The sequence below is a fragment of the Macaca mulatta genome, chromosome 11, assembly GCF_049350105.2.
Source record: "Macaca mulatta isolate MMU2019108-1 chromosome 11, T2T-MMU8v2.0, whole genome shotgun sequence".
Lineage (NCBI taxonomy): Eukaryota > Metazoa > Chordata > Mammalia > Primates > Cercopithecidae > Macaca > Macaca mulatta.
In genome coordinates, this window is record NC_133416.1 from 75,355,237 (window position 1) to 75,497,136 (window position 141,900).

The window sequence follows — 141,900 nt, forward strand, 5'->3', positions numbered from 1 at the left end:
AACCTGTTCCATGGCACTTTATCCGACTCCAGAGTGGAAGAAAGAGCCAGAGTTGATCACTGCAGTGGCAACAGTGGAGCAAGAGAGACCAAGAGAATCCAAGAGGGTTCCCATGATGATACAGAGATTTATTGTCTATTGTAATAAAGAAAAACTTACTGTTATCAAAAACGGCTAACAGCAATGTGGATTCATCAATATAACAAACATATCACTCTGGTGGGAGATGTTGATCATGGGGGAGTCTATGCATCCATGGGGCAGAGGGTATATATGGGAAATCTCTGTGCCTTCTGTTCAGTTTTGCTGTAAACCTAACACTGCCCTATTTTTAAAATGGCTAACAAGATAAAATGCTACGATAGTCACGATTTTATTAGATTGTTCTGCAATAACAACTGTGGTTGATATGGAAATTTAATGCAATTTTTGTTAACTCAGGGTCACACCCAATGCTGAATACATCTGCCATCTGCCATCTGCCACTCATAACAGATCTTAATAGTTGCCCACAAAACCAATGTCTTTTAATCTTGGTCACGGAATTTTGTTTGGGTGTCAGTGTGTCTAGTGCCAGGAGATGAACTGTGGGTGATCTAAGCCTGAAGTCAGCAAATGATAACCCAAATCTGGCCTGAAGCTGGTTTTTGTAAGGCTCATGAACTAAGAAGGGTATTTACACTTTTAAGGGGCTGAGAGGAAGGAGAAGGAGGAAGGAAGATAAGGCAGGAGGAGGAGTAGGAAGAGAAGAAGGGGTAGGGGAAAAGAAGAGGAGGAGAAGGAGGAAGAAGAGAAAGACAAGGAGGTGAAGAAGAAGAAATATACAACAGAGACCACATGTGGCCCACAAAGCCTAAAATATTTACTCTTTTTCTCTTTACAAAAAAGAATTTTGTCCATTCCTTATCTAAGTCAATGATTGTCATGAACATATGAGACATATCTGATCAAGCAGATTATGAGGGGATTTCTGCCTACAGGGCAGGTCCATTTGGAGGGAGGGCAAATCGGCATCTCCCTGGGCTCTCCACCTGGGGCAAGGGAGAGGAACTTGGTGGTGGTGCACCTTATTTTTCACATCTGAACATCATTAAAATTCCATTTAAACAATTATCCTTCCAGCCAAGATGGAAGCGATTTAATTTCTCCATGAGGATTGGTGTACTTCTCATTTTAAGGACAAGGAATTTTCCATTCAAAGGTTCTGGGGTGGTGAAGAGCAGATCACACGCACTCTGTAGACAAGCCCCATTGGAACAACCTTCTGAAGATGAGAGCCTGGAGAGTTTGGCAAAACCATGGGAAGAAAGCTCAAGATGATTCTACTATGGCTTTAAACCACAGGATTCCTAGCAGCCTTCACACGGCAGCAATTATCAACAAAAGCAATCCAAGTAGGTTGTGGTTGGGCCTCCTACAGTTTGAGTGTTCCCTTTGAGGGAACACCTCTTGTCTGGCTGTGTCAGAAACAACTTAATTGCTGTGTATTTAGTTTTTTGAATGGATTTCACTCCATACCATCAGTGGCACAAGCTTTCCCATCATTCTTGTGAGCACCTGGTGGTGGGAAGTTTTCGGGAGTATCAGCTGCCTAAACTCACCAAAGAGAAAGTGGAAGTACACAGCGTTGATGCAATTGTTTTATCAGACTGTAGCAGGTTGCAGGTTAGGGGCTGAGGCCCGATATGAGTCCAAATCCTGTTAGCCCACCGAGCTCCCTTTGCATAAGTCCCATGAAGAATTGAGTTTCCAGGGACTAGAAATAGAAAACTGAAGAGAATTCATGTTACCAGCTGCTGGCCATTTCCCACTGCATTGCCCACACAAAAGCTGTGCTCCAGCCACATGGACCTGTGGCCCTCACCTGAGCATTCTGTCCACTTTCACATCCCCAACTCTTTGCTCATCTGGGTCCTGGGGTCCAGAAAGCCATTCAATCATTTGTGCATCCATCTCAGGCATTTACTGGGCACCTATAAAGCACCAGGCATTTTCAGGTTGTGGGCGTTTAAATGTAGGCAACAGTCTCTGTCCTTGAAAATTCTCAAGATAGACACATGACAAGGGATTAAACTACAGTGTGATAAATGCTAAGAGAGATGAAAATTATACCTTGGGAGCCCTGAAGATGGAGCAATTAGCTATTGCTGGATTGCAAAGGGGAAGAAAAAAGGGAAATTTCAGAGAGTTGTCATTTGAACCCATTTAAATCCTCTTGTCCTCCCAAAGATCAGCTTAAATGCAACTTTTGGTGCCTTCCTGGTGATGATTGTCATCTTGTTGGTGCCTTACCTGTAGCACATGTCAGCTCACTTGTGCCCTAGGCTGTTGCATGCTTGTCTTCCTCGCAAGACGACTGCACACTCCTTCAAGGCAGCATCCAGATAAATCTGACCTTGTGTTTTCAAAGCCCATCCCGCAGGATCTTGCATACCCTATGATCTAAAAAATCATTTAGGAACTAAATTGAATTGAAATTTCTAAGGATTTCATTGAGACAAGCAGCAATGTAAGAGTTCTAAAATTCCTGGGCAGTTACTATGCTTAAAAATAGCATCTGCAGCGACGGCAAGATGAAAATGTCACAGATGGAAGAACAGCTCACAAAAGCACCTCACAGCATGTGAATTTCCAAAAGAAACAGTGCCTACTGGTAAGGACTCAGCTGGTCAATTTCTAGGTGTTATAGAGATTAAGCTCCACACACATGGCTAACATAAGATTCAAGATCACAGAATGAACCCAGATGGTTAAGTTCCATCAAAACAATGAAGGGACTGTGACTAATAGAAACACATCAGGTCACCCTGAATATTTTTAGTAGCTGCAACAAGAAAAGAGGAGGAAGATGGGCCACACACAAGAGAATCAGCCAAAATGCAAGGTTAAGGGGAGTCAGAATTATTCCAGTGAAAGAATCTCTCGTCCTGTAGCTTGCATAGTAGCCCAAATTAAACAAAGGTTCCTGTGAATGCCCGTGGATGCTGCAGAGTGGGAAGAGCCAACACAGAAAGGAGCAAGGGCACTCCTGGGACTGAGGGGGAGAAGCGAATTCTAGGCTCCTGTAGGCGATAGTGCACATTGGCTTCAGCACCTCTACTTCTTTGTGGAGAAAACTGTTGGAGAAACAGGAAAACAAAATATTAAACAGTATTTAAATTTTAGAAATCAAAATATTATTGTTTCCAAGTTTGTTTTGTTACGGGATCAAAAATTTACACATGACTCAGACATACCCAAAATTGGTTTTATTTATTGCCCATAAATGATTTCACCTAAATTCCCAGACTCCATCCTGCTGCTGGGTGGGAGTTGGGGAGGGGCAGGAAATGGAAGGGGGAAGAAGAGTAAATAGGGCAGAGTCCCAGTAGAAAATGTATGCTACATTCAAACTGGGGAATGGATAAGAGTTTAATAATAGATTGATTTTTTTAAGGCATTGTGTCAGTGTGTTTGTGCTGCTATAACAAAATACCACAGACTAGATAATTTATAAAGAACAGACATTTAGTTCTCACAGTTCTGGAGGCTGGGAAGTCCAAGATCAGGGTGCCAGCAGATTTGGTGTCTGGTGAGGGCTGGCTCTCTCTGCTTCCAAGATGGTGCCTTGTTGTTCATTCTCCAGAGAAGGTGAATGCTGTGTCCTCAAAGGTGAAGGTGGAGTGGAAAAAAGAGGGCCTAACGCTGTGTGAAATTTCTTTTAAAAGGGCCTGAGTCCCACTCATGAGGGAGAACCCCTCATGACTTAATCACCTCCTAAAGGCCCCCACATCTTAATACTATTGCGTTGGAGATAAAGTTTCAACATGAATCTTGGAGGGAACACAAACATTCAAACCATAACAGGTGTGGAAAGAGCTCAAGGAAACCAACAAGAAATAGTGCAATTCCCTGAGATGAACAATAGCTAGCTGGCCGTTGAGGTCAGCGTTGAGAGCAGTTTTCAGAACTAAGAAAGATATTTATATGGAAAAGCGCTGTCTACAAGAGCTGAGGCTTTTGGTAGAAGTACATAGCCAACCAGCCTGGCAGCCTGGCAGGAGAGCTCCAGGGTCGTAGATACTCTGACCTTATCCCCCCCCACCTCCCAGCCCACCCTTCAATCTCCTGGTACTTCTTCCATTAGCCAAATGCAATCAAAAGCCCAAGAGCATGCATGTATATGAACCAATCCATATATGTCAGCCTCTTTGGGCACCGAGTAGAGTGGAAAAGTACAGAATAAGGATCTGGAGGGCCACATGGACACCTTGCATCTCTTGTGTCTTCAGCATCCACTCATATCTTTATCTGGGTGAAAAATGTGTATTGGCAGCATAGGAAACATATAGAATCTCATCAGCTACCATATCATTAAAGGATGATGTCATTGTGGTCATGTTCCCACCTGAAAACAAAAATATTAGCCACTGCAAGTACTCTTCAAATAAAAGGGAGGAAAGGAGAGGAGAAGAAAAACAATGAACAGAAATCCTATCTGCTACAGTTCCTGCTTTTATAGCAATTCGCAAGACCCAAGTTAACAAGTGTGGATTCTTTCTGCCACCACCGTTTTATTTTTCCCTTATCCTCTGCCTGTACCTCAGTTGAATGGAGTCCTTTGCCTAGTAAAGTGACTTAAACCCTCATTTCCATAGAAACGGAATGCTTAATGATTCTGTCTCTTCTGAGTTGATGTGATTTTCCAGTGAAAGTTCTCCTGAACAAGGGACTATTACAAGAAAATCCAGTGAATCTCCTTGTTCAGGCAGAAGATAAATTCACTGAGACTGTGTTTGCCTCCGAGACAAGAGGACTTCAGCCTCCAACCCTTGGTATTACTTCATTCTCCTCATCTAAGGGTCTTCACTCAAATCTTAAAAACTTCCTTTCAGAACAAAATCATCTGTCTTTCCTTCAATTCCTACATGGAGCACTTTCTGCTAGTGACTAATATAGTATAAATGGAGAACCAGAAGAAACACTAAAGAATTACTTTTCCTGTTAGTGAATGTGATCCATACATACATAACTCCTATTTCCCAGGCAACCCATGCTGAGTGTCACAGTAAGAGTAACACGCCAGATTTCTCTGGCTCTGCTCCCTTCCACTCCAATGCAATCATTGCTTCTTTCCTAGACTCTCATCCTGGCCTTGCTTCCTTACTTCTCCTAGATTTACTCTGCATTATCAACCAGAGTGATCTTTACAAAACATGAGTCATACCAAGCCTTTCCCACGCTTGAAACCATCTGGTGGCTTTTCCTCAGCCTTAGAACAAAATCTAAAGTCCTGCTCTAGCTTGCAAAGATGCACATACCTGGTCTTAGTCAAATCTTGGGCTCATCTTCAGCTTTGCCCTTCACCCAGGCTTCTCCAGTCCCAACCTTCTTGCTATTTCTTGAATATGCCAAACTTGCCTCATCTCAAGGTGATATCCCCAGATATTGCACATGGCCTATGTCCCCACCTCATTTAGATATCTGCCCTCCAAGAGGCCTTCCCTGATTTCGTTATCTAAATTAATCCCTATTAAGTTCTACCCCCACGCCCTACTTTGTTTTTCTTCATAGCAGATATCCATGCTTGTTATTATACTATATGTCCTCTGTTACATTTACATTAGAATACAAGTTCCATGAGGACAGGGGCTCTGTGTGTATGATGTTTACCACCACATCCCATGGCATCAAGTTAACACCCAATAAGTACGTACTGAAAATTAAATCCATGGCCAAAGTAAGTAAATAACTAATTTCATGTGTGCTAAGTACAAGAGAGAAAAATGAAGTGGGGTAATGGGAGGGGAGGGGAGGGTGTGGAGGGTGGTGAAGAGGCTGTGTTTGATAGGGTGGCCAGTGTAGATCTTCCTGAGGCAGTAACATTTGAGGAGTACCTGAATGAAGGGAGGGAATGATCATGAAATATTACTGGGAAGATTGTTCTGGGCTTAGGAAAACAGCCAGTGCAAAGACTTCTAGTCAGGAGCTAGACTGGTGCGTGTGAGGACCAGCCAGTGGGCCTTGTGACTGCAGCAGATTGCTCAGGGGAAGGGTGATAGCAGATGAGATTGCAGAGGTGGGGTGATGATATGAACTTTCAGTTTCATTCTCACTGTGAAGGGAAGCCCTTAGGGGAAGCCAGGATGTGCCCGATCTACTGTTTTTAATTTGTAAGTTTACTTTGGCTCCTGAGTTAAAAACAGACAGTAGGAGGAACTTTAGAAACTGCAATACTACAGTAATTTAGAGGAGAGATGATCGTGGCATTGATGGGCTTTAGCCAGAATGAGAAGTGAACAGATTCAGCCATTATTTTGGAATTAGAGCAAATAGGACTTCTGACACATTCAGTGTGCAGGGTTAGGGAAGGAAAAAACAAGGTCGACTCTAGCTACTTCTGAATTGTATCTGAATAAAAAGTCAGTTTCTTACCTTCCAATTTTAGGGGTAAATGTTCTTCCACTTATGGTTCAGTTCCCAGAAGACTGGCCAAAAACAAGTACGCTATCAACTTTTGCTCTAGTCATTACACAGAGACTCATTTGGAAAAGGAAAGACTCCTTAAGGTAATCACAGAAAAAAAAAATATATAATTCTATCATCCCTGAAAGGGAACATCGGTGCCTCTCAGCATTTGGAACCTGCTGTGGGTGAGCAGTGACTATCCGAGGCCTGTGGTGCAGGTGGTAAAATAACTTACCAAGACAGTTGTAGGTAACGAAAGGCAGATTTACTAGAGAAAGTATGATAATACGTTGCAAGAGTGCAATGGGCAAGTTAGTAAAAGAGGGGCTAGCTGCCGGAAAACAAAGGCTTGCTGGGGATTTTGTAGACTGGTACGTGGGCTGAACAGTGCTGCGTGCTGTGCTGATAACACCAACGCCGCAGGGAGCTAACTCGCTGGTGTCTGCTGATAAACTGGGCACAGGAGGGCTGTATGTCCCGGACCACGAAGAAAAGCAGACTTTACAGCTTATCTACTTTCTCTTTTTGCTTTCTGTCAGTGCCACCAGCCTAACTCCTTTTCCCTAAGTGGGATTCCACATTCCCTCCCTAACAGAGCAAGAAGGACAGCTCTTTGGCATGTGGGTGAAGGTCTCATCTTCCAACTGCTTCCAGAAGTGGAGAGTTGGCCTTACCTAGGATTGCTGGTCAGTTAGGAGGTTCTATGGGTCTAAATCCCTGAGTTGAAACTTAAATTGGGCAGGGTTGCTGTGAGACTATGGGGAAACCGCATTTGCAGCCTAAAATTTAGTTCTGTTGCATCCAAAGGAGAGTCATGGAATTCTTTTAGGAGCTGATATCCCTCTCTGCAACAACATTTTGGTTTGAGATTGTTGTATTCTAGAAGACACAACATGAGATATTGCATTAAAAATACGTGGTGCAAGTAAACAAACTAATATGAACATTATCATAGGGGTGAGAAGTTGGGCAACCCTTGGCCAAACCAGTTGAAGAAGTTTTGAAATAGTTGTGCCTATATATATATATATATATATATATATAGAGAGAGAGAGAGAGAGAGGAACTCTTTTTTGAAGGCCCTCTGATACTTTGATATTCTCTTTTATCTTTTTTAAACTTTCTTCTACTTGACCTGAAGTATTGATGTAAAAGCAACAGGTTTCATTTCACAGTGCGCAAGTGCCTCCTGGCTTGGTGGTAAGCACATCTAAAGCATGTTGATTCTGCAGGACAACTCCTGACAATGAAATTAGGACCTGTTGCTAGGCCTCAGTGGCTGTGACTTCAGGTTTCCAAGATTGCTGGACTAAGATGGTGAGTGTATTGGTCTGTTTTCCTGCTTCTGATAAAGACATACCTGAGACGGGGCAATTAACAAAAGAAAGAGGTTTATTGGACTCACAGCTCCATGTGGCTGGGGAGGCCTCATAATCATGTCAGAAGGTGAAAGCCATGCCTCACATGGCAGCAGACAAGAGAAGAGAGCTTTTGCAGGGAAACTCCTCTTTTTAAAACCATCAGATCTTGTGAGCCTTATTCTACTATCATGAGAACAGCCCCCAAGATTCAATTACCTCCCACTGGGTCCCTCCCACAACATGTGGGAATTCAAGATGAGATTTTGGTGGGGACATAGCCAAACCATATCAGTGAGATTACAAATGCTGTGCACCAGCATGGGTATACCTGCAAACCAAGAGTCCACTGGCTATAGAATATTCTAGACCATTTCTCTCCATAATGGGGTTATCAGTGGCAAGAATGCCAAATGGTGGGAGGTTAAGTTCCACTTTTGTTTCCTTTCTTTGATGACCTTTAGAGGGCTCCACTTAGGAAGAACACCAAATTCGAAACTTGGCCAGAGGTTATGAAGTTCGAGGAGTTATATATATGCACTGCAGGTATGGCTGCAGCTGTACTGCAGGTGCCCATCCACTTAATAGGCAAGGCTAGAAACATGTTGGATGCACATAAAAAGAAGAACCCAATTCCTTCTAATGAAACTCCCAGGGAGGGACTTTGCAACCAGGCACAGGTGTGATTAGTTTGGATTCCAGTATAATTTGCATAAATGGGGGGGGGGATTTCATGGTCCCCGGGGATTAAATGTGAACGGGCAGTGACTGAAAAAGTAGTTAACCACACATAAGGAAGTAAAAGTTTGACTTGCTTGTTGTGTAAATATGGGGCCTGACAGATAAGATTTCTAAATATTAATTGGTTAAGGGAAAATCTAGGAAAAGCCGTATTAGTGAGGTTAAGAAGTTGTCCAGTTTCAACCCCTATTCCTCTATATTCCATCCCAGTTGCTAAGCTATTTATAGGCATAAAGGAATCATTTTAAATTTTGCTGGCATTAACTTGGTTGTTTTCCCACCACAGAAAAAACCTGTGGAGGTCCACGGTGAACTCGTCAGTCATCATACTGCTCCCATTCCTGGTGTGTCTCTTTATAGTTGAGGGTGTAATTACAATGGGCTGTGTTAAAACCCCTAGGAAAGGACCAGGCCCTTACGAGTTTCTGATACAAAGGCTCACTTTACAGGCCATTTCTGGTACCTTCCCTATTCACTCGGTCACAGTGGATAATTGCCATGAGAGATCAATTGGCCTAGGTCCCCCTCCTAAACCTGTGTTTTTGGTGTGCGTGTACATAGTGTAGTCAAATCCAGAGTATCGAGTATTGGGCTTGTGTGTTAGCCATTTCTTCTATAGATAGTGGGACGGCTAGGAATGCAATGTTATTCTCAAGTATCTGCCTATGTGGGCATATCTAGCAGTTATTACAGTGTGTTATGTTAGTAACCTGAAATATTACTGGGTAGAGTGTGTGCCTGGTTGCAGCCATTGAGGCAATAGTTAGTCATGATAAAAAAACAGAGCCATATTTAAGGAAAATGACAATATATGGTAAACTTAGAAAAGAAGAAGGGCTGCAAAGAGTATAAGAAAAACAGTTACATGAATACCTAGTATCTTAGCACATCAATGTTGTGGTTCAGGGGTAAATAACATTACTAGGACAAGTATAAAGAAACTTTGGGCCCGACACCTGTAATCCCAGCACTTTGGGAGGCTGAGGCAGGCCGATCACTTGAGGTCAGGAGTTCAAGACCAGCTTGGCCAACATGGTGAAACCCCATTTCTATTAAAAATACAAAAATTAGCCGGGCATGGTGGCAAGTGACTGTAGTCCCAGCTACTCAGGAGGCTGAGGTGGGAGAATCGCTTGAACCCGGGAGGCAGAGGTTGCAGTGAACCGAGATTGCACCACTGTGCTCCAGGCTAGGTGACAGAGCAAGACTCCGTCTCAAAAAAGAAAAAAAGAAAAAAGAAATTTCATCTGGGTAGTAGTTTTGGAGGTCTCCCTGCAAACAGCAATTTTGTACTATTTCCCTTATAAAAGCATTAATATTAAGAGCATGAAGCTGCTCAAGGGAGGCAGATGGATAATCACTGAGAGCTTGTAGTAAAATTGAATAAAAAGAGCTGCTTTAAGAATAACATTTAAAAGAGGTGTTGGATTTATTTTCATTAACTTTTAGGGAGCTTAAAAATTCTAGGCTGCTTGGTTTAACAAAACCTCTTTTACCTTTTTTCTTTAAATGAGTTTTCAATGTTTATATTCTAGTTAGACCACAAATAATGAGTCTTATCTCAGCACTAGCAGCTTAGTAACAGCAGATTTAAAGCAGGCTGACAAAAGAGGGGAAGACAGAGAGCTTTAGAAGACTCTACTGAATTCTATAGTGCAGATTGACCATTTGAGCTCTGAAGCTTTCCTGTTGTAATTTGCCCATTAGTTTAAAATGTGCACAGAAATGGGCCATAATATGTAACCAGCTGGAGATTTAAAGAGAATGACAAAATCAGGGGTTAGGACGTTAGAAACTGTCTTTCCCTTTTAAGGCTAGACCCCTAGAATGAACAGAAAAAGAGAAAAAGAAAAGCAAAGAATGCAGAGGAAAAGGTTAAGCTTTACAAGCGGGCTTGTGAGCCTGTGGTGCAGGGCCAGCACCTCTATCACTTTCACTTGTCTTCCATCGGGGAAAGCCTTAGCACCCCAGACCTACACGGTATGAGATGAACTTCTCCCACTTCCACCAGTCACCAGTTAAGGTGACCTGTTCCAGCCAGAGCAGGGAGCCCCTTCAGCTTAAGGCCATTAGAAGTTGGGATTTTGTTCCAGGGGCCTTCGGCTCTCAGGGCAATCCCGTTTTCAGTGGCTGAGCTTGTGGCAGAGGGCGCAAGCCGTGTAGGACTTTTTTCCTTTTATTTCATTGGAGCAGTTCGCCTTTCTTCTTGCCTGCTCTTCTGCCCCAGTGGTGGTTATCTGGAGGAGAGTGCTTAGGGCAACTCGGAGGGGGCTGGGGGCTTATAAAGCAGCCAACAGTTAAGCCTGCCTCTTGTCTCTGACTTTTTCTTTATTCTTAGTTTTGTTTTCTTTATTCTGCTTTTGGTTATAAAGACTAAGGAGGCTAATTGGAGGATTTCCTGCATAGGAGCCACGCTGTGTTAAACAAGAAAATTAGACGCTTCTTTTTGAGAGTCTGAGGGTTAAGTTTGTTCTAATGCTTTAGAATGCAGCCTAGACGTGAGTGAAAGAATAGCTGGGGTTGTCCCAGGATAGGACTGGAAAACACACCACTCAGGGCCTCATGAACTGCATTTTTAGAGTCCCGAGTACTCACCACTGCATCACGGAACCTCACACTGAACTGCATTTTCTCTTGTGGCATCCCACCAAGATGAAAAGGGTCCACCTGCACCCACCAAGGGACTTGGGTGCACTTTCTAAAGGGGCATCCCACCTATTAGTAAAGACCTCTCAGCCACTCGGGGGCCTTAGCTGGATGATTAGTCCAGACACGAGGAAAAAGGTAAAGGAAGAACTTGACCTGGCGCCAGCCCAGGGAAGGGAAGACTCACTGTTCTGAGGCTGAGTTCGCCTGATTCAGCCACATCGGAACAGAATGGCTGGCTGACTCCATGGGGGAATTCAGAATCAGAAAGAGAGGGTCTGAGTCACCCAAAACATGTGTGAATTCGCTCTGAATGAGCCTCCACTACCAGTCATGCCACACTTAGGGATTAGGGACTTCTGAGCAGAGAAGAGAGGAAAAAGCCTTCCTGCCTAATGGGAGAGGCAGCTAACCCTGTTCACCCTCTGACGTTTAGGCAACACCAGAGAACAGCCCTGGCCAGTTACCATCAATTGCCAGAGAGGTACTAGAAGCTGGCTGCTGAAAGATTGAAAAGAGAACACAAACTTAGGTGCCTCTCGAACGGTCATGGCAGTTAGATGCTTCCACGGGGACACCTTTCAACCCACCAGAGTATAGCTCTGGCCAGAGACCTACAATTATCTCTGTGCTTAAATGCTATCCACTGAGGGTTCCAATTTGGGAAATAGAGAGAGGCAAGAGGGTTCCCTATGAGGAGAGAGAGCCCCCGTATGGAGAGAGATCCCCATAAGGAGAGAGAGCACCCCATACGGGCCACCAAAATGTTGTGGGTGAGCGACAACTATCTGAGGCTGGTGGCACAGGTGGTAAAAGAGTTTACCAAGACCATTGTGGGTAAAGAAAGGCAGATTTACTAGAGAAAGTATGAAAATATGTTGCAAGAGTGCAACGGGCAAGTTAGCAAAAGAGGGGCTGACTGCCAGGAATAGACAAAGACCTGCTGGGAATTTATTCTATGTGCTCCCCTCTTATCACCAGGCTGGACCTAATCCTGCAGGAACTTGGCCAACAACTGGCAAGTGACCTGCAAAGTTGGTTCCTGATTGCTTGGAGAAGAAAATACCTTAGCAGATGACGACTTACTTCCTACCATTGACTTTGACCTTGTATGAAAAGACCTACACGATCTTTCAAAGCCCTTCCCCCAGGAACAGCTCTTCATTGCTGGCATCCTTTGTCCATTCTTCTTGGTAGAACAAATCCAACCTTTATCTCTACCTCTTCTCTCTCTTCTCTATAGCATTGTACAAATTTTGAAGATGAAACCCTTTCCCTCTCTCTGTGTGTTTCATAGTATCTTGCCCATCTTCCACCTATGAGACTTCCCTATCAGTGCTAAATTTACTAGTAGGAAAGACTCCCCCAAACACAGCTTTCCTGTTCCTTTAGTGTCTCACTTTCAGGGAGACTGGAGAGTGCACCTTTCAGTAGGCCTGAACTAGAACTAAAACAGTTTATCCATAGCAATAGAGGCGACATGTATTTCTCTCCAGCATCATCACTCCTTTCTTTTATCCATAAATGACTTATGATAAGTTCTTTTCAATTTCTTACCTTTTTTCTTTTCAAAGGTACATGCTGAGTCAACCTAATAAACCAATATAGGCACTATAGCAGAGAGCCTTGAAATCAGATAGACCTGGCTCAATAAGGGTCAACTACTTATAGTTATAAAATGTTTCTTAACGTGTCTCTAATGCAGCTTTCTCATTTGTAGAATTGGAATAATACTAATAGCTACCTCATTTTCTTAGAGTCAAGAATAAAGTGGCCGGGCGCGGTGGCTCAAGCCTGTAATCCCAGCACTTTGGGAGGCCGAGACAGGTGGATCACGAGGTCAGGAGATCGAGACCATCCTGGCTAACAAGGTGAAACCCCGTCTCTACTAAAAAATACAAAAAAAAAAAACCAGCCGGGCGAGGTGGCGGGCGCCTGTAGTCCCAGCTACTTGGGAGGCTGAGGCAGGAGAATGGCATAAACCCCGGAGGCGGAGCTTGCAGTGAGCTGAGATCCGGCCACTGCACTCCAGCCTGGGCGACAGAGCGAGACTCCGTCTCAAAAAAAAAAAAAAAAAAAAAAAAACAAAGAATAAAGTTATGGGAATGGTAACATGACAATGATGATGATGATGATGATGATGATGATGATAGTAAAGGAGAAAAATCACAAAGCCACAAGACTTAGGATATTCAAGTGTTTATTGAGGTCAAATAAACATGTTATAGCTCTATAATTATTATCATAAATATCAAGTAGCAATATCAAATAATGTTTCTATAAATAAATTCATATTAATAAAATATAAATAAGATGCATTCTTATAATAATAATAATAAATACATTTATAAATATGAAGTACTAATTATGGAAACATGAAGTTATTTAGGGATTTTTTCCCCTAAAGGAATGGGAAGTAATCTTCTTTACGGAAAAAGACAATTGTTTAAAAAATAAATTATTTTCTGTGTATAGAACACCAGTTACAATAAAATGTTATCAATAAATGTCTATACTTAGAAAGTCTACCTTCTGATCTTACAAACAAAAGTGGCATTGGTTTCCTTTGTAACTAAAGCAGGGGTTCATTTGGAATCCACCCATCATGATGGAGTTTGGCTTCCCATCTTCTTTTTGGTTAAAAAAAAATCGCTTTGGGGGATCTAACTGTTATTTCTATCAGGGAAAAAGGGTTAGTTATTCGTTTTTCAGCTTTGTTCTGGTCAAATGCAGGCATTTCTCAGAGACATAAACAGCAAATCCAGTTCTCCAATTGCTTTGATCTCTCCACTCTCTCCAAGCTGTGAAAATAAGAATGCAAAAGTATTTGAGCATTTATGCCATGTTTTCTAAAGTGAACAAATTAGAAATTGCAAGATTAGGTTGATGGAGACAGAAACCGAGTTTTAAGCATTTGTAAAACATTCATCGTAATACCCCTTTAGCAAGAGTATTGTATGATTTGCCAAAGAGCTTAAAATGACAGCTCTCTGGACTGAGAGGCCACCAGCAGGCATCAATTTCAGGTGCACCTCACACTAATGAAGCTGTTTAAAAGCTGGGCAGAGGGTTGACCACCCCTTCTTAACCAGAGCAAGCAGACTGAAGTGAGGCTGGGGTCTGGGGGATCCTGAGTGCCACCCATTATGCCTTGGCCTGTTTTGCAACTCCAAAACTATCTATGACAGATGGCTTATAAAGAGCTTGTCCAACCCACAACCCACGGGCTGCACGTGGCCGAGGACAGCTTTGAATGCACCGTAGCACAAATTCATAAACTTTCTAAAAACATTATGAGATTTATGCATGGACCTTTTTTTTTTTTTTTTTTTTTTTTTTTTTTTTTTTTTTTTAGCTCATCAGCTATTGTTAGTGTTAGTGGATTTTATGTGTGTCCCAAGACAATTCTTTCAAGGTGGCCCAGGGAAGCCAAATGATTGGACACTCCTGATTTAAAACATCTCAGCTCGGAAGACTTCAAACCATATATTTACCAATACATTGAGTTTTTTTCTGTTTCCACCATTTTGACAAAGAGTAAAAGACAAGTTTTCACTTTTGTGGGAAAAATGTCAAATAAGTCTTTTCCACTTGCTTTAGTTAATAGAAAACCAGATACAGGTCCTAACATTCATTCTTTCTCCCTCCAAGTCAAATGCAGATGAGGCTCCCAAACTTAATGGAAGAGGAAACCCAAATTCAAGTGAAAAGCATTCCCTATTGAAATTCCTCTAATCTATCATATTTGCATTATTTCAAGAAAAACCTTGTCACCATTATCCTCTATACAGTACATTGTTCTTTCTTTTCCTGCTTTCTTCCGCCCTTTCACCTTTCCATACTTCTTTTGACATAAAGCCAAAAAGATATGCTTTTCTATCTCAAAGACTCCAAGACTGTAAAGAATTTTAAAGTTTATCTTCCCCTACTGTCTGTCATGCATTTTACTACCAGCCTGTGCTCTGCTTTTACCCCCAGCGAGAGGGAATTAATGCCTCCCGAGACCACCCTATTTCAGACAGCTCTGGCAGTTTCTCCTCCTGTTGATCTTTCTCTGAACAACATTCCTCTCCCGCCTGTACTTTCTGAAGGTACCAGCAAAAAAGCATAATCACTCTTCCATGTGGCAAATCATTGAAAATAGGAAATTGATTCTTTCAAAATGGATTAAAGGCCTTGAAAATCACCCAGATCACCATGAGATTTTCCTCTCTCACACTTCACTTTTCTAAAGACAACAAGCAAGCTGAAATCAGGAATTTTTTAAGCAAGATGTGTAAAGCACGTCTTGTCTGTGACATGCTAACATTCAGCCCTCCATGTCTAGATAATAGTTCCATAACAAGAGAACTGAGCTTCACAATATAAAACTACAAAGCCTTCAATTATCAAAGGAAGAAACAGTCATGTTCATTAAATGATGCTCAGGAAGAAATGCTTTTTTAAAAAGTCAAGAGGAAAAAAGGGGGAATTAAGGTTAAGCTTCTTACTGAAAATTCCATCAACTGGAGCCTTCATGTTTCTGAGTATTTACTTGGACCTGCTTGTAAGAACATCACTTTCACTGCTCCTAATCATTCCTCTGGTTTTGGGGTGAGTCACTATTGTTAGTCTAAGTCTTCCATTGTTGTTCTTTTCACCAAATAGGGCACATGATGGTATCATTCACTATAGAAATGTACACCAGCCCACCGTGGATAAATGCTCACTAGGGGTTTATTGAGGGAATGAAGGAAGAAACTAGAATGGAAGGTCTTGAAGGGAGAGAGGAAGAAAAAAAGGCTTACCAATTCAGACTTCCATTTAACTATAATAAATCTCTTACTAACATTTTTAGTCTATTTGAACTTGTATAAAAGAGATCAGGTGTTATCTGCTCTTGATTTTAAACTAAAATCAATAGTTGTTAGATATTATGATAATTAAAAATAAGCATCGATTACTCCAGAAATTAGCCCTATATGCAAGTCCAGCTCTTTTATTGTTGTTCTGAGTTTATTCCTCCAAGTTTCAAAGCAATGCATGAATGCCTTCAAAAATGACTTCAAATAAATTTGCCCATAGGCACTTTTCTGTTTTTAAACAAGTGCTTCTTCAGATTACATGAGTCAATAGGAATCTGAAATTTCCCTAAGAATTAATGAAACTAATCTGTATCACTGCCGGGAAAAGTGTTAGCTTGGGATTCGGGAGACCTGTATTCAGCCCTGTCTCTGCCACTTGCCTTCCCCAGAAGGTGAGGTAATGTGACTGGACAACCTAAGATTCCAGCCGGTTCTAGAATTCTACAATTTGCAAAATTTGGAAACTGACTTCTAGATATAGAGATATCTCTGCAGACACAGACACCAAAGTAATCACCCTGGTGGTAGGAGAATCAAGTGAAAAATCACAAAGTGGTGGGAAGAAAGAAAGGAAAGAAAAACAGCATTTGTCTCTCCTATTGCATGACTTAGCATTGACAGTTATCAGTCCTACCTTTTTCACTGTGTCCTTCAGCTTTTGGACATTCTTCTGGATATGCAGGTCATCACCTTCAATGTGCTATAAAACAAAAACAAGAATAACTATCTTAATGTTGTGCTGAAACTTCACGAACCTCCACACCCGTGGAGGTACGGTACAATTCACCTGGAATTAAAACTCTTAGTAATTTTGCCCACAATGACCTAGATTTCAACGGTGACCTAGATTTCCTGAGCTCTTGAATTCCCTTGGACACCAGACTCCAGTCACTTCCCTTACAAGAGACCTCTCTTCATCTTTGGGAAATCCTACTGAGGTTTGCGTTTGTGGAAACAGCGGAGTGGTTTATGCAAATTCTGTAAGGAATAAAACCTCAATCATACCTCCACAAAACAGCATGCTCAGAACAAGAAATGTACATAAAACATCTCATGTGAAAATTAAGCCCTCTTCAGTAAGTCCTAGGGCCTTTGACTGGGCCCACTACACTCAAACTTTTTTTTGTAGTTTCATATGTTCAGCGGCATCAAGTTCACACGCCTCCGATTTTGTCACTTCCCATGACATCAGCAGGGCAACAGTCTGCCGACACACCGCTGACACTAAGCCTTCCCATTTCCCACTTTGTCTTCTACTTTCTCTCCATGCCATCCCCTCCCCTCAACAACTTAGACTCAGTGGATCCATTTCCACATCTAGATGTTTTTCCCAACACCTTTCTCACCTTACACAAACTGAGTTGCCTTTTTTCCAGAGACAAACCAATGCGGCTTCTATACACTTAAGTTCCAGACCCCCTTCACCACTATAAACTCAAGATGTGACTCAATCAAAAGCAAAAACAAACACTCTGTGATCCTAAATGACTCCTGATAATACTGCTGCCAAGACGCTTCTTCCTGCTAGCTTAGGGGTAGAGGGGAGAAGAGAGAATCGGGGTAAGGGGGTCTCTGTGGAAGAAGGAGGGAAGGAGGGGTAGATGGGCATAGGCTGAGAGCTGAACTTACACATGTGCTTAGACTGTTGCTGAGCCTGGCCAGGAAGGGCACCACCTCCTGCATATAAGGCTGGAACCTATCCGATTGAGGGAGCAGCACTTCTTCAAGGGTGAAGTTCAGCACCTGCTTCATCAGATAGCAGCGCTCACTCATCTACAGGTGGAAGGGAAACAGCAAGGGTCATAAGGGATAAGTCCTAAATCATCATTACCACCAATCCAAGTACCCATGGACGGCACACGGCCCTGTTCGTCACAACTGTAGCTTACACTGACTCCGCGGAACAGTTTTTCCCCAATGAGACGAACGTCTGTGTTGTTATCAGCCGAGCTAGCCTGGAAGAGAAGAAAAGAGTAAGTGCCTGGACATTGAGCAGATAGAAAAAAAATCTGTACGTAGACATGTGCCCCATCCCCTCTCCCCAGAGCAACCCCATAAAGACTAGAAACAGAATTCAGATGTGTGCATAAGTTTAGGACAACACACAAAGGCATAAAGGAAAAAAAAAATCATCAGATGGGTTACTGAATGGCCGAGTTTAAAACATGAATGGGAAAATTCATCACATGTATCATAAAGACCAAAATGGAAGGAAGGAGTTCAAGTCAAAAAAAAAACGGCCAGATTCCCAAAGAGTCTCTGAAAAAACAGAAAATTTATCTGCCAGCAGGGATAAACAATGGGTTCCTAAAGCTCTTAGAGGTGCTCTGAAGAAAAGTGCAAGAACTATTTGGGTTCCAAGTAGATCCAATGAGAAAGCGCAGCATTGAGATGCATACCTCCTTAGCCAGCATGAAGGTGCGGTTGGTGATATAGGGCTGCTGGAAGTTGGACTTGTCAAGCCTGCAGTGGGAGCTGACGGGTGCAGCTGCTCCTCCCTGCACCCAGAGGGCCAAGAGAAGGAGGCAGCTGGTGGCCAGAGTCCCCATAAGGAAAGGGCTCACAGATTTCTGCAGGGCGGCCATTGCAGACAACTCTTACTCGAGCAATTGGTGACTGGGGACGGAGAACCTGGTCGAAAACAACGTGAAGGAACAGAATTAGTCAAGAAGTATTTCATCAAACTAACCAATTGTACCAAGTTTGCCGAAACGCTTACCTGTTCTGAAGATTCTGCTTGTGATGGGGAAGGTAGAAGCGGCTGCTTTTATAGCCCCCAGGATACCGACTTTTTTTTAATTGTGCAAAATGTGACATCAGCAATTATCTAATTTCCAGTACTGTCTTCTGAGAACGACCTAACCACCACAGGAGCCCACAAAACACCACCTCTATTCTTCCCACCTTGAGATGTAAGTGTTTCCCTAAAACGTCACTATTAGAGCCCAGGGGGTATTTTACAGACAAATCCCAGAAATTTTCTAAACCCTACATATTTTTCAAAGAAAACAATTGTTTTGTCTTAGTAGAGTTCAGATTTAGTATAAAATTTTTTGATCTCCTATAGTGGCTGAGTAAGCATTTTGGTCACGGACTCATTTTCCTACCCGCTTTATAGATTCTTATCTCATTGGAGGTGATCAGAAGAAAAGGACCCGTGTCCTATATCCTCTGCTTTAAAGTAAATGGTAATGACAGCTTACAGATCATTCCATTATTAAAATAATTTTATCTCCTTTTTAAAATGCTGAATTCTAAACCAGACTTCTGTTTCAAAAATAACAGTCTTGGCTAATCTACTTATTGTTTTCTTCCCTTTCTGGGACTATTTTTAAGTGATCCTAACAAGGCAGAAGCAAGTGTATCTTAAAATTGTATTAATTGAATTATAATCAATGTCCACTTAAGTTTGTAAATGCTAATGCTGAACAATCTGATCACCATTTTTCTTAACATGTAAACTTTGTTTAAAAGAAAAGAATACCATGGATATAGTTAAAATTTTACCTAATTCTAAACTTCACACAGGTCTCAACATAATATTTCCAAATAACCTTATAACAATTATATATGTGTGTATATATGTATATATTGTATGTGTATATATTGCATATACACATATATGTGTGTATATACACAATATATATGTATATATATACTATATATACACACACATATATATGCACACATACATGGATGTCTGAGGAAGGGAATATAGGAATATAGAGGTTCCACATTACCTTTAAATTATTTAAAAATACACCTAAAACTAGACTGGAAATTCTCCCGCAGAGCAAGAGAAGGAAGCAAGTGCAACTATCAAAATGCAAGTACCTATTGCTGAGGGAAGGAATGTGAATTAGTGCAAATTTGTATGATCAGATTTTTCTCCTCACAACTAGTTAAGATCAGGAGTGTTGAAGAACTGGGAGAAGGGACGTAAATAATTGTAAAACCTAGACCACTTTTTGAGATGGCACAGACCTCAGCAAAGTGCCACTGGGAAGAGTTGGAACCACCTGAGGACACTGAGCATTTGTGAAGGTGGCCAGAGGAGAAAGAAGCAAAAAGGAAGATTAGTGGGAGTAAATAACACCACATGATCACACTTGCATGTGGAATCTAAAACACTTGAACTCATAGAAAGAAAGAGTAGAATGGTGGTTGCCAGGGGCTGGGTGGGCAAGGGGCAGCGAGTTGGGGAGATGTTACCCAAAGGATACAACATTTCAGTTAAAGAAGAGGAATAAGTTGAAGAGCTCTATTGTCCATCGTGGCAACAATAGTTAAGAACAATATATGTTATGCTTAAAAATCACAAAGAGCATAGATTGTAAATGTTCTCATTACCAAAAAAAAAAAAAAAATTCCGTGTGAGGTAATGCATATATGTTAATTCGCTCACTTTAGCCATTCCACAATATATGCATATATCAAAACATACATGAAATCAACCTAAGTATCCACAGATGGATGAATGGATAAAGAAAATGTGGTATATATACACAATGGAATAGTATTAAGCCATAAAAGAAATGAAATCCTGTCATTTGCAATAACATGGATGAACCTGAAGGACATCATGTTAAGTGAAATAAATCAGATGCAGAAAAACAAATACTGCATTATCTCACTCATATGTGGAATCTAAAAAAAAAAAAAAAAGCTGATATAGAAGCAGAGAATATAACAGTGGTTACCAGAGACTGGGGAAGTAAGTGGGGAAAGCGGGATGGGGAGAGGTTGGTCAACGGGTACAAAGACACAATTAGGAGGAATAATTTCGGTGTTCTATTACACAGTAGAATGACTATATTTAACAGGAAAATATCGTATTTTTCAAAATAGCTTTTGAAGATTCTCACCACAAAGTAATGATAAATGCATGAGGTGATGGATATACTAACCTAATTGTGTCATTATACAGCATACACTTATATCAAAATATCAAAATATACTCCATAAATATGTACAATGATAATGTCAATTTAAAAAATAAGTAATTTTTAAAACATCATATTGTGTAACATAAATACTGTATATACAATTCTTATTTGTCAAATAAAAATGAGATAACTTTTGTTAAATTGAAAAAAAAATAGGTATGTTCCAAATGTTTCCTTGGGTTGACCATGAGCCCGAGAAAAGATGATGAAACCTTCCTTATTCAATTTCCTATTATATAGGGCCACTTTTGCCCAGAACTCTGTACAATTCTATTAGCATTAGATTTAAGCTATTCATGGATTAAATAGGCTTTTGTTGGTTTGCCTGGGAAACTGACCAGCATACATAATTTTGTTTCCATGGGAAAATAAGTTTTGACATTGTTGAATTACGTGATTTCAAGGGAAGAGTCTCTGTGTCTTTCGTCTTTGTAACTCCAACACTTAGAACAGTGCTACACACATAGGAAGGACTCAATATAAGCATATTGACTGCCTTCATGATATTTCTAAAGTTGGTGTTTGACCCAGTCCTGCTTACCAGCTTATTGTTCCTGAATGGAAAATAAATCACTGTGAAACAGAAAGAGAATGCCAGAAAATTGCAAAGCCATCTTTAAGAGCAGCAGCGTGCCTCTTATTCATTGTATGTCCCTGATGGACCAAGCATCAATAAGATAGTGTTAATGGAGCCTAGATCTTAAGTTTCAGTGAGTTTAACTAAAACTCACTAAAGGGAAAATCTGCTCTGGTGTTGTATGGGGGTTTCTGAACAGTCATACTAGGAGTCTCAGAAATATTTGCTGTTAGAAGAGATTGTGAGGCTGGGCGCGGGGCTCCTGCCTGTAATCCCAGCACTTTGGGAGGCTGAGGCGGGCAGATCTCCTGAGGTCAGGAGTTTGAGACCAGTCTGGTCAACATGGTGAAACCCTGTTTCTACTGAAAATACAAAAATTAGCCGGGCATGTTGGTGCGCCTGTAGTCCCAGCTACTCTGGAGGTTGAGGTGGGAGAATCGCTTGAACCCGGGAGACTGAGGTTGCAGTGAGACAAGATCGCCCCACTGCGCTATAATCTGGGTAACGAAGCAAGATTCTGTCTCAAAAAAAAAAAAAAAAAAAAAAAGAAGAGATTGTGGATATAACAAAAAGGTGCTCCTGTGAAAACAACAACCAAAGACATATGTATGCTAAATATTTTCAGATTATAATGGGCCTTTTCTGCAGTCATTTCCTTGTGAATTTTCAAGTCTCTCCCAAAGCCACTGCAGATGAAGAGCAACCCCAATGCCCACCTCCCAGGTCCCAGACAGACCATACACATGGTTGATTTGGAATATGTGACAATTTACTTGATCTAATGCCAAGAAGGACTAATCAGAATCCTCAACCACAAGCAGGCTTTGGCTGTCTCATTCACTATACTGTGCCTAGCACCTAGAATAGTGCTTGGCATATAGCGGCAAAATAAATATTCATTGACCACATACATAAAATAATTTCCAAACTCATTGACTCATGCTTGAAAATCCATGACTGGAAATGCATTCTTTAAGACACAAATCTCCCTAGAAGAAAGAAGACTTTTGGTATCACAGGTGAAAAGATTTGTACTCATCATATTCCTCAGTCCAATGCACATGATCATTGTTCCATACAAGTTTCTGTGTGTGTGTGTGTGCACACGTGCGTGGGTGTGATCCTGCCCTCATCTTCTCCTTCCCTCCCCACTGAACACTTACCGGCATCTCTACCATTGCCATAGGTCATGGCTCTAATGTTTCACATGTATTTCTGAATATTGACGTATCCCTGTGCAAAAAGAAGTATCGTTTAGTGTGTGTAGGTATTTTTATTTTACAGGAATGGCTCTCTTTCTTACCTTTTTACTGAGCGTGATAGTCTTACCATCCGTCCATGTTTCTGCATGTAGCCTCTGCTTGCAACGTGACATTCCAGAGTGCATACCCACCACAATTTGCGTATTCATTCTCCAATGGTGGGTACCTGAACTGCCTCCAATTGCCCAGACCACAGACACTGTAGCTCTAAACACCCTCATCCAAGTCATTTTTATGGTATTTTTGAGAGTATTTTTGACATAATTTTTGAAGTATGTCCTCTAGGTCTTAAGGATAAGTTTATTAGCATTTACTAAATATTGCCAGATTGCTCTCCAGAAAGACAATGTTAATCTACTCTCACACCAGCAAATAAAGCTTCCTCTGCTTCCTTAAATCCCCCTCCACACTTGGTATTATCCAGCTTTAACTTGGCCAGGCTTTGGAGGTTTAAAATGGTATATATCTCATTACTGTTTTAATTTGCATTTTTTTCATATACTTGTAGCCACTCGGGTTTCCACCTTTTATACATCAGTTACTTACATTAGTCATTGCTCTTTTTCTGTTGTTGATTTGTAAGAGTTCCCTGTATATTTTTGGTTGTAGCCAAAACAAACTCTCCTCCTTTTTTTTTTTTTTTTTTTTTTTTTGAGATGGAGTTTTGCTCTGTCACCCAGGCTGGAGTGCGGTGCTGCAATCTCGGCTCACTGCAACCTCCAACTCCTGGGTTCAAACGACTCTCCCGCCTCAGCCTGCCAAGTAGCTGGGATTACAGGCATCAGCCACCATGCCCAGCTAATTTTTTAGTAGAGACAGTGTTTCATCTTACTGGCCAGGCTGGTCTCGAATTCCTGACCTCAAGTGATCCATCCACCTCAGCCTCCCAAAGTGCTGGATTACAGGCATGAGCTACCACACCGGGCCTCCTCCCAATTTTTTATCTATCTATTCACTTGGTTTATTTGGCCTTTGTTGAACAGCAAAACTTAATTTGGATGTCATCTAAGACATTATTTATAATTATATGATTTGTACTTTTCAAGGTTTGTTTGGAAAGCCTCTCTCCCTCCCAAGGTCACAAAGACATTCTTCTATCTCGTCTTCTGTTTATTCTATGGCTTAACCTTTCACAATCAGGTCTTTAATGCATTTTTGTACATGATGAAAGGTAAGAAATTCAGTTTTATTCTCCTCCACATAGTGAGCCAGTTTTCCCAAGATAGTCCACTAAACCATGAGTCTTTTATCATATGTGAATTTCCCATACATAGAAATACTATATCTGAGTCCTCTTTTTTGTTCCATTGGTTTATTTATTTTTCTTTTTGTTCTTAAGCCAGTTTCACATGATTATATTACTGAAGAGTGTCTTTATAACTGAACAGGATATTTTACCTTCTTTGCTCTACTTTTTCAGGGCTGACTTAGCTATTCGCGGCCTTTTCATATATATTTTATATAAAGCTTGTGATAAATTCGTCAAGTTCCTGGAAAAATACAGCAGAAATTTTTACTAGGTTTTTATTTAACGTAAAGACCAGTTTAAGGAGAATTAACATCTTTATAATGTGAACTCATTACATCCAAGAGCATCGACCACGTCTCTGCCAAAGACCTTCTTTTATACCCTTTTGATAGTCTTTCAAAATTTTTTCCACTGAGGTCTTGTGTATGAGATTTAATTCCTAGTTTATGGGAGAAGTAAGATGCGAAGCTGTTATTAGTCACATTTACCTTGGTGTGAATAAGTACCAAGTTGGCTTGGAGAAAGGGACTATTCAATTACTCATCTCCTGAGAACACGAAGAGTAAGTGATTCACAGCCAGCGAGGAGAAGAGGTTAGAGGTACAGCAAAGAACAAAAGCTAAAGACTGGGGTTTTCAAACATAAACTGCATTTACTTCCCACTTCTGCTCTAAGGTAACCCTGGTGGTGCCCAGAATAACTTCCTACCAGTCCCACCTCACCTGCCACAATCTGCCCACAAAGACACTTGTCAACCATAGCCACCTTTCCCTTCTTCCTGGAGACCGAGTCTTCTCAGTCAGTATTATATCTCATCTTAAAGAGAAGACTCTATCCACAGGAAGGTGTCATAATGTAAACGAGTGTGTTTTTCTCCCTACTGATGCTAAGTACTGAAATCAACTTAAAAGACAGAAGAAAGCAACATTTATGGAAATTCTTCACTACTCTAATGTAAACAGAACTTGATATTAGCTTCCTAACATCTGCCGTCTACTGTCATAGATTTTTTGAAGGTCACAGGTACATCCCAATCTCTCTTTTCATTTTTTGTTTTGACAAGTAAACAGATGTGAAGAGTCATAACCCACACTTGCTTCTGTCACCAGAAATTCAAAACACAATTAATTTACTAGTATCAGTGAATATTTTATCCCAGTTCTCTAATCAGTTTTAGAGTTACTAACATTTTTCACAATCATTTTGCAGAGGCTACATATTATTTTAAAACGTAACTTTTGAAAATTCATATTCAAAACTCTGTGATTCTTGGTGTTGTCTTACCAGATCCGCTCAGGCTCTGATGGGAACATTGTGGGCCAAGTAAACTGAACATTTTCTACCCCTTCACGACCCTGTTAAACTTTTAAAAATATGAATCACAGGGTATGCATTTGTTCAGTCGTAGTAGATAATGCAGAACAGTTTTCTAAAATGGTTTTTCCAATTTATACTCTTTAGAGTAGCATATGAGAGTTTCATTTTCTATAAATGCTTGCCAACAATTGGTATTGCCTGTCCAAACACAGTTCCAAAGCCTAGGTGATTTGGTTTTAAAATATCACAAATGTCAATCCTGAGAGAATGCCTCTTTTTCCTTTTCTTTGTCACTGTTCTAATTCAGCAGCTGCATTTGTACTATAAATAGGGTAAATTATCCCACATTTGGGTTAGTTAGACAAGATGTCACTCCGAATTAGGGCAGATCTGAAATGTAGCCTGTTGCAAAAGAGGTGCAACCTTGTTATTACTTTCATATTCTTACAATCAAGTAAATGAAGATAATAGTATTTCAACCTGTTTAACAAATATCTGCTTTGTTGCTGTTGGAATATTTTGCCAAATAAGGAATCTTGGCTCCACATTTCTTACTTTTAAAAAAATACAAAAATAGTCAGCATTAATTATATTGCAGTAACCTCAGGATTAATCTGAAATGGACTTGCTTTTAAAAGAAAAGATTAAAAGTACGTAAATGCTGATTAGAGAATTAGAATTTAAACTGTACTCATATTAGTTAATTAACATGCCCTTAGAGAAAGTAAAAGTACTCGAATGAGTTGGCAGGGGCAAGCAATTAAATATAAGAACCAAATAGAAATAGTGCTTAGAATATTTAACAGGCTGGAAAAGGAAAGAGTTACAATGCATAATATAGTCATAGACAAGAGGAATCATCCATTAAAAGGCACAGTTTGTGAATGCATGAATATGACAGGAAATACCTGAGTGAGGTCTGCCTAGGAAACGGAGCAGACACAAAAAGCTACACACAAGGTGCTGCACGAGAGAAAGGGGGCAATGTGCTTTATTCCTTCATTTTCTCATTCATTCATTCACTGTAACATCAGCTCCATAAAAGCAAAGAGTTTGTATACCTGGAACAGTCCTTGGCACATCATAGACCCTCAGTAAGTTCTAGTTGGATAACTGAATGAATTATAAGCACAGATGACCAAATGATTGTTTCAGCAAATATCTCTGACTATTCCATTTACTAAGCTCCTACCATTCAGCAGGCATGGAATATAGTAAGTGTTCAGGAAACACCAGCTATTAACCACAAGGAGCTTCTTCATGAACAACATACGTAGCAACTGAGAGAAAGACATGGAAATAGTAATGAGCGAACCACAAGTCAGGAAATAGAGATTCTGCAACTTAACTAGATGTTTTACCTTGCACAAGTCAAATCTGTTGAATGAATTAATGAGTCTTGTTCTTGACTTAAAATCTTAGCATGAGTCTCTCTTTGCCTTCATCCTGTATGGTCAAACTGTCCTAAACCCTCTTGCTTCTTCCTTTGAAATATCTCTTTATGTAGAATCTTTTCCTCTTTCAATCAATAAACATCTACTGAACTCTATTTTTTGGAGCCACTACGAGTGAGTTGTTGTCAAAAATAATCCCAGAAAGATATTTGTAATACAACTAATAAAGGACTCAAATCCAGAATTTATGAAGAGTTCTTGCAAATCCATAAGAAAAAGACCACCCAGGAGGAAAAAAAAATGGACAAAAGCTTGAACAGGCACTTTGCAAAAGTGATCCAATAAACACATGAAAAGCGTTTGACTTTACTAGGCAAAGGGAAATGCAAAATTAAAACCACACACCCACCAGAATGACTAAAATGAAAAAGACAGACAATACCAATTGTTGGCAAGCATTTAGAGAAAATGAAACTGTCATATGCTACTCTAAAGAGTATAAATTAGAAAAATCATTTTAGAAAATTGTTCTGCATTATCTACTAAGACTGAACAAACACATACCCTGTGATTCAGCTATTCAGTTTCTAGCCACATACCCAACAGAAATGAGCTTGTTTACCAAGAGACATGTATGGAAATATGCGTGACAGCATTATTCATAATTGCCCCACACTGAAAACTTCAGAATGGATGAAATGTAATATAGTTATATATTGGAATACTATACAGTAATAACAGTATACATTATATTGCTACATGTAACTGCAAAGGAATAAATCCCACAAAAAAATGCCAAGCAAAAGAAACCAAATATAGAAAAATACAAGTAATATCATTTCCTTCATATCAAATTCAAAAAACAGGCAAAACTGTTCTATTACATTGGAAGTCAGAAGAGTAGTTACTTTAAGGGGTGCTGAGATGCTGGAATGGGACTTTAGGGATGCTGGTAATGTTTTTCTCTATCTGGCTGATTGTATGGGTGTGTTTATATGGTGAAAATTTATTGAATTATGCATTTATGATTTATTCACTTTTCGATATGTATTTTGTAATTTACTGAAAAGGTTCTTAAAGTCATTATTCCTCAGAATCAGTTAAATCTTTTCAATTCTCACCCTATCCCCATTTTCTCAAATTTGGGTAATAACTTTCAAGTCTTCTTTCCTCTGCTCAATTCTGTACCTCCCAGGAAGTGGCCGCGTTGGCCTTTGCTATCTGTTCAGGCCTCTCCTCTTTGTTTATGGACAAAACCCAGGGCATACTTGCTGATTCCTAGAACTGACCGTTCACCTTCTAGATTTAATCTCTGTCCTTCTTTAATGTTAACAAGCATGACAATTCCTACTTTTCTATTCTGAATGCTCAATGCAATAAAGATTGTTGAATATCTGCCATGGGCCTAGTACTGTCTTTGGCTTTGGGGGATATAAAATGACTGAGACATAGCCCTGTCCTCAAGGAACTTCAGAATACAATTCATACTGTAACAGTTTCAATTCAAATGCTATGTCTCAGGAACTGGGCTGGACACTAGGGATGCAAGATGAAAAAGACATGTTTCTTGCTCTTGGAACACTCAGAGTATAGTAGAGATGACAATTATTCAAAGAGGAAAAATAACAATTCTATGTAGTATTTATTGTCCCACAAATAAGAATTAACTTTAAATGAATAAAACATCTTTACAATGAAATTACAATCACTGCAACAGAGATGGTTGATACTGAAAACTCATTCAAGACTTTAAGAAGTACGCTGGATTTGAGTGACATTTTAAATATTATTAGTACTTGGGCCAGTTGAAAGAATGGAAGAAGGACTTTCAAAGAAGAGGAAGCAGCAGAAAACTAAAACTTGAAAATGGGACTAGTTCAAGATAAAGAAATGACTCCTTGGATTAGAATGGAATGTACATGTTGTGAAGTGATGGCAAAGAAGGGAAGGGAGGGAGGATGGAAACAGCTTATGAGCTTCTTTGAATACCAGCCAGATAGTCTGCACTTGATATGAAGGGCAATAGAGACCTGTTGTGGGCAGTTGACCGTGGAAGGAACCTGCAAAAAGCAACAAGCTAAGCCAGAGAGTTATGAATTGGGGAGGCAGAAATTGGCATCAGTGAGACCTGCTAGGAGGCTTCTGACACCAGTGATGGGGGTAATTTAGTACCATTAGTGAGATAAGAAGCAATGATAACAATGATCAGTAATCCAAAAACACTTGAGCCACCAGTGGGTAAGATGTAGACTGAAAGCTAGTTTAAGACTATGACAAAATATTTTCTCAAAACTTTCATTCAGGCAATTCAGTAGGAAAACAAAGTCAACTATTTTTAAATGTTTTAAGGACTAGTGATTCTTAAAGAGTAGTCCCATACAGTACTGGTGATCAGTCAGAAAGATCTGGCAAATAATTGGCATATCCAGAATGGAAAGCTGGCACATGGAGGTCCCGGAGAAAGGTGCAGCCACTTAGGAGAAAAAGACAAATGGAATAAGAACTGCCTACTTTGAGGGAAATTTAAGCCATATTCAAAGACCTCAGGCAGAATCACCTAACTGCTGTTGCCACTGCAGTTGCCCAAATGCTTCTCAATGACTTTCTCCTCTTCATTGATTCATGGGCCCAAGAGAAATGAAGCAGTGGCCCAAAGGTCCTATCCTGTCCCCAGGTGTGACTGCTCCTGCCCTATTCCAGTTGAAATAATAGGCACGGGAACCAACTGAAGCAGAGGTCAAATACTACTTCCCCTATGGAAAGGAGTAGAATAGGGATGAGAATGGGAGTGTGGGGTGGGTGACTGTGGGGTAGAGCGTAAGGTGTCTGTGGAGAGACAAAGGGAGTGGGTGGCTCATCGATCTTTGCTTTCATAGAGACAGCTAAGGCACCTAATTGAGAAAACTGCTAGTGAAAATAAAACAATAAGTGGGTTGGCCAAGATTTTTGCTTTCAGCTAGTTATTCTGATGACTTCTCGACACAGCCTGAGCAAAATCATGCATTGAGTAAGACCAAAAATTTTCTATTCCTCATCAGAAACTCAGACAACAAGGGAGGCCAGTGAGTAATGAGAACTGATTTCTTTGGCTTCAGTGCCTGCTTCTCGCATCTCCACACACTGCCCACAGAGAGAGGAACATGGAAAGGTGATTTATGCTGAATTTTACAAGGTAAGACTTTATCCAAAAAGCTCAAGGAAATGACCAGAGATGTTCTTGCTTGGGGAAGATTTTCGGCATGATCTCTCTCTCTCTCTCTAATAGCCCACCATTGGTCTCTTCTCCCAATTCCCAATCCTCCAGCCTCACTAGAATGTCTCTTTTCAGGTTCTCTGTGAGTTGAGTAAAAATTCTTCATGCTTGGCATCATCTTGTTCTCTGAATCTGGTTTGTTCTTATCACCACTTAAAAATTTTCAGGCCCTTCTCAGCCAGTTATGAAAACATGCTCCTGCTGAGCTTTCTGGAACTGCCTCAGTTCTTCAGGACTGAAAAAAAAAGACAGAAGTTAGGTGATGTCATTATACTTTCTGTTGGAAGAAAATGAGATGGTTTACCTATGGTCACAGCTATGACCAGCTGCATCGCACACTTTCTAGTCTTCCCTACTTTTTCTCCGCTATAACCAAGGTCGATTGTCTGCATTCTAAATAACTATTACCCGCAATTAGGACTGCCTTGAAGCCAGCCGCAGTGGCTCACGTCTGTAATCCCAGCACTTTGGAAGGCCAAGGCGGGCAGATTGCTTGAGCTCAGGAGATCGAGACCAGCCTGGGCAACATGGTGAGATCCTGTCTCTACAAAAAATACAAAAAATTAACTGGGTGTGATGGCTCACTCCTGTAGTCCCAGTTACTCAGGAGGCTGGGGTGGGAGGATTGTTTGAGCCCAGGATGCAGAGGTGGCAGTGAGCCAAGATCACACCACTGCACTCCAGTCTGGGCGACAGGGTGAGACCCTGTCTCGGAAAAAAAAAATAATAATAAGACAGAAAAACAACAACAAAACTACCTTGGAGCAAGCATGCCTTGGGGACCTTCATCTCTTCCTTTCTACCTTCTTTCACTCACCCTTGTCTCTCTCCTTCTTCTCTCAGCCTCCACCTTCTACCCCAGTCTGTTTTATATTCACACTGTTAGAAACCATAAAACTAATACATCCATAATTTTCAAGCTGTTCCCCTAGATTTTATCTCATTTCATCTTCATAGTAACCCATCAAACTCTGTTATTCCAATTCTACTGATAAGAAATATGAGACTCAGAAAGATGAAATAACTTTCTCCAAGTCACATGGCCATAAAATGACAAACCCAGGACGAATACAGGGCTTTTTCCATTCACCATGCTATCTCAGAGTGAAGTGTCAAGCTAAATGCATCTCTACTTGCTGGATTTTGGCTATTAGGGATCCAGGCAAGGGATATACTTGGTCATTAAAGGAGACTTCTGGGCCGGGCGCAGTGGCTCACTCCTGTAATCCGAGCACTTTGGGAGGCCGAGGCAGGCAGATCACTTGAGGTCAGGAGTTGGAGACCAGCCTGGGCAACATGGTGAAACTCCATCTCTACTAAAAATACAAAAATTAGCTGGGCATGGTGGCAGGTGCCTGTAATCCCAGCTACTTGGGAGGCTGAGGAAGGAGAATCGCTTGAACCCAGGAGATGGAGGTTGCAGTGAACCAAGATCACGCTACCACACTCCAGCCTAGGCAATGGAGAGAGACTCCATCTCAAAAAAAACAAAACACTTTGCTGGAATCCGTAAAACTATACCACTTCCTAACTAAAGCACATAGGACCTTGTGCTTGCTCCTATCATGGTCATGTAAATCTGAATTAAAATGCCCAGGGTACTTTTCTATCTCCCGGACTAGATGGCCAGTTCCATTAGGGCAGAAGACAAGAACAGGTCAGATTTTCCTGGCTTCTTTCTGTAATTCCAGTAAATACCACTGTTTCTCTCTCTCTCTCTCTCTCTCTTACTTCCTCTCTCTCTCACGCACACACACACACACACATACACAACACCAATTTATATTTGACCTGGGGATGGCCTGGGGTAAAATAAAAAGAATAGGAAGTAAGAATAGGGCTACCCTACAAAACTTCACATAAATTACATGATTATTCAAGCCGAACGTGGGGAGGAGGCATATAGAAAATATCCCCCTCACTTTAGAAACCGAGGTTGGGAGAATTATTGAAAGGGTGTCAAGAAAGAAGAAAGAGAGTACATGTGGGACCAAGGGAAAAGGAGGGGCAAACTGCCCACTTCCTCATGTTGTGAAGGATAAAGCCTGCCCTCATGACCTCGGTAGCCTCTTTGTGCCTTATTCTTTAGGCTAAAGTCAGGCCTGGGAGACACACTCAAGGAAGGCTGGGTCATGAAGGCGGATGCTCTGTGTCTCAAGAGAGTTGTCCAGTTCTCCCTACCACAGCTGGCATAGATGCCTCAGGGTGACCCAATGACAATGACTACCAACTTCACCACCGAGCAGCTCCATCCAGCTCAGTTGCAGGTCCATCTTGAGGGCACTTTAGATGCAAAACCACGCCCATCTTCTTTATTAGACCTGTTCTCCTCTTGTTGTTTCACCAGCCCTGGTTGCCCTTATTTGACCCCCAGGCTATCCAGGGTCTCCAATGTTTCTTCCATGGAGGCACAACCTCCATAGAAGCACACCATGCTCTGAATCATACATCCTGCCCAAACTTATAAAATATTTACCTGGCCTGTGTTGCAACTACCCAAGGTGGCACCAGATCACTGAGACTATAATGGCCAACTAATGCATGTGTAGGCATTAATCACTAGAAAAGCTTAAATGCAGACAGGTATTTCTGCAAGATCCTTTAACATCTTAGCCCAAAAAAATAACTAATAAAAATGTAGACAAAATGACTGTAAAGATTTTGGATAAGGCTGGGCGCAGTGGCTCACGTCTGTAATCCCAGCACTTTGGGAGGCTGAGGCAGGCAGATCACGAGGTCAAGAGATCGAGACCATCCTGGCCAACATGGTGAAATCCCGTCTCTACTAAAAATACAAAAAATTAGCTGGGAGTGGTGGTGCGCACCCATAGTCCCAGCTATTCTCCTGAGGAAGGAGAATCTCTTGAACCCGGGAGGTGGAAGTTGCAGTGAGCCAAGATCGTGCCATTGCACTCCAGCCTGGGCAACAGAGTAAGACTCTGTCTCAAAAAAAAAAAGATTTTGGATAAGTGTCTCTTAGCAACTTCCTGTGCCTCTAACACATGTGCATTAGGCTCAACCCTATCCTGACCCTCTGACTTTCTCATAACATTAAAATTTCTGTAACCTCTTTGGAAATATTTGTGGTTAATTGTATTCATTGCTATTGAGAAAGAGCAGAAAGTGCTTTTGATATTTTCGTATATGACCCAAGAATAGTAAATTGCAGTAAAATTGCAGCAGGTTGATTTCTGGGACGTTACTACGTACTTACTGCCAGGTATCCATGAGCTCCCCCGAGATGTCCAAAAAACCTCTTTCAGAGACCCTCTCCGAAAGCATGTTCTAATGTCGTGTTCACCTATGGGATTCCCCTGTATCGCCCTGGTGGTTTAGTATTCTCGACAATGACTTATAAACTGAGGAGGATTGGGGGAAAGAAGTGGACGCTAGCATCACTTTACCTCAAGAGCCACAAAGGCTTCCTTCTTTCATTTCTTTGTACCCACAGATGGAACCTAAACTTTACCTTGATCTTTTGAGATAACCCACCTTCCTAGATATCTACATTTATTACACTGTATTGCTAGGCAACTTATTTCATAATTTATGAGGGAAACCACACTTAATCTGGCGAAAACTTTATTCATCATAATAAATTAAAAGATCTGACTTTCTAAATGGAAGTTCTGTTCAAAAATCCTGATCTATCTGCAAAGAACCTTCCCATGAATTTACCAAAAGTCACCTCTCCCTACAAGTTAGTCTCTCAAAAGAACATTTATTGTGTTTTAACTGTGTACCCAGTCCTGTGCTCATCCTCGGTATGTAGGAGGAAAGAAACAGGGAAAAGCTCCTCATCTTGTAATCAAATTAATGGTAACAAACACAAAGGAGTGGCAATTAGGGAACATTAAAGTGACAAACAGTGTTGACAACAATTATAATAGAGATTCAGAGCAGGGGAGAAACATGCACATGTGCAAATTTCTTGTTAGAAACCCTTCTTTGTTTCAAAATCTTCCTTTTTCTATTTTTATTACACAAGAGAAATAATTTTGCTCTTCAGGGTCCCAAATGAAGCTAAAGAGTTATCATTGCCCATTCACAATTTCTGCTCTGAGAGATGGTAATAAAAGGAATAAGAATAAATGTAATAATATTTTCGTTAATGGTTGGTTACACTTTGGAATAACAACCCTTCTGGCTGGCAGAGATTCAGACAAAAACACAGGCACCCCCAGAGGTCCAAGCACCAAACACTGAATGAACAAGCCAAGATCGTTTAAAATTGGAGAATTCGTTTTGGCAGAGAGTGGAAGCAGTACTAAGTAAGAACTGTACACTACTTGGAGCTGTCAACAGAGAATTAATAAAAAGTGAAAACCTGTTGACTGGTGACGGTAGTAAAACTGCATGCATTTGTCAAAACTCATAGAACTACACTCCTAAAAAGGGTGAATTTTACTATAGCAAATTAAACCTCAATAAACCTGATGAATAGGAGGAAGGAAAGATTTGACTAGAATTGTTCTTTTGTGTCCTAAAATATCCATCTAATTGTGAATGAAAAATCAAAATGGGCCCTATCAGAGAAGGTATTTATCCTCAATTTTTCCAGTTTCAAGATAACAGTTTCCTCCTAAATAGAACTGCTGAGCAATGGAATGAAAGGGACGGTCTTATAAGGGAACAGACTTCCTGCACTAGAATTTGACTATTGCTTCTACAGAACTTACTCTGCTAGGTGACTTACATAGTTATCCTCACCATATGGTGAGCATTTGTTATCCTCACCATAATCCTGGAAGGGGGGTATTTTAGAGATAGGAAACTGAGACGGTGAGGGTGTGTGTGACTGCCATGCGATAATGGAACAGAATGTCTTCATGCACTTAGGAGCTATTGACTGAGTTCCTGCCAAGTGTCGATTACTCTGCTGGCTATGGCAGTTACAACTGCAAAAGATTTGGCTCTGTCCTCACAGAGAATATAATCCATGTAACGGCCAAAAAAATAAAAAATAAAAATCCCAAAAAGCCATCGTCCTACACTGTGTCAAATGCTATGACTGGGAACACAAGGAACCACGCAGAAGGGGTACTTACCCAAGGGTAGGCAGATATGAATGGCTTTCTGGAAAAAGCGGCATCTAAGCTGAGACCTGATGGATAAATGAGGAGTTAATGAGGTGGCCAGCATTGGAAGTGAGGTGGGGTGACAGGGAAGGGTGAGGGGTGTGAGTTGTGAGTAGAAGAGATAACATATGGGAAGGCCTGGAGTTAAGAAGGAAAATGGTGTGTTCCAACGACTGAGGCGAGTTCTGTATGACCACAGTGCAACAGGAAGACTGGCGAGAAATCTTCTCCAGACGTACTCATGGCTCACTCCCTCACCTACTTCAAGAGTTAGCTGCAAGGCTCCTTCTCGGTGAGGCCTCCTCTAATTACCCTGGAAACAGCCAGCACCACCCACATACACCTTCCCTATTTTCTTTCTTATTAGTTATCTGTCACTGTATAACAAATTGTCCCAAAACTCAGCAGATTAAAACAATGAATATTTGTCATCTCATATCATTTCTAAGAATTCTGGCTCAGGGTCACCCATGACACTGTAGTCAAGAGTTGGCCAAGGATGCAGTCATCTGCAGGCTTGACAGGGGCTGGGGAATCCACTTCCGAGAAGGTTCACTTAGATGGCTGCTGTCTGCGGCCTCAATTCCTCGTCACATAGGGCTGTCTCTAAAGGCTGTTCACAACGTGGCAGCCAACATCTCTCAGAGTGTAATCTAAGAGAGAGAAGGGGAAGGCATAGTGCCTTCTGAGGCCTAGGCTCCAGAGTCACACATCGTTGCTTCTGATTTATTTCATTTATTTGAAGTGAGCCACTAAGTCCAGTCCAAACTAGAGGGAAAAGGAATTAGGCTCAACCTCTTGGACGGAGGAGTGTCAAAGAGTGTGTGCCTGTATTTAAAATCACTACATTTTCCATGCTTTATTTTTCCCCGTGGCATTCATTACTACCTGACACAACATCTTTTATTTATTTGTTAACTGTGTTTTTGTTTGTTGTTTGTTTGTGTGTGTGTTTGTTTTTTTGAGACGGAATCTCCCTCGTTGCTCAGGCTGGAATGCAGTGGCACAATCTGAGCTCACTGCAACCTCTGCCTCCTGGGTTGAAGCAATTCTCCTGCCTCAGCCTCCCAAGTAGCTGAGACTACAGGCATGTGCCACCATGCCCGGCTAATTTTTTTGTATATTTAGTAGAGACGGGGTTTCACCATGTTAACCAGGCTAGTCACAAACTCCTGACTTCAGGCAATCCACCCGCCTCGGCCTCCCAAAGTGCTGGGATTACAGGCATGAGCCACTGTGCCCGGCCTGTTTACTGTGTTTCTTAGACCACCGGAACATAAGCTCCAAGAGGATTTTGTCTGTTTCATTTATTGTTGTGTATTTTCAATTCCTAAAATAGTGCCTGGTACACTGGAAGCACTCAGTAAATATTTGATGCATGGGTTGATAAAGGAATTAGTAAGCGAATTGATGAATACTTAAAAACAAAATTGAAGATGTAAGTAGAGGCCAGACTGCGCAAGGCCTCCTGAAGCACGTCAAGGAGTTTGAACTTTGCCCTGTGAGCGTGGGAAGCTGTCAGAAAGTTTTAGGCAGGAGTCTGGCAAGTCGTGGATGTTGCAGAGGGATTCTTGCATCAGTTGGGCATTTGAACTCCTTTCCTCTGAGGTCCTTTCTGACTCAGAGTGTGGCCCCTATGGCAGTGGCATAAGCCTACATCAGCTTCACTGCTGGAGGCGTTCCCCATAGCAACTCCCAGAGTCTCACCCTTTGTCGAAGTAGCCTCACTGGAAATTACTAGCTGCAAGTAATTGACAAATTTTAGCTTTTGGGAAATCATTACCCACTGAATTATAAAGGTCTAAGATTTTACAGTGTAATCATATTATTATAGAATAACTTAATCCCCACACATTTAAACAAAAGATACACGCTAAACTTGACTACTTCTGAGGATGGTGCAGAGTCTCTTTTTAAAAAATTGGTAACATTTTCTTGGACAAGGGACCAAGCTAGAAAACCTTCTCCCAGTGTCACAGGAAAGCAAAATGATGGCAGTAACAATAGTTAAGCAAATTGTTAATTTATTGGTTAAGACAGCATTTCCACTCTGAAGATGCAGAAAAGCAAAACAGCCCCCAGGATAAAGCTATAAATAAAATTTTTCCTGGAGTTTTCTGTACTTTTTTTGCATAGCAAAACCAGAAATAAGTAATGTTAAAAGTGAAGCTCCACTATAATCATAATTTCCAGAGGAAAAAAAAAAACACTATTAAACAGCCAGGTGCATATTCTTTCCATTTTTTCTCAGCTATGCTAACTGGATTATTCTTCTTTTACAAAAATGAGGTCATGCTATGCATATTATTTTGTAGTTGTCTTTTTGTGTTTTATTTTTCAAGTTTCTACTTAAACCAACATATGCTTTAAAAAAAAAAAAAAGTCCTACTTAAACCTGCTTTCAACCATGTTTTAAACAATTGTACCACAAAGAAGAAATATTTTCTTTCCTTGGTGGCTTCGGAGTGTCACCAAATGTCACTGGCATTCAAGTCCTCTGACCCTATGGTTAACTTTGCCTGGAGGAAAGAAGAATACCTAGAAATTAAAACATAAGTCAAAAAGATATAGCACAGTTCCCCCCCCCCCAAAAAAATATCAGTGATCTAGGAACATTTTGCATCATGCATTATGCAAACATTATGCAAAAGGTAATTTGTTACCTAACTTTAAGCAATGTGCAATTGTCTTAACTGCTATGGATGGCTGTTGCTGAAACTCAGAGGATGAAAGAAAGCATGGCTAAGCTTAGAAATGTCTCTGAAGGCATAGGAAAGGGAGAACATCTCTAAGATTCCAGTAATTTGTTTCTTCCTGGGAATGCAGCCCTTGATGGCATCAGAAGATGCCATCACTTGTGATCCTGTTCATTGGTCAATCAAATATTACCAGGTCAGCAATGTCCATGGTCAACACCTTCAAAATTGTGAGTTCGTACAGTCATTCAACAAACATCTGTACCTCACCCCCTCCATGCTGGCCCCTAGGCCATGCTCTGAGTATTATACACAGTTCCTGCCTTTAAGGTGTTTAAAGTGCACATTGTGCAAAGTTAGAGGCAGACTTCTCTGAAAGTAGAGGACACAATCCAAGCTAGAAATTCTCTGAGCCAAGTCATAAAGAAAATACACAATTCGGCCAGGTGCTGTGGCTCATGCCTGTAATCCCAGCGCTTTAGGAGGCCGAGGCAGGCAGATCACCTAAGGTCAGGAGTTTGAGACCAGCCTGGTCAACACAGCGAAATCTCATCTCTACCAAAAATATGAAATATTAGCCAGGCATGGTGGCTTGTACCTGTAGTCCCAGCTACTTGGGAGGCTGAGACACGAGAATCACTTGAACCCAGAAGGCAGAGGTTGCAGTGCGCCAACATCACGCCACTGCACTCCAGCCTGGGTGACAGAGTGAGACTCCATCCCCCCCCCCAAAAAAAAAAAAGAAAAGAAAGAAAAATATATATATACAATTCACCCAGCCCAAAAACAAAGAACATACACAAATCTCCCTTTGAAGATCTGTGAATAGTTAGATGACGCTGAAAGACTTATATGAAAGGGAGAAGTAGAGAGAGAGACAAAGCTAGAGAGAAAAGCATGAAGGGTTCTGTAATGCTTGTGAGTTTACACTATCCTACTGGCCATGGCAAGACACTGAAGGATTATGATGGAATGAACTGGGGAGATCCCATTTGTTCCTTATAAGCAGCACTCGGATGAGAATAAGGAGAATCATTTTGGCAAGATTGGAGGTAGAGAAACAAGTTAGGAGCTGGGTGCACTGATGGGAAGATAGTGATCTGATATGGCCAGTTGGAGTGGGGAGAAAAGTGATGGGTACAAAATGTATTAATAGGATAGCTCTAGGGTAAATAGAATTTAAAGATAGACACTATGTGAAGATAGAAGTGTGGGGAAATGGAGAATTCCCAATTTTCTTGCTTGAACAGCAGACAGATGGAGTTTCATTCATTGTGCATCCAGAAATAGTGCAAATTAGAGAAACATAATTAATTTGGCTTGGACCATTCTGGTACAAAGGTCTAACCAGATATTAGGATAGGCAGCTGAGTAGAAGCAATTGAGCCATAATATTGATTAGAAACTCATGATCTTATTGACCGTTATATAAGTAATAAGCAAAAATTAGTTCACCCAGAGAAAAGATGTCACATCTAAAAAGAAGAGTCTACATAGAGAAAGACATTTAAGCAGTAAATGTGGTAAGGTGACACTGCAATAGAAGTTTCTACAGAGTATAGTGGGAACAGAAAAGACTGTGTGGCCTGCTCTACTTGGGAAGCTCTAGAAGTTTTATTAAAGCCAGTTTTTGTTAAGCTGAGTATAGTAAGTTCAGTAGGCTCTCATAGACAAGGAAAGAAAGATCATGATGAGCAGAGGGCATAGCTAAAGAATGGCATGGAAATGTGAAGCAGCACAAAATGTTTGGGAAACCCGCATGTAGTTTTAAACTGCTAGAGGGTAGGATACACAGAGAGGTAAGAAAAAATTTGTCAACACATGAAATTAATGAAGTGGCAAGAGACTAAATCATAAAGGCTCCTGTGTTCTAGTGCTTAGGAGTTAGGGTTTTATCACCTGTGAATCTCAGTTCCTTTGATGGAAAATGGGTATAACTGTGTTTATCTGCAGCCTGATGATTACAGATAGTATGTGTCAAGTCTCTAGCATGATGCCTGGGACACAGGCCCATGAAGTCAATGTCAGCTATTACATTGCTATTAAATAGAACTCTCATTTGGGCCCCAATGTGGAAGATGGATTGAAGGTGTAGAAATGGGGGTACAATACTGACTGTAGGTAGAGGACTTGAGAAACCAGTTCATCACTCTAGGCCACAACCATGGGGCCCGATCTAAGGAGTAGCCATGGGAGCAGAAAGGAAGAGAGTGAGCTGAGAGACATTAAGGGGCTGGAGTCAACCACCTGGGAGTGAGGGGGAGTGGGGAAGGAATCAGAGAAGTCAAGAAGGATTCTCCATGATCTGGCCTACCTACTTGGGTGGTACCATTTATTAAACTGGGACTATTCAAGGAAGAACACATCAATGAGGTAGTAAGCATAGTTTGGGATTTTTTTTTTTTTCTTGTTTTTTTGAGACGGAGTTTTGCTCTTGTCGTCCAGGTTGGAGTGCAGTGGTGTGATCTCGGCTCACTGCAATCTCCACCTTCTGGGTTCAAGTGATTCTCTTGCCTCAGCCTCCTGAGTAGCTGGGATTACAGACGTGCACCACCCCACCCAGATAATTTTTTGTATTTTTAGTAGAGATGGGATTTTCATCATGTTGGCCAAGATGGTCTCGAACTCCTAGTTTGGGATTTTTATTGGGGACCAGGAATATGGAATACACATATACAGCAGTTGGATATGCATGTCTGGAGTCCTTTCTAGGAGAGAAGGGGGTAGTCTTGGAGAATTCACCAGATGAGAAGAGCAATGGGACCAAGACAGACCCAAGGAATGCCAACATTTAAGGAATGGTAAGGAAAGAGAAGTTGGATTTAAAAATACATTGATTTTCATTATTCATGGCAGTTAAGTTCTCTGAAGCCACTGTGAACCCTGAATTAGAAAACGCTGAACCATTTCTTATAGGGGAAATACACGGTTAGGTTCCTGCAAGCCTCTGGTCATGACATTTTCACCAACTTTTCAGTGGTAACCTTGTTTTATGTGTGTTTCTGTTTAAAAATTAACGTATTTCATCAACATTGTCAATTTATTAATGTTGAACTCATGCCCAAAGTTTATCTAACACTTATTTTCTTCATAAGGCATAGTACAGCTTTCTTGTGCTTGGAAACACTAAACAGCACTTCAATACTAGGCCTGGGGCTATTTTAAACAGTAAAGTCATCAACAAAAAGCACAAATGTGTGAAAAATGCGCACTAAATAGGCCACGATAAGGAAACTTCTTCATAGTATGGGAACTGAAACAGGAAAGCAAAGCATCACCTTGGTCAGCCTCAGCTGAGAGCATACCCATTGGGAAGCTCAAATTTTGTGCTCCTCTGCACACATTTGTGAGTGGCCTCAAAAACCCTATCAGGATCACTTTTGGAGTTACAAATAAATTTTAGCATAGGCAAATTTGCAAAGACAGATTCCATAAGTCATAAATGTTGACTACATGTATATTCAGGGAAAGGAAGGGTCATTCTTGAGAGAAATCAGTGCTGAAAGAGACGATCAGTCTAAGAAGAAAACAAATAATAGTGTCACCTTCCACCTAGAGCTTAAGTAAAATGTAAACTAGAAGACTCCATTGGATGTTGTGAATAGAAGGTTAATTGCTGACATTTGTTAGAGGACTGCCGTGGGAGGGTTTGAAGCAAGAGCTTAAGTAAAATGTAGACTAGAAGAACCCATTGGATGTTGTGAATAGGAGGTTAATTGCTGGCATTTGTTAGAGGACTGCCGTGGGAGGGTTTGAAGCAAGAGTTCAGTTGCTGAATTGGAGAATAACTGGGGGGTAAAGAAATGGAGGGAGAAGAGGCACTTGTTTTCGGATGCTTTGTGGTGCTATTCAGAGGGGAATACATTCAACATTGAAATGAAAGCTCTATGAGGATAGGGGTTTTCTTCTACATTCATTGCAGCTTTCTTAGTACCTAGAACAATTCCTGGAACCCAGCAGGTGCCCAACACGTACTATTACCAATGGGTCTGATCTGACAGAGCTAGGAGGGGCTTTTAAAATCATATTCCCCGCCCTTAACAACGAAAACTGAAACGAATGAGGTTGAGCAATTTGTCTATAGCCACACAGCTGGCTAGTGGCAAAACAATGCTAGAAACCCAAGGCTCCTCACTTTTACTTCAGGGTACTTTTTTCATTTACGATGGGACCAAAGATGAGATAAATGGAAATGGAGCAAAAATATGTTGCCGCACCATTACAACAGCGATTGCCACATATGGACAGGCTGGATAGGCTTCCGAAGTGAAGAAAGCAAAATGAAAAGCCATGTGTGTACTGTGACACCATTTTTGTAAAATAAGAATAATCTGACCTGGTGCTGTGGCTCATGCCTATAGTCCCAGCACTTTGGGAGGCCGAGACAGGTGGATCACCTGAGGTCAGGAGGTCGAGACCAGCTTGGCCAACCTAGTGAAACCCCGTCACTACTAAAAATACAAAAATTAGCCAGGCATGGTGGCAGGTGCCTGTAATCCCAGCTACTCAGGAGGCTGAGGCAGGAGAATCCCTTGAACCCAGGAGGTAGAGGCTGCAGTGACCCAAGATTGTACCACTGTGCTCCACCCGTAGTGACGGGGTTTCACTAGGTTGGCCAGGCTGGTTGCGACAGAGCCGGACTGTCAAAAAGGAAGAAGAAGAGGAAGAAGAGAAGAAGAAGAAGAAGAAGAAGAAGAAGAAGAAGAAGAAGAAGAAGAAGAAGAAGAAGAAGAAGAAGAAGAAGGAGGAGGAGGAGGAGGAGGAGGAGGAGGAGGAGGAGGAGGAGGAGGAGGAGGAGGAGGAGGAGGAGGAGGAGGAGGAGGAGGAGGAGAAGGAGAGAGAAGGAGGAGGAGGAGGAGGAGGAAGAGGAAGAGGAATCTAGCTGGCATACCTATTGAAAAAAATTGAGGATCACTAGACTATTAAAGTGGTTTTCTCTGCAGGTAGAAATACAAGGCACCTTCACTTTTTACAATACATATTTCTTCAGTGTTTAAATTTTATTTAATGTATGTATTACTTTTGTTGAGAAAAATAAATTTTAAAATGAGAAAATTCCTTTACTGTTAGAACTGGATTGTACAATGTTGGCTACATAGGAAATTAGCGGATCCTTGGCCAACATGCAGAACAAGTTTTGTGAGGTCGCCTGCCACACCCCGGAACAGCCATTGAAGCTTCCTTCAAACATCAGAGCAATCTAGAAGGAGAACAGGAGAAGGTGCAATTGCTACTGTAAAGTAGGAGAAAGAGAAGGTGATGGGAAGAAAGAACGAGACATTCCCACTGTGAGAGGCTGAGGTGTGCTAAAAACAAACCGCAGAGAATCGAGGGATTGATAACAAAGGCTCCTACTGAGAAAGAAAATGACTCAGAGATTTGTAGTATCAAGAATAGAGGGTTTCCTGCCCACTCCTACTCCCACCTCCTTGCCCAGCTCACAGTCACCCAAGCACGCACGCACAGCTCTGCCACACTCCTATGTGCAGTTTGCAAGGTATTAAAGCCTCAGAGCCGACTCCACCAGGGCTGCTTGAGGATTCACGGAAACAGTTAAGCCAGCAGCAGGCTCATAATAAGTTACTGTCACGATAGTCGAGTGAAAAGGCAACCTCAGTTTGTATACACCTTGGGGAAAGTCACAGAATTATTTTATGCTACATATACATTTTCTTTTAATTAAACCTTGTTCTATAGCGTTATTGGAAGTGCAAATCATTGAGTGTACAATTGTCCCGCTTGAAGACAATCCAGAGAGCTTCTCACACGGTGGTTATGTTTTTTGAGAACACAGTTTAGGGGGATAAAAGATGGTTTAGGGGCTTGTTAGCCAAAGTCAGAGCTCTAAATTCATAGTATCTTTTTTAAAGTCAGTGAGCAAAAAGTTTAGAACTCCAAGACAGGCATCGAGCATAACGCTTTCAATTTAGATACCATTTGGTAGCAATTAGACATTCCCAGCATTGGTTTCTCAGTGCTCCTCCAACGAGGCTCCTTCCCTGGGATCATTTCAAGCATCCAAGTAGAAGAGAAGGCCTCCACCCCTCTCACTCCCAAACTCACACTCTCTTCATGCCTCCTGGCAAATTCGGGGGTGAAAAGGAGCATCGTGTATCATCCAGCTCCAAGCTCGTAAGGGCCCACTGCTGCTTCCCTTGCAAAGTGATTCATGGTAGACATACCTAGTCCTACTATATATTGATTTGTAAAAATGTGAAACTGTTCTATTCAAGATCATTGACAGGGGCCACTTTCTGTCTCATTGAAAGCACTAAAGGATTTTCTCTCTTCCCTAAAAGAAATATCACAAGGCCACAAATAGTATTGAGGCTATAAAGACTTAATAATTAAAGCAGAGTGTTACTGCTAAATGAATTCACAAATAGACCAATGGAAAAGATGCAGAGTCAGAATGATAAGCAAATGCCTCTGGGGATTTGGTATATGATAAAGGCAGCATCTCAAATCAGTCAAGATGATTTTTAAATAAAACAGTGGGGGGGCGATTGGGTAGTCAGGGGCAAAAGGACAAAGTTAGATCCATAACTAACATAATACTCATCAGAATAAACTCCAAATAATTCAAAGATTTAAACATGAGGGGGAAAGGAATTGTCAAAATATGATAAAACGCAGACAAATCCCTTTGTAACATCAGTGTAGGGAAGGCCTTTCTAACTATGGCTGAAAATCCAGAGATCGTGAGAGAGTAATGGTGCTTAACTACATAAACAAACAAAAGCCCTCTGAAGGCAAAAGAGTAGTAATAATAATAACACGGCAAGGCAAAGTCAAAAGATAAGTGGCAAACCCGCAAAAATATTTGTAACTCATCTCAGGCATAGACTCCTCTGCACATATTTTTTACAGAAAGGAAATACACCCTTAAGCAAATGAAAATATTCTCAACCTCAGTCATAAAAAAAAAAACCAACTATTAAGTCAGAACTGCTCTAGGAAACCATTTCTTGCCTATCAGATTGGCAAAAATCCAGTGTGACAACACACTCTATTGTCAGGGCAGTGAAGGAGACTCTCTTATCTAATGCTAGTGGCAGAGTCCTGTGAAGGACAATTTGGCAATAACCATCTAAAGCACACTTACTCTTCGACCCAGCTTATCCTACCCAGAAGCTGGATAAACTTCTGGGAGTTGATTCTACAGATACCACTGCATAAACAAATTCATTGCAATGTTTTTGGTAATTACAAGACTGCAAAAAACCAAAATGCCCTTTCATGGAGGCTGGTTAGATACACTGTCGGACAGGTACATAAGGAATACTATGCAGATGTAAAGAGTAAAAAGTGCATGTTCTCTATGTATTGTTAAAATACTTAGAGTGAAAAAGGTGAGCTTTTGTGTAAAAGAAAAAGAATAAGCATGTATTTATATTTACATTTAAAAAGGATGAGATGACTAAGCAAGAAACTAATAAAAATGCTTACTAATTTAGAGGGAGAATCAGGGTGAATGGGGACAAGAGTAGAAATAAAATATGTTTTTATATGTAATTGCTTTATATTGTTTTGATTTTGAACTATATATGTATATATTATTTATTGAATGAATTTAAATTTTAAAGAACTGTAATGTTGGCATTAAAATAAGATATAAAGACTGAAAAACACCCCATGCTGTTGCCTTCTCCTTTCATTGTAACATGTAAATCACATCCTCAAGTAAGGATTTGTCCAAGCCTTGCAGAACTATGCTTTCCTAGGGACGTTTATTGAGCTGCTCTTTTTCCCATTGAAGGAAGGTTTATTACATGGCAGATGGACAGGAGCCTCTACTTGCAGAATGGCTCAGGAATAGGAGCTCTACCTGCTCAGACACGGGAATGAGATCACAGGCAGACTTCATATTTGAAGGGAAGGCAGGACATGAGAGCACTGGCATGTGGTTGGAGATAAACAGTCATTATAATCCCTTACCCAAGACAGAGAATCTAGAATATACTGTGCAGGAGAGCTGAAGAAAGCAGGACTCTATAGTCAAGGGACTGAAGCTTGCAGATTCAGTCTGCCTGCGTATGGGCTACGTTTTCTATGAGAAGCAATATACCACGGTGCTCAAGACCAGCAATACACCTGGTCTCCAAGGTCAATTAGGCATGGCTTGTAGCCCCAACTACACCATTTATGAAGGATGCGGACTTGGCGAAGTTACTCAGTTTCTGTAAACCTCAGTTTCCTCAACTGTAAAATACAGATAATAATAGGCAAAATTACATAAGATCATCCACATTCAGGCATTTGGTACAATGTCTGACACATAGTAAGTGCCTAGTAAATAGAAACCATTCATGTGATTTGTCCTGTACTAAAGGGGAACCTGTTCTTTATCTCATCAAGGCTGCACATCATTGCAAGGTTTTGTTATTGTTTGTTTGTTTGTTTGAGATGGGGCCTCACCATGTTGCCCAGGCTGGTCTCAAACTCCTGGGCTCAAGCAATCCTCTTGCCTTGGCGTCCTGTTGCATTTTGAAGGAGGGATCTCAGATACTTGCACTATCTACCTCTTATTTTATTTTCCATTTCAACTCATATTTTAAGTTAAAGAGTAAAACCCACATTATCACAGCTCCTGATGGAGCCATGTAAGTGAGGGTGTGCATGTGAGTGAGGCTAGTCTCCCAAGGGAACCTACTCTTCCTATGCAAACCTGGAGGGGGACCCTGCACAGCAGGAAACAGGCCACTTACAGCAATTTAATCCTGTGTGGGAGAAAATGTAAACTAAGGTTGGACATCTTTGATTGAACTCAGCACGTCCTTTACAACCAGTTAAATCATCAGACTTCAGAAAATCTTTTCAATGTGGGTGCCAAATAGCCAGTTTGCCTTTAGCTGTTTTGTAATCACCTTGGTTCCTCAATTTTCTCATCTCATTGTTCGTGATAACAGTAATATCTATACCTGAGGGAAGATTCTGTAAATACTTTACTTGGTGACTAAGAAATGAGCCACTACCAGAGAAATCATTTCACTGCCACATCAGTGCCGGGGTGTTTAGCTGTTATTTTCTCAGATATCGTAAGCTCTAAGAGGCTGATGCTTATCTGAGAATCCAATTTAAGGAAATTGCGCATACTTAACTCTAGTGGTATTTCTATGACCATTTCACAATTTTACAAGGAGGAATCAAATTTAGTAAGAACTTTATTGGAATCAATACATTTGATTGGCCTAGTTTCACAAGCACCTTGGCAATGTTACATTCTCAAAAATCAGCCACATGTGAAATCAGTGTGCATGCAAGGATATTTATTAAGTACTTAGTGAAACTCGCTAAATTATGAGAGAAGATGGGGGAGGCTGCTAAGACTTGGAAAGGCCAGATGGAAAAAGCATAGACTGAAATAGAGTAGCTTCATAGTTACACACTGAGGCCCAGAAGTAGATGAATCTCATTTTAAATTTCTCCTCTGCCCCCTACTAATTTTGTGAACCTCAGAAAATTTCTGAACTTCTCACCTCAGGGTCCTGCTCTGAAGAATAAGGAAAATCGTAGTAATGAGAAGTAATGAGGTCATTTGTGCATCTTAGAGGTAAAGAGATCATTTATGAAGGGCATTTAGTACAACACTTAATATATTATGAGCACCCAAAACTACAGATATTATTTATAAAGCTGCCACATGTAGCCTGATAAATATGTTAAATAGAAATAATAATTGTTTTATTTCCTGTGGTTATTGTGGTACTGAGTTAATATATATAAACAGACTAGAAGTGAGATATTCATAAGAGCTAAGTAAGTGTAAGGAGTATGATGAAAAAGAATCCTCCTCCTCCTATTACTATAATTATTATCCAGTACTTCTTTAGGGAAGAAGAAAAATTAGCCTGGAATTGAAGTTTTAATTTAATCAATAGCTTGAGCCACCTCAATTGCTGATATTTTACCACTTTTTACTTGCAAAAACCTAGCAATTTCTGGCTTGATTTCGGCTCACTGCAACCTCCACCTCCCGGTTTCAAACGAATCTTGTGCCTCAGCCTCCTGAGTAGCTGGGATTACAGGCGTGAGCCATCACTTCCAGCTAACTTTTGTATTTTTAGTAGAGATTGGGTTTCACCATGTTGGCCAGGCTGTTCTCGAACTCCTGACCTCAAGTGTCCGCCCACCTTGGCCTCCCAAAGTACTGGGATTACAGGTGTGAGCCACTACACCCAGCCAAAAATGGCAATTTATTATGGTTCAATTTAATAATTGCATTTAATGTTCATTTAATTTAAACCTGCTGTCTCAAAGAAGCAAGTGCAACTTTTCTCAGTACAACTTAATTTCATATGTGACGTCTTAAGGTCGTACTTTTAAGGACTAGCCCCTTAGACTAGGTATTTTCATCTAGGTCACCACTTTTTTTTTTTCTTTTTCAAGTCAGGATTTCACTCTGTTGCCCAGACTAGAGTGCAGTGGAGTGCCATCACAGCTCACTGTAGCCTTGACCTCTTGGGTTCAAGTGATCCTCCTACCTCAGCCTCCCTAGTAGATAGAGTAGTTGGAACTACAAGTACATGCCACCATGGACAGCTAATTTTTTTCATTATTTGTAGAGATGGGGTCTCCAGATATTGCCCAGGCTGGTCTTGAACTCCTGGGCTTCAAGCAGTTCTTCCACCTTGGCCTCCCAAAGTCCCAGAATCACAGGTGTGAGCCACCGCATTTGGTCTTAGGTCACCACTTTTGACATTACGTAGCTGCCACCAGGTGCATGGTGGTGCCCCAGCCTCAGGTTCCGTGGGACGGCCAGCTGAGCTCTCCCAGGCATGCCCAAAATACAGCTTCTTTAACTATCTAGTGCAACTATTTTTACCAAACTCTAATTGCTTAGTAAAAGCAAAGTAATATGCAATTTAGACTAAGGTATTTTTTGTAAATAAAAATAAATACGAGGGTCCACTGTGACACCATTCTTATACTGACATAGTTGAATGGCTGTCTTTGCATGTTTAGAATAAATTTGACATTCTTTATTCTTCTCTAATGAAAACCTTTTCATTTTTCACTTATACCTCAAATGTCAAAAAAATTGTATGAGGCTCCTCATAGATCTAGAGTCAGAATCTCTCGCTGTCAGTTGAACTTTGGCATGTGACTCTCAGCTGGCTACTATTTCAGAGGAAGCTGGAGGTGTCCCCTTATTCACCTCTCCAAAGCAGTAGAGGTGAACGTAATGTGGCTTTGAAGGCAAAAGACCTGAGTTTGGATTTCAGCTTAGCCTCAACTTTCTTACTGGCAGAAGAAAGACAGTACTCACAAGATCATTCAAAAGCTTGAATTAAATAATGTAGACTCTTCATGGATCGAGAGTCAGAATCTCTTGTTTTCAGTCGAACTTTGGCATCTAACTCACTCTCAGTTGGTCACTGATTTGAGAGGAAGCTGGAGGTGCCCCTCATCTGCTTATCACCGATGACTATTACCTCCCTTCTAGTAATAGCTAATGTGTAGTGGGTGTTTGCTGTGTACAGGTGCCTATGTAAGAATCCTATGTGGACCTGCTTGTTTAATTCTTATGTGAGGAACTCAACACAGGCTTAGAAAAGCCCAGTAACCTGCCTAAGATGACATAGTACCTGTCAAAGCAGAGATCTGAACCCAGTCAAAGCCCACAGCCCGTGTGTTTAATCACTGCACTTCCGATAGAGATGCTTTTCTGAAAAAAATCACAAGATGATGAACACTTTGTATTTTCACTTATCAAATACATAGAACTTGTACAACCAAGGGGCTTGGAGAACTGGTTCTTGCAGAGACACCCCAGATGGTATTACAACTTTCTGAAGAGCTAAAGCAGTGCCCACAAAGTGCAGACTACAAGCTCGGGTGTACCAGAAACACAGTTTTATTTATTTTTCACTATAATACTTAACTTCTCTTCAAAGTCTCATTTAGGTGGGTGGTAGAATGGGGCCAACTTCAGGCACTTGTAATCAAGAATCTTTCTAACTTTTGCATTATCTCTATGGCTGCCACTACTTTTCTGCCCACCGGAGTGGGCACAGTATATTCTAGATTCTCTGTCTTGGGTAAGGGATTATAATGACTGTTTATCTCCAACTACATGCCAGTGCTCTCATGTCCTGCCTTCCCTTCAAATATGAAGTCTGCCTGTGATCTCATTCCCGTGTCTGAGCAGGTAGAGCTCCTATTCCTGAGCCATTCTGCAAGTAGAGGCTCCTGTCCATCTGTCATGTAATAAACCTTCCTTCAGCGGGAAAAAGAGCAGCTCAATAAACGTCCCTAGGAAAGCATAGTTCTGCAAGGCTTGGACAAATCCTTACCTGAGGATGTGATTTACATGTTACAATGAAAGGAGAAGGCAACAGCATGGGGTGTTTTTCAGTCTTTATATCTTATTCTATGCCAACATTATAGTTCTTTAAAATTTAAATTTAAATTTTTTTTGTAGAGACGGTGTTTCACCATGTTGCCCGGGCTGGTTGTGAACTCCTGGGCTCAAGAGATCCATCCACATCGACCTCTCAAAGTGCTGGGATTACAGGCATGAGCCACAGCCCCTAGCCCCACCTGTTCATTCTCTCATCCACTGAGATGTGCGCCTTTCTGAATGATCTTTGACTGTCCATGCACACAGGCATGGCTCCATTTTCATCACTCTTGAGCCTCTCTCCAAAGTACAGAACAAATTGGAGTGGTCTCCCATAACCCTCTGCGGCCATGGGAAATTCTGGATGTGTCGTACAACCTTTCTGCCAAGATAGGTCACAGGCCATACGGCCATTTCTACTTTTTGCCAGACATAGGGCAAGGAGGAGGCAGATTTCCAAAAGTTTGCCATCTTTCTGGACTGCACCAGGGAAGTAAGACAGAGATCCCAACCCAGTGGTGTGAGGAGCAAATGCTTAACAATCAGCTCTCCAAAGAGAAAAGTTCTGATTTGTAGCAGTTGTCAATTTCTGCAGTGTAAATATTCCCACCGTGGCCAATTTCAGGCAAGCAACATGAGGAGCTGGAAAGAAATGCCCCAGTGAGTCCTGAGGGTGAAGCTGTCTCCAACACACCATTGCCCCAAACGAACCAAAATGTCTACAGTCCTCACTCAGCCAACCCAGGGCTCCATTTAGGAGAGTCTCAGGGAATAGGCCTTCCTTAGGAACACACCAATATTTACCCCTTCTCTTTCCCATTTTCATTCCCAGCTGGAAGCTGGAAACATTGGCTTTGCCTGCCCACATTGTCATTCAATTTTTATCTTTCAAAAACAAAACCAAAAGCCAGGCTCTACTTCTCCCTTTATGCAGTGACAACCGTCTGGTTGTAATGACTTATATACTATAATAGACAATCATGGCTTCTTGCCTAGTGCTGAACTGAGAGAGAAAAAATAGTTTAACAGAAAATATCAGATTTGGGAAAAAGAGGTGGGAAGAATCTATATTCACTACATCAAAATAGTATCTCACTACGTTACAGAGAATTCACTCCCTCTCCCATCTCAAAGCCCCTGCCAGCACTGTTGGCCAAGGATTAGACCACTTGTTTCCAGTCCTTGCCCAATTCCTTAGGAGGTGAAGACTCCCCATGTGCTTCAGTGAATGCCTCAAGAGTGGGTGGAGGGCTCAGACCAAAAGATACGAACGTACTGTAGTGCCTGTTCGGGTTGACCCTCCTGGCCCTTAGGCCACTGCCCTAACTACCTGTGTTTCACTTGCTAGTTACGTCTTTTTAAACACCAAGTTGAAATAATTTCTATCCCTTCCAGATCTCTCACCTCCCACAAAATAGAGCTATGTGTAGGAAATAAGATAGGAAAGAGCAATCATAGTTAGCAATTATTGAGCTCTAACTACATGCCAGTGTTATGTACTTCAATGCATAAGATGATTTATTCTCACAAAAATCATTTCAGAAAATGTATAATTATTATTCCTATTTACTCAGCAACTGGAGCTCAGAGTTTGGAAACTTGCCCAGGATCACAGAGCTAACGAGTGGCAGAACATGCTCTTGTCTGACCCAATAGTATAAGTTTCATTTAAAATTAACATTTGTGGGCCAGGTGTGGTGGTTCACACCTGTAATCCCATCACTTTGGGAGGCTGAGGTGGGCGGATCACCTGAGACAGTTCAGCCTGGCCAACATGACGAAACCCCATCTCTACTAAAAAAATACAAAAACTAGCCTGGCTTGGTCCCAGCTACTTGGGTGACTGTGAGGCAAAAGAGTCACTTGAACTCGGGAGGCAGAGGTTTCAGTGAGCCAAGATAGCACCACTGCACTCCAGCCTGGGTGACAGAGCAAGACTCCGTCCAAAAAAAAAAAAAAATTAACATTTGTGGCTGATTCTTTTTTCTAGCTCCTTGGTGGTCTTGTTAAGATTATTAACGAAAATCTATTGTACAGAGACTTGTGGAGATTGAATCATTTACTCAGAAAAATATGGTGAGTGAATATATTCTAAACACATCTGAGTTGGTGTCATGCCATGTCTAGATTTGAGATGCCCTACAAAGGCCAAGGAAAAGGTGAATTCTGGAGTCCTAAAGTAACCAGTGCCTTAGACACAAAAGGGAATGTGCGCCATGCTTGTTATGGAAAACCGGAAGGGCAAAGACAAGGCAAATATTCTTTAAAGCAGGTTGGTTTGGCAGAAGGAAAAATTCGTTACGTTTTTATCTTTTAGTGCACACAAAGGAACAGCAGTAAATGACACAATGGTAGTGTGTTGGTGTTGTCATTAACACACATGGGAACATGTACTCATGCACACACGGAAGCCACACAACTCATATATTTTACTGTGGCTTAGATGGGCTTTTTTTTTTTATTAGCAACTAGGAAATAGAGTTTACCGAAGGGAACCTAGCATGGGAAAAAGTAAGACTCGCTGGCTATGCTGTTGTTCAGAGAGAAGAGGAAATGGAAATTATTTGTCACAGAAAATCTAAAATTTCCTGAAGTATCAATAGAAGCTAATCCTTCTCCTTATATGGAATTAAATAAAAAAGAAAAAACTGGTTGTCTAGTAAATTATTTTGTAATTTGTGACTGTGACTTTTTAAGATTAAACAGATTTCTACTTAGATACTAAGATTAATGTGTTGTACATAGCAGAAAAGGTCTGGAATTTTTGCAGGCAGTTTTAATTAGTGAATGAAAATAACCACTAAATCTGAATAATAAGGAGGGTCATCAGTTATTTTTCTAGAAGACTCTCTAATAAAAAATATTCACCATTTCCAAGTTTTATTTTTATTAAGTAGTGACTGAAGAACTATATATATTGATCTATGTCTCTACTATTCTGTATTTTTATATGTCTTCAATTATTAAAATAAATTGAATACAATTTTTTGGGTCCCCACATTTTGAATTTGACAAAAGAAACTGACATGTTTAGTGTATTGATCCATAATGTTTTTAAAGTCTTGGCAACAACGATTCATGGTAATTTATCTATTTTATTTATTATTTACTTACTTACTTATTTATTTTTGAGATGGAGTCTTGCCCTGTCGCCCAGGCTGGAGTACAGTGGTGCTATCTCGGCTCACTGCAACCTCCGCCTCCCAGGTTCAAACAATTCTCCTGCCTCAGCCTCTCGAGTAGCTGGGATTACAGGTCCCCACCACCACACCCAGCTAATTTTTGTATGTTTAGTAGAGATGGGGTTTCATCATGTTGGCCAGGCTGGTCTCGAACTCCTGATCTCGTGATCCACCCACCTAGGCCTCCCAAAGTGCTGGGATTACAGGTGTGAGCCACCGCATCTGGCCAGTAATTGATTTAAATGATCATGCTAGGGTATTTGTTAGTGCCAGGTATATGTTTTCAAATTAGTAAAGCACTTTGGATGTTTCATCTTTGCAAAATTACAAGTTAAACTTTATAATATTACTCGTTCCTTGTGGAACCAAAATTTAGTATTGCCATACAACCTATTTTCAATTTTCTTTCGGTTTCCCCAGAACCTTAACTGTTTTGACCTGAATAATTTTTTGACAGGAACCTGAATACTAAGGTACTCACTGTGGGCAAAATTTTCCTGAGATGCCCAAACTGACTATTGTTGAAGTTATGAGTGTAAAGCGCCTACATCTTCCCATAATGTGTGGCATTTGGGTTAGTTTATATTTTCTTCTTAAAATTACAAAACTGAGTTTTATTTAATTCATCTTATTCAAAAAAAACTGGCAGCAAACGTAGGAAATCTTTGATATTGGGCACGCATTCATTCAGCGACCAACCTTGACTATCTTTCCTTTCATCAGTAATCATCGTGGGTACTTTATCTCTGCATTTCCTGACTCAAACCTGATAACATCTCCAATTCATGGTTACGCTAATATCGTCTGCAAATATCAGGTAATTAGTTCCACCTTCTAGAGTCGCTGAGTCACAATACTGTAGTCAGACTTTTTTCGCTTTACCACATAACGGAAATAGACAAATCATTTCAGCACCCCTACCTGAAACTGCCTCTGCGTAAGCTGAATGTAGGTCACAACTGATAGGTCTGTGATGAGAGGCCACGATTCAGGGTACCCTGTCACCTGCTTGTTAGATTTAACCTTAGCCTCTCTAAAACAAGGCTTTTTTTCTTGTTGTTTTAATGAAAATTTGCCAACATAATAAAACTAAACATTTTGAAGTAACATTTAAATAGCATATATGAAAACTTTACAGACCTTATGCCATTTAATCTGAAAACTAAATTGGTGAGTTATCCCCATCTGCCAGATGAGGAATACAAGCTCAAAATTCAATTGGCTTGCTCAAGGTGGAGTTAGGATTAGAACATAGGCTACTACAACCCCAAAGCCAGTTGTTCCCAAACTACCTATGAGAATCGTCTGGAAGATGACACATATAGATTCCTAGGCCATCTCTGCATAGTCTCCCTCTGTAAGTCTATTGTTATTTGTGGCTCGTTTTTATTTTCTAGATGGACTTCAGCCAAGGAAAGAAACTAAACCAAACCATTTTTATAAGCCAAGGAATGTGTAAGTGGTATAATAAATATTAAAGGCGTTTATCTTGAGCTGTTTTTCTGAAGTAGATTGTTTTGTCAGGCAAGTGATATGGAAAGAATAGAAGAGACTAAGGTAGTAACTAGTGGTGGGCTTGTAAACCACCTCGCAGTAAATGGGAGAAGCCCTAATTCATGGCATCGGTTGATTTCAGTGGTGTAAATGCTCCCACCATGGCCAATTTCAAACTAGTGATAACTTTAACAACTTGCTCACAACATTCTTGAAAATTTAATGATTGGCCATGAGTCAGCTCCAGCATAATACTGGCATGTAGACTGTAAAGGGGAGAAACTGAACAATTTCCCAGCATTATCTAAATTGTCCATTACGTGGTTTGAATTGGTGTAAACTCCCCAAACATTACCCTACCTGTTGGCATCATGCTCTGATTTCCAAAGGTGGCTTAGTGTCCCCCAAGTCCTCATTTCTCAATTTCCAGATATGCTTTATATGGATATAGGGCAGAATGAAACCACGGATGGAGACTAGCGGGTAGAGCACTTCGTAGAAGAGAAATGGATGCCATCTTTAAGATGACTGTTCCTTTGCTCTTACCTGCCACGTGGCAGGAGTCGCAGGATGGGGAGCTGCCTCCTGTATGAGAGCTGTAGGGTGGGAATGAAACATGACATAGGATTTAAAGAAGCTTGGCTCTAAGCCTGAGAGCAAAGGGCTGGGTCTTTCTGTGCCTCCACTTGCCATGGTAGAAAGACACATATGGTTAGATTGCAGAGTCAACATTAGCAAGAAAGTTCATCAGCACGGAGCTGAAGAGATCAGTAGCCTGCTTTTAGTCCGTGAGTTAAGCTCATGGGGCAAGTTGGCTTCTCAGAGACCCCATGTGACCAGACCCATTGGTGCACAACCCTAGCTAGTCCAATGACACAGACTGTTGTTTGGCCTGGAGTAGTCTCTGTCAGCAGAATCACCTTGGGAAACTGAGTGATGGTGGTTTGACAGACTGGGCTCTGAGCACCCTAATATGACTACCACCATCAGATGTAAAAGTAACAAAAACATATTCCAAAACCATTCTGGGATCATCTACCACTTTACATTATTTGTTCCTTTGGTAAACTTCTAGAAGTCAGGATATTTTCTGGATGTCTGATATGTGCATGCACAATTATAACAAAAATATATAATCCATCCTTGAGCTCCCTAAGTAGCCAACCTCACCGCTGCTCTACATAAGAACAAGCTTGTTTTGAATATTAATTTGCTTTCATTCTGGTTGAATCCATTTGTACAAAAATTCAATGCTCACATACTCTCTTTCCCGACTAAAAAGGTAGACATTTATCTTCCAAGAAGGCAAAGTGGAAAATTAACTCACAAATGAATCAACCAGAGAGAGAATTGAATCACAGAGGGACTTGCAATTTTAGCATACACACTTCAAAGGAGTTAGTGTGGGTGGATTTCGAGTAAGGAGACCTAGATTTAATTCACCAGCCTTGAGATCTTGGGCCAGTTATTTCAGCTAAGTCTGTTTTCCCATCTGTAAAATGAGGATATTTATACTAAATCTCTTGGCAACATTTCCTCCTATGTACCAAGCATATTTATCATGTTATTTATCCTTAATCGTCAAAACCATCCTTCAAGGGTTAACTTGAAGTTCAGAATTCCATGGGGATCTAGAGATGAGACCAGAAGTTAACGTGCGAAACCTCCCATGTATGTGTTTTGGTGCATTTTTACAAGGGCTCTCAAACATGGATACACTGAGAATCTCAACACCTGGGGTGAAGACCGGGAGGCGCAGGGAAAAGAGCAGGTAGGTAGGTGTATGCACTTTAGAAAAACTTCCCATTGCAGTTCTGCGGTTGGCTCCCCAGTGTGGCTTGTGAGATATTAATTTAGACAAAAAGATCAAGCTACCAGTTTATATTTATTTGGGTATATACTGTATACTCAAAGCAGGAGTTATATTCAAGGTGAATAAAAATTGAATTACCTGGATATTCTGCAGAGAAATAAAAGCACATATCTACACAAAGATTTGCACACCAATACTGATAGCAGTTTTATTCATTACAATCCCAAACGGAAAACAACCCCAAAGTCCACCAGCAAGTGAATAAATTAAGAGGCAACATGCACACCAAAACATGGATGACTCTCAAAAATATTATGCTGAATAAAAGTCAGGCATAAAGGATGGCTCCATTTATATAAAATTCCTGTAAACTAATTTATACCAACGGAAAGCAGATTATTGGTTGCCTTGGGGACCAGGGGTGGAAGGACAGACTGACTGCAAAAGAACATGAAGAAACTTTTGGGGTGATGGAAATATAATGTATCATGATTGTGTTAGTTTCACAGATGTGTACATCTATTCAAACTCATTAAGCTCTAATTTTTAACAATTGCAGTTATTATAAAGTATGCCTTAATAAAACTAATAAAAATTTGAATTAGCAATCCCAGCTCCTGAATACTAGCAAATCTCAAGAGGCAGTTATCATGTAACAAAGACTACTCACCAACTCAAATGCATGTCTTCTGAGTTGCCCTTAGTGTAAGCAATAAAACTCTACTGGGCCCTCAACACTGTTCTCTCCCCTGGGCCACTGAATAGTGTTTTTAACAGAAGCAATCAATAACTGCAGAGCTAAATTGTTGCATGGAGACTGAGGTCATGACCTTGTCCCCATGAGAACTATATCCTAATCCATCTAACACCTGATAGATCAAGTTCATGTGGTTTGATCACTCTAATGGGTGTACCCAGATTTTACGTCTATAGCTTAGATAAAATAGACTGAGTTACGCAAAATCCCCTGCAAGCTAGCTCTAATTTCGAACTTATTTACCATATATCAGTGGTCAGCCATTGAAAACTCTGTCCTAACCAACTAGACTAATCAACCTTTGAGGAAGAGGACAATGATATATCTATTGTCTAGAGAGATAAGTTCCAAACCTATTTTACAATTAACATGCCTCAGTGCACATATGTATAGAAGCCAATTTGTGATCTAAAGTCCAGTTATACTCTAATTTCAAACTTTTATTTTCGTATTTAATGCCTTAGTAGCCTTTAATGAACAAACTAGTTTAAAGGTCAGTGGAAGATAGGCAAATATTTGTATGCCTACAGTTCTTTAAAACCTCATGATAATGTAGGATCTTTAACAAACTTACTGTGAACCAATGATTTGCAAATGCACTTTTGACCAAATTATCACTTTAGAAGAGATTGTTCACTTGTTTTCTAATCAATAAGCATGAATATTCTGTATATTTTAGCTTCAGTACTTTCTATGTATTATGTAAAAATTTTACGTAACGTAGTTGTAAATTCCGTATTTTTAGAAACTTAAATTTATCATGATTTGCAAGATAAACAGTAAGACAACAGAACATGTCCTGTGAGTGAAGAAATACAGTAAAAAAGTTTTGTGTTAAATTTCTGTAAATGAGTCTGCCTTGGAAATTCTTTGTCCTACATTTGTGTGAAAATATCATAGACTTGGCTCCATTCCATTCTGACAGCTGCAAAACAAGTATATCTTTTCATTAACCTGTTATGAGTAGAATTCTTCTAAAAGATAATTATTTGTTCCATGTAATAACTTTCTGGAGAAGCCAAACACACTTGATCAATTTTTATTTCAAAATGTCTTCCGAGTTTTAATTCTCCATTATACAGGTAATTTTTCAAAATCTAGACATTATTCAAATGTAAGCCAAAGTCCTTACACAAATAGAATACACTCAAAGATCAAAAATATACATATCTTTCAGCCAACTTTGTTACATAAGAAAAATATATACAGCTGGTGTTTTCAAAGTACAATTATCTTAACACTGCAAACACGAATAGAAGGAACTAAAATAAAAAGAAACACTACAGCAAAGGTTAAAGGAACAACAAATTCATTTTACAACATCATCAATTATAAAGATACATATATCAAATCTTAGGGAAATACATACTTCACACTGGGATCTTAACTTTTACTTCACTTTGTTTATCTTTTTAGAATATTCTCTGGATAGGTGAAAATCTATCCATGACACCTATTACAAAAGTTACAACATGTAAAGAATTCAATAATCTATGTCTTTGTACTCTGGGATAGATGTAAAAAGAATTCGTTAAAAGTTAAATTTGTATAAGCCTATGTTAAAAATTTCCAAGTAAACCGTTCTATTGGAAATTAAATATTTCAAACTAGAAAATGTTAGGAAAAATTTCAAACACTCAAAATTTTAACACAGTAAGCAATAAAGAAAAATTATGCCAATGTTTCCTTAGATAAAGGCAACTCAACTAGGTTTATGTTTTACCCCAGAAATCCTCCTTCCTTTTCTTAGCTCGTGCCAGAGTCTGAAAAGCCCGGAGACTAGAAGCTGCAGAGCGAGCAGAAATCTCAGACAATCTGTCCTCATCTGCAATGAAAAAATCCCAAGATTATATTCAGTGTCAAAAATATCTATTAAATAAATATTATGTTTTATATAACAGAAAATTAAAAGCATCAAACTGTGTATCAATGTCAAGTCAGTCAGGAAAAAAAAAGCAATCTACTGAAATGTAAGATATTAATATTCTCCTGATACCTGACAGTAGTTTTACAGGTTTATCATGAATAGAAATCAAACCTTTTAATGTTAAAATTTAACGTTAAATTTTTTTCCTTCCTGAAATCCTGTCATTAACAAAGCACATGGCCTATGATTTCAGTATTACTTGAAAATAATTCATCATAATACCGTTTTATCCTACTTTAAAAAGCACAGCTATTCAGATCAAAAAGCTTTTCTAAACTTTTTAAAAACAAAATGCCATACCTTAACATGGTATTTACATCACATTTCTAAAATAATCTCACTAAATGTAGAAATAATGTTTGACTTTAATATGCTACCCTTCATTAGTACTGAAATTCCTCATTCTGAGTAAGCAAGTGTTTTATAAGGTTATATATAGACACTATTCTTCCATTAGAAAGAAAACAGGACTGGATTCAAAGTTGCCAGACATTTGCATTTCAAAACATACAACTTGATTTCTAGCACAATGAATTATAACAAAAAGTCCTAAACCTGCTAAACGCAAAGTCTTTAATATATGACACAGAGTATGAAATTTAAATTTACTTCCAATTCAAAATTTATAAGTTCAATAATTCCATACTACTTAGGATGAATTAAAATAGTGATTCAATTATTCATATTGAATTCAAGTTCCTCCTGCCACTATTATAAGCAAATAAATGTCAGAATAAAAACTACAAAAGGCCAAGCGTGGTGGCTCATGTCTGTAATCCCAGCACTTTGGGAGGCCAAGGCAGGCGATCACGAGGTCAGGAGTTTGAGACCATCCTGGCCAACATGGTGAAACCCCATCTCTAGTAAAAATACAAAAATTAGCCGCGTGTGGTGACAGGTGCCTGTAATCCCAGCTACTTGGGAGGGCTGAGGCAGGAGAATTGCTTGAACCTGGGAGGCAGAGTGAGCCGAGATCGCGCCACACACTCCAGCCTGGCGACAGAGCGAGACTCTGTCTCAAAAAAAAAACAAAACAAAACTACAAAGAAGAAAAATGTCAATTTTCTCTAATCATGTATTTGTTTGACCATTGAAAATTGACAAAAATATATAAGCTTTTTTTTTTTTTTTTGAGATGGAGTCTCGCTCTGTCGCCCAGGCTGGAGTGCAGCGGCGCGATCTCGGCTCATCGCAAGCTCCGCCTCCTGGGTTCACACCATTCTCCTGCCTCAGCCTCCCAAGTAGCTGGGACTACAGGCGCCCGCCACCACGCCCGGCTAATTTTTTTGTATTTTTTAGTAGAGACAGGGTTTCACCATGTTAGCCAGGATGGTCTTGATCTCCTGACCTCGTGATCTACCCGCCTCGGCCTCCCAAGGCATTTTTTTAAAAGATGGATGTAACGCTACGCCAAATTCCTGAGCCCCCAGCTAGACAAGGTGGAAAAAGAGAAAGAACACTGACCTCAGCTGTGACGCTGGGCACAATCTCTTATTATGTTTGCCCTAGAACAATATTTTACCAGTTTACTCTCAGCTTATTCATTTGTAAATGGGGGTAATTTCACCCCATCTCCCGCACAGGGTTTCAAGGATCTAAGGAAAAATCTGTGGAAGTACTTCATAAGCTGTATCATAGACTAGAACTCAAACTTTTATGTTATGTGACTATTGAAATACCTTCATCATTAAAGGCTTCATGCTGAGGTAACTGCGAATTGTTCATCCTTGCTTTTCCCACTTAAAAAAAAAAGGCAGAAGAAATTATCCTTCAAAAGCCACTGAACAGCTTATCTCAATTATATTCTACACTGTTAGCAAAAGTAGGCTGTCAGAAATTTTATTAATTTTCAAACCTACATGTGAGTAAAGGTTGAAGAAATTACCATAAAAGGGCCATTCATAATTCATAATGCACTTAGCAAGCATGTAAACAAACTATGGATAACTTCCTAATATTCTTTCCAATGATAATATTGATCTATTCTAACTTTAAAGAAATGTAGTAGGCTTCTGATTAGAGATGGTAAATTAAATACACACATTTACAAGAACAACAAACTCATAGGACAAAGAGAATGGGAGCAAATAAGACACCAAGAAACTTTTTGGAACACGGAAAGCAAATGGAAGGGCAGTGAGTGTATGTATAACTATACCCAAGTAAGTGGAATTTTAAGCCAGCAGAAGAGTGAAACCAAGAACAACCAACTTGTTCCCCGATGGCTCTGGGTTTGGGAGTATTGAGTACCACTGAAAGTTGGAGTGAAGGGAAGACTGAACTAGGAAACTGACTAAAAATCCTTTTACAAAAATAGTTAATATGCTAGGTCCTCCTTTAAACTTGCACAGCTGGGTAGTTCCCTCTTTCTCAAAAGAGACATGGAAGATTCGTCTCTAAGAGTTTACCAGAGCTACATTGACTGAAGAATACCAGGTTCAACTGTGGGCAGGGGTACTATAGTCAAAACAGGCATTATATGTATCATTTACCTCTTCAAAGAGATAAAACATTCATGAAATAAGAATGGGATGCTGTATAAAAGGAATATGCAATGTTTAAAAAATTCTTAGAAATTAAAAAAAGTAAAAATCTTTTTAAAAAACTAACAGATGGCACGTGGAGAGTCAAAGAGCAGACCCAGTTAACCCATCCCCTGCCTGGCTGTACCCCTCCACAGCTTAACACAAAGGACATAAACTTTGGGGAGTTTTATAACCCTGCCCAGGTGTGAGAAGCCAGGATACCTCCCCTGGGCAACATAGGGCAAGCTCAAATACCACTGCTACTACTGCAGCTGGTGCTCTTTCGCAAGCAGCACCTCCTGTTTAGAGGCCAACTGACACAGTCCATTATACCATCTCTAGATAGAATAATGCTGTGCCCAGAATGGAGAAAACCAGGGCCTGACCTCAGCTATCACCACTGCCTGTAACACCCTAGCTAACCAGTGGTCCTGAATCCGTCTACATGACAAGTTCACTACTATTATAACCAACATGCAAAAAAGCCAGCACCCTAAGCCTATCTACAACCAAGGAATCTCAGGAGTTCCAGATCTTTCCACTGGTGGGAAGTTTCTTTCAGCAGAGACACAACTACACTGCTAGGCTCAGTAGGGAGTCTACCCCATCACCCCAACAGTCAGACAGCCTTAGTGCTCATGAAGGGTCTTGGAGAAGGGGTCTTCTTTCCCCTTGTCCACCACTGCAGACACAGCTGGGGCTTCTCCCACAGGACTCGGTACTGGGTGTGCCTATAGACAGCCTTCCTGGAACACTTTAGGGTGACTGCTCGCCTACAGGAGAAGCACTCCCCAGATGCAGGTTTGCATGAGAGGCAGAGTCACAATTCCTATCCACTTGGAACATCAACATTCCTACAGACAAAAAGAGGTGCCTGTCTGATCTGAATAGCTGGGACACTGGGACATGAATGAGGCTACGAGGTGGATAGCTTTCCTGCTGGCCTGGCAGGGAAGCTGAGGTGGCTCTCACCCTTCAGCCTGATAAGACCTCCTTGCATCTGAGTGCTCCACCAGCCACCTTCGTCAAGGCTAGGACCTGTGCCCACCAGTGGGTATTGCATTCACCCACCTGCCTTAGCTACAATAAGTTCCTACCCAGGGACACCTCCCCTAATGGCCTGAAGCCTGAACTATCAACTCAGTAAAGAAAATACTGGAGAAAAATTAAATAAATAAAGAAGTACAAACCACAGGGGAATGAGATAAGCTTCAAGAGATCTCCGCCATTCCAGCCCCACAGAAGACAGTGAACTCGCCGACACACTGAGTACACAGCTACTACAACCAGCATCTGAGGAAGCCATCATACAAAGACTCTCTATAACCAAAGAACTTATAAAGACTCTTCACCCGTAAAAGCACCAAGAACCAAATTAAACTATAACAAATTATAATCATTAAAGTCACATTCTTAAGAGGGGAAAAATTTTTTTTAAAAACACACATAGTCAAATAAAAAATAAATTTGAGGACAATTAGAATAGTGCACCCAAAAAAGGAACCAGAAAGTAATTCTAGTAATATGACAAAACAGGGTTCTGTAGTATCCTCAAAAGATCACACTGGCTCTCCAGTAATTGATTCAAACCAAGATGAAATCTTTGAAATACCAGATAACAAATTCAGAAGGCTGATTATTAAGCTACCCAAGGAGCTACCAGAGAAGGGTGAAAACCAACATAAATAAATTTTTTAAAAGTCAGGATATGAATGAAAAATTTTCCAGAGAGATATCATAAAGAAAACCCAATCAGAACATTTGAAAATAAAAAACACACTTAGAGATATACAAAATGCAGTGGAAAGTTTCAAAAATAGACTAGAACAAGTAGAAGATAGCTACATGCCAGGTCCAAGGGGGAAAAAAAGCAGAAAAAATAATTTCAGAGCTCAAAGACAGGGCTTTCAAATTAACCCAATCAAACAAAAATAAAGAAAAAAGAATCAAATGAAATGAACAAAGTCTCCAGGAAATATGGGATTATGTAAACAACCAAACTTAAGAATAAATGGTGATACTGAGGGAGAAGAAAAGGCTAAAAGTTTGGAAAATTCATTTGAGAGAATAATTGAGGACAATTTCCCTGGCCTTGCTAGAGATTTAAATATCCAAATACAAGAAGCTCAATGAACTCTTAGGAACTTCACTGCAAAAAGATCACCACCAAGGCACATATTTATCAGGTTATCTAAAGTCAACATGAAGGAAAGAATTCTAACAGTTGTGAGGCAAAAAGCATCAGGCAACTTACAAAAGAAAAACTATCAGACTAACAACAGACTTCTCAGCAGAAACCTTACAAGGCAGAAGGCATTGGGGTCCTATCTTTAGCCTCCTTAAACAGAATACCTATCAGTCAAGAATTTTGTTAGTTTAGCAAAACTAAGTTTCATAAATGAAGGAGAAATAAAGTATTTTTCAGACAAACAAATGCTGAGGAAATTGTCACTACCAGACCAGCACTACAAGAAATGCTAAGCAGGAGTTCTAAATTTTGAAACAAAAGCTTGACATGCAACAAAACAGAACCTCCTGAAAGCTTAAAACTCACAGGGCCTATAAAACAATACAACGGAAAAAACAAAGTATCTAAGTAACAACTAACATAGTGAATAGAACAGTACCTCACATCTCAGTATTAACATGAACGTAAATGGCCTAAATGCTCCACTTAAAAGATATGGAATGGCAGAATGGATTAAAAAGCACAAACCAAATATCTAACGCACAAAGATTCATATAAACTCAAGGTAAAGGGGTAGGAAAAGATATTCCATGCAAATGGAAACCAAAAGCAAGCAGGAGTCTTATATCAGGCAAAACAGACTTTAAAGCAACAACTATCTAAAAAAAGACAAAGGTCATCATATAACGATAAAAAGGTCAATCCTATAAGAAGATATTACAGTCAGTCCTAAATTTATATGCACCTAACACTGAAGTTCCCACATTCATAAAACAATTACTTCTAGACCTAAGAAATGAAGTAGACAGCAACATAATAATAGAGAGGGACTTCAATACTCCACTGACAGCACTAGACAGATCATTAAGACAGAAAGTCAACAAAGAAACAATGGACTTAAATAGTGTAGAACAAATGGACTTAACAGATATTTACAAAACATTCTACCCAACAATTGTAGAATATACATTCTTCTCATCATTTCACATGGAACATTTTCCAAAATAGACCACATGACAGGCCACAAAACAAGCCTCAATAAATTTAAGAAAATCATACCAACTATCTTCTCAGACCATAGTGGAATGAAACTAGAAATCAACTCCAAAAGGAACCCTCAAAACTATACAAATACATGGAAATTAAATAATCTGCTCTTGAATGATTTGGGGGTTAACAATGAAATCAAGATGGAAATTCAAAAATTCTTTGAAATGAATAACAGTGACACAAGTTATCAAAACCTCTGGGATACAGCAAAAGCAATGCTAAGTGGAAAGTTTATAGCATTAAATGCCTACCTTAAAAAGTCTGAAAGAGCACAAACTGACAACCTAGTATCACACCTCAAGGAACTAGAGAAACAGGAACAAACACCATGAAATACTAATCCACCATTAAAAGGAATGGAATAATGTCTTTTGCAGCAATTAAGATGGAGGTGGAGGTCATTATTCTAAATGAAGTAACTCAGGAATGAAAAACTAAATACTGCATGTTCTCACTTATAAGTGGGAGCTAAGCTATAAGGACACAAAGACATAGAAAGTGATATAACAGACTGTGGGGACTTGGGGTGGGGGGAGGGATAAAAGTCTACATATTGGGTACAGTGTACACTGCTTGGGTAACAGTTGCATTAAAATCCAGAATTCACCACTACAGAATACATCCATGTAACCAAAACTACCTGTACCCCAAAAGCAATTGAAATAAAAATTTTTTAAAGCAGAAAAGATAGAAGATAAAAATTAGTAACCTTTCAAATTTAAAGACAGAGATGGAAAATAGGAGAGGTAAGATAAAAAATAAAATCATGTCCAATATCTGAATAGGAGCCCTAGAAAGAGGAAACAGAGAAAAGAGAGAATTTTTTTTTTTTTTTTTTTTTTTTTGCTTCCCAGACTTAAGCAATTCTCATGCCTCAGCCTCCCAAGGAGCTGGAATTACAGGCATGCACCATGACACCCAGCTAATTTTTTTGTAGTAGAGACAGGGTTTCATCATGTGGCCCAGGCTGGTCTTAAATTCCTGGCCTCAAGTGATCTGCCTGCCTTGGCTTCCCAAAGCGCTGGGATTACAAATGTTAGCCACTGTGTCTGGCCAGGAGAGGAAATTTTTGACTGAATAATTCAAGAAAATGTTCCAGAAGTAAGAATTTTCCAGATTGAAAGGTCTATGGAGTACCAGAAAAATGATTTAAAAAAAAATACTCTCTCAGAGGCACATCACAAAATTTCAGAACATTAGATATGAAGAGAAGATCTCAAAAGCTGCCAGAAAGAAAACACCACATACAGAAAATCTGGAATAAAAGCAGCATCTGACTTCTTAACATTAACGATGACAGCTAGAAAAGAGCTGAGCAATGCCTACTAAAACTGAAGGAAAGTCATTTCTGACCGTGAATTCTACACCCAGGCAACATTTGGCAATGTCTGGAGACATTTTTGGTTGTCACATCCAGAGAAGAGGTGCTACTGGCATCTATCTAGTGGATTCCCTCTGTGTATGAATAAGAACTTGAGAGATATCTCACACATATACAACAGCAAAAAGTGAACTTAGGTGCAGCACAATTGGTCCCAAAGAGGGATTTTTCCTATTTAAAGAAATCTTATTAATACATTAACCAAAAATACTAAATAACTGATTTATTAATATAAATGCATTCTTAGCCTTTGTACCTATCAGTATAACATTTTATTTTAAAAGACAAAAAATTGAAACCAAAATAATTACCATTGTGCTGAAACTCTGGATCTCTAAGAGAGCCCTGAATTCGACGAGAGGGATGCCAGTAGGATGGAACATGCGGTGGAGAAGGCGACTGTCCAGGGGGATTTGTTGGGTATTCTGGAATTTTTGAAACTGGAAGAGTTGCCTCAGTAAATCTGGGGATATTGTCTTCGGAATCTTCCCGCAAAGGCAGAGGATCAACTGTTTTTATACCAGCAGCTGGAGAAGTCAGTAGGGATACAGCACGACTTTCTTTCTAAACGACAAAAAAGAAAAAAAAAAAAAAGATGCCTATGTGTAGATATGTAAATAAATAAGCCAAACATTTAAATGCAAAAAAATATAACCAAAAAGCAGAAGGAAAAATAAGAGAGAATTTATGCAACCTCTATATGGGGAAAATATGATACAGACGAACAGACTTGGCTATATAAACAAAATACGTAGACGTTTTATAAATTAAAAGAAAAACGCAGAACTTGGAAAAATATACAACTTTTATGATTGACAATGAATTATCATTGCTACATAAGTATTTCTTTAAAAGCAGCAAGAAAAATATAAACCCAATTAAAAGTAGAAAAAGGGTATGAATAAGCAATTCATATACTGTACACACAAATCACAAACAAAACGTATTCTACCTTACTAAATATCAACTATGAAATGAAAGCATTCAGATATTAATTTTTCACGTACCAAATTTCAAAAATTAATTTTTAAAAGAACAATGATACCAGAGCTGACAAGGATGTAGAGAAATTGGCAATCTCATAGACTGCTATTGGGAGTACAATCTTTCTGGGGGGACTGGCAAAACATAGCAGAAGCCTTACAATTTTGTGCTCTTTGACTACACAATAATACTTGGGGAGTAGTCACAAACACAAAATAATATAAAGAAAAATGTAGCTATGGATGGATTTCTTTACAGTATTTCTTCAAACAGATTAAGAAATAACAATAGAAATCTGAATAAAAATTAGATTTTAACAATAAGCATCCGGTTTTTAAAAACTATGGTGTAACTATAGATTGCACATCTCCATAAAAATAAGATTATGAATATTTCATGATGTGAAAATATGTTCACAACAGCACTAAAAATAGATTATAAAACCTTTCTACAGTATGATAAATAAATAACCAAATATTCTAACACATATATACCTAAATACCTCAAAAATTTAACAGTGGATGTCCCTGAACAGTACATTGAGATACTTACCTACTTTTTTAGTTTGGTCAGTATTTGCTGTTTTCCACAATGACTATGTATCACTGTCCTAAAAGTCACTAACAATTTTACTTTTAAAAAAAAGGCAGCTAGCTGGACACAATGGCTCACACCTGTAATCCTAGCAATTTGGGAGGCCAAGGTGGGAGGATCATTTCAGGCCAGGAGTTCAAGATCAGCCTGGCCAACAGGGTGAAACCCATCTCTACTAAGAATACAAAAATTAGCCAGGTGTGGTGGTGCACACCTGTAATCCCAGATACTTGGGTGGCTGAGGCACAAGAATTGCTTGAGCTGGTGAGGCAGAGATTGCAGTGAGCCATGATCGCATCACTGTATTAAACAGAGAGAGACTGTCTCAAAAACTAAAAATAAAAATAGTCCAGATGCAGTGGTTCATGCCTGTAATCCTAGCACTTTGGGAGGCCGAGATGGGAGGATCACTTTAGGCCAGGAGTTTAAGACAAGCCTGGTTAACATAGCAAGACCCCATCTCTATTTATTTAAAAAAAAAAAAAAAAAAATTAAATTAAATTAAAAGCAAAAGAAGGCAAACCAGTAAAATCAAATACAGTTCCAAACTTTCCTGATTATTTCTTGTAATTGTTGCCTTCACTTATTATCTTTGATTCTATCAATGTAACATTCAAAACATTGCTTTCTAAACTTAGATATCGTTGTCTGTGATTGTAGAGCTTATTGCTTCAAAGTGGCCTAGGGGCTGCTGGTCTCAACTAATAAACATTTCAAATCAATATCTAGGATAAAACCACAAATCTTCCACTTGCTTTCTTTTTCAAACAAGTATCACTTAGGACAATACAAATAATTCCAAAGAGAAATTATTCTTTTTTTTTTCCTTTTTCTATATATATGAACAAAATTTGTGATCTTTGTCAAATTGGTTTTACGATTGCTGAAAATACCTGAAAGAAACCTGTAAAATAAAAGACATGGGGTTCCCAGGTTTAACATAACTGATTCTGTGATCTGTTTTTGAGCCTAAAGCCTCAAAAGGCCAATAGGTCTCACGGCGGTACTCAGCCCTGTGTACGGCAGTTCTCCACTGAGGAGCCACAGTGATTGGATTTACCCTGTGAAACATATCCTATTTGCTTTGTTGCTTCTGATATTCCAGAGGTTTCCCAGTGACATTAGAGTAACATCCAAGAGAATAAACCCCACTTGATAGTGATGAATTATCTTTTTGATGTGCTGCTGGATTCAGTTTGATTGGATTTTGTTGAGGATTTTTGTGTCTACGTTCATCAGGAATATTGGTCTAGTTTTCTTTTTTTGTTGTTGTTGTGGCCTTGCCAGATTTTGTTATCAAGATGATACTGGTTTCATAGAATGTGTTAAGGAGAAATCCTTTCTCCTTGATTTTGGGGAATAGTTTTAGCACATAAACAGAATTAAAAACAAAAACCATATGATCATCTCAATACATGTGGAAAAAGCATTTGACAAAGTCCAATATCCCTTCATGATAAAAATCCTCAACAAACTAGGCAATGAAGGAACATACCTCTCAAAATAATAAGAGCCATCTATGACAAACCCACAGCCAGTATCATACTAAATAGGCAAAAGCTGGAAGCATCCCCCCTAAGAAGAAGACAAGGATGCCCACTCTCACCACCTCTACTCAACATAGTACTGAAAGTCCTACCCAGAGCAATCGGGCAATAAAAAGAAACAAAAGGCATCTAAATAGAAAAAGAGGAAGTCAAATTATCTCTGTTCACTCACGATATGATTCTAAACCTAAAAAACCCTAACAATCCCTCCAAAAGACCTGATAAATGACTTCAGTAAAGTTGCAGGATACAAAAATTAACGTGCAAAAATCAGTAGCATTTCTACACACCAATAATTCAAGCTGAGAACAAAATCAAGGATACAGTCCTGCTACAATGGCCCCCCAAAAATAAAGTACCTAGGAACACAGCTAACCAAGGAGGTTATCTCCTTGAGTTCATCTCCACATGAACTACAAAACATTGCAGAATGAAATTATAGATGACATAAACAAATGGATAAGCGTTCCATGCTCATGGATTGGAAGAATCGATATTGTTAAAATTGCCACACTATCCCAAAGTAACTTACAGATTCAATGCAATTCCTATCAAATTACCAACGTCATTTTTCACAGAATTAGAGAAAGCAGTTCTAAAATTCATATGGAAGCAAAAAAAAGGGCCCAAAGCAATCCTAAGAGAAAAAAAAAAAAAAAAAACAAAAACCAAAGCTGGAGGCATTACATTACTTGACTTCAAACTATACTATAAGGTTACAGTAACCAAAACATCACAGTACTGGTAAACAAACAGACACATAGACTAATGGAACAGAAAAGAGAACTCAGAAATAAAGCTATACACCTACAGCTATCTGATCTTTAACAAAGATGACCAAAAAAATGAACAATGGAAAAAGGACACCCTATTCAATAAATGGTGCTGGGAAAACTGGCTGGCTGTATGTAGAAGAATGAAATTGGACCCCTACCTCTCACCATATATAAAAATTAACTCAAGATGGATTAAACACTTAAATGTAAGACCTCAAAGTACAAAAATCCTAGAAGAAACCCTAGAAAAATCTCTTCTGGACATTGGCTAAGGCAAGGAATTTATGACTAAGTACTCAAAAACAAATGTAACAAAAACAAATTGGCAATTGGGACTTAATTAAACCACAGAGCATTTGCACAGCAAAAGAAACTATCAACAGAGTAAACAGACATCTTACAGAATAGGAGAAAATAAGTGCAAACTACATATCTGACAAAGGACTAATATCCAGAATCTATACGGAATTTAACAAGAAAAAAACAACTCCATTAAAAAGTGGGCAAAGGACATGAACAGACACTTCTTAAGACAAAGCAGCCAACAAACATGAAAAAATGCTCAACATCACTAATCACCAGAGAGTTGTAAATCAAAACCATAATGAGATATCACCTCACACCAGTCAGAATGGTTATTATCAAAAAGTCAAAAAACAACAGATGTTGGCAAGGCTGCAGAGAAAAGGAAATGCAACCCCTGTGGAAAGCAATATGAAAATTTCTCAAACAACTAAAACTAGGACTACCATTCAACCCAGCAATCTCACTACTGGGTATCTACCCAAAGGAAATCATTCTGTGAAAAAGATCTGCACTTATAGGTTTATTCCAGCACTATTCACATTAGCAAACTCATGGAATCAGCCTAGGTGCCCATCAACAGTGGATTGGGTAAAGAAAATGTGGTACATATACACACCATAGAATACTGTGCAGCCATAAAAAAGAATGAAATCATGTCCACTGCAACAACCTGGATGCAGCTGGAGGCCATTATTCTAAGTGAATTAACACAGAAACATAAAGTCAAATACTAAACATTCTAATTTGTAAGTGGGAGCTAAACAATAGGTACACACAACATAAAGATGGAAACAGACACTAGGAACTACAAAAGGGAGAAGAGAGGGAAGGGTGCAAGGGCTGAATACCTACCTATTGGGTACAAGGTTCACTATTTGGGTGATGGGTTCAATACAGCCCAAACCCCAGCATTATACAATATATCAATGTAACAAACCTGCACATGAACCCTCTGAATCTAAACTAAAATTCAGGCTGGGCACAGTGGCTCAAGCCTGTAATCCTACCACTTTGGGAGGCCAAGAAGGGAGGACTGCTTGAGCCCGGGAGTTTGAGAACAGTGTGACAACACAGTGAGACCCCAAGTCTACAAAAACTTTTTTTCAAAAATTAGCCAGGCATAGTGGCACATATCTGTGGTCCCAGCTACTCAGGAGGCTGAGGTGCGAGGATTGCCTAAGCCCAGGAAGTTGAGGCTACAATGAGCAATGATCGCACCACTGCACTCTGGCCTGGGCAACACAGCAAGACCTTGTCTCCAAAAGCAAAAAATGGGCCAGATGTGGTGGCTGTAACCTGTAATCCCAGCATTCTGGGAGGCCAAGGCAGGTGGATCACTTGAGGCCAGGAGTTCAAGACCAGCCTGGCCAACATGGCAAAACCACATCTCTACTAAAAACACAAAAATTAGTCAGATGTGGCGGCAGGTGCCTGCAGTCCCAGCTACTTGGGAGGCTGAGGCATGAGAACTGCTTGAGCCTGGAAGGCAGAGGTTGCAATGAGCCAAGATCACGCCACTATACTCCAGCTTGGTCAACAGAGCGAGACCCTGTTTCCAAAAAAAAAAAAGAAAAAAAGTGAATATAAAATTAAACTTAAAAAAATAATAAGAAGAAGAACTACTAAGATCCTTACTAGGCCTCCCTTTCTAATCTCATTTCTTGCCCTCTCCCCTTCCCTCTCCAGGCTCCAGCCACATTCTTAATCTCTCTAGGTTCTTGCCCTAGGGAAGAACACTTGCACTTCCTGTTCTTTCTTTCTTTCTTTTTTTTGAGACAGAGTCTCACTCTGTCGCCCAGGCTGGACTGCAGTGGCGCGATCTCGGCTCACTACAACCTTGGCCTCCCGGGTTCAGGTAATTCTCATGCCTCAGCTTCCCAAGTAGCTGGGCCTACAGGCACACGCCACCATGTCCAGCTAATATTTGTAATTTTAGTAGAGACAGGGTTTCACTGTGTTGGCCAGGCTGATGTCGAACTCCTGACCTCAAGTGATCCGCCTGCCTTGGCCTCCCAAAGTGCTGGGATTACAGGCGTGAGCCACTGCACCCGGCCCCTGTTCTTTCTAACTGGAAAATATTCTCTGCCCCAGGTATCTGCATGGGCACCTTCCTCATCAGTCAGGTCTCAGTTAAAATGTCATCTCCTTAGAGGTGCCTGTCCTGATGGCCCAAACTAAAGCAGTCTTACCCATCCCTTAGAGATCTGTAGTTTTATTTAATTCACAGTGCTTACTACTATGTGAAATTATTTTCTTTAAAAATTGTCTATTCCTCCCAATGAAAATGTAAGCTTCATGAAGGCAGGGATTTTGACTTATTAATGAATCCTCAGATCCCAGAACAGTGCCTGGCACTTGTGAAGAGCCTATTAAATATTGAATTGAATGAATGAAAATAAAACTCCCCTCCAAAGAGGTTCCTTGTCCACAGTTCTCTTGCTCAGTGCATGGTACCTCCATCAATCTTGTTAGGCAAGCCAGAAACTTAGCAGGCATCCCTGTCTCTCATCCCCCATTATCCAACCCAGCATCAAGCCTTAATATTGTTCCCCTTACACAATTGTGCAGTTTCATCCACTTCTATTTCTCCCCTCCTTCATCCAAGCTACCAACACCTCCTACATGGACTACTACAATGGCCTTTTAAGGGCATTCAGTCTACTCTTGCCTCCTATGGCAGCCAGACAGATTTTGAAAACATATATCCATCACAATTCCCATACTTAAAATATTTCAATGGCTTCCCATTGCTCTTGAGATAATGACAGAAATCCCTATGGTGCTATGTTTTCCAGCTTCATGTTGCACCAGACTCCCTGCCACACACTGTATTGGTCTTTGTTTCCTCAAACTCTGCCTTCTTTCTCTCCACAAGATCTTGGCATCCTCTTTTCCTGGTTAATGCTTCCTCTTCTCTTTTATCTTACCTCAGTTATGACTTTTTCAAAGGAGCATCATTGACTTCCAAGAAGGTTTCTCATCTCCATGATTAGGCCAATTCCTTCCAGAATAGCGCTAAATACTTTTATTCTGAAACTCTTATTAGTTTTAATTTCACTTTTTTTGTGTGTGATTAACATGTATCTCCCTTACCAGACTGTAGGCTTCCTAAGATTATGCACCACATCTGTTTCTATCCATTATCATTGCCACAGCATATGGGTAAATCTGCTAAATGAATGAAGTGAGCAAATCCACACTTGGGTTTTTAATATAATTTTAAGATTTGAAAATGCTTCCTGATGATCAAACCAATATGAGAATTCTACCCTAAAGTTTTGGTACATACTGATAATTTATTGGAAATTGAATGACCTACAGGTTTAATTTTATACATAATAATGTAATTTATTATCAATGCTTCTATAAGAGAATATAAGGGGAAAAACTGATGGTGTATATCAAAGTTTAGTGACTCCTCTGCCTACCAGTAACTAAGGGGTAGACACTGGGAAATAACCAAATCTAGCTAGCTCCAGGTATAGTCCCTGGTAGTGCTGGTCACGGAAAATTCACATGGAAGGATATCCAATCAAGTTGTCAATAATAAACTTGTGTACGTATGTACATATGTATGTATTTATTGGTTTGGAGACAGTCTCACTCTGTCTGGAGTGCAGTGGTGTGATCTCAGCTCGCTCCAACCTCCACCTCCTGGGTTGAAGTGATTCTTGTGCCTCAGTCTCCCAAGTGGCTGGGATTACAGGCGTCTGCCACCACACCCAGCTAATTTTTGTATTTTTAGTAAGGACAAGGTTTCCCCATGTTGGCCAGGCTGGTCTTGAACTCCTGGCTTCATGTGATCCGCCCACCTCGGCCTCCCAAAGTGCTGGGATTACAAGCATGAGCTACCATGCCAGGCCAGAAACTTGCTTATTTTAGAGGAGTTGGTAATTAAAATGTTAAAAGTGTATAGTACGCACAGTGCGAGAGAGATTGGCATTAACATTCTGAGGAATGATATTATTCTACTTAGATTACTCAATAAATTAATTCCACAGTAAGTGAAAATAATACATATAAATCCAATTGCAAATATGGATTAGTCACTCATTTTGGCTGAACCAGCTGTGTGTATACAGTTGCCTAAAAGCTCACACCTTCCAGATGGCAGCCTGGATTTCTCAGGAGGAGTATAACAGTCCACTAAGATCTGATTCTCATGAGTCCTCTGACTGTATTCCTAATGTCACATTTCCTTTAATAAACCAATGTATACATAAGCAACAGAAAATAGTTTAGATATTCTGTCACTCCAATAACATTCATTCCATCTGTTACATGTTATGAGCTGGGCTTTGTTCTAAGCACTGGGGATTAAGAGGTAGAGGGTACTCTGATCCCATCTCCCACCTGTTCCCAAACCCTGAAAACTCCTACTTTGTACTCAAATTCACAAACAGCCATCAGCAACATTCCCTATAGATTTTCAACCTTTTCTCTGAATGTTCTCTATTCTACTCCAACCACTTACACCTATGATTATATGTTAAGCCTTGTCATTACTGGTAAATGCAACCTCTCCACAAATCTAAATTTCTGACCACCATTTCCTAACTTTAAGACTAATCCCCAAGGGTGCCCCAATTCCAACAAGTCTTTTATTTTACCTAGACCATCCATCCACCGATCCTATCACCTCTGCACTGTTCTCAAGTCCCAGTGTCCTTCTCTCACCAACTCATTATAATCCCTTCTTCATATATACCTTAACTCCATTCCCCTTTTTCTCACTTTGTCTTAATCTCATGACAAGTTGAAAACCCTAGGTAAATGCAACACTCTGACTCTATCAAGTTCAAAACCCTAGGTAAATCCAACTCTCTATTTGATAAAACTATGCTACACCTCTGCAGCCAAACATTGCTGGAGAAAGGCACACAACCCTTCCTGACTGGTCTTCCGCCAACTTTGTGACCACCAACCTAAAATGGCCCCTTAACACTGGCCTAAAATATCCCATATTCCCCTGGCCCACTCACTCTCCCACTCTCTGAGAAGACTACTCCATGCCTTCACTTTCCTCAAATCTCCAACATCTTCCCCAGCCTTATTCTCAGCAAGGATTTTTCTTCACACGTCACCAAGAAGCAATAAGAAGAGGTTTTACAAAAGCTGCCATCGCATCTTCCTACATTCATCAGCAGTGCCCATGAGTTCAGCTTTCCCTCTTGTAAAAATAAACAGTCAGTGTCTAAAGCCAACCCTTCCATATCTCCGCCAGATCCTAAGCCCTGTCTCCTACTCAAGAGCATCTTTCCAACAACTTTCCCCTCACTCCTGCATCATCAACTTTTCTCTCTCCAAAATTATTCTTGTTCACATACAAACATGCTGTTATGTCTTCCATCTTGATCTCACTTCTCCCAACTACTCCTGCATTACTCTGCTTCCCCTCTTGGAAAAGAAACACTTCAAAGAATTATCTGTGGCAGCTTTCTCCAATTCTTCTCCTCTTTTTCCTCTTGAATTCACTTGCACTTAGGCTTTTGTTCCTCCCTTCCACCAAAACTGCCCTTTTTCAAGGTCACCAATGACCTCCGTGTTGCTAAATCCAATAAGCAACTGTCCTATCTTACTGACCTATCTGTAGCATTGACTCTCCCTCCCCTTGACACCCCCAGGATACCAGTCTCCTGTTTGTCACCACCTCACTGGCTGCTCTCCTTCAGTCTCCTTTGCTGACTAGTCCTCAACTTCCCAATATCAAAAAACTGGGGCTTAGACCTGTCTGCAACTATTCTTCTCTGTCTACACCCACCCCCTTGATGATTTCCTCCAGTCTCAATACTTTAAATACCTGACTCACCTAAGCTGTAAAGAGCCTCAAATCTGTACCGATAGCCCAACTTCTCCTCTACACTCCAAACCTATATAGTCAGTTCCCTATTCAACATGTCTACTTGTACGTCTAAATAAGCTTCTCAAATTTAGTGTGTCCAGAATGGAATTCTTGATCTTCCCCAACTCAGTTAAATGGTAACTCCATTCTTATTGCTAAGGCCAAAAATCTTGAGTCACCCTTGATTTTTCTCTTTCTCCCACCCCAGATCTTACCCATCAGCAAATCTTGTTGGCTGTACCTTCCATGTATATCCAGAATTGAACTTTATCATATGACCTTGACTGCCACCACCAAGGTCCAACCAACCATCACCTCTTGCCTGGATAGAGTAAGTGACTCCCAACTGTTTTTATGCACCAGCTCTTGCTCTACTACTATCTATTCTCAACACAGCTGCCAGAAAGACCTTGGGAAAAAACTAAGTAAAATTATGTCACTCCTCTGCCTTTCCAATAGCTTCCCACTGCATACAGAAAAAAATTCAGTATCTTTGCTATGATTTACAAAGCCCTACACAATTTAGCACCCCATTATGTCTCTGAACCCATTATCAACACTGCTATCCCTCTCATTCTCTCTCTTCCAGCTACAGTGATCTCCTAGCTGTTCCTCAGACAGGCAGATACCCCCTTCACCTGAGGGATCTGCACTTGCTGTTCTTGTCACCTAGACCTTCTCAGATCTGCATACAGGTCAATCCCTTGCCTTTATCAGATCCTGCTTACATGCCACTCTCGCACTGAGGACTTCCCTGGCCACTTCCTGTTCACTTCAGCGGCTTTATTTTTCTCCTTAGTACTAATCAATATCTAAAATACTGTGTATTTTACCTGGTTATTTTGTTTGTCTCTCTCCTCCACTAGAACGTAAGTTCAATGACGACCATGATTTTTGTCTGTTTGTTCTCTGCTATATCCCCAGCACTAAAACAATGCCTGTAACATAGCTGGAATACAACTGCCACACAGGAGATGCTCAATAAAAGTATTGTTTTCTTTCTCTTCCTGTTGAGTCACTACTGACAAAGTTGAAAATGTATCAACAGAAACGCAATGCTTCTAACAGAAAAAAGTCAAGACTTTTGCCTTACTAAAAGCAGGTTAACAGTATCATCCCCTCGTATGATAGCCACGATTCTCTAAATTCTTAACCTATCATTCATTTATTACATGTCTACAATAATTAGTCACAGATGAGATGAATTTTTTTCCCCAAAATATATTTACCTTAGTAAAATCATTCTTTGAAGTTTCTAAACAATCCTGAGAGGTCATTCTTTTCCTCTGTTCTGGGGCTGGAGGCTTCATCTTAGATGGAGACACTAAAACAGCACCACCTGGAAAAATAAAGAAGATGATAGTTTCAATTACACTAAATTATCATGTAGAAAAAGCAGGTTAAATAAGAACTGCACGGTGTTTGCTGATTACCAACAGCTGGAGTAGTGAGATCATGATGAGTCCTCTGGATTCCACCAAGTTCTCTCAGCTTGGGAGTAGGAAGCCGGCCTCCTTTTTCTGAGGATACAGAAGAAGAATCCGACCTATAAATTGAAACAATCTATGAATCTATACAGCATTTCCTCCAGAAAATATGATTAAAAAAATACTTTGTCATCATTGTGCAATAAAATATAAAACTTGTAAGAGAATGCCATTTTGTTTCTGAAAAAATCACCACCAAATCCACATGCAGTTAAAAGACACTAAAATTTTCAATAATGAATAGAACTAAGCACAAGATCAAAAATAAAACTGAACACTGAAAAAATACTATAAGCTATATGGACTATATCAATAGAATAAAAACAACCCACAAAGAAAAAAGTGACTGAATACTGGATAAGGGGGAAAATCACTGCAAGTCAGCACCAGCACAGCAGAGAATCCTTCCTTACATCAAGGCTCAAGTTCCATAACATCCATGAATGAATAAGGGATTTAGATTATAGACAAAAGGCACTATTATCATAGGTGGAGAAGAGCAACTCCCCACAGCAATTTACACATAAAACAACAGGAATTAGCTATTTTCAGAAATCACTTTTTTAAAAATATCATAAAACATTATCTTTTTTGGTAGAATCATCTGATATTAAAGAGCACCAGCTTTTTTCTTTAAAGTCATTCTTCCAGACACATTTGCAAATCTGGCACACCATAAATTATAGGACATAAATGAAAATAATCCTAACTACTTCCTCCCAAAGTAGCCCAGAATTCAAGTATTCAATTACCAATCAGTAGTGACTTAAATACCTGAATCAAATTATTCACCACATAGCAGTGCCTTTGTGACGTTGAAATAAAATCTGCACTTTATTAGTCATAAAATCAAAAGTGTAAACCACTATATTTAGTGACAAAACAAAGTACATATCGACTATGTAAATAATGCTTCTCCATACTGAGTAATTTAAAACTCTCACCCTTCTTTCATCTTGTCTGCCTTAGATTTCTCATGTACATCCAACTTCTCTTGCTCTCCCATAAAAGCCTGCTTGCCCGTTTTCCTGTCCCCTTTCTCCTCATTGTCATCCTCCTCCTCCTCCTCCTCCTCCTCTTTCTCCCTGGGCTGTTTCTGTATGTCTTCACTAGTGTTCTCTGTATCCCAAGCCAGCCGCCTTCTAACAGGTAGAGTGGGAGGTGACACGCCCAATTTCTCCGTGGTATTTTTCTGGGGCTGTTCTTCCACGATCTTTCTTTTTTCTTCTGGTTCTGTAGAAGGACATTTCTGCAAAGTCTTATGGCTTGTAGTATCTCTGTGTTAACAAAATCAGTTTTATTTTAAATGTGAATAGTCTGCACTTTCCTAATCTACACCAATTTTAATGAGTCCATCGTTTCCTTCTTCTGTTCACAACTACACGTTTTCCATAGATATTGCCTTGCTCAGGTATTGAAGAAGGAAATCTAATTTGTTTTATAGTAAAATAAATCAAAGTTATAATCTGGAGTTTCTATTAAAATATTCCAAAATGCATTTATCTTCTTTTACTCCTACCTTCACATATGCTTGTGTACATCTAATCTGCTGACACAAGTCATACCTAGCCCTAAACTGGCATTTACACACATAAACTAGGATCCCATGGTCTAAGTTCTTCAATTACTTTCGCTTACAAATAGTTACATCATGTTCATTTAAACCCAAAACAGCAAAGCGCTCTTCCATAAAATCAGCAGTCAAGTTCTGAATCAGCCACAAAAATCCATCAATGAATGATAATAGGTATGCATTAATAGCTTACAGTCTCTACGTTTTTATTGTTGTTGACTTTCTTTTCACCTTCTAAAGGTCTTTTTACATCTACCATATAATCATCCCTACTCTGCTATTAATTGTCAAAAAAAATATTATAAAAATCTAGCCTTCCAGATTTACATTATGTGGTATTTATACACAAATAAAGCAATCTATATTGCTTTATTTTTCACAGAGAATAAAAATGAAATAAATGGCTGCCACATTTCCATTTGACTGGAGACAAATTTTGAGTAGTCAGGTCATTTTCCTATGACATTCTATGATCTATATAATTGTCAACAAACTTTTTTTGCCATCCACAAAGAATATCTTACCCAGCAAGATCTAATGCTCTGATGTTGCTACTAATGGTTCCTTCTGAGCTTGTAGTTGAGGAGACATCCCAACAGCAGTTGCTATCAGACAGAATCTGATTCAGGTGGTCCCGAGAAAAATGTGTCCCCTGAACTCGCTTCCTATAAAACTCAGCCTTTTCTCGGAGTTCTTTAACCTATACAGGAGAGTTCAGACATCATATACTATTGTAAATGCTTCTTTACAAATAGCACCAAGTAGCATATCAAAGACATTGAACAAATACAGCCAGGGACCAAGGACAAAGGAAGGCAAAATTAGCCACATACAGTCATCAGACTTTGTGCATTTAAGCAAAAACGAAAACAATCAAGCTAAAGCACGATGCAGCTGTTTTATTTCAGACCAGCAGGCAGGGAGAAATTTACAGCAGCTAAGAAAAATATTGACATCTACTTTTTATTCCAACTGAAATTACACAAGTAATCTATGCATTATAGTTTTTAAAAACTCAAAAGCAACCAACCTCGGCATACCACATGGCATTTAGAGAACCCTAGAGAAGGAATACAGAAACACACTTAATGATAGGTTAATGCCATAACTGAGTATTAATGGAACCAATGAAACACATTATTCTCCCTTCTAGATATCTACCAAACTTGTCAATCAATATTTCTTAGTATATTAAGTAATTAGTTCAGTAACCAAGATAGCTTATTATTATCTTGAAAACGAGCCACATTCTTGCATGGCTAGGATGCTGCTGATGACAGATAAATTAGGCAATCTAATTATTATTCCTATTTCCCCACCTCTGGAAGGGTGCTTACACGCCAGAAATCCCTAACCCAGCTTTATTTCATGGCTTTGCATACAGCTACTACTGCTACAGAAGCCCTCACTGGGAGAGTTATGAGGTTATGAGGCTTCCCTCTCCAAACTCCTCAATGTTCCCTTGGAATCAGCAAAATCTCTACTTAAAAAAAAAAAGTACTAAATATAGAATTTAAAATAATAGCCCATAAAATCATAATAGAAATATGTTCAACAAAGTGACAGTATAAAAAAAGTTCTGATGAATAATAAAGTGATATGAATTCTTTAATATGCAAGTAACATTTTCTGATGAAAAGGAGCCTTTATACCCATTTGAAACCTTTCACTTTATACATCATACTGCCACCTGCTGGCTTCTGCAAGTACAATTCCACAATGTAAAAAAAATTAAGTTGAAGTTTTACCCTTAAAATTCTGTTCAATAGCTTTATTTATTCTCGAAAAACACTAATTTTTTTTTTTTATCAAGACAGAAAATCTTTATTCTAGAACTGCTTTTCTTTCAGGGCAAAAAAAAGCAAACAATGAAACAGCAACGTAAACGTAATTGTAGAAACATATTCTCAGCTCCTTAACAAGGTACGATTTTGAATGCAGAGATGAAAGTGTTACAACTCTAGGGAATTGGCAAAAGCAAAAGACAGCACCTACATGGCATAAGAAACCATATAATGCCAACAGAGTCCTACTCTAGTGAACCATACCTGAAAAAAAAAATCCTAAAGGATAATTTGAAATATTTTCTTCACTGCCAGCAACAACAACAAAAAAAACCTTTGTTCATCTATCATTTCTATCAACTCCTATAACGTTAAAGAAAATTTCTAGCAGTGGTTTTTGCATTTAACAGGTAGAAGTGAGGTACATGAATTAACTCTACTGAACTTCTAACCAGGGTATTCTGAATGCACAGGAACCTTGTTATAAAGTGCCTCCATATACTCCAGATTTTATTGCCAATAAGTGCCCCCATGTTTCAAATGTTTCATAGCCACTCCATCACCTACATGCTTTAGCATCACTTCCTCCTCTGTGTTCTCAGAATTCTTTGTGCACATTCCCATTAATACATATTCAATTTTACTGGAATTAATTGCACATGTCCTCCTCGTCCATCAACCTATGAACTTCTTGAGGTGAGGTAAAATGTAGCACTTAAGCACTGAGTCCACAACCTGTCCTGAGTGCAGACTAAGTGGTATGCCTGAGCTAACCATGGCAGCCAAAGATAAGCAAGAAACTCCCTGCCCTCAGTGAGCTCACAGTCTGAGACAGGAGGTCAACCTGTACATAAATTATCATAATATTGATGGGGGTCTATGCCATAATAAACAAATGAAATGTAAATTGAAGGAGTGCTTCAAAAGGGGGACCAATTGGTCCTGCACTGTGTTGGGTAGAGTGGCGGGACTGTGTAGGTGGAGGGGGCAGCAGAGGAAGCTGCTCCTATCCATGCATGATGAATGAAAGAATGGATGAATACTCTCCATGTACACAGTCATCCAGTTTTATTTGACATCAACTTTATTTAGAAAGGAGGGGGAGAGGATACTTCATAAAAATTCTGTAGAACTTTGATTTATTCAGTTCTATTTGTTACTGACATTTAAAACTAAATGCTTTAAATTTACTATATCAATAATCTTTATTAATAATCTTAGTGCTATTATATTTTACAAATATATGATTTTAAATATCTATAACCCTAAACTAAGATGAAAAATTAGAAGGCTGACATTTTCCAAGGTAGTATGTTCTACTAAAAAGAAGAGGAAAAAAATGAATGGCATGAACTCAATGTTAAATAGAACAATCCCTACAGCCAACAACTAGAGCCACTAAAAAGGACAGAAATAAACCATTCCCATCTCAAAACAACATACACGCACCTTTCTGGGTCAAGTAATGCCATCATATTATATGATATGATATAATTATAAGTAAAAATGTTTTCTTTTCTTTTTCTTTTTTTTTTTGAGACGGAGTCTCGGTCTGTCGCCCAGGCTGGAGTGCAGTGGCCGGATCTCAACTCACTGCAAGCTCCGCCTCCCGGGTTCACGCCATTCTCCTGCCTCAGCCTCCCGAGTAGCTGGGACTACAGGCGCCCGCCGCCTCGCCCGGCTAGTTTTTTGTATTTTTTTTTTTAGTAGAGACGGGGTTTCACTGGGTTAGCCAGGATGGTCTCGATCTCCTGACCTCGTGATCCGCCGGTCTCGGCCTCCCAAAGTGCTGGGATTACAGGCTTGAGCCACCGTGCCCGGCCAAATGTTTTCTTTTCTGAATTTCTTTGTGCAAATTAAGAGTTCAATTAAATTATTTAAAACATATGCAGAAAATTCAAACTCAAGAAACTGGGGATAAAAACTCTTTTTACTCAAAAATCATCCCCCCAAAATGAGGGGTCACTTTATACCTAGTCTTTACAATGTCTATCAACTTATAGGACAGCTCTCAAATGCAGGACTTTATCTTGAAACACAGTCCTATTTGTGGAAGACACATTAGAATAAAACCACCTCAACCAATCGATGATGAAAAGATTACCTAACAATTAAGAAAAAAAGAAATTTAACATAGATTAAGTATTCTGAGGATAGAACCTAAAAAATTGTAATTGCTGACTATTAAGAAACAATCCCTTAAGTGAGCATTTTAAAAAGCAATAGTCAAGTGGTTATTGTAATGGAGATGACCAATACACAACCACTGGGCAAATAAAACCAACCACCCTAATGCTCTATGAGAGGTAACTGGGACTTAGCATAGAATTTCCAGTGACTATAGACTATTAACATATTCAAAAAGTACATCTCAAACATAGAAAGAAATGAAGATGATATATGGACTCAAAAACTAATGTGACTCAAAAAGTGAGTTAATATTCCAACAACGAAGTCACTTATGACTTTGTTAGTCGTAAGTGTTGGAATGTTAGGAGTGGGAAAATGAAGGAGTACTGTACCTTATATTTAGGAACCTCATAATCAGCTGCCTATAGTAAATGACTTCCAAGAGATCTAAGTAAAACATGGCCCATATTAAATGCCTATAACCTGGTCAACTAAAACTGTTATCATCAATGATCACTGACTTCTTAGCTAAAAATTCTTATTCTTTTCTAACTTCAATTTACTTTCTGAATTATTTTTCTCAAAGAAATTAAGGCAAACTATACCACTAATTTAAATATTTACAACCACCAATATAGTCTTTAATAAGCAAAAAAAGCAACATTACCAAGATATCATAATAGGAAACCTTGAAAAGTCTATTGACAACAACAATGTTCTTGTCCATCAAGGCAGGATAAGGAATCTCATCTTACTATTACTTCAGTTTTAACAAATCTTCTCAATTAGATGTTTAGTTCTGACGCCTAAACTCATCTTAAAGAAATTGCTTCTTGGTCTTTTGGCCAAGATCGAGTGTAGAAATCTCAGAGAAAACACAGTCTTCCAAAACAAAGAGTTTCTCATAACCTCAACCTAGTGTCATGCCTAAACACAACAGGCCAGCAGCTGACACCGATTTACTGGCCACACACTGTTCTGCCTCTGTCCTGCTTTTCCTCACTCCCACTATCAGATTCCTCAGTCAGGGAGATCTTTGCCAAGACTTGGGATGGTCACAAACTGCTCAAGAGTTTAGCTGACTCACTGCCTTTCTTCCATCATGGGTGCTTTCGACGCTCCTAGTTTTAACTTGATTTCACTAAGGGGACTATATGAACATTGCCCCAGATAATATCTGGGACAGCTTTGAGCTTTGTCTTTTACTTGCCTGTGCTGTCTTCAAGATATGCTCAAATAGAGAAGTAGAAAGCAAAAGAGTGGCCACGGTGGAAGGAATCAAGTGACCTCCTGAAACAATATGCAGACAGCATGACAGTCACTAGGACATGTGTCTGGGAGTTGCAGTTCAAAGAACCAGCAGCTCAGAGCACTGAGCACCGAGCACCGAGCACCGAGCACCAGCCCTTTCCCCCAGAGGCTGATTACACATAATTGTGGGCCATGGTTTTAAGTAATGAGCTAAATAAAAGACCCATTCCCCATCCAAATTATCCTTCTGTTTACAATGACAGGGGGAAGTGGGATGTTTACTAATGTCTAATCTAAACAGAAACATTTTAATGTAGCTTGTTCTCTCAGAAAAGTTAAAAAAAAGTCAAGATACGATTTGAAAGATGCTAATACAATAATAAAAATGTTCCATTCTCTATCCTTTGAGTATAAGAAGCTAGTACTAAAGTAGCACTTCTCAACTCTAGAATTACCCTTCCCCTCAAACCTATCTTCAGATCCCCAGTTTCTCCCACATTAGAGTACCCCAACCTGTAGCTCACACCACTAACCACATAAGCTGTATCTTTCTTTTGCCTACAAACTGTAAGAGTACACACTGACAATGGGCATCACTATCAGACAAATTATTTAATCTTCAGTTGAGAGAGTGGAGGTCTGAAAGTTATGAAATAATCGAATCTATAATGATACAATTCTATAAATTCAATCTATTAACACAATCAAATGTTTGATGGTAAAAAGTGTTAACTTAAAAGACCTCAATGAATAGTAATTGCTGAAGAGCCAGTGGCATTAAAAAAAAAACACACTGATAATTTACATCCTAATACATAAGTTCCTGATACTATTAGTGCTATTATTATATCATACTTCTTTAAATTGTGGTCTCTATTACCAAATGGAACTCATTGTGAAATTAAAGTGTTAATAGAGGCTGAAAGAACATGTGGGCTTATTGAGCTCACGTACACTCACCTGATTTGGCATGTTTCCCTTCACACGTGTCCAAGCCCCAGCTTTATATAAATACTGAGCTGGGCTCAGAAATTTTGCTCTATATTCGGAATTCACCTTCCTAATAGGAATGAAATGAAAGTAAATATTTCACTATGTTGATCACTGAAATACTATATTTTCCTATTAAAATACATACCCAAGTCTTTGATGTTTCCAAGGAGTAAGCTTCTTTTTAGGCTGGTGTAAGTCTTTTAATTCCATCTCTGCTTCCAATTTTAAAGGATCGTCTATTTCATTACTCTGAAATGGAAATAATTTAAGCTTTTTATGCTTAAAATGTTACACATTAAAGTGAAAACATGGATGTTATAAAGTTAGACTTGAATATTTAATGACATTTCTATTTTTAGAAGCTTTAGATACTGAAGAAAACAAAAATAAGAAATCAACAAACAAGTTTTGAAATTTTTATTATATTTGGTTAGTTATTTTTGAAGTTTAGCTGAGGATATAGCTTCATTTTCTAACAATAAAGATTTTAGATCTTTGGCTAAGGAAGAAAATTTTTAAGTTAACAAATACATATCTAAATAATGTTACCATACACTGAACTTGATATTCTAAATTTACAATTGCATTACAGTAATTAAACATAGGATCCTGATGAATTAGTTACCAAATCGCTTTACTGAATAACAATTCTGTTTTTTTCTCCGATAATATCATAGGTCTAATATATGTGTGTATATAAATCATTTTACTTTTAGTCATATTTACTTATAACTTTATACTATTTTTAGGACCCATAAAATATCAGGTATCAACATTCCAGGAGATTAAAAAATAGTATTTATACCCCAATTACCTGTAATTTATAATCATGTTAGCCTGATTCTGCAGCTTAAATGGCTGTAATATCACACAGAAGCTGTTGTTTGTATATTCTGAGGTAGATCATATGAATTATACTGGCCATAATCTGGCATGCTAACACTTTGGTTTAAACTACTTGTGATGGCCAGGTGTGGCAGCTCACGCCTGTAATCCCAGCACTTTGGGAGGCCAAGGTGGGCGGATCACCTGAGGCTAGCAGTTCGAGACCAGCCTGGCCAACATAGTGAAACCCCAATTCTACTAAAAATACAAAAATTAGCCAGGCATGGTGGCATGCACCTGTAGTCCCAGGTACTCAGGAGGCTGAGGCAGGAGAATTGCTTGAACCTGAGAGGCAGAGGTTGCAGTGGGCCAAGATCATGCCACCGCATTCCAGCCTGGGTGACAGAGCAAGACTCCGTCTTGAAAAAATAAATAAAAATAAAATACATGTGAGTATGTATGTGTTTAATTCCCATAACTTAAAACAAGTATTTCTAGCACTACTGTTACCCCAGGAAGTTACTATAAATCCAGTCATTTGATATTAAACTTACTAGACTTTGATATTAACCGTATTAGACTTACCTCCTACACTGTTAAGTACTCAACATGCTGTATCATTTTTATTTATGTCTGTCTCCCCACTAGCCCAAGAGCTGCTTGGGGCTATTTGTCAGCCTTGTATTCTCAGTACCAACCCACGTCTGCTCCTAGTAGCTGGCTCAATGAACATTTGATGAACAAATGAATTAATGAACTAGTGAAAACTAAAAACTCCCAGGTGGTAGTAAGCAAAAGAAAATGTGGAGAATCTAAAATAATGGAGATTTTGTTTGGTAAGGTTAAAAGTTGATGAATACCTTCTTTTCAGGAGATACTGTTTCAAGATTTCTGTTTTCTCTCAAATCATTTCTTAATTTTGGTTCTTTCACTGGAGATAAACCCTTGAAATTTCTTTTGTATTCAGTTTCATGGATGACTGAGTTACCTTTGAATGGTGGAGTAAACTGGCTTTTATTGTGGAAAACCTTAAAACAAAAATTATCTTAGTTTAGTTTTGTTCATTAAATATGCAGAACTTCGGTCTTCAATTACTTAACAAAACATACATAAAGTTGAATTACAGGACAAAAAAAATAGCAAAGTTATATATGATTTTAATTTCATTTCACATATATTATTAACATCCAAAGGTCAACTTTATATACTCATTACCATGTTTTGAATAATAGTTTTATAATCAAAATATAGCTTATAACCAAAATAAATATTGGCATATTTTCATATGACACAGACAGTAGCTTTAAGGCAACTCTGTTGTCAGTTCTACAGGTTTTTTTCTTCCTCCCTGACATGATTTTTTTTATTCCTGCCTTAATAGAAAGTTCTTGACATTTTCGAACACCCAATATGTTGAATTTGTTTAGCTTTTCTTCCCTTGGCTTATTTTCAGCACATTTTATTAAGGCAAAGAAGATGTTCTGAGCAATTACTACACTTGTATTGTTAAATGTTTCCTTTTATCCTATTTCACAGTATGGTTTCTATTTCACAGCATATTACTACTGATTACAAGGAAAGCAAATGGAAAAGACAGGGAACTCAAACAAGTTATATTACTGCTTTGTAATGCTGAATAGGGTATCTTCATACAGATCAGATCTAAACAGTTTATCTATTTTAGTACAGTATAACCTCAAGGACTCTCCTGCCAAAAACTGTTCTGACTCCTTTACATATTAATATAAGACATCCTTTCAGAAAGCAGGTGTCTGACAAAATAGAAATGAACAACCTTTTTAGAGGTTTCCTATCAACAAGCATTGAAAGCTGTCTCAAAGCTCTTCAATCCATAGACTCTAAATTCAACATGCTTTGAACAATGACCAATTCCTTCTAAAAAAAAAAAAAGCTTGTGAAACACATTAAAGAAAGCAATAAAACTACCAATGAATATATCGCTAGTGATTTCTCTCATAAAAGTAACATTTCTACACAACGCTTTCACTGACATGTAAAAGCCCTATTTGTTGACGATATGATTTCATTTGAATCAGCTCTATCTTCAAGGTCAAACACTCTATAAAAAACTGAATAATTACAATTTTTATGTTGTAAATAATGTTTTAGATACACTTAATCTCCAAAAAACCCTGTAGGTAAGCAAAAGAAGTACTGATCCTATTCACTAGGTTAATAACGGGTACTTATCATTTTGTTACTTCATAGCTTCTTAAAATGTTATATAAATTTCAAAGGTATTTTAAAAATTGAATAAGCCCAAAGCTGCCATGATTTATAGGATCACTGGTATTTTTTTCATCTTAATGTAAGATGACTAGATGTTATTGTCTTGCTGAATCTAATTATCCCATCAGTTCTTAGGGCTATACACAATACATAAGTGAATGCTGACGTACAGGAGAAAATGAATGTAAGGGTGTGTGAAAGTGTGTATATTTATAAAGAAAAACACAAAGACCAGAAGAAAAAACAGACTAAGCCATTATACGTCTCTGGGGATATTACAAGTGGAGGTATTTCCTGTCACTGCCTAGAAGTACTGTTAAGAACATAAATGAGAGTTTAAAGCCTAAGAACTGCCTAAGGGATGAAGGTAGTAAAACAACAGACTATTTATTAGTAATGGTATCTCAACACTAAAACTGTGCAGGACTATAATGAAATCCAAAACCACATCATTACAGCTTCTGAATTTTACAAATATAGTTATACCGACAATGCCTATTACTATTTGTCTGATATAAGGACAAAATTACGTATCTTGTGTTATTGTCAACATATTTTGTATTTATTAAAATAAATATTCAAAGCAGTTATGCTTTTCTTAGAATACACAAAACATGCAATATATTAGTCAACAAAACACATTTTAGAATAAAATCAATTTAATAATTTTTTATTAAGTAAAAAAATCTTATAGCATGCAAAAACTTACCAGTTCCCCAAGTTTTCATTACCCTGTCTCATATTTAGTATATGTGCTGCATCTGGCAACAATGATCATCAGTAGCCTAGGACAGTATAATATTACTACCATAAATCATAAGTAACAGGACGATTTTAGCAAAATTCTCACTTTGGTTTTCTAGAACCTACCTCCAGGCTACTTAAGTACCTAATTTCTTGCAACTCTTAATTCTATGTAAATCTACATTACTAGATAAGATAATGGTACTCAGAAATGTATTACATCCATTAAACTACCTGATTGGCTGCAAAAGCTGGAGCAGTTTCTTTAGAAGTCTTCCAAACAAACTGCCTTTGATATTCAGAATTTCTCAAGGCATTACATGAAGGAACAACAGTCAATCCAGCTTTCTTACGCAGAAGTCTATCCAACTGTTCAAAACAAAAATCCACTCAAAGACATTAAAAATTTCTATTCAAACTTTTTTAAAATTGTGGTAAAAAAATGCATAACACAAAAATCTATGCTCTTAACAAAATGTTCAGTCTACAGTACAAAATTGTAAACTACATGCGCATTGTGGTACAGCAAACTTTAACTTATAAATAGTATCTTTTTTCAAGTGTCAAACCATTTAAAATTCCTTTCTATCAAAGGACTATTAGGCATCCCAGGAAAAATATAATACTCTCAGTCCTTTCCTACTAATCATTCATAATTAAATCTATTACCAAAAAGTCCCAGCACTTTGCCTCATCTGCACACTGCTTCTGTAAACACCCCTTCTCCTGCCTGCCAGACACACATCACCTTCCTTGTTCCCTTTTACCCCCAGCTTTTTCAACAAGCTATGGATTCTTCTCCAACACTCTGAAATGCCTCTTCAGAGTCCCAGTCAGTGGTGGACATGAACCAGAGAAGAGCAGTGGAACAGAATGGAGAAAGAAATGTGGAAGGCATTGAGATCCCCATGCAAGTTCCGGTAGCCTCTGCTTATGTGCTCACAAGGACCTGCTGCAGGCCAGCTGTGACATAAGAGAGCAAAAATGCAAGATCTCTGAGAGACAGCCAGAGCTCTCCTTCCTTTTGCATTTCATCAATTGAGTTTCTGTCTGTCTTCTTGTACAGATAAGAAACTGAAAAGGGGCTAGATAGAAGTCAGCTCAGCACCCTGCCAGAAGTAAGGGCCTACTTCCCTTCTCTGTCTCAACTTGATCTCTCCCTTGGGACTCAGGTGCTAATACATGATGAATAAAATCCAGACATAGGAGGTCCATCCAATAAAGGGATATCATAGCATAACTACTACAAAATAGCGAGTAGTAAGAATAGAACTAATTCACAACAACTAAAGTCAACAGCCTGTTATCAACTATTCTTATAGACATTAGACAAGAAAACAATGGAAAATTCTGAAACACAAAATGTAACATTACAGAAATGACAATGAAACCAACAAAGAATTCTATGTTTTTGAAAAGAAATGCAGTGAATATGCCTACCCCAGTATCTACATTTTCTGAAAGAACCTTGGTAGAATGTTCCAGTTCCACATTTTCATTAACTGGTATATGGTTTGTTACACCCTCATTATTTTCCACAACATCTGAAGCCCTTTCAGCTCTGGAGTCTGCAGAGTGAGATCTGGTTCTTTTGGGAACCCTGGAAGCTTCTAGTGAGTCAACTCTTTCTTGAGTAACATCCTTTTGCTCTGCTTCTTGTGATTTTGGTGTTTCCGGGGCTTCTGGTTCTGGCAATGCGACCACATTGTTCTCTGAGATAGCTCCATTCCACTCCAGAGATTTTGAAATCTGTGGGTCATGGTAAGGGACTCTTCTTTTTGAAATAAAACTTGGCTCCTTCGTGATCCCTACAAAACACGGTATACAAAACTAGTAGCTACCAAAGCAAAAAGTTACAAAGACAACTTTTAAGAACACTTGTGAAGGAGAAATGAAATTTAAAATTTAGTTCAGATATATGTACCTATATATACACACAATATCCTTCAGAATATAGGATTTTAAAAGTACAACTTTTCAACATAAAATATTTAATTTTGCTTTTAAAAGCATTAAAAATTTAACCATAACAAAAAATTAAAAATCAGTGGGTCACAATGTTCCAGTTATCCTAACAAAAGTCACTAGAATTGCAACATGATAGACCTGGCAAGCCAGGCAGTACATGCTGCCTCGTTTCTAATTACTTTCCTGTGCTACTTAACAGAACAATGGGCCCTGGTACTGTCAAAATTTGGAACTTTTCACAAAGCTTCTCTTAAGTGGAGCAGACCAAGATGAGAAGGGATGAGATGTCATTGTGCTGGATCTTGGTTCTACATCTGCCTTGATTTCCTGAGAATTAAAAAAGAATAGGCCGGGCGCAGTGGCTCATGCCTGTAATTCCAGCACTTTGAGAGGCCGAGGCAGGCAGATCACGAGGTCAAGAGATCGAGACCATCCTGGCTAACACAGTGAAACCCCGTCTCTTCTAAAAAATACAAAAAAAAAAAAAAAAAAAAAAGCCAGGCATGGTGGCGGGCGCGTAGTCCCAGCTACTAGGGTGGCTGAGGCAGGAGAGTGGCGTGAACCGAGGAGGCAGAGCTTGCAGTGAGCCGAGACTGTGCCACTGCACTCCAGCCTGGGCGACAGAGCAAGACACTGTCTCAAAAAAAAAAAAAAGAATAAGCCTTTTTAACAACAGCTAAGATACAATTTCTCTATATTTCTGTATGGAAAGCAAAGGTCCAAAAACTTAACCACCTATGGAGGTAAGAGCAGCTCTGCAGAATGACAGCCACTGAGAGACTGCCCTAGTTTAGGGCCATCTTTAAGACGGCTGCAGGGTGGAGAAGGAAGATTAAGACCAGAACGGAAAAGGAAGGTGGAAAGAAAATTGGGCATGAGGTAGAACCCAGGACTCCTTAGCCTCTGTTGTAGATGTGCTGGCCATGTCACCCCGGGTCCCCACCCTTTTAAAAGGCTTCCCTAGACCACAGGTCTTCACACTGGCTGGGTATCTGTCTGGAGGCACACAAAGATGTGGAGGGTAAACAGAAGTGGGCGGCTTAAGGGAATCATTTTCCAGATCCTCAACTCCATATGTGTGTGCTCTCTTGCCTGACGCTGATCTGTCTGCCTGAGAGCTGCATCTGCCATCTGCAGTTCCATCTCCCACCGCCCCTTTCATAATCTCCCTTTTCCCACTTTACAGAAGACAGACACACCTCTTAACCAGCCTGAAACTTACTCCAGCGCATCCCCTCAAGGTAGAACAAAACCTCAGGGGTAGGAAGCCAAACAAAGGGACAATTCAAGAAAGCATATCCCTGAGGGAGAATATTTGACAGCAAAGCAAAGCAGACAGAGATTAGAAATAACAAAGGAACAGTATCTTATTTCATATAGCTCCATGGATTTTCCATCTCCTTCTTAGTATTAAAATTCAGGTATGAGAGGGATATCATGTGAAATGTACATATGCATATTAACACATTTACCTTAATTAAAGATAAACAGACTTTTTTCTCACAGAAAATAATTCTAATTTGGCCGGTTAGTTTGCCAATGAATACTGACTTTGCCAGTTGCATGATAAACATTTTCCATAAATTGAATGGGCTAAACTGGCAGTTCCAGAGTTTTTACAAAATATATGTAAAACATATAAGCACTATGCAATATACCAGAAATTCTATTATTCAAAACTATTCATAAAAACTTATGATAAAAAATAGCAATTTAGAAAAACATTGTGATGAGGCACAACATTGTGATGAGGCACAATGTTTTTCTAAATTTTTCTAGAAGTATAAAAGCTAAAAAGCTTGAAGATCACCAATTAGACTCCTCTCTGCTTTAACACAGAGGCAGGTTTTTGGTAGAAGAGCAAAATGAAAGAAAATTCTCAAGTGGTCTGCTGTTGCCTCTCAGCACCAGCAAATCCCCAGGATAAAAATACACTACTCTAAAAGAAGGGACAGCCATCCTGGGTAACACTGCTGTTGTTTTTTGCTAACCTCCCACCTCCCGTTCTGAGCATTCTGGAGTTCTTGCTGAGTCCCTCCCCATGACCTAAAATTCCCCACTAACGTTCCTCCCCTAGTCCACTCCTTCCTTCATTATATACTATGCTCTAAGGTGGCTTTGCTCTCATGGTCTCATTTCATCACCTTCCCCTCAAATGCAGCTGATCTAAGCTGAAATGTTATTGGACAACTACCCAGTTTAATGAATTTTCCAGTGTCATAATAGCCTTGTAGGCGCTCAGCAGGGTGGGGTATCTATGCTTAAACAGAGATTTATTTGGATTCTTAATCTAATGGAGGCTCAAATATGTGGAATTTCTAGTCATTTGTAAAAAGAGGATTATGAGCAGAGGGATTTTCCTAGCACCCTGCCAGAGAAGCAGGGACACCCAGTCTCTGAAGTTTGGCACTGGGTCAGATCATGATGCTTCAGAGGAACCCTAAAAGAGACACCCACTCTTGCCCACTCTTCCCTTTGTACTCCAAACCTAATTCTGAAAATACCTCCTCATCTTACTAACTTCCCAGGCTTGGTACCCTACCCATAAGTCTTTTCCTGGCTTCAAACATCTAACATTTATGTGACTTATCTGCCATGCTCGCACACATCACATGTGGGGCACCAAGCACTGATCTGTGTACATGAACCAGGCCCTTAATAGGCAACATCTCATTTAAACCCTCCCAGCAATCCTATGTAACAGGCTTCCTAAAATCTCACTTGGTGAAACTAGCTCAATTTGCCCAACAGCTATTGTGGATTCAAATTTCGGCTTATTCATTCATTCAAAAATTAGTTTCAAGAAGCAATAGATTGTTCCAAGGCCTGTATTAGGTACCGCGTAGGAACAAGGTGGTGGATAAGACAGAGCCCTACTCTCAGAGATGTAATATACTAGTAAGGAAGAATTAAACAAGCAGGTATAATGAAGTCAGTCTGTCTCCTTTCTGTTCTGTCACCCTCTGGGAAACCCTGGCCCAGGAACCTGACTTCCCCGGGACACAGGGAGGAGGCATGTGTGATAACAAGAACATGACCTCTGAAATCGCGTGCTTTGCACAAAACAGACTTGATTTCAAATCATGGTTCTGCCACTTACTAGCTGTAAAGCTGGGGCAGCGACCTAATCTCCCTAAGCTTCCATTTCTCAAGACCTTGGGAGCACTCTTCCCCAGCACTTTCCCCTCAGATTTCAGGTCTCAGCTCAAATATCACCTCCTCAAAATGAGCCTTTCCCAACCATCTAATCTAAAGCGTTTTCCCTCCAGTCTACCCCTCCTGCATGTTATCTATCACACTTCCCTACAATTTTACATAAAAACCTGAAATTCCCTTATTTATTGAGTGACTTGCTTACTGTTTCTCTCCACAGTTAAGGTACTTTGGTTCAGGGCTATATCCCTAGTGTTCCCAGACCAAACTGAGGGTCGGGCTGATATTTCTCTCTGCCAATAACGAGATGCAGATGAACTAGGGAGAAAGAAAGTTTTTATTTCTATAACCACTTACGGGGAGAAGGCCTGGAAATTATCACCAGACCAACCCCAAATTACAAAGTTTTTCAGAGCTGATATACCTTCTAAGCTATACGTCCACGTGTAAGTGTGCATTCATCTAAGGATGTAAGTGATTAACTTCTTTCAATCTATAAGTAAGGTCTGAGTCCTGAAGACCTTCTTCTGGAGCATCAGTAAACTTACTTTATCTAAATGCGTCTAGGTGCTGGGCTGATTACCCTTATCTTGTCTCCTGCTGAATCACGGAGGTTCGAGGAGTTCCTTCAGACCGCCAATAAATTTGTTTGTGGAGGCCTGGGGAGTTTCTGCAGACCCCCATTAAAACTTGTTTAATCCTAAATGGATCCTGTTAAGAATTCCTTATTTTGTCATGCTTTACGGCCCAGGAAAGGCCTAGGCAAAACTCTTGATGGGCTTTTGTTACTCCCCAGCCTCTGTGTAAGGGCACTGGCTTTTCTTAGCTTTTAATATTTAACTTTACCACTCAGTCAGTACTGAAACAGTTGTGATGGAGGCCTCCATTAGCGAAACCTGGCTGGCCACACTAGCTGCTGGGAATAGTCCTGGCTCATAGTAAACCTTCAATAAATATTTGATTAATAAATGAATAAATCAACCAGGCCAACTGAACTTTTAATATATCATTTGGCAAACTTAGCCCAAGGTTTACTTAGCCCAAGTTATAATGGCTTAGCCCAAGTTATAAACTTAGCCCAGGTTAGAATGGCTATTAGCTTGCTCAACTTACCTAATTGATCTGATCTAAGTCCAGCCCATGGGTACTTTCGCACCACGGAGGAATTACAAGACTCTGACAAATAAGACTTTTTCCACAGGAAGTTCCTCTGGTATTCACTCAGCCCCTGTAAAGAAAGTACACTTTGAGTACAGGGGAATTAATGAATGATGTTTTAAAGCAGACATCAGTGAAAAATAATTTCTGAACCTCCAAAGAGACTTAAGACTGAAAATTAAACACAGACGAGCTCCTTAATAAGAGCTAATATTCACCCAGCCCTGTGCTAAGCAGTTCACACGAGTTACATCCTTTAAGCCTCAACACCACTTGGGGCAGATGCTACCAGGAATACCAGGCTCAGAGGTTACCCTTTCACTGATTATCTGATTCCAAAGCATGCGTTCTTGTCGGATAACTAGTGACAATCTAAATTCTGATCACTCCACTAGATTTATCCCAGGTTTTCACCGAGTACACAATATTATGTATTATGCCTAGGACCTTTTGCTATTTGGTAAAGTCAACAAAAGGCAAACTCCCCTTCCATTCTGAATACACGCCTTTAAGATAAATGAGTCAGGAGGTGTGGGACGCTGTGGCCACCTGTTAAGTTGCAGGGTGCTAGTCCCTGACAGCTACCAGCTACCTGGAACTTTTAACATACCCTAAGAATGCACAACGATGAAAAATGTGTATTTCTTTATACCCTATCTTTACTAAGAACCCATTTCTCAAGCCTTTAAAAGCCACATACACTAAAGTTTTAAAGGTAATGGGGGTTAAATGCTAAGCTAAATGGCCCACAGGTGTCCCAAACGTAAGTCGCCTTTAGTTCTCTTCACAAAGTGGCCTCCTCCCATCTACACTCCTCTCGAGTCCCCTTAAGTAAATCTGTCTCGCATCATCTGACTCTTCGGCACACGGCAACTTGCAAATGTGAGTGAGCGGAGAGAGAACTAGGTAAGAAGTGGCGGACAGATTCTGGGGCCCCTCAGGCAGGCCCTGGGGCTGGCAGCTTCTGCCGGGCCGAGGGCTGCAGAGCTGAAAAGCAGCGTGACCTCGACGCTCCGCACCTCCCCAGCCGTGGCTCCCCCCAGCCACCTTCCGGCCCGGGGACCCCAGCCTCACCTTGAAGCGCACCGGCATGTCGCCCGGCGCCGGAGCCCCCGCCACTCCGACAGTTAACGGGACAAAAAGCTCCGAGGGGGCGGGGCGGTAACAGTCTGTTCCCTAGCAAACCCTCGGCACGGCGTCCCCGACTACGCGCCGGCGCACTCCGCGCTTCCCTCCTAGAGCCCTGTCGCTCTGTTTTTCCCCGCCCATTTTGGAGCCTAGGGACCAATAGAAACTCGTAGAGTGCCTTACCTCCATTAGGATTTGACCAATGAGTGACCGAAAGGGAGCCGCCTACCGCTTGCGCCAAATCCCGGGGGCTGATAGAGATGGCGGGCGGAAGGCCGGCCAATAAGGCTCCCGGAACCGGGCTGGGCGGGACCCCGGGGATGCCTTCCTGGGTTGGGTGGACCGGTCCCTGGTTCGCGGGCTCCAGCGCAGCAATGCGTCTACTTGCTGGTGGAATTCGCCAGCCGCCAGCCTCGCTGGCCCAGTGTGTTCTTCATTCTAAAATCTATGACAGAACCGAACGCTTCTTTTTCTGAAAGGGAAGTGTTCAGATCTATTCTGCTGAATACCGGTTCGTACAACTGACAGCCGCATTACAGTTTATTGTCACATCAAAGGGGAAAGGCCAAAAAATAAATATAGCTTAGGCAGGATTTTTGAAGCTTTATTGAAACTCGAAAACTGCTGTCTCTTCCTCCAGTGATGTTCTTCCTCCCTCAATCTCTACCCTCCCCTAAATGATGTACATACAGCGCTTAGATGAGAAAACGTTTATTAAAGATGCTTGTGAGTCTCAACTTCCAAACCTTCAGCCTTGTCTCTCCTCTCAACCTTTTTTTAAAAATGAAACTTCATCTTATTTTAATCGACTATTGCCATCATCGTCGATAAATATTTCTTGACAGAACACTGCTGATTCTGAGAATTGGGAAAGAAACAAATTGTCCAGATAGTTCTCTGATACACTTGGGAAGGATATATATTTATTCAATAATGGTGTAATGTGACGTGCTAAATTTCGAAGTGAAAGGTGTGTATGATAAAGGCTACAGGAACTGGGAGCAGGGAGTCATTTCTGAGGGCAGAAAAATGCCTCAGGAGGAAATATTCAGACTGAAAGGACTGAAATAAGTAAAAAGTTGGACGATGAAAGGGCAGATGTCTAAATGGAATGCTGCCAAGCTTGTTCCAGGAACAACAAATGAGTGCCTTTTACATTTGTCATGTGTTGACTGAATAAAAGTATACCTCTCTTAAACTTTCAAATATCAACACCAATGCTTGATGCTTCCCTTTAAGCATTTTCTGCAAAAGCTGTCTTCCTGAATCCTGATTGATGTATCCGTTCTTCTTCATCATCACTGAGATACTTAAAAATGCATTTGAAGAAGCCACCTGATATCTGGAACAAAGAGCATATTAAATTAGTCCCAATGCAGCCATGCATCCAGGGGGCCCTTGATTAATGTTAATTGGTGATGACAGCATCTCTGTCGTGTAAATTAAGAATGGCACAAACAAGACACAGTGGATCATAAAACAAAAGTCATCTGCAGGAAGGCAGCCCATCTTATAGAGTAAGAAAGGCACAACTCTGGTTGTGCACACAGCTTTGTTACCACAAAATGCTAAGGTGAAATCAGCAAGAGCAAGTGTGTAGAATGTAGCCTGTCTGCAAAACAAGGGCAGTTATCACTGCAGAAGAGCTCTGCTGAACAGGGAGTAAATGACAGAAAACCAAACAGCAGATGGTAAAAATAACTCAGTCACATCCCAGGCTTGCTGGAGAAGTATCATAAAGACTTAAGGAAGAAGATTTTACTTTACTGTTGTTAAACAAAAGCCTCCCCAAGTTTAAGAGGAAAAGATATAGAAATGGAAGAAAAAAAAAGTGACAACCTTAGTAAATGAGTTTTGTAGCCTGTTTTACCAGCTCTTATCTTGTCTGCTACTACAGGAAACAGTACCCAGTACCCTACAAAGTTCCATCCATTTTTTGGGGAGTCCCTAGGAGGTGTTACACATGTGCTGGCAGCAACCACATAGCATATGCTGGGCAGCACTGCTGCTTGTTCCAATAACCATGCATCTGTAGGTGTCACTCTTGCTGCTGGCTATCACAGTCACTTTAGCTTGGTACTGAGTCTGGGCATAGCAACTGGGCACAGCCACTCCTCAAATTGCCTGGCATTGGTGGTAATCTCTGGCAAAGCACCTCTCCTTTTTACGTTACCCTCTTTGAAGTGAGTAACACTATATCTTAGAGAACCTTCTTTTCATTTGTATTTTAGCCTTTCTCATCGCCAAAGGGCTCAAAATGAAGTCCATGGAGTCTAAGCCAAAGGGTAATTCCTCAAGTGACAGATCTCATGCTGTGCTTCTCCTTTCCACTAGCTAAGGCCCTCTTACTGGGACAATGGTATGACACCTGGCTCACTCTTCCCTTCGTTGATTTCTCTGTTTCTCATATGAATAGATTTCTGTCTATTGCTTGTGAGAGACTGAATTTGCACAACCTCTATGAAGGGCATTTTGGCAATTTGATCCAGGAGTCCCTGTTCTTTAAATTTATCTTACAGATAGACTCACATGTATGTGAAAAAAGTATTCATTTAAGGTTGTTTAATGTACTGTTTCTAGTTACAAAAGTTACAATTTAGAGAGAACTAGTCAAACAGATTACGGTTCATCCAAATCCAAAGAGTAGCGCAGACTGTTCTGCTCCTTTGGGCCTTCTGATTCTGCATGGATATGTTAGGTCCAGCTAGGAAAATAGACCGTACACTAGGCATTTCAACAAAGAGAACTTAATATAAGCTATTGGTTCATTAGTTATTGGAGAACTTAAAGCCAAAAGGCGAAAGAAGAGGAACTCCAGGAAGCAGCTCATACTGTAAGACTGAGAGAACAAAAGGAAAATGTTGAGGTTACTAGAATGAGGAGGTTTGTAGGAGAGTCCTCCTTGAGTTGGTCAGACCACTGAGACAGGGCCACTGTCCCACGGATGGAGTGCCTCTGAGGGGACAAAATGAGACTGCCTCTGGGAACATCTGGAAAAGAGAAAAGCTGGAGACTGCCACTGTGGGATAGAAGATCACTGTTCAGGTGCTGCGGGGAGGAACAGCAAGCAAAACAGAGCATCCCAGTCTTTCCCTAACCTCCTTTCTTGGCAAACAGAACAGGGAGCTGGCCATGTGATTTGCAGTGTCTGAAGGGTGAGACTGGAACTGACATGCAACAGCTTATTAAGTTGCACATTTCCATACAACCCCTAACAAGCAAGAGGCACCTCTTTATGAACTAACATAGAAGACTCTCAAAGAAAAAAAGCAAGGCTTAGAAGACTGTGTATGGTATACCATCAGTTGAGATAAAAGAAAGACAAGTGAATAAAAGAAAGAAAAAAACTGTCGTATGATGTATAATGATGTCATTCACAGGCACTTTATCCCTCACTCATGAGTCCAACTCCATTAGCGGCAGCTATAAAGAAAAGAGCATTTTATTCAGTTTACTGGTAAGATATAGAAACTTTAAGGTATTGATAGTTACCACTGAGGCTATTCTCCTTAAATAAAATAACTCCATTGGCCCTTTCTAGATTTATCTTGACACGTACATCACAAAAAGGCTGTTGCTCCTTTTAGAGACAAAAACATATCAAAATCCTTTGAGGCAAATTTTATTTGCACTTGAAATATAAATATCCTCATCTACTACTCATTCTATTAAAAAAGGAAGTTGACTGCTTCACAAATTAATAATCTCCTATCATTTTCTCAGTAGCAGTTAAAACAGTGGAGAATTTGTATTTGCCTCTAACTATATTTATTTTTCTTTAACAAAAGAAAAGTGTATATGAGCAAACACATCAGACGAGGGTTGAAGAAGGGACGTACAAAGATGAATAAGACATAGCCCCTGTCTTCAAATGTAATTATAATCTTCTAATGGGGGACCGATACATACACAAAGAACACAGGAAGTAAAAATAAAGGAGAAAGTGAGAAAGGGGCTAAATGTGAGCACCTTGGTATTCTAAAGATGCTTTTAAACCTGGAGCCAGAAAGTTTGATCTAAGATAGGTGATTAAAGAGCAGGCAGGATAAAGAAGCTGAATTTAAATTCCATCCTGGGAAACACCTGATCTAAAGGCCTTTCACTTATTTTGTTCTGCCCTGGGTAGCTGAATCCAAGCCAGATGTTCCTTGAGAAGATTCAACTAACATTTGCTCAAGATCACTTCCTAAAAAGGTAAATTACTTGCTTTCTGTTGTCTTTTCTTTTTTCTTGTGGCTTCAGAAATCAGAGTAAAGCTGTTTTAGAAACTACTGTTTTACCAATGTAGTGATACACAGCCTTGTGTTTACATAGATGTAATTTTCTCTGAAATACCTTACAAGGTAACTGAAATGCCAGTCTGGGCTTGGTAATGCTCTTTAGCTCTGCTAACATTCTCTCAGGTGACACTTAATTGGGCTTTCATTGGTAAATCTTGAACTCAGCCTTTGCCAAAAAGCAATCAGGCTGACAACGGCTTTCTTTTGCATTTTTCCATAGGTATTAACTGATTTTTCCTCCTATGAATGAATTTCTGATTGCACAACTAAAAAAAATGACAAAATTAAATCCATGGATTCTGTCTGAGAAGCAAAATTGCTGATACTTCACATTAATGTCAGTAAGAATCGAATAAATAGGGTCTATGATTAAGACTTAGCAATGAGCCAAGTGCAATTTGCCCTCCAGACTTTTAGCCGTGAGATGCCTTTGTTGACAAGGGAGTGTCTGGCTTTTGAATCAGTGGGACACCTTTTGGAGGGACTCCAGGTTCTCTTGACAACAGGACTTTTTTTTCTCTCTCTTTTTGGTGAGTCGAAAGGACTCCTCACCATACAAGGCCGCAGCTGAGTAAAGTAATTCTCAGTAAGGCATAAACCACTGGCAAGCCTCACATACCATAATAATAATGTTGTGCTGCAATTGAACAAGGCCTAGGGAATACATTTGGGGCACCAAACTTCTTTCATTTTAATATCTTCACTGTATGATTCTGTTCTGGGAAATCCCTTTCCTTTTCTTCACTGATAATTCATTGTCCTAAATCACCATCTCTTTGAAAAGTCCTCACAGGGATGCAGATATTTTCTAGAACTGCTAACTGCTGATTTGAAAGCATGAATTCTCTCATCTCATCAAATCGGATTCTGTGTCTTAAGGTCAGATCAGCCTTTCTAAGAATCTTGTAAATCTCTACCTTTATGCAAAAATAAATTTTGAAATATTTTTTTTTATCACAGATAATGTATATGCACCTGTAATCCCAGCACTTTGGGAGGCCAAGGTGGGCAGATCACGAGGTCAGGAGTTCAAGACCAGCCTGGCTAATATGGTGAAACCCCGTCTGTACTAAAAATACAAAAATTAGCCGGGCATGGTGGCACATGCCTATGAGTTTCAGGGAGGCTGAGGCAAAAGAATTGCTTGAACCCGGGATGCAGAGGCTGCAATGAGCCGAGATTGTGCCACTGTACTCCAGCCTGGGCAACAGAGCGAGACTCCATCTCAAATAAATAAATAAATAAAATAACTGCAGATTAAGCCCAGATTGCTTATTATTCTTTCTGAAATCACTGGTCTTTCTACTGATAATGGTATCTGAAGTATCAATAAGAGACCACAAATTTTTCAGAACATAAAGTCAGTTTCCTCTCCTTTGTGGCTTTTAATTGTTGATTCCCTTAAAAGATTTTTATGGCCTGGCACGGTGGCTCACGCCTGTAATCCCAGCACTTTGGGAGGTCAAAGCAGGCAGATCACGAGGTCAGGAGTTTGAGACCAGCCTGGCCAACATGGTGAAATCCTGTCTCTATTAAAAATACAAAAATTATCCAGGCATGGTGGTGCACACCTGTAATCCCAGCTATTCAGGAGGCTGAGGCAGGAGAATTCCTTAAACCCGGAAGGTGGAGAGTGCAGTGAGCTGAAATTGCACCACTGCACTCCAGCCTGGGCAACAGAGTAAGACTCCATCTCAAAAAAAGATGTATTTTGCTGGAGCAATTAGTTCATAAAATCTTAGTACCATGTTATTCAATTCATCCTTCAACCTCTCAACTTCTATTAATTGAATTAATGATGGTTTACAGTATAGCATGATATGTCCAAATGTAAAATACTGCACAAATAAATATATTGTTTTAGTATCATTGAGCACCATCTATGGAATAAGTTTCAGGAATCATACATATTTTAGTTAATCATGCTGTGGTGACGCTGAGACTGAGTCATTCCAAATTCATGCCAAACTCCTTCTCCTACTGCAGAAGCTGGAAAACTAAAAATCCCTTTGACCTTAGACCTCTTTGCAACTGAAGTGTGGGTATAATTTACATTCTGCTGATCAGAAGCACTTGCATAAACAGAGTTAGATGGGAAAAAAGCAGAGCACAGGTTTGCTCTGCTTTTGACAGCAGCAGCAACAGCAGCATGGTTCTGGAGTTGGCAGCTCTACCAGCAGCTTCCTGGTCATAGCAGAGGTGAAGTCGGAGCTTGTAGCAAAGGCGTCTCAACTTAGCAGGCAGATCCTTGGTTTCACGACTTCCTGACTGTAGGTTCCTTTAGTGAGTCTGTTCTGTGGAGTGGCCCTAGAGTCTGCTTCTTCAGCTCTCGTAATGATTCTTTAAGCCACTTGTATCAATCATCGGTTGCCACAATAATGCTGTATAACAAATACTCTCAAATGCAGCAACTTAAAATAATAACCATTTATTATTGCTTATGAATCTCTGGGTCAGTTGGCCAGTTCTGCTCATGTAGGTTGAGCTTGGCTAATCCCACTAAGCCTGCTTGTGGATTTGTGGCCAGCTGATGGGTTAGCTAGAAACTGGCTGGTCTCAGTTGGCTTCAGCTAGGACAGCTCTTCAAGGTTCCACATGGGCTCTCATCTTCTAGCAGGCTAGCCTGGATTGTTCTCATGGCAAAGGAAAGATTCCAAAAGGGATCCAAAGTACAGAGGATTCCAAAGGATTTCAAAGTATGTGAGGCCTCTTGAGGACTTGGCTTAGAAATAGCATACCGTCACCTCTACCACATTCTGTTAGCCAAAGCAGGTTAAAAGGCCATCCCAGATTCAAGGGCCAGGGAAATAGACTCAACCCCTACATGGAAGGAGTGGCAAAGTCACGTTGTAAAGGAAGAATGAAGAATTGGTAGACTAGTATTGCAATAGGTCTTCCTCACTACTGAATACCCTGAAAATACCCTTTCTGTTTTGAATAGCTAGAATAAATTGTATTATCTGCAATTTAACTCTGACCAATACAATGCCAGGTCAGACACATATGTACATCTTAATTCCCTCTTAAAACTCCATAAAATGACAGTAACTGAATGCCAGGGCAGACATGCATTCATCTCAATTTCCTCTTAAAACTTCATGAAATGACAGCAAATGAATAAAACAGGTATAAACCAGTGATGTCAAAGAGAATGGCAGAGGGGACAACTGTAAAATAGAAATATTAACAAATATTGAAGTTATGGAGAGCAGTCTGTTGCAGACGGGGTTCTCTGGAAAGCAGACTCGGAGATGAAGTTTAACGTGCTGAATGTCTGTTAATGAGGGTTGCTGAGATCAACACCTGTGGAAGGGAGGTCAATGGAGTAGAACTGGGTAGAAGGAGAAGTCAAGCTGCAAGGCAGGCCTGACAGCCTCAGCCAGCCCCATGAGAAATCATGAACTAAACTGGTTTGTCAGAGGTGTCCTGCCTTGGGCCAAAATGAGCCTCCTTAGGAAGCTGTAACCTTGGAAAAAGTGGCTATCTGCCGTGGAGGTAACCTCTAAAGGAGCTGACAGCAGAAAGCACTCTGAGTAAGAGCAGCAACACATCCTTCTTTGAAGTGGAATATGGACAGTGCATCACTGAAAGCATGTTCCTGTTTAATCAGTCAGTATTCCTAACAAGCAGTACATACTTGAAGGCTTACACACACAAAAAAACTCTGGTCCTATTGGGAGCTAGTTTCAATGCAGCTGTTAGACCCTTAGTCTTCAGACCTTCAGGAGTGAAGGAGAGTACCTGTCAGCATGAGTTCCTTTTGCCACAGTGTAGAGTCCCAGATGGAACATTGCCTCATCCTGTCCAATTCCTGCCTTAGCAAAGAACTGACTCCTCCTATTGCCAGGATCCTAAAAAGAATCCTTTATCTTTTTCATAAGCTTTCCAGCCAACTTCTGGTTCAAAACTCTCCGAGACAAAACACTGGATCTGCATCTCCTCCTTTCCCTTCCCTAGGCTGGTCGCCCCTTCCTTGCTTTGTGGCAAAGTGGTTATGTTTTGCTCCGGGGGCAGATCATCCACAGCCTTGTGTTTCTAGACATTCTGGTAGCATTGGTGCCATTCAAACAACGAGGAAAGCCAGATCCAGGAGCAAACAGGACATTCTGCTTATGATGTCCATAGCCAAAGGAAGGATGGGAATTGGGTACAGAGAGGAGCAGAGAAACCCCAGCCCTAGAAGAGAGCTAGAAAAAAGGAACTGGATCTGAGGAGCTGTGCAGACTTGTATTTTTTATCTATGAAACTACAAAACATGATATGAAGGAAAATTGTCCACATTTGTGAACCAAAAGAAAAAAAATTGGCTCCCTAAAATTAATTCCAATTGCAGTCATTTATAAACCGGCTACTACCACTTATGCCTAATTACCATGCAGCACAGTAACAACCATACATGTCATAAAGTAGGTGATCAATTCATTGATTGGAAAGCTAAACGCTGCAACTATAGGGACAGACAATGTGCAAACATTTTGTGAATTGAAAAGTGTTACAGACATGGGAGCAGTTCTTGTCATTAGGCTATGAAGAATATTTCCTTTTGTATCCTTCCTCATCTTTGCTGTTCCTAAACAATGGGACTCACATAGTTTAACTGCAATCATCTCTTAGTCTCAAATTATTCTAAACAATACTTGTTCTGATTATTATTAGTATTGACTACAATTGGTTAAGTCCTTGCTACATGTCTTTAGATTGTCCATGCTGTACCATAACATTTCAGTCAGGAAATCAGAGCCACTACAGGTTGTACAGAAATAAGCGGCTTCATATAGAAATGCAAGCTTGCCCAGATGTGAGAGAAGGTAAAGTAGTGAAAGTCTAGACAGTGACGGCCCAAAGACTGGAAAAAAAAGTTGCTGATGACTTCAGCCTAAAGCCTGGAGTATGGGTAGAGAGCTGATGGGTGAAGATTGAGAATCCTGCCATCACTACAGAGTGAGAGCTCATAGAAAGGGCTGTGGACTCCCACATCTTGTGACCCTGTCTGATAAACCTCAGCAAGATTTACCCTGAGAACAGTGGTCTCCCCTCACTTCTGCCTACCGAGTCTTGCACAAGTCGCAAACTCAAAGTCTCATTCACTAACTCCAACCTGGAATTACATAAGAAAGGAGATTCTGGGAAAGGTAGTTCCCAGCCTTAGACAAGCATGGCGCTGATGGTGTGGAGTGACCAACAGGCTGTCCAGCATACAGACAAGTCTACTATGTAGGATGTAGGTGTTACGGTTAATATTTTTTGGCAGATAAAATTATGAGATATTTAATAACTTGCCTGAGGTCACATGCTAATCAGTGACAGAGCTAAAAGTCAAACCCAGGTTGGTCTGATGCTCATGATTCTACCTTAACAACTCTTCTCTAACAGTCCTTCAAAATCTACATGAGTACTATTAATTGTCACAATATTTCTTCTAATATTATGTCCTGTCTCTGTGACTACCAGAGGCATATATTTTGACTATTCTAAAACATTGTGAATAAAAGATATAGATCTTGGGATTACAGCAACGTGTCAGGGATGCATTCCTACTTTGGGGCCCAAGCTGGGACATTTCTGCTGCCCTCAGTAGCAGGTGAACTGTTAGGCAGCTTTCAGAGCTGCCTTACTAGAAAGTCCTTTTTCCTCCTCTGGTTGAAGAAAAATTAATATCTACAGTCCTCAATTCTCCAGTCTTTTCCAAGTACTGTGCCCTACACAATGCTTCCTTGAACGTATGTTTGGAGGGAGGAAAGGGCATGTGTTCTTTAACTTCAAATTGAATGTAAACAGCTTTAAGGGGAACATTTGGAGAACTTCCCATGTGCTCCTCTCACTTTGTGAGATAGAGTGGCTATTATCGAATTGTGGGAAATGCAATGGGGAAAGTTTGCAGCTGGAGTTGGTTTAACAGCAGAATGAAGAAAGGAGGGTAGGCCGGGCGCAGTGGCTCATGCCTGTAATCCCAGCACTTTGGGAGGCCGAGGCGGGCGGATCACAAGGTCAGGAGATCGAGACCACGGTGAAACCCCGTCTCTACTAAAAATACAAAAAATTAGCCGGGTGCGGTGGCGGGCGCCTGTAGTCCCAGCTACTCAGGAGGCTGAGGCAGGAGAATGGCGTAAACCCAGGAGGCGGAGCTTGCAGTGAGCCGAGATCGCGCCACTGCACTCCAGCCTGGGCGACAGAGCGAGACTCCGTCTCAAAAAAAAAAAAAAAAAAGAAAGGAGGGTGCATTAGGAACAATATGCATAAGGGGCAAGAATGTATGAGCTCTCATGGGCCAAGCTGGACAGATAGAGAGGACCAACCTGGAGTCATGTTCAATCCCGCCTAACAGTATTCCCTGGAGGGGAAATGTGACCCAACTGTGGATTGCCAGAAGTCCAGGTGCTGAGAGTGAGATCAGTGTGGTCCCTGAAGTGCAGCCCTGCCCACAAAAAGGGAGCTGCAGTCAGAGGTCCTCACTGGGTAGGCCTCCAAAAACATCCCTCAAGGGAAAGAGCCAGCAATTGTGCACCTGCCACCTCAGAGGAAATCATTGGATTACAAACTGCACAAGCCACAAAAGGCCTTTTTTCATTAATCCTCTCTCCTTGTGAGCCCAGCTCTGAAAATGTCAGAAATAGCATCTAGAAAGCAGAGAGTAGTAGAAGGAGAAGCCGAGAAGTAGAAATGTCAAGTACGCATCTCTTTGAACACAGATATCCAAGTCCTAACCAGACACATGGTTGGGAAGGTAGAAAGACAGGAAGAAGGGAAAGGGGAACCAGATCAGAGTTTTATGCTGTATGAGAACTTTAAAAATCACGAAAAGGAGGCTGTTCTTCTGACTAAAAGTAACCAAAAGATTTTTTATTTCCTAACTAGGAGTAACTGAAGAAGTTTGGAACCTAGACGAGATTGCATCCGGGAATGGGATTTAGCAGGGAGCAATGGGAAATAATAAAGTATTTCCCCTATTCAGTCCAACTTGTAAATAAAATGATCATACTAATGTAATAGAAACAATGAGAGAACATAAAAGGATTCTTAGAAACTAAAAACATTATAGGAGAATTTTTAAATGGTGTATAAGAGTTAGAAAATAAAGCTGAGGAAATCTCTTGGAAACTAGAACAAAAAGAAAACAATCACATAAAAGACAATAAAAGTCAACAGTTATCAGGAAGACCCAGAAAATGATATCATAACACCTCTGTTTGAAGAAAGAGAAAACCAGAAAAAAAAAAAAAAAAAAAAAAGTAGAGAAGGAAATTACCAAAGAAACAATGCAAGAAATCTTCCCAGAATTGAAGACATAAGTTTCCAAATTAAAAGTGCTCACCCTGCACATGCATTAATTCATTCTGTAAATATGTGAATGCACCTTTTAAGTGCTAGGTGCAGTTCTGGAACTACGGCAGACACTGAAACAGGAAAGTCTCTGCTATGGAGCTTGCATTCTACTGGAGGGAGACAAGTAAGAAAGAAAGAAAGAATTATATCATGTGTCAGATGGTGATAGGAATTATTAAGTAAAATAAACCTGCATAAAGGAGTATGTGATGAGGGGGTGTGGGGGAGGGATCACTGTTTGAGATCGTATGGTTAAAGATCTCTCTGATAAGTGACATTTGAGCAGAGGGGGTGAGAGATGCAGATATGCTAGGAATGTAAGCACGGCAAGGGCAAGGTTCTTTGTCCACTTTGTTTACTGATGTATCCCAACTACCTGGAGCTTAGTTGGTACTCAACAAACATTTGTTGAATGAATGAATCTGTTCCATATGCTCTTGCATAAGGAAAAGCATATGCAAAAACCCTGAGACAAAAACAAGAAAGCTAATATGGCTGTAGCAGAGGAAGCTCTGGGGGTAATGGCAGGTGATGACCTTGGAGGCAGTGGCTAGAACTTTCGATTTTATTCCGAGACATGGAAATTCATTGCAGAGTTCTGAACATCATAGTGTCATGATACAATTTACATTGTTATAAAACTTACCCTTGCATCTGTGAAGAAAATAGATGGCAACAAGACAAGGATGGGAGCAGGAAGACCCTCCCAGTCCAGGCAAATATTACCAGTGGCTAAGAGTAAGGTAGTATCAGTGAAGAAGGGATCCTATTATTGATAGATCTTAAAGCAGAATAGACATGGCTTGCTGATTAATTAAACGTTATGTGTGAGAGAAAGAGAAAAGTTAAGGATGAAGCCAAAGTTTTTAACCTAAACAACTAGGAGGATGGAGAGGGAAACAGAGGAACCAGTTGCAAGGTGAGAACTTAAGGGTTATTTTGGATTTATTAATTTTAAGATGCCAAAATGACAAGTGGAGATGCCACATGGATTTCTTTGCTAAATAAATAAATTGGCAGAGAAATTACATATTCAAGTTTATCCTCCTCAATATAGTGTATCTATCTCAAGGGCCACATGAGTGACCTGATTTTAAGGCTCATTTCCAATCTTGACAATGCAGAATTCCTTTTCTCACAGCTAGAGTAAAAGCTGTTGATTCTCTCCTTTTACGGTGCCTGCAGGATTTTTTCTTTCACATGTGCACCCTTCCTTTTCCACATTACATCCTCCCTCTTTCCTCTATATTCTTGGGGCATAGGTTCCTCTTTTTTGTGTGTGTTGCAGGGGAGGTAGAGGGAAAACAAGCAAACCCTTCATTTGGCCATTCTGTTCTTTCTTCTTCATTTCCCTAACTAAACTTTGTCACTTTCCCCTCCAATCATGGATAGAGTTTTCACTTTTTTTTTTTAAAATATTGAGACAGAGTCTCACTCTGTTGCACAGGCTGGAGTGCAGTGGTGCTATCTCAGCTCATGGCAACCTCTGCCTCCTAGGGTCAAGCAATTCTTCCACCTCAGCCTCCCAGGTAGCTGGGATTACAGGCACGTGCCACCACACCCGGCTAATTTTTTTTATTTTTAGTGAAGATAGAGTTTCTCTATGTGGCCAGGCTGGTCTTGAACTCCTGACCTCAAGTGATCTGCCCCCCTCAGCCTCCCAAAGTGCTGGGATTATAGGCATGAGCCACTGCACCCAGCCTGAGCTTTCACTTCTTAACCCTGACTTCCATCTTCAAACCCATCACCAAACCAGTCCTTTAAAGGCCAAGCCTTTGGGCTGTTCTCCAGTCTCCTTCACCCTCGGTGCGGCTCTGCACCCTTCCCTGTGTTGACTTCTCATTGTAGGCCTCCCCTGGGATTCATCCTTGGTCACCTGCTGTCCTATCTGCATGCTTCCTCCCTCAGAAAGCTCATCCATCCCCATAACTGCAGTGAGCACCTCTGCACTGATGACTCTCAACCATAATGTTCAGTCTTGACTTCCTGTCAGAGCTTGGACTTCCTGAGAGGTAGTTAAGCAAAGTGGTGGTCTAGAATAAGCACTGGATTCAGATGACTTGGGTTTAAATCCCAATTTAACTGTATAAACTTGGGGTCATCTTTAACTTCTCATCCTTCATAAAATGGGGATAATAAGAATATCTGTCTCAAACAGTTTCCTTGAGGATAAAATAAAGGATAAAATAAGTTTACATGTGTAAAACACCTAGTGCCTGGCACATAGTAAATAATAAAGGTTAGTTATCATATTGGACATCACACTTTCACCAACCAACTCAATTTATACAACACCACCCTCCTCATTTGTTTCTCTCCCCCTTTAATCAACTGTCCTCCTGTTTTTCCATGGCGTCTCTATTTCTCAGATCCACATAATAGAACATTTGTAATAATCTCTGACTTGCCTTTTACTTCAATTTCTTTATTCAGTCAGTTGACAGACAGATCTTGCTAATTTTCTTTCCTTTTTTTTTTGAGATGGAGTCTCACCCTGTCACTCTGCTGCAATGGCACGATTCTCCTGCTTCAGCCTCCCAAGTAGCTGGGATTACAGGTGCACACCACCACACCTGGCTAATTTTTTGTATCTTTAGTAGAGACAGGGTTTCACCACATTGGCCAGGCTGGTTTCGAACTCCTGACTTCATGATCCACCTGCCGCAGCCACTCAAAGCGCTGGGATTACAGGCGTGAGCCACCGTACCCGGCCAGGTCTTGCTAATTTTCTTAGAAATTTTTCCTTTGATATGTCACTTAAACCTTTTGCTTTCCTCTTCTGCCCTCTACTATGCCTCAGTCCAGCCCCAGCTCCTCATGCCAAGGCAGCCAGGGCTACAGCCTCTTCGTAAGTCTCCATGGACTCAGCTCCGCAGCCCCAATAATGGAAATCTTCTTTAGATCCCAAATATTGTTCTTTTCTTCACTCAGAAATGTTCAGTATTCCCAGTTTCCATTCCCATCAAGTGCAGAATCCTTTAGCTAGAGAGCACTTTCTAGAACTTCCACAATATGGCTCCACTCCGTACAACCTTATTTCCTTCCACTTTGCCTGCCCTGTCTCCCTACTGCACCAAGACCACGTCACATTCTTTCTGGTCTCTGCTTCTTGCATTTTGTTCTCGCCTAAATTTCCCTCCTCGCTCTTCTCTACCAATCTCAATCTACTTGTTCTTCAGTCCGGCTCAATCTCAGCTTCCTCCCTGAGGTGCACAAACCCACTTGACCTCATTCTTACTATTACTACAGCACCTGAAACCAACATTTGACCCTGATGACACATTGTGGCATATTATTCCATGTGGTTTCAAAATGTAAGTCATTTTTTGTGTGTATTAGATTATAAAATCCGTTTTCTAAAGTTCAGTGTCCCTGCCCCACCCTTCCCTACTCCACACCTGGAAAAGCCATGAATCCATAGAAAAGACTCATAAATTGATAAAATATAAAAATACTACTATAATACACACTATACTATATGCCAAGGAGCTTTACATATATTAATTTGTTTAATCCTTACAATAATTCTATATTAGAAATAGTAGAAATATTATTATCCTCATTTTACAACTGAGAAAACTGAGGCACAGAGAGGCTAAGTAACTTGCCCATGATTGATCATGATTGATCACTGACTCAGAGTAATCTTCACATGTGGAAATACATGAAGAATGCAAAAATACAATCTAAGAAGATTATACTGTAAAAAATACACTGAAGACCCAAGGAAGCGAAATCCAAAACCTCACCCTCACTTCAGTAATACAAAATTTCTGTACTTCTGAGTTGTGAAGGGAACGAATAAGTAGGAGTCACTGTTTTTTTTTTTTTTAATCTTTTTGAGATAGTCTCACTCTGCTGCCCAGGCTGGAGTGCAGTGGCGTGATCTCAGTTCACTGCAACCTCCACCTCCCAGGTCCATGATTCTCATGCCTCAGATGCCCAAGCAGCTGGGATTATAGGTGCCCACCACCATGCCTAGCTAATTTTGTGTGTTTAGTAGAGATGGGTTTTCGCTATGTTGGCCAGGCTGGTCTTGAACTCCTGGCCTCAAGCCATCTGCCCACCTCAGCCTCCCAAAGTGCTGGGATTACAGGGGTAAGCCACCATGCCCAGCCAGGAGTTACATTTTTTATGATGCAGTTTGTCAGTTTTTATTTACCTGATTCTAAATGAATCACAGAAGAAATCTAAAAAATACTGTTTCCCCTGTCCCCCATTTTTAGGTGGGGTCAATAGGATTGCTTTGAGAGCTCACTCAGGCCCAACCATCAGTCCGTTACGAAATAAGTGTCCCCGTAAACTAGCAACTACCCAACTGCCCTATCCCGAAAGGGGTCAAGTGTTATGTGGTGTGCTCTGAAAGCCACACTTTCTTTGCCTTGTTACAAAGGAACAATTCTGGCTGTTCACAAATAATGTAGTGCTATATTAGCTTGCGTCTGTTTGAAGATCAGTCAAATATCCCCCCAAACAGCAGCTAGTCTTTACCTACCTGAGCTTCAGGTGCTGTCCCTCCTCAGAAGGGAGTGCGAAGGGGCTGGGTGATCCCTTGATGTCTGGCTGAGCAGCCAACACCCTAACACTAAAGGCGACAGCCCCAAACGCTGGGTTCTTGCCCCAACACTCGTCACCTCCCATGTGTGAAGGAAAGACTACAGCCCATCTCCAGACTGAGGTGGCAAGTCGCAGAGTTGGACTAATCAGTCATTTTCCTGTGACCTAATTAGGAAGTTGTACCTCTTGGCTTTTGGTTTGAGAAGAGAAAACCAGTGGCCTGTTACCTCAGAAAACTCTGCCCGGCGAGAGGCCAGCTCTTCTGCTCTGATTGCCACATGGAGATTTTGCAAATCTGACTAAAAAGTTATTAAAATGGTTATGTTTGCCTACAATAGTAGGCACTTTTAAAATGAAAAGGAATTAAGAAACCTTGTTATATAACGAATGTTTTATGCCACCTCATTGGTATTCAAACATATATTTTTCCTAAGCTCAGATGATTTCCATATGGGTGAAAGACTTCAGATTTAACTGTATCAAAGATAATTAACAGGACTCTGAAATGGTAGTTACCTACATGTCATTCTACCTCCAGCAAAATATTTGTGGGAGAGGATGTTTCAGCTGTCACACACATTCTTGACTGACATTTAAATGGATTATTAGCTGTCTTGCCCTAGCATCTATTATGCTTTAGTGGCTTCTATCCTCCAACCCCGCTGAAAGTGACTCAAGGCACTACAGATTCCAAAGGCAGCCTGCCAGATTAAGCAGAGAAACTGCAGGAAACATCCCTACATTGTGAGAGAAAAGTCAGTGCAATTCCCCTGAGATAGGTGTGCGTTAATGTAACCATGGTTTTTAATCTCCTCGAATACTCTCTCTGTACCTATGCATACCATGTACAGTAGGCTCAAAAGAAACCTGATAATGGCTAACAGCTGGATTCTTTCTAGCAGTTTCTTATCAAGTGCCTCATAGTTTGCAGCTTCCCAGAACAAAGAGTGTCTCTGAGGCTTAAGCCTAGAAGCTTAATTTATAAACTGAGTGTAATGAACCTTGTCAGAATTGTATTACCACTTGGCTTGTACCATAATATGTGTGTGGAGTGGCTATTGTATACAAGGATGACTCATTTTAACACACTGGAATTTTCCATTTGTTAACTGTCTCTCGGCCCTGGAATTGTCATTTTGCTTTTGTTTTTATTTCAATAGCTGCCATTTAGCCAGCTGCCATGAAGATAGCCATCGCCATCGATTCATTTGGGGTTACAATTCATGTATTAAGGTTAAATCCATATCTTTTATCCACCTTGGTTGAAGAACATGAAAGACCCTATACAACTGATCTAACACCTGTGTGTTCTCTCTCCTAAAAGTTAATACCCAATTCAGCTTGGTGCAGGTTTTAAAATTTAAATAAAAAAAGAAAGTTAACATCCAAGTTAAGCCTTGGTCCATGTCTAATCATTACAATCCTTCTGGAATCCACAAATGCCAAAGCATTTGCCCCAAAAAAACAGCCTGGAACCAACGTGTAATGAAGCCTTTCACCAGTCCCAGTTGACAGGGCTGGGAATCATCTTCCTTTCTTACCCAGTTGGCACAGATACATAGCAACTGAACAGCATTTTGTCTCCGGAAGAGTATAATTTCCTTAAATTACCGTTAGGTACTAGTGTTGTGTTCACGAGCAGCTTGTACACGGCCAGACATATCTCAGGGAGACCAAACAAATCAGAAGCAACCCACATGTGGAGAAACCATGTTGCAGAGTTTGAAACCTCTTAAGATGGAGTAAGCAAAATCATCCTCCCATCTCAGCTGCCTGAGAAACTTGAGCCCCTGGCACCTGAACATCACCACAGCTCCAAGCAATGACACCATCTTTTGTTCTCTGGTTTATTTTTCTGCCTAACTCCTTCTGTCACCTGCCTCTTCCCTAGGGACTGAGATAATAGAAGATTGGTACTTCTTTCAGCAAGTCCATCTGGTTCATTGAAATTTATCTCACAAAGAGTAGCAAGTCGAAAGATGGGAAGAGTGGCACAAAGTGGTCTAGTTTCTGTAAGTCCCCCCCCCACCCCCCACCAACTTTGTGGGGGGAAAAAAAAGCAACAGCTTCCCTTTCACTGCAGCAGCAACCTGTAAGGTAACGGATCGTTTCAGGGCATTCAGATCTGGCCTACATTGGCGCTGATATTTATCGGACTTATTCTGGTATTTTCTTCAGGTTAAACTTGTACTACTTCAGTGTCGCACTGAGAGTGTTCACAACCTGGAGGGAGTGAACAAGGCATATACAAAAGGTAATAATGCATTCGCAATATAAACAAAGAGCAAGGAAATCTTTATATTTCCCTGTAGATTCCTGCTATTTTAAGAAGCAGTGGTGGTTGTGCCACTTATTCATTTTTTTAACTACGAGTCGGATTTGCAGCATTCTCCTCCCTAGTCTGTGGCCAGAATAGCGTTTTCCGAACTATGGGCCTTAGTGCTAAAGAACGCACAATCTGCCTGGGTTTGAATCCTCGCTCTACTACACTAGCTGTGTGAGTTTAGGCAAGTTACTTAATCTCCATGTGCTTCAGTTTCCTCATCTGCAACATGGGGAAAATAATAGTGCCTATTTCTTTTTGTTTGGTTGTTTTTTGTTTTTGTTTTTGTCTTTTTGAGATGGAGTTTCGCTCCGTCTTGTTGCCCAGGCTGGAGTGCAATGGCACGATATCGGCTCACCACAACCCCTGCCTCCCGGGTTCAAGCAATTCTCCTGCCTCAGTCTCCTGAGTAGCTGAGATCACAGGCATGTGCCACCATGCCTGGATAATTTTTTTTTTTTTTTTTGTATTTTTAGTAGAGATGGGGTTTCTCCATGTTGGTCAGACTGGTTTCGAACTCCCGACCTCAGGTGATCCACCTGCCTCAGCCTCCCAAAGTGCTGGGATTACAGGCGTGAGCCACTGCGCCCAGCCAATCGTGCCTATTTCGAGATGGTAGTGAGAATTAATTTAGTTAATACAGGTGAAAAAAAATGTAAATAGTGACTGGCCAACTGTAAGTATTAAATATTATCATATTTCTATTCTACAGAACAGTAGTTCCAAGAGATATTTCTAGGGAAACAAGAGCCTGTGGTCAAGTAAGATTGAAAATGCTTCACACTAACATATGTCATCAAATCTACAAAGTTATTGATTACATACTGCTAGGAAAGAAAAAGCAATGCCAGTTAAACTAGGACATAATGCTTTCCCCAGGAATTTGGCGATTTTCCTGGTTTCAGTTGCATTGTGGCCTTGGTGAGTGGTAGCCACTCCTTGTGCACTGACCGCGGTAACAAAATACAGCCCCAGCTACTGGGTATGTTCCTTTCTTAAGTTCTATCAAGCACTTGGTTATTGCTTTGCAAGAATATAAGGAACTGTAGTGCTGTGGGCTGAATGCTTGTGTCCTCCTAAAATTCGTACATTGAAATCCTAACCCTTAAGGTGAAGGTAATAGGAGGTGGGGCCTTTGGGAGGTGATTAGGTCCTGAGGACAGGGCCCTTATGAATGGGATTAGTGCCCTTAAAAACATGCCTGAGACAGTAATATTCAGCCCCTATTCAGCCCCTATTCAACCTGAAGAAGTTACAGAAGATGACTCTTCATCCCTCTGTGACTGTTAGGGTTAAGGGTCCCCTTGTAAAAAGGGAGGGAAAATACGTCAGAGGCATTTGAACCAGAGCAACTCCATCTTGAACAGGAGCTGGCTAAAACAAGGATGAGACCTACTGGGCACCATTCCCAGGAGGTTAGACATTCTTAGTCACAGGATGAGACAGGAGGTTGGCACAAAATACAGGTCACAAAGACCCTGCTGATAAAACAGGATGAGGAAAAGAAGCTGGCCAAAACCCACTGAAACCAAGATAGGGATGGAAGTGACCTCTAGTCATCCTCACTGCTCATTATATGCTAATTATAATGCATTAGCAAGCCGAGAGACATTCCTCCAGTGCCATGAGAGTTTACAAATGCCATGGCAATGTCAGGAAGTTACCCTGTATGGCCTAAAAAGGGGAGGAACAGAAAACCTCAGTTCAAGGAATTGCCCACCCTCTTCCTAGAAAACTCATGATAACCCACCCTTTGTTTAGCATATAATCAAGAAATAACTACAAGCAGCCCATGTGGCTACTCTGCCTTTAGAGTAGCCATTCTTTTGCTTCTTTACTTTCCTAATAAACTTGCTGTCACTTTAATAACAACAACAAAAAGGCCTGAGAGAATCTCATTGCCCCTTCCACTATGAGAGGACATGGTGAGAAAGCACCATTCATGAACCAGAAAGTGTGTGCCCTTACCAGACTCTGAATCTGCCAGTGCCTTCACCCTGGATGTTCTAGCCTCCAGAACTTTGAGAAATAAATTTCTGTTGCTTGTAAGCTACTTGGTCTGTGGCATTTTGTTATGGCAGCTCAAGTAGACTAAGACATGTAGTTAACCTGCAATGATGAGCTTCTGCTGCTTTAACATCTTATATACACCCGACTGCTCTGTTTCCATATCTTTTGACATATACAGTAACTTTTCATTTCAATACCAATTCATGGTGTGATCTTTATGAACATACTTTCAAAAGCAAGGAAACATCATTCTATGCTGTGCTAGGAATATACCTAACTCAGTTGATGTGACAACAGAAATAGCTATGGCCAACATCGCATGTACCCAGGCAACGACCACCACAGCACAACTGCTGCCTCACCAACAACTGCTATAAGATACCACTGATTGTCAGAAGCATCCTACTTCAGAGATAATAAAACACAAAGGGAAGCGCTACTTAGAATTGATGAAGTATTTATTCCACCTTTAAGAGATCACCAATGCATATTAACATATTAAAGGTGCAAGGAAGCTCTGCAGTAACGAAACCCTCTTCCCTGCTTTAAGCCAATATTGGACCAGACAGCCCTCTTTACAAGTTATACCTATCAACATGTTGGCAAATTTATGTCAACATATTCTCCTGAAACAGAATCTAATGAAACTGAGCATAATTAAGTAATCACAAGGAATTTTTTTAACCGTGTTATAGTCAAGCAGCTGTATAGTCAACCAGGAAGACTGGCCCAATTGTGGAATCAAAGACAAAACAGTAGCCCCCACAGAAATCCTAGAGACTAATGATGATAAGTCAATATCTCCATAGTCTTAAAGAAGACACTTGCCGACCGGGCACGGTGGCTCATGCCTGTAATCCCAGCACTTTGGGAGGCTGAGGCAGGTGGATCACCTGAGGTCAAGAGTTTGAGACCAGCCTGGCCAGTATGGTGAAACCCCATCTCTACTAAAAATACAAAAATTAGCTGGGCATGGTGGTGCACACCTGTAGTCCCAGCTGCTTGGGAGGCTGAGGCAGAAGAACCGCTTGAATCCAGGAGGTGAAAGTTGCAGTGAGCCAAGATCATGCCACTGCACTCTAGCCTGGGTGACAGAGCAAGACTCCATCTCAAAAAAAAAAAAAAAAAAATTACAAAAATTAGCCAGGTGTGGTGGTGTGCACCTGCAGAGTAGTCCTAGCTACTCAGGAGGCTGAGACAGGAGAATTGCTTGAACCTGGGAGGTGGAAGTTGCAGTGAGCTGAGATCACACCACTGCACTCCAGTCTGGGAAATAGAGCGAGACTTCGTCTCAAAAAAAAAAAAAAAAGAAGGCACTTGCCTTGTCTCCAGGTCCAGAGTTGTTATCATGATAAGACTAACTGCTTAGAACTGGTCAAATTCCAGTTTAATAAATACTATTGAGTCCTTCATATACATTAAGTCCTGAGCTCAGCACCAGAGCTACGAAATGCTTATAGGACCTTTGTTTCATCATCTGCAAAAATGCAATAGTAATAATAACACAATAATAATAGTATTACTATTATTATGTATGCAGTGAAGTACTGTATGTACAGCACTTAATATAGTGCCTGGCTTGGAGGGTTGCAAGTGTCATTCCAGTGAGGAAGGTGGAAGGGAAATGTAGGAAATGCCGAAGGACCACAAGCCACTGGGAGCCATGGGGGCCACTGTCATTCCCCTGTCCCTTAGACTATAAGGGTGATTGCTATAGAGGCCACCGAGCAAATGGCTTACTGTCCTCTGGTTTAGTTTTAACTTTAGATTCAACTCATTCAAGTTCCTTTGGGCCCGAAAAATCACAAGAATGAAGCGAGGCTTTAGCCGGCCTGGCATCAGTCATCTGCCTCCTGCATAGGCTGGGGTTCAGCAGAGCACAGCAATGACTTATTTCACCTTCAGGTTTGTATTTGGTGTGAGAACCCACAGTGAGAGGGAGATCATTTGGCAAGGGCAGGGAGGGGCATATAAGCATCGGGAGGTGAGCCAGAGTCAGAAGTCAGCTCAGGGGCCTTCACATCCAGCCCAGATCAGGAGCTAAGTAAAGGTGGCACCTTGAATACTGGGCCCTCTGAACTGGCGGCCATCCAGGACTTCGTGAGATATCCAGCCCCACTTTAACTGGGCCCTGAACTGGAGTTAGAGCCACGCTAGGTACACAGATTCTAAAGACAGGGATACTTGTCCCCAGGGTACCCACTTCACAGCCACGCTCCTAGTTCTTTCTCCCTATCCAAGAGGCTTAGCCAGTCACTCCCACAGTACTGCGGTGCTTCTCACACTCACAGCCACTTGGCGGGAATATGTCAGGAGCTTAAACACTTAGACTCCTGCTAGGAAAGAGAAACTAATGTCAGAGAAAATGTTTAAAAGGAGAGTATTTGAAGGATGGGGAAACCATTAAATCAGAACATGCTATTTTTCCCATTTTTCATTTTAAGTGACTCAAAAGTAGGGGAGGAAAAGGAAGAGACAATTCAACACTGCAGAAATGACCACTGACAGCTGTAAGCAAATGCCTGAATGTTCCCTTCTAGGCAAGATAGTACTGCTTTCTTTTACACAGCATCAGATCTCATTATGTTCTTTTGATAACTGAACACTACTTGGTAACATGGAGAATATATTAAAAATATTCATTAGAGAATTAATATGCTTCATTTCTTCAGATTAAGTGTTGTAATAAAGATATATTGTCTTTATGTGCCAAATATCTCTCAAAAGAATGAAGACCCTCAGAGTTTTAAAAATCTGATCGAATTCATTTACAAACTGCTAACTACTAGAAACAACCTGGTATAATATCCACCTGATGCCCCATAGATGGGTAACTAGTGTTACTGATTTGATTTCACTCATGCTCAGGGATTAGAGCAATCTACTTATGGTGCCTTCTTGCTTGCTTGCTTTTCTTTTTCTCTTTCTTTTTCTCTCTCTTTCTTCCTTCCTTCCTTCCTTCCTTTCTTTCTTTCTTTTCTTTCTCTCTCAATGTCTTTCTTTCTTTCCTTCTTTGACAGTCTTCCTCTGTCACCCAGGCTGGAGCACAGTGACAATCATAGCTCACTGTATCCTCAAAATCCTGTGCTCAAGTGACCTTCCCGCTTGAGCCTCTCAAGTAGCTAGGACTACAGGCATGTACTACCCTGCCCAGCTGATTTTTTTTTTTTTTTTTTTTTTGGTGAGACAGGCTGTTGCTATGTTGCCCAGGCTGGTCTTGAGCTCCCGGGCTCAAGTGGTCCTCCTGCCGAGGCCTCCCAAAGTATTGGGATTATAGGTGGGAGCCACTGTGCCAAGCCAACTTCTTAATAATTGAAGCAAAACACTACACAGACGTTGAAACTTCAGTAATAAAGTTGATAACATTGAGTTGCCTTGGCTTCTCCATGTAGACATCAATAGGGATAAAGAACAATTTGTTGAATCAACAAAGATTATTCCCACACACAGGAGGAAAGGAAGAGCAAGGTAGAAGAGAACAAATGAATGGAAAGCTATGTGTCCAGAATCACAGGAATGAGTACAGGATAATAAAAGAGAAGAAAGATGTAGGTGAAGGGACGGGGACATATTCAAGGAAAAGCTTAGTAGTAAAGGCATATACTTAGCAGTAAAGGCATTTACAAACCAGTGAGGGAACTTAAAGATGATCAGAAATGGGGGCTAAGCATTTTTGTGGCGGCATCAGGAACTGCCTGGAGGATGGAGAAAGGCCCCAGAGAAAAAAGTGACATATATCATGGGTTTCCATGGTGATGATGACAGTGTCACTATCAGAGCATTATGACTTCAGAATAGAAACAAGGATATAATAATAGCATACAATAACATCTCCCTTTTAAATCCCTCCCAAAGCTCTTAGTATTTATTCATTAATTTTCACAACACCTATGAATTAGGTAGGGAGTATTACCTATTTTAGACATCAAAAAATCAGAAGCAATTGAAATGGCCACAAGGTCTGAAAAAGTATATTTTCTGCTAATCTCTCACCCTGCACTATAAACTTGTGGGATAATTGATATAAAGACTATTTCACTGGCGCTTAGGCTAAGTAATATGATGAGTTTTTGGAGGTAACCATTTTTGGGAAATGTACATTGGACCGACCACTGGAGAAAAAACTTTCTAACAAGTGTTCTTAGATTTCTTCTTTACTTATAAAATATGAGAAAGCAGAAATTTCAACCTTTTCAACAGCTGAGCATTATTTTCCAAATGTTTTGCATCAAAGACTGCCTGTCTGTCTTCCTCATGGCTTGCTTTCATTGCAACTGGCATTCTTTCAGGCTTTTTAAATTTTTGGGGGGGCTTTGTTTCACTTTACTCTTCTTCCCCCTCCCTTCCCCCTACTTCATTCATCTGCTCCATAACCCCCCTTCAAACACACCCTGAAAACCAGGGGTGGGACCGATGACTATATCACTATAAAATTCTTATTACTACTCATTCTTAGAATGATTAGGACACTCATTTAACCTGGAGAGGAAATTCATATTACAGTTGAAGAAGTTTTAGAATCAGACAAGGTGGGTTCTAATCCTGCCTCTGCCACCTGCCAGCAAAGTGGCCTTAGACCAACTACTTCTCTGATCTTAATTTTCTCCATCTATAAAGTAAAAATATATTTGTATATATTTCCCAGTGTTGTGAGCATAAAATTGGATAATGTATATAGAGCATTTAGCAAGAGTTATTCCTGAGGCTATGAAAACGCAGTTCCTATCTAGGTAGCTCTCCTTCCTCTTTCTCATACCCTATTTTGCAATCCCCACCTTGACTCTAAAGCCTTTTAATACTAATCTCCTTTCAGGGGTCTCTCTCTGTTCCCATCTTGAAGACAAAGAGCAACAATGCTCAGAAAAGCTATGTTCATATTCAGTATCTATTGGGACCTCGGGAAGTGGCTGAGGGACTGTAAATCCAGAAATCAAAATTTTATTGTGTTTCCTCCTTTCAAACGATGTGATCTTGGGTAAGCTGCTTCTCGGATCCTCAAGTTTCCTCTGTAAAATGACATCACAATGCCTACCTCATAGAAATTTTTTTTTTTTTTTTTTTTGAGACAAGTTTCACTCGTTGCCCAGGCTGGAGTGCAATGGCACAGTCTCAGCTCACCACAACCTCTGCCTCCCAGGTTCAAGCAATTCTCCTGCCTCAGCCTCTCGGGTAGCTGGGATTACAGGCATGTGCCAACACACCCAGTTAATTTTGTATTTTTAGTAGAGACGGGGGTTTTTCCATGTTGGTTAGGCTGGTCTTGAACTCCCAACCTCAGGTGATCTGCCCGCCTCAGCCTCCCAAAGTGCTGGGATTACAGGTGTGAGCCACTGCTCCCGGCCTTTATAGAGATCTTATGAAAGTTAAAAGTACTTATGAATATAAAAATGGCTTATACAGGAGCATAACACACAATCGATGTTCAATAAAGTGTGAACTGAACGTGACCGTGAATTAAAAATATTTCCTATCATTCTCTCTTTCCTAGAATTTAATAGTAATTAAGTAAATTCTGGTATATCCTGTGATGCAGTTACTAAAATCCTAGAGTACAACATTATTAACATGGGGAAAATGCTCATGATCTATTTCTAAGTGAATAGTATTTTATTTTATTTTTTTTTAAATTTATTTATTATTATTATACTTTAAGTTGTAGGGTACATGTGCATAACGTGCAGGTTTGTTACATATGTATACTTGTGCCATGTTGGTGTGCTGCACCCATCAACTCGTCATTTACATCAGGTATAACTCCCAATGCAATCCCTCCCCCCTCCCCCCTCCCCATGATAGGCCCCGGTGTGTGATGTTCCCCTTCCTGAGTCCAAGTGATCTCATTGTTCAGTTCCCACCTATGAGTGAGAACATGCGGTGTTTGGTTTTCTGTTCTTGTGATAGTTTGCTAAGAATGATGGTTTCCAGCTGCATCCATGTCCCTACAAAGGACACAAACTCATCCTTTTTGATGGCTGCATAGTATTCCATGGTGTATATGTGCCACATTTTCTTAATCCAATCTGTCACTGATGGACATTTGGGTTGATTCCAAGTCTTTGCTATTGTGAACAGTGCTGCAATAAACATACGTGTGCATGTGTCTTTATAGCAGCATAATTTATAATCCTTTGGGTATATACCCAGTAATGGGATGGCTGGGTCATATGGTACATCTAGTTCTAGATCCTTGAGGAATCGCCATACTGTTTTCCATAATGGTTGAACTAGTTTACAATCCCACCAACAGTGTAAAAGTGTTCCTATTTCTCCACATCCTCTCCAGCACCTGTTGTTTCCTGACTTTTTAATGATCGCCATTCTAACTGGTGTGAGATGGTATCTCATTGTGGTTTTGATTTGCATTTCTCTGATGGCCAGTGATGACGAGCATTTTTTCATGTGTCTGTTGGCTGTATGAATGTCTTCTTTTGCGAAATGTCTGTTCATATCCTTTGCCCACTTTTTGATGGGGTTGTTTGTTTTTTTCTTGTAAATTTGTTTGAGTTCTTTGTAGTTTCTGGATATTAGTCCTTTGTCAGATGAGTAGATTGCAAAAATTTTCTCCCATTCTGTAGGTTGCCTGTTCACTCTGATGGTAGTTTCTTTTGCTGTGCAGAAGCTCTTTAGTTTAATTAGATCCCATTTGTCAATTTTGGCTTTTGCTGCCGTTGCTTTTGGTGTTTTAGACATGAAGTCTTTGCCCATGCCTATGTCCTGAATGGTACTACCTAGGTTTTCCTCTAGGATTTTTATGGTATTAGGTCTAACATTTAAGTCTCTAATCCATCTTGAATTAATTTTCATATAAGGAATAAGGAAACGCTCAATAAATTCGTTATTGATGGAACGTACCTCAAAATAATAAGAGCTATTTATGACAAACCCACAGCCAATATCATACTGAATGGGCAAAAACTGGAAAAATTCCCTTTGAAAACTGGCACAAGACAGGGATGCCCTCTCTCACCACTCCTATTCAACATAGTGTTGGAAGTTCTGGCTAGGGCAATTAGGCAAGAGAAAGAAATCAAGGGTATTCAGTTAGGAAAAGAAGAAGTCAAATTGTCCCTGTTTGCAGATGACATGATTGTATATTTAGAAAACCCCATTGTCTCAGCCCAAAATCTCCTTAAGCTGATAAGCAACTTCAGCAAAGTCTCAGGATACAAAATTAATGTGCAAAAATCACAAGCATTCTTATACACCAGTAACAGACAAACAGAGAGCCAAATCAGGAATGAACTTCCATTCACAATTGCTTCAAAGAGAATAAAATACCTAGGAATCCAACTTACAAGGGATGTAAAGGACCTCTTCAACGAGAACTACAAACCACTCTCAGTGAAATCAAAGAGGACACAAACAAATGGAAGAACATACCATGCTCATGGATAGGAAGAATCAATATCGTGAAAATGGCCATACTGCCCAAGGTAATTTATAGATTCAATGCCATCCCCATCAAGCTACCAATGAGTTTCTTCACAGAATTGGAAAAAACTGCTTTAAAGTTCATATGGAACCAAAAAACAGCCCGCATCTCCAAGGCAATCCTAAGTCAAAAGAACAAAGCTGGAGGCATCACGCTACCTGACTTCAAACTATACTACAAGGCTACAGTAACCAAAACAGCATGGTACTGGTACCAAAACAGAGATATAGACCAATGGAACAGAACAGAGTCCTCAGAAATAATACCACACATCTACAGCCATCTGATCTTTGACAAACCTGACAAAAACAAGAAATGGGGAAAGGATTCCCTATTTAATAAATGGTGCTGGGAAAATTGGCTAGCCATAAGTATTTTTGTTTTTTAAACAACACTCAACACATACACACACACACATAGACACAAAAAGGGTTTTTACCAAACTTTTCTGTACTAAGCATGAGTGCTTTTCTATTTAGGGACAGAAAATTAAAATAGAAATTTTAAAAGACGCTATGGCAAAAAAAAAAAAAAGTATGTATGGTGGGTCCATCAAGCATGACAATGGAAGGAAGGCAATAAAAGCAGCAGGGAGTGTGGAGAGAGTAAGGAGAAGCTAAGAGTGGAGGAGGGGAGAGGGAGAAAAGAGGTCAGAGCGAGGACGCGGTAAGTCAGGGCTCAGAGTCAGAGGAGCCTTGTCTTCCAAGCATTTGTTGCTGAGATTGCCAAAATGCCTACAGAGATACAGGGCCTTGTCTCAGCCATGCAGGCCACAAACATTCAAAGTTCACTGGGGAACTGGGAGCCGGAGGAATTCTGAGCCCAGGAGGCTTTAGATGCCCTGCTTTTTCTGTCTCAGATCCACAGAAAGGGTGATTTACTTGCCTGCTTACGCAAAAGCTAACGGATGACCTAGATGGCCTCCCATGTGGCTTTCAAGTCTAGGAGACTGATTTACTAGGGTTTTGATTTATTCTCTTCCAATGAGCAATAAACCAAAAGCTATCGCCACTAGGTGGCATGCCCCAAATACTATTAAACTTTGAAACTGGCAGAAAAGTTGCTATCTCAGGGAATCACACACACCCTGTAAGTCAAAAGCACTGTTAGAGGCAACGAGATGATCATAGAATATTTTTCAGTTTCTCACTGTTAAAAACAAAAATCATCAAGCAAAACCACTGTAACAATAATAAACACTTCTTTCCCAAATAATATATTAAATGTGTTTCTCATGGACACATCCTGGAATCCCCTTGGGAAACATGGCCCCCATTCCCCCATCAGTGCCTATAACAATCTCCTCCTTTCCCAACCAAAATAAACAAGTGCCCCCTATCATATTCCAAAAGCAGAAGTAGGTCTCTGATGTCATCAAAGAATAATGTCCAACCATAGATACAAGATTTGCATGAGCTGAAGTAGGACAAAATATTCCCCACACAGGATCTATTATGGTCGAGAAAGGACAAGAATGGGACCCAGGCCAGAAAGAATATACTCCTTTTGACCTGATAATCTTCTCTTTCTAAATATCAGTGCTACTGTCAGGATCTCTATATTAAGCTAGAGCTGTTAGTCATTTACACCTTAATGTGGATTAGTTTTCTCTGCTGTCTTTTCCCCTGAACGTTACATGTTATTCGTTATTCTACAAGAACAAAATTTTAGTTGAATGGCTAAAGAGAGGAATGATTTTAGAGAACATGAAAGGAGTACCCAGAAAGGATAGGATGGGGTAGGACCTTAAACTTGAGGACTCTGCATATGGCTGCAGAGGGTCACCAAGCTCTTGGTATTTCTGAATGAGGAGAGGAGAGTGTAGATGGAGAAATAATTAAAGGGAAGTGCTGAAAGAAAGGGATGTGGCAAGACACATTTTGCATAAGTCATAGATTTGCCTAGGACTATCTGGATGCCTAGTAATGAAATGTGAAGAAATACAGACAATTTGGTATTTTCCAACTATGTAACTCTAACAGGAAATTCCTGTATTCTCCTATATTTAAATAAATTAAATATATGAGATGTGACAATAAATAGAAGGGCAGATTTTTTTAAGCAAACACACATGTATAGACACACAAATGAGTTATTATCCCTTTCAAAGTATTCACCCATTTTAATAATGTAAACCATTTTGGGAACTCCTCTTTTAAAATTGATTTTAGCAACTGACACATATCTTTTGAAAAGCCATTGCTAACAAAACAGCATTCTTTTTGAAAGTGGATTTCATTTGTCGAAAGAGTCAAAAGTTGGCTGGGTAGTGGCTCACACCTATAATCCCAACACTATGGGAGGTAGAGGCAGGAGATTGCTTGAAACCAGGAGTTCAAGATCAGCCTTGGCGACGTAGTAAGACCCTATCTCCACAAAAAAAAAAAAAAAAAAAAAAAAGGTCATTTGATGGCCTGGCACAGTGGCTCACACCTGTAATCCCAGCACTTTGGGAGGCTGAAGTGGAAGGATTGCTTGAAGTCAGAAGTTCAACACCAGCCTAGGCAATGTCGTGGGACCCCATCTTAATAAAAAATATAAAATTTTTGAAAAGTCATTTGGAGCTAAATTTGGCAAATAGAAAGGATGATCAATAAGAATGTTCCATTTTTGGTCAAAAATGAAGCATGACTCAGAAGTATGTGCTCCAGTATCACACTGGGCCACAATCCCTCTTCCACCATTTTATTAGCTCTGTGAACATAAGCAAGTTATGAAATCATTATTTGCCTCAGTTCTCTCATCTATAAAATGAAGATGATAATAATACCTACCTGATAATGTTGCTACGAGATTAAAGGACATAATGCATATAAAATACTTACATGGTACTGGGGCAGATGCCAAATAAATAATAATGTTAGTAGTGGCAACAGCAATAACAGTAGAAGTGGCAGCAGCCACAGTAATACGTGGCTTGTAAACTCAAGGAGGCAATTTTTAAAATATATAACCTCCCAACTAGCAACATTCAATAACTGCACCAATTTGCATGTGTGTTCTGACATGTTTTTTAAACTTCTTTTTTTGCTTCTTAACTCATTCTTATTTAAACTCAGATGGCACATATTTTCCAAAGAGCTCCCTCCAGTTAGTGAAGAATATTCAGAGAGGCAGCTTCTGCACCAGTAGTTTTAAATTATTGTACCAATACATTAGAATTCATTAAGATGCTCTATTATCTAGACATGTCAAATTACATGTCTTGTTAATTCACAATAAAGATGTATCAAGCAAATGCCAATCATTTTTTTAAAACTGCTAAAACAGATTAAATCAGTCACTGACTAAAATAGATCTACTCAATCAATATATAATTATTGACCATAAATTTTGGGCTGTATAGGCTGGCTTGTGGGGTAACAACCAGAGATATATGAATGAACCAAACAGATATAGCAGACCAACAGGAAGTTCCTGGATTCTCGAAACTACTTCCAGCTAAGGAACACACACACATACACACGCACACAAATACATATGGCACCTCTGGAAGAACACTCAAGACACTAGCAATAGTGATTGTCTCTGGGGAGTAATCATTTAATACTACTTTGAACTGTTCAAGTCACCTTATGCATGCATTACCTTTTCAAAAATAAACAGAAGTTTAAAAATTAAACTTTTATATACAGCAAAAAAATGTAGTTTCTTCAAACCTGCTATGCTGATTCACATCTGTTTTAATGATGTGAAATCTTTGTGCTTACCTCTTCACTTAGAAAGAAAATTAAATCATTCGCTTCAATATAATACTGTTAATTGATCCCAGTCCATTAATTACTCCTAATTTCCCTTGTAAGCACATAATAACAGCTGTGCAACCCGTCAGTCCACATGCCACGGTGATGGCCTGTTGAAATGCTTTGCTAAAGAATTTGGTCATGGAGGGGTTATCAGGATATTGTCATCTGTCTGGGTAACACTTCCAAAGCTGGTGAGCAGAGTCTACAGCCAACTCAGCATAGCCATCCGGCATCCTCCTCATCCATCACCTGCATGTCTCCCCAAGGTGCTAAGCAATGACCTTCCTCCATGAACACTGAGGCTCATTTTCTTCTTTGAGGCTCATTGCTATGTTCTCAACTCCAGACAGTAGTATGTCCTTCAGCTTCAAACTTGTCAAAAAAAATCCATAAATCAATCAGCAAACATTTATTAATCATCTCCCACATTCAAGGAACTGTGATGGATGTTTCAGGGATGTCAAGAAATATAAAATGTGGTTTCCAAACTCTAAGAGTTTATTGTCTAGTTAGAGAACTAAAACACATAAAAATTCAAAAGATGGAACCATACAAGTAGAATACTTAAAAGTACCAAATTAAGAGGTTAAGGGGGAAGAGACAATATTTATCAAATGGCTGTGCACTGTGCTAGGTGCTTCACGTGTCCATTTCACTTAATCATCCTTCCAGTTCCACTTTGAACTCCATTTTATAGGCTTCGAGGTGAAGAAAGTTGCCTAAAATCACACAGATGGTCATGGCAGAGCCTGCATTTAAACCAAAGTAGTCTGATTCCAAGGCGCTGCTCTTCTGACTCAAGCTTTGTCTTCCCAATATATATGATGGTCCTCAAAGAAAGTAAGTGCTCTAAGGATTAATTGAAACAAGTTATCACTTTGAGTGTTAACATAAGGCATCATGAACAGGATATGAAATTTGAGAAAAGCTTTAACGGGTTTAAAAACCCAAGGATGAGTAGAATGTTCTAAGGTAAAAGGAAGGAAGAAAAATCTACTTCAATGTGTAAGAAAGCGCCTGTACTACAGTGTAGAGATGGAAGAGCCCAAGCTGCTGAGAAATTCATTCGGTATTGTGACTGATCCGGTTGCCTGCTCATCTCAGTGCAGGTATACAGCATGGTCCTGGAAGTGCAGAGGTGCATCAGGGACCAGGCAACCCACGAATAAGTGGGCTCTTCTTGGGAGGCAGTATTCCTGCACATACAATAGGAAAAGCATGGGCCAAACATCTCCAAGCCTTGTATCTCCCCAGGGATTCTTGCTGTACGTCAAGGGCCCATCATACAAGACCAACAATTTTACTTAATTATCGGTAATGAATATATCAAAATGAACATGTAGATATTCTGGAGCAGAATCCAGCATTAACATGGATTTTGTTAGTACAAGGTATTAATGTAATGCCATGCTTGTAATGGGCCCCATGAGCTCTGGCCCAGACAGCTGGGATTCATAGTTTGTTCTCCTCTGCCATTGGGGGTTTCCCAGGGTGAGGATTGAGAGGTGCCGGTATGGAGGAGACACACATGTGGCATAGCACATGATACTGTGGAGGCAAAAATAGAGGAAAAGAGGGTCTATAATGGCCCTCCAGATCTCCATGTTCTGATGTCTCTTGTCATCCATACTCTCATGTTGTTTATTTCTTGCATTGACTAATGAATAAAGCTCTCATTAGGAACATTCCATGCATTGCTAGGTCCTGATAGTCATCTTTGACTTTGCACTTTGTCTCCTATCCCACATCTGTTCCATCAGCAAATCCTATTGTCTCTACCTTGTGAGTGTACCCAGAATCCAACAGCGTCCCCACCTGTACTGCCAATGCCCCAGCCCAACGTTCACCATCACTCCTCTGCTTCATCACCACCATGGCCGCCCAGTTGGCATCCCTACCTCTGCCCTTGCCTGAGAGAGTCTACTCTCCACAGCAGCTGGGGTGCTCATGTGAAAACATGCATCACATCATGAGGCTGCTCTGCTCCATGCCCCCAGGAACAGGCTATCCCCCTCAGACTAAAAGCCCAGGACCTCCAAATGGCCTACAAGGCCCCACCGGTCCTTTCCAATCACCCCATCTGTCCTCCCTTCTCTCACCATTACCCAGCCACATTGCCTGTTTACTGTTTCTGAGGAAGGCACCTCCGTCCTCAGGGCTCTTGTACATTCTGTTCATTTTCCCTGACACACCCTTCCTCAGATAGCCATGTGACATTACCCCTTCGGTCTCCAGACCTTGGCTCAAGTGTCACTTTTTCAGGGAGACCTTCCCTAACCATCCCCAACATGCTCTGCTATCTGCTCTGCTATCAACATCTGACAATCCACTTATTAAACATGTTTATTGCCTGCCTCCCTCCACCAAAATGTCAGTTCCATGAGGGTGAGGATTGTTATTTCATTCATTCCCAGCTCCTTGAGCAAAACCTGATGCATCATTGGCATGCAACAAATAATAGTCGAATGAATTCATCTACCTGGTAGTCCTTGGCTGGAAAAAGTTTTTGATTTTTTGTCTTTATGAAACTAAACTACCTGCCAAAAAGACAAAGAGAAATTGCATTTAAATAAAACTTAAAACAAGTTGCAGAATTTGCATAGCATAATCTCATTTTCAGTTTTTAAATTATATGTGTGGGCATATATTATTGAACACTAACTGTATGCTAGCAGCATGATAAACAGACTATACATGGGTTATGTACTATACTCTTATATAAATGTTCATAATTGCATAATAAAAGCACTGGAAAACACACACCAAACTGTTAGCAAGTGGGAGTGAGGTTTGAGGGAGTGAGGGAAGACTAGCTTTTACTTTACACCATTCTTCATTAATTGAATGCTTTACAATGGAAATATTTTATAAATACAAAAAGAAAAACATCTGAAGAAACAATATCAGCGCCATCTCTATTGAACATTTTTCATCTTGCAGTTTTAACTTCTCACAGAATCCTTTCCTTTGGACTTGACGACTCTGGGCCTGTGCTAATTGCAGTCTCTCAGGAATTCCTCCTTGGCGACCATAGAAAATATTACAGGTGTCTGTGCTACCCAGAAAGCAAAGGGTTGTGGTGCTTTCTTTTTTCTTTTGAGTTCCATTGCAGTTGGTACAGTGATGAAATGAGAAATATTACACACAAGATTGCCACAATCCTCATTTTTGGCCTATCTTTATGTCCCACACATTCTTTTAAGATTTCTATCGCCTCAGTGTTGTCGATTTCCACACCCACAGCCTAACAAGGTGGTGCAATCGCCCTTTGCCACGCCCCAGAGCAACAGAAGGATGCTGCCCTGCTGCAGTTTCACAGCACACAGGGTCTTTCCGCTTCAGCTGGACAGAGGCCCCGCCAGGCCGTAGGGAGGATTCCGAAGGTCTCTCTGCAGAGGCCCGGCCTCTCAGACCGAAAAGGCTCCACCCAGGCAGCAAAGGACACTGTATGTGGGGCAGTCGGCCTGGGCCCCATGGCTCGTGTTTGTTGCCGAGTTGGGCAATGTGGGCTGCGGTTCACAGGGCAACACAGACTTCACCACCTATCACATCGGGGCTGGTGCAGCTGAGAAGGGCTGCTTCTTGCCTCTTGGTGACCACGCTCTCTCCCAGGCTGGGCCCACAGGAAGTCGGGCCGGGAAGGGAGGAGGCACTGCAAGCTGTGGGAACCACACCGGCTCCTTCACTGCTGACAAAGATCTACTCCACCCCCACTGAGAAACTAGCTCAGAACCAGCTTTCCTCCTCCTCCGCAGCCCTCATGCCCTGAATGACTGACTTGGGGGATGTTTACACTCATTTTTTTCATACTTAAGGGGGTGTAGGTGCCAGATCAACTTGTTCACCACTCAGACCGCACACAAGCAGCCTTACGTTGAAACTTGTTCAACCTCCAGTAATCAAGTCATGCAAGTGGAGAAAACTAGATAGCATTGCACATACACATATACATACACAGGCATATATAGACACATATATATCCATACATATGTGTGTGTGTGTGCGCGATGTTATCTAGTTTTCTCTTTATATATATTTAAAAATTACGTATATATATACACACACACACATATATATAGTTTTAATGCTAATAGTGCTTGCCAAATGCTTGGTTTCAGTTGACTGCTGGCAGAGTGTACAACCTTGGTACAACCTCTCTGAAAGGCACTTTGACAACAGATACCAAAAGCCTTCATATTCACAGTAATTCCACTTCAAGAATTTAATCTAAAGAAACGTAAAATGTATATACAAGGTTGTTCCTTCTAAGGTTACATCTACAAGTATAGACTAAAGCCATTCAAAATAATCTTTTGGAAGGCTTTTAAGGGCATAAAAAAGTCACCATAATAAATGAAAAGCCCTACACTTATATAAAAATGGACATAGTCTCATGTAAAAATATGTGTGTGCATATGTATATATGCATGTGAGTGTTTCTGTGTACAAAGAGAGAAGGAGCACTTCCTTTCTCTTGAACTAACCTCTGCCCTTGGCTTCCAATCACTGCATTCTTTCCTAGTTTTCTTCTAGTCTACTGGCTGCTCCTTTGTTCTCCCATGTTGCATCCTTCTCCTCTTCCCAACCAATCCATATTGGAGGGCTCAGTCTCCGTCCTCAGACCTCCTGGCCATCTACATGTCACTCCTGAGACCATCTCCTCTACATTCTCTCTATGCCGATAATCTGCCAGATAAAATCTCCCTGCCCATCCTCTTCCCCTAAGCTCCCGACTAGAAATCCTTGCTTAGGTGTGAAATTCTTACTTGGCCTTCTTATATCCAAAATGGAACTCTTGATTTCCATTACTGTCTCCTTCCCCTCACACACACACACACCTGCTTCCATCTCATTGTTTCCCATCTCAGTAAATGGATCATCCTTTCACCAGAGATGGGACTAGAAACCAGGGCATCATATGCTTGATGCCTTCCTTCTTCTCTCATACCTTACGTTCCAACCCATTAGTAGCAAGTCCTTTTGTCTCTATGTTCAAAATATGCACCAAATCCAGCCCCTCTCCTCATCAGCACTGCCCACTCCTCTGCCACCAGCATCTCTCCCCTAGACTTCTATGAGAGCCACCCCGTTAGTCTCCCTGAATTCACACTGCCCGCCTACAATCTGTTCTCTATAAAGCAACTAATGATCCTTTTATAAAATAAATTACATCAGAAGGCATGAAACCTATAAACAAAATGTTAAAAGTTATCCAGGAATGATGAGATTATGGGCTGTTCTTATTTTATTCTGTCTGCTTCTCTACTATTTGTCAAATTTCTAACAATAAACACATTTCACTTTTACCAGTAAGAAATCAAAATGTTGATTTGAAAAAACAAAATTACAGGTTTCAGGCTGAAAGGGCAGGAGTTTACTCCCATGAATCAGCCCTGACAAACCAACACCAGGCAAGTTACAGAGTAGTAATGCGTTCCCAACCTCCAAAGGCAGCAGCAAGAAGCAGGGAAGAATGTCCTAAACCAAGGCAGCAAATACATGGCACTTGTGATGCCACTTCTGCCTCGTATACACATAGCAGACATCACTAAATGACTGGCACCATTGCCAGCTGAGCCTGGATGCAGCCTCACATCCTTCTCAACACAGAGGCAGCCACTATCATTCAATTAGGGTTGACACTTACATATTTACCATCTGTAATAAGCATTGTATCCCAGGATTGTGGACTTAAATTATTATGCTCCTTTACAAATGAATATAATGCACTCAATATTTTCAAATTACTTTTACATCTAAAATCTCATATACCTTCACAAAACCTCAGAAGGTAGGAAGAGCAGGTATTTTTTAATTTTTATTTTTACTTAAGATCTGGGGTACATGTGCAGGATGTGCAGGTGTGTTGCATAGGTAAACGTGTACAATGGTGGTTTACTGCATCTATCAACCTATCACCTAGGTATTAAGCCCAGCATGCGTTAGTCATTTTTCCTAATAAGAGCAGATATTTTTACCCCCCTTTTAATACAATTGAGGGCCACAACAGTTAAAGTCACACAGCAGAGGCCTGGTTTCCTCATGGCCACACTCCCCAGTGCTTTTCTGTGGTTCCCATAAACCTCTGCAGGCTCTGAGAGAGGTCAGAACCTCACATCGCAGCAGAGATAAATGTTGGGGCCAAGGATTGCACCAAACCTGGACAGAGATGGGCCACAAGTGATGCAGAGTTCGTTACTATTGACAACTTTGAAAATAAATAGTGAAGAAACAGATGAAGGGACATTCACAAATTTCATAACAAAAGCCATCATCCTCTTCAGGGGCAGGGCCTCTAGAAGCCAAACATGTTTGTTGGTCACCATAGCAACCATGAACTGCTTGCCACCCGTCCATTTGACCTATTCTGAAGTAGCTTTTTTTTTTTTTTAAGGACTCCCAAGCCTGCAAAGAACAGATTGCTCAATTGGCTTTAGCATCTTTTCACACTTTGCTGTTCCCTTCTCTGCGGTTGTACATAGGTTCAATGACCAAGAAAAATGAAGTATCCACGTGATCACCACGAAGCAGAATTCAAATTTCCACTGCTGTCCCATCTGTCTGAAGTAAGCCGCTTACTCTGTAGGCCACTAAGCAATTCTAATTGCTGTCAGAGATAGTTTGACCCTGTCCTTGGCAAGCCAATTCATGAAACTCCTAGGGCAGGAAATAAGTGGAGAAAACTCATATTCCCAAAGGAATGGGTGTGGTGCTCTCAAACAGAAAAGACTGTCATGAAGATTCCTCTTTCTGTAACATACAGGACCATGTGGCAACATCAGCAATTGGAGAAGTCTGTCTTCTCTTCAGTCCCCGCTTTGACTTCCTTCCCCTCACACATACACCTCACCCTCTCATTGATTGCTCCACCTGCTCCCCACCCTCCTAAGGCATTCTCTGCCTCCCCTCTTCAGATATCCCCAAAGGTTGGATCGTTTATATTATTTTCTCACCTTTATGCCTTTTTTGTAATAAAACACTCTGTCTCTTTGGTGAATATGCAAGTGAGAGAGCCATCGTTTGACCAGTGAATTTTTCTGATATTACAGTAAGACTAATCCTGATCCAAACTCATTCTACATATTTTCTATTTTATTTATTTATTTATTTTTGAGACAGAGTTTCCCTGTTGTTGCCCAGGCTGGAGTGCAATGGCACGATCTCGGCTCACCGCAACCCCTGCCTCCCAGGTTCAAGTGATTCTCCTCCCTCAGTCTCCCAAGTAGCTGGGATTACAGGCATGTGCCACCATGCCCAGCTAATTTTGTATTTTTAGTAGAGACGGGGTTTCTCCATGTTGGTCAGGCTGGTCTCAAACTCCCAACCTCAGGTGATCTGCCCACCTCCGCCGCCCAAAGTGCTGGCATTGCAGGTGTGAGCCACCATGCCCTCCCTGCTCTTTCTACATATTTTTGATGCAGGGGTAGAGTGGGGGTAAAGGAAATGTAGAGTCCCTGGATCCTGCTGCCAGCCCCACTCCTTTAACCTTATCTCGCCCCCATCTGCCTTAAGACCACAGCCCCCAGGATCCAGTGAACTTTACTGCAAGAATGTCTTTACCCCGCCCCCAGCCACTCCACTCTTGGCAAAGGACAGCCTAAGACCTTTGGATGTGCGGGGTGACAGTGATTACACCATAGCGCATACCACTGCTGAATGAATGATGGGCTGAAGTCTGAATCCCAGGACTGGAACATCGTGCTGGTCTTCCCACTTGTTAATGATGTGAGTGGATTCTAATTTCTTCTTCAGGATAGTAATTGCTACCAAGTACTAGTTGCCCATATGATATTAATCCAGCACCGTCAGGGAATACCAGGAATGCCAATTATAGATGCTGGAGAGGCAAAGGGAGATGAGAGAAACAAAGTGTGGTTTGGTTGAATGAAAGCTATACTGTATCAATAAATGGTTTATAGGGTGTTACTTATTGCCATGCAACCCAATAATAATTAGGTGCTCTATTCAAAATGTGCCACACTAAGTTTGTTGTAAATTTAATTCAGTTATAACAATTGGATCTCTGCTGGGCCATTTGCTCACAATCAAAACAAAACAAAACCAAAAAAAGACACCTTCATCCCCCTTCCAGGAAGAAGAGAAATGGTATCTCTCACATACTTCATGTTACAGTCTCCTGAGTTGTCCAGCTTCCCATTTGCACTTTTCTGTGTTACTCTGTGCTACTCACAAACCTCCTGGCTCCACCGATCCCATGAATTCCCAGGTTTGCTCAAGGGCCCGGACTGAGCAAAGGGAAATAGGTCCCTCTGGGCAGACAATGATGTGGCTTAACTGAGCTGACAAATGCAGATCAAATGGCTGGCATTCCCCAGTGGGAAAGGAAGGCAAAGAAAGGGAAGCAGGCAGCAAGCAGGTGGGTGAGAAAGAAGTTGTTTGCACTTGAAATGGTCAGTGACAAGATATTCCTGTAAACCACCAGATGTCATTCAGATCTACTGTCATCCTAAAAATGGCAGCTCCGGAGCCTGCCTGTTTCAGGAGCAAGGTTTCCCATCTGGTCAGCCACTAGGCTGGATGTCAAAACACAAGGAAACATGATAACTCGGGGAGTGTAGTCATATGTTTGCTGCCTGATAATCACAGGGTCCCAAAACAACAGGCTTGGAAGGAGTCCAGTCCCCCACGCCCAGCAGGGAGTATTTGGTCATAGGGTTAAGACAAAACCATGCACAAGAACTCACCATGTGGGTTCCCCACTCCCAGCTCCACTCCCACTCACAAATATTTTAGTCATACTCTGCCAGGGCAGGGAGGCGTATCTCAGTGTCCCATCGCAGCAAAACTATCATGGGCTTCCCACTGCCCTAAGAGTGAAATCCAAACCCATGGCCATGGCCTGCAAGGACTGGCAAACCTCTCCTGGTGCTGCTGCCCCCTTGTTCACCCGACTCAGCCCCTCTGGGCTCCTTTCCACCCCTTTTCCCTTTCTCAGAGCCTCTGAACACTACGTTCCCTCCGCCTGTACCTCCGACACCACCTATCCTCATGAACAGCCCCAGTTCCACATACATGTTATGGAGGCTCGCAGTGGCCAGGCACAGCAGTGAACAGCAAAGCCCTGCCCTCGTGGAGCTTACATTCAAGCTGGAAGAGACTGGCAATAAACAAATACACCAGGAAAGTTTATTGTCAGCTGGTGGTAAGTGTTGTGGAGATGAAAGCCCAGCAAGGAGTGAAGGGGGTAAGCAAGGGTGAGGGAGGGGGGTACTACTCCCTTATCAAAAGATCTTTCCTGAGGTTTTCTCTCTTAGCCTTCATCTATTTCCTTCCTAATGTCCATCACAATGTGTAACTTTCTATTGTATGGGTTTGTTTGTTGTTGTTTTTGACCTGTCATCCCCACTAGTATGTAAAGTCCACGCAGGTGGAAACTGCTGCTGCCTTCTTTTCCATGTTTCCCAGCACTTATGGCTGGACTAGTAGGTCCTTGATAAATTTGTTGGATGAATGGAGGAAGGCAGGTAGGAAGGAATTGAGGGATGGAGGGAAAAAGGGAGATGGGGTGGGGAGGGAGAGGCTGAGAACTACAGGGAAAAGCAAAGAAATCAGAGAGCCAAGAAAAAGACGAGGTGAGAGGGAAGATGGTCTTCAGAGGGTGGTGTGTGCAGAAGCACGCACGTGTGTATACGTATGTGTGCACGTGTGCATGTGTGTTGATGAAAGGGTAGGAAATGCAAGCGGAGGATGCCCTAGGTCCATTTAAAGAGTTTGAAATAGAATAAACAGCAACAGAAGAGTTGTCTCATTCTTCTAAAAGGAGGAAACATGCTCTGATTAAATATGCTATCCAAGGTTGCACAGCCTGAGTGGGTGAGAACCAGGAAAGTTTGCCCTCCACAAACTGGAGCTGAAATACTGTCCTTAGAAGGGAGTGAGAACAGGGGCAAGTGTTGGCCTGGGTACTCAGTGCTGCTGCCTCTGGAAGGTCCAAGTTCTTCAGATTTTAGTGGATGAGAAGGAAGTAGCCTTGGTGAGGGTAAGTGAAATGAGTATTTCATAAATTGCTGGTGCCAATAGAAATTGATAACACTTTGAGAAGGCAGTTAGGCACCAAGCATTAGGAACTCCAAATGCTGAGTGACTCTGAAATTTTACTTTAGGTATTCTAAGGGGAACCTTCAAAACATGAAAAACCTTTATGCCCAAAGATATCCAGATACTTATAGCAAAATTATTCATAATTTGCAAGAAGCTAAACCACCTAAAACGTCTAAACGTCCAACAATAGAAGATTAGTAAGCGAGAGTATATCTACTTGATGGAATAGTATGCAGTTATTAAAAAGTATATGAGGATTGGCTAAAAGTGAAAATACTTCACACAATGTTAAGTAAAAAGAATTAAGATTAGTATTTTTACATGATATTGAGAGGTGGCAACGTGCTAGCAGCCCTCACTGCCGGCGCTTCCTCGGCCTCAGAGTCCATTCTGGCAGCGCTTGAGGAGCCCTTCAACCCACCAGGGCACTGTGGGAGCCCCTCTCTGGGATGGCCAAGGCCGGAGCCGCCTCCCTCTGCTTGCTGGGAGGTATGGAGGGAGAGGCCTGGGCAGGAACCCGGTCAGCGAGCGAGTTCCAACAGGATTGGGCGCAGGCTTCCTGTGCCCCACACTGGGAGCGGCCAGTCGGGGTCACCGGCCCAGGGCAGTGAGGGGCTTAACACTCGGGCCAGCAAATGCTAGGTTGCGCCGGGTCCCCTATGACTGCCCGCGCTGTGCTCAAATTCTCGTGGGGCCTCAGCTGCCCCTTGGTGGGGCAGGGCTCAGGACCTGCAGCCCGCCATGCCCAAGCCCTCCCCTCTGCCGTGGGCTTCCGTGCGGCCCAAGCCTCCCTGAGGGGTGCTGCCCCTTGCTCCGTGAGGCCCAGTCCTATGGACCGCCCAAGGGCTGAGGGGTGCAGGCACAGCTCCAGACTGGTGGGCAGCTCCACCTGCAGCGCTGGTGCAGGATCCACTGGGTGAGACCAGCTGGGCTCCTGAATCTGGTAGGGACTTGGGGAACTTTTATGTCTAGCTAAGGGATCATAAACACACCAATCAGCACTCTGTGTCTAGCTCAGGGTTTGTAAATACACCAATCAGTACCCTGTGTCTAACTCAAGGTTTGTAAATACACCAATTGGTACTCTGTATCTAGCTTACCTAGTGGGGACTTGGAGAACTTTTCTGTCTAGCTAGAGGATTGTAAATGCACCAATCAGCACCCTGTCAAAATGGTCCAATCAGCTGTCTGTAAAGTGGACCAATCAGCTCTCTGTAAAATGAACCAATCAGCATGATGTGGGTGGGGCCAGATAAGGGAATAAATGCAGGCTGCCTAAACTAGCCATAGATATCCTTGGTGGGGTCTGCTTAGCTGCTGTGGCGGCCTTATTCTTTCGCTCATTACAATAATAAATCTTGCTGCTGCTCGCTCTTTGGGTCCATGCTGTCTTTAAAAGGTGTGACACTCATCTGGAAAGTCTGCCCCTTCACTGCTGAAGCCATCTAGACCACGAACCCACTGGGAAGAATGAGCAACTCCAGGTGTGCTGCTTTTTAGAACTGTAACGCTCACCGCTAAGGTCTGCAGCTTCACTCCTGACAGCAAGACCACAAACCCACCAGAAGGAAGAAGCTACAGACACATCTGAAGGTCTGAAGGAACGCACTCTGACACTCCATCTTTAAGAACTGTAACACTCATCGCGAGGGTCCGCGGCTTCATTCTTGTAAGTCAGCGAGACCAAGAACCCACGAATTCTGGATACAATATGATCTATAACATTAAATTTGCACAATTATATCTATGTAAAATAGAAAACACACACATTGTAGACTGGGCGCGGTGGCTCATGCCTGTAATTCCGGCACTTTGGGAGGCTGAGGCGGGTGGATCGCCTGAGGTCAGGGATTCTGAGACCAGCCTGGCCAACACGGCGAAACCCGGTCTGTACTAAAAGTACAAAAATTAGCCAGGCGTGGTGGCATGCGCCTGTAATCGCAGCTGCTCAGGAGGGTGAGGCAGGAGAATCGTTTATCCCCAGAGGCAGAGGTTGCAGTGAGCTGGGATCACACTACTGCACTCCAGCCTGGGCGACAGAGTGAGACTCTGTCTCAAAACAAAAACAAAAACCACAATGTGATTAAAGCAAAGATTAAGAGGAAATGTTTCTAGCACACCATAAAAATATGCCATTTTTGTCAATTAAAAACAAATTTTAATAAAATATTTTAAAAATGTAACTAATGGTCAATCTAAATTCTCTTTGACTACTGTTTATTGAGCTGTGTGCCACGAGCCAGGGGCTGGGCTAAGCACTGAGGTTAGAAAACTGCCCTTACAAAGCAGCACTGAAATACTGCATGATGAGCTAGCTACATGACGAGAGAAATGTATGGGTTTTTGAAACACACAAGAGGACCTCCATACTCAGATTTGGTAGAGAAAAGGGGAAGGACAGTCATGAAAATTTTTTAGGGGAAATGCTATCTAAATGCTGAATCAAAGAGAAAATGTACGAGAAAAAACAGATAAACACGGACAAGCAAACAGACTAAAAGAATAGAGCCAAGAAAGGTGGAGAGGGTTCCAAGCAGAGTGAACCTGAGAAGGTGCAGCTTGTTTGAAGAACTGAAGGAAATTCCATTTGGCACAAGTGTAATATGATAGGGGCTCAGAGGGCTCGGAAGCTGAAGACACAAGCAGAGCCAATCCTGTGGAGCAGTTTGGACACTAAAGGCAACAGGAAGCCTTTGAAGTGTTTTCAGATCTGTGTTTTAGAAAGATCTCTTGCTGGCGCTGTGACTGGCTTGGATGCAAGACTGAAGAGAATGGTGCAGGTTTAAAAGCTATCTGATAAACTGGGAGAAAGAGAAGGGTGGATTTGTGTTTGGGTAAAGGGACTGTGGGTAATTTTTCTACGTTCATATTTTCTAGCGTTTCCAAACTTTGTTTAATGAGCATGTGTTATTTTCATAATGGGAAAAAAATAGCATGGTTTAAGGAAGATGAGCGTGATAGTGTTCTGCCTGAAAGTCGCTCAGAGCCTTTGGGACTTGCTAAGCCAGGGGCCTCTGTGTTTGTACAAGAACTCACACCCACATGCTGACCCATAATGTCCCGAGTTCTGCCCACAGTCTACACTGAGAGGGTGTAATTTTCCATACGCCAGGGACTCAAGTAAAAGCAGAAGTTGGCAGATGTAACAGCAACTGAGCGGGAAGAGAGAAGAGAGATGGCCTCCAACTCATACATAAAATCCAAGC

General features: G+C 40.6%; 2 protein-coding genes across 13 annotated transcripts; both read right to left on the reverse strand.

The window, feature by feature from the left end:
* Positions 1-13,810: 13,810 nt before the first annotated feature.
* IL22 (interleukin 22) lies at positions 13,811-18,778 on the reverse strand. Its single transcript, NM_001194724.2, is given in 6 exon segments — positions 13,811-13,993; positions 16,671-16,736; positions 17,666-17,809; positions 17,926-17,991; positions 18,436-18,667; positions 18,756-18,778. Coding segments are annotated over 5 exon segments (540 nt in total). The 5' UTR covers positions 18,622-18,667; positions 18,756-18,778; the 3' UTR covers positions 13,811-13,915.
* Positions 18,779-58,420: 39,642 nt separating this feature from the next.
* Positions 58,421-97,044, reverse strand: MDM1 (Mdm1 nuclear protein). Of its 12 annotated transcripts, XM_015152227.3 has the most exons (15): positions 96,908-97,044; positions 95,789-95,903; positions 90,995-91,362; positions 89,789-89,923; positions 87,421-87,588; positions 85,881-85,984; positions 85,703-85,802; positions 80,608-80,637; positions 80,102-80,277; positions 78,949-79,281; positions 77,951-78,063; positions 77,747-77,856; positions 66,780-67,032; positions 61,004-61,063; positions 58,421-59,222 (listed from the first exon to the last, which is right to left on the reverse strand). In XM_015152227.3, the coding sequence occupies exons 1-15, from the start codon at positions 96,923-96,925 to the stop codon at positions 59,110-59,112; spliced, it is 2,196 nt and encodes a 731-aa protein (XP_015007713.3). In that variant the 5' UTR covers positions 96,926-97,044; the 3' UTR covers positions 58,421-59,109. The 12 variants fall into 12 exon arrangements, with proteins under 12 accessions (XP_015007713.3, XP_002798716.3, XP_001117173.3 ...); XM_002798670.4 differs by lacking the exon at positions 89,789-89,923; XM_001117173.4 differs by lacking the exon at positions 80,608-80,637.
* Between the last annotated feature and the right edge of the window lie 44,856 nt (positions 97,045-141,900).

Bases quoted from the DNA above. Each gene is read 5' to 3' on its own strand.
- MDM1 (XM_015152227.3), bottom strand. The intron at 77,857-77,950 runs GTAATCAGCAAA...TTATTTTTCCAG, and splicing joins TCTCACTACTCCAGCTGTTG to GTGGTGCTGTTTTAGTGTCT. The intron at 59,223-61,003 runs GTATTTCAATAG...TTTTCATTGCAG, and splicing joins TGAAGCCTTTAATGATGAAG to ATGAGGACAGATTGTCTGAG.